Source organism: Sebastes fasciatus, chromosome 7 (assembly GCF_043250625.1).
Source record: "Sebastes fasciatus isolate fSebFas1 chromosome 7, fSebFas1.pri, whole genome shotgun sequence".
In the NCBI taxonomy this organism is placed as follows: Eukaryota; Metazoa; Chordata; class Actinopteri; order Perciformes; family Sebastidae; genus Sebastes; species Sebastes fasciatus.
Genome location: NC_133801.1, coordinates 4,111,663 through 4,235,135, shown reverse-complemented (window position 1 = coordinate 4,235,135; position 123,473 = coordinate 4,111,663). Strand labels below are relative to the sequence as shown.

Below are 123,473 nucleotides of genomic sequence, written 5' to 3'. Positions count from 1 at the left end.
TTGTTAATGTTCTGGTTCAACAATAGCGTGGACTCAAATGCAGACACAAACACAAGTCTTTTAAAGGTGTAACAAAGATAATTTGGAGGGGTGTCCAGGAATCCTTCCAGAGGGACAGATGAATCCACTTGAGCTCCGAGCGGTGGAATGACGTCGGAGAGTGAACAGGCAGGTAAGTAAACTAAGGTAAGGATCCAGGTCGAGGAGGAGCAGAGGGTAGGAGTGAGCAGGCAGGTTGGAACCAGGAAGCAGCAACAGCTGGCAGGTGAACAGACCTGAGCAGAGAACAAAACAAGGTGAGTCCAAAAATCCCAAAACACAAGCATGAGCAAAGTCAAGAGCAATAACTAAGAGAGCCTGAATGTGTCTAGCACCACTGAGGGCGACGGAACGATCTGGCGATGATTGGCAGGAAAACCGGGGTTGATATACTGCAGGTGTGTGTGATGATAGGATAATTGCTGTCAGCTGCTCCAGCAGTGCCCGCCCAGGAGGAGGAGGAGGAGGAGGAAGGCCACACCACCCAACACACTGACAGACTAGACAAACCGGGAAAAACACACAGGAGACAAAAGGGCAGGGAAACAGAGGAAACACAAGGAAACACTAGACTGCCAAGGTGAAATCATGACACTGTCTGAATATTTGTTAATAATTGATTATTGTATTTGAATCTACTTACAGGTGTAAGACATGTCAATGGCCTGAATGGCCCAGTTACCTGCTGACATACATAGTTATCTGTAGCATCTTACAGCACTGCAGCATGCTCATTTCAGATGTCAGATGTTAAAAGATACCCTAAAGTATAATGAATTGATATTTGTTGCAGACACATACAATAAGAACAACTCACTATATCTGAGAGGGAAGGACACAGTACACATGTATCAGCAGAGCACGCAGACAGAAGATGTTCAGTACAGACGGATTCATCCTCTGGCTACCGTTAATGTATAAATATATGTATAAATGTATATTTCTCAATGGCTTCCTGTATATTTTCCTTTGCTTGGTTGTTTTACTTACGGCAGTATCTTCGAAGTCTCATCTCATCTTATAGGAAGAGACACAAAAACAGATGCAACACTTGTGTAATGATCTAAAAAAGAGCCTCTGTCATTAAGATACATTATGAGGATTAAAGTAGCTGAATGTGTTACTCATTAAAGGGTTAATAAGTAAGAGAACACACTGATAACATCACATAACGATACCATCTTCCTCGTTTGACATTTACCCCCCCCCCACTCTATCTGCCCGCCTACAGTCTAATTTCTACCATATGGCTCTACAAACACCTACATGTGACAGACGCACAACACAGGCCAGCTAACCACAAATAACTGCCTGAACCTCAACTCAGCCATGGGGGCAGGAGGTTATTAATAAAGATGAAGGCACAAACCATCCTTAACTGAACGGGTAAAGTATGAAATAGTAGTTTATGGAGTTTGCATGTTTGTGTCCCTCACCTCTGACCTAATAAGAACATGCAGCTCAGGTGAACTGGTGTAGTGGGAAGGGAGGTGTGGCTCTGCGGTCTGCATACGGTTCAGCACCTCGTCCTCCCGCTTCTTCACGTCTAACACGTACTGCAACACAGAGAGAGGGAGTACACACAAGTATTGTAAAAGTACAGTCTTCCCTAACATCAAATCTGAGAGTTTATGAATTAATGAGAGAAAATAGCTGTATGATCAGAGATTTATGATGAAAGAGGAGGATATTTAAGTGTAAATTCAGTTAAAAATGACTTAGAATCGGTAAAATGATCTATTAAATCAACAAATTAACACTTGAGAGACTAATATATAACAGATGAGAATCATTGCAGGTCTTTGACTTTAGGGGAAAGCTCCACATGCAGGTACCTGGTCTCTACCAACAGGGGGCAGCATTGGACTAAAACTCACCAGAACTCTCCCTCATCCTGCACAGTGACACAGATCCTCTCCCTCTCACTCTTACTGACCTTCTTCCACTCTTCAGAGCTGCAGACAGGCAGAAAAAAACATCTGTGTTCTTCTGATAATAATAAAATGTATGTAGTAAAAAGTAAACATGTCAACACCAAAGAACCAAATGACATCAAACCGACATGTTAAGGAGGACCTATTTATGCTTTTGTGCTTTTTCCTCGTTCCTTTAGTGTGTTATAGTTTTTTTGTGCATGTAAAAGGTCTGCAAAGTTACAAAGTCCACGCCAAAGGGAGTTACTCCCCCACAGAAATGCATGAAACGCCTTGATTCCTTCCTTTTCTTTCGTAACATGGTGATGTCATCAAGTAACACATTTGCATAATACAGTGGAAACCCGCTTATAGTGATCAAAAAGCTTGGGACAGAATCATTCCTATACAAACGCTGTTTAAATAATCCACTTATAGTGATCAAGTAGTCCGCTAAGAGTGTTCATTTTGGGTCGTTACATACATGAAAACATGGAAAAATATTTTACAACTACATTAGACTAATTGATTTTTTGTTATGTTTTTTACTTTACTTCCTTGATACTTTGCCTCGCGGACCGTCTGCTCTCCGGCTGGATATCCGAGTCTGGCGCTGTGTGCACGTTGACATCATAATGGGAGAAGAAAAGTAATTTTCTCTGAATAAAAAATGAAAGCACCCGTTGATTGTTAATGACTCTACATTACTATGAGATTTTGTGATGGGGAACGACATAGCTGGAGGTAAAGTCCATCCTGCTCCTGATGCTAATGTTGTTTTGCCTGATGTGTCTGACCCTCTGTGTACTTCTGTCCTCCCTGAGGAAGGTTTACCTGGTTTACCTCTGGTGAGGTGGTGAACGGCGCTCCAGGTGAGTGTGAGGGTGTGGCAGCTTCTGTATAACTTCTCCCGTGGTGTTCCCTCCGCTGACTGGTGAGGGTATCTGCAGGCATCCCGAAAGGTGGTCCGTCCTCATCCCAATGTTTGTGGTTCGGTCATCTGGGTGTCGATGGGTCATGTGACCTTATCCTCTTGTGTATTGTGATGGTTTGGCAGTGCCTCCTGATGGTGAGCGGTGAGTCACTGTCAAGTGTGTTCTGGTTTGCTCCTCTAACTAAACTGACGAGTTTGGTCTTATGGGAGGAGGTGTTACCTGTGATGTGTTGCGTGTGTTTTGTGTTTTGGTGCCCTCTCCTGTGTCTCCTCAGGTGCCGCCCTTCCTACCTGTGCAGCTGCTGTCAATGGAAGCACACGGCTGCACCAAATCGGCAATCAGGATAAGAGGCCGGGAGAGAGGAGCATACGGTGCCAGTGGGCCAAACAGCAGTATTGAGTTAGTGTGTGTTTTGTGGTTGACGTCGAGGTTGCCGTGTGTGTCGGAGTCGGCAGTGTTTTCTCCTGTAGTGAATTTAGTGTATTTATTGTTGTTGTGCTGATGGTAGTTTACCGTAACGCTTTCTGTTAGAAAGTAGTTTTAAAGGGACTTTGTAACTTCTTACACGTATGAATCAATCCGGGTTGGTGTCCCATGCGCACTCGCGTGTGGCTACGCTGTTCAGACAAGACTCCAACACAAACTACACAGAAGCACCAAAACCACAAAGTTATATCTAGTGAAGCCCGTCTGTTAAACAGTGTTGGCCGCAGTCGGAGGACGCGGGGGAGACCGTAGCTTTGGTTGCTGAACGCTGACCTTCGTTGACTTAACGGCCACAGGTGTCGCTGTTAACAAGCAATTCTGATTCTTACAAACAGTCCCTTTAAGTTGGTGTTTGTACACTTTTCATTATTTTTGTTAATAAATTGTATAATTGTTTTGCACACAATCCTTTCCAGCTTAAAATGTATTGTTACTCCCTCCGTCCCCTAGACCTGAAAAGGGGGGGAACGTAACAGGACAATACTGAAATATTGATCAGCCCTATAAACACATCTGTTAGGAGTGAAATAAAACATTATCTGACACAAACCGAGACGCTGGATGGTGAAAGTAAATATGAGACTGACAACAGAATCAAAAACACATGCTGTGTAGCTAAGGGGTTAAAATTGCTGCATATTAAAAAGCACATATTACTGCATCCTCTCCTCGCTACTGTACTGTGAAGAAGACTCTTCGGGTTACCAAAGCATAATAATTCAATAAACATGAGAAAGGTCAATGGATTTGGAGGACTGAGGAGGAAGCCGAGCAGCTGTCTCGCTGAAAAGGCTGAATGTACTCATGCAAATATTATTTCTGGGTGTAATTTAGAGAATCTAACAGCACTGCTTTGTACAGAAAGTGGATGTTGGAAAATGTTACAGAGGCAGTGAAGTATTCAGATCATTTACTTCAGTAAAAGTACTAGTACCACACAAGTACAAGTCCTGCATTCAAAACCTTACTTAAGTAAAAGTATGCACAGCCAAAACCTAAAAAAAGCAGTTTTGTTTGTGTTAAAAACATAACGTTTCAGTTTGAACGTGTTGGTTTGAAGTTACGCAACGTTTACAATGTAGTCGGCCCCTAATAACCCACATCTATGGTGCTTATACGAGCGATAACGCCTATTTAATGGCCTGATAACAGTCGAATCGAGTGGTATTATCAGCTTAATGTACATAAAGTTTGAAAAGTAAAAGTATTGATGATGCAGTCAAATGTTCCCCGTCAGTGTTTTACTATTCTATCTGATGCTTCTGGATTAATATTACTGCTGCATTAATGTGTATGTTGCATTTTATCTCCTTTATATCCTGTTGGCTTGTTTAATCTACAGCAATGCATCATGGTCTATAAAGATCATCATTATGTTCCTCTGATAATAACTTTAGTCAAAATAATTCACAATACCTGCTTTTTTTTTTACAAAAAAATTAGGTATAATTTCATGGAAATTGGGTTTATTAACCTTAATTTCCCCCAAAAAAGTGTAAAACTTAATAATTAGGAATGAAGTTGGCCAAAAAGGTGTAACACCAAATTGGGTGATAGTTTATACTGTATGCTTTATAAAAAGTCAAACCAGACCGGATTCATTTTGACCCGAAGTTGCATGGTCGACGGGAAGACAACAGGAGGGTTAAACTTGCAGTAGGAAGAATGTTTTTGGCATCATTAGGCAAAATAACCTTTCAGCATGTTGTAATCCAAGTGTTTTGAGAGATAACTGCACCTCCTCTGTTTTCAGGCTTTAGAAAATCTAGCCAGTTAGAGGCCCTCAAACCTCTGGTATCAAGCTTTACGTTAATTTATCTTCAGGAGGAGGAGACAGCAAGTGAGAGAGACAGTCAGTGTGTAATCGTGTAATCCACTGCGTCGTTTGCATCTGTTCTCGGCACACACAAATGTGGATGTGAAAATAAACACACTAAACTAAAGTGGAGGAAACTAAAAAATAAAATGAAAACCATCAGTTAGCTAATGCAACAAGTTGGGCTAGTTAACTACACCTAACTAGCTAACTAACTAGAAAGACAAACTGACAGACAGATAAACAGATTTATCAGTTTGCTGCTCGGACTCACACGAGCATCCTTGGAGGATAACCTTTGACCTGCAGCTTCTACTATAGTCATTCGTCATATTCCTGTTTTACTAACAACCTTCTTTTGTCAACTTTGATCACAAAATTAAGTTATTATTCAAAGAATTGTGTGTCACAAACATTCAACATCAGCACATCTGGATATACGTGGTTTTCACTGGACCGGAGGAGGATGTAAAACTGTAATCTGTAAAAGTAACTAAAGCTGACGTCAGTGAAATGTCCGTCTGTTATTTCAGAGTGTAACGACACCACACGACTCCACACCGCCTCTCATCTGTTGACAGAATGACGACACCCACACTGGAATAAATGCATAGTTTATCATATCATACCAATAAATTCTCAAGGCTACATCGTAAATAAAACAGTCTAGTAGATTCAGGGATTGTAGCCTAAATTATGAACAGGAAGTGAGGTGAACAAACTGTGTCATCAAGAAGAGGTACAAATGTGACGTTTGCATTGAATATTTATGCTCCTTCTGAGAGGCGCTGCAAGACAAAAAAAGTTGCTCTAAAAAGGTTAAATTGCTGCAACTAGTGAGAGTATACGGAGTGATCGCCTTGCATTTCATACAGCTACGAGCTACCAGAGATCACAATTTAGGCTACTTCTGCTACAGTACAGTATCGCTTTAAATTCCTCTAGATACCTGAATAAAAACAGCATCCTGCTGTGGAAACAAAGGAAAAAAGTCAGTCATTCATACAGGCATATTTTAAAAAAGAAGTCTCCATCCATTAGTGCAGAGTGGTGGATCTCAAGAGGTTTCTTGAGGTGAGATCTTGCAGGGATTTTAAGGGGGTGCAGTCGGATATTTGGGTTCGAGGGGGGGATATATTTGGGGTGTCAAGCATTCTTGAGGGGCTGCAATGGCTATAGACCTTCATAAGAGTGTTCTTAAGGGAGAGGGTTCAATAGTTCTTGCGAGGTTTCTCTGGGAAGTCAATGTTTTCAGGGGGGGAATCAGGGAAGTGTTGTTCCAGGAGATACTGACTGGATTTCTTGAGGAGGCAGAAATTATATTTTAAAATCACTGCAAAGTGCAAGAGTTAAAGGGACTGTTTGTAACTTCTACACGTATAAATGTACCGGGTCGGGATCCCATGCGCGCTCGCACATGCGCGCTCGCGTGTGGCTGGAGTCTTTGCTCCTTTGCCTGCTTGCCTTCACTCACACACCGCGCGCGTTCTCGCTGTCTCGCTCCACCTCTACATGTGCATGCGCGCACACTACACACTGCAGAAGAGATAGTTTAGCTCTGAGAATATCTATTGTAATATGTACAGTGAAAGTTTGTGCAATAATAACTGCTACAGCTCCTCCAGACCAACAGAGGTTTCCTGTGTCTTGTCAAGTGACGGGGCTCCGCAGCGAGAAACATTATCGTCTCCAACCGGGTGCCGAAGTGAGACAACGGCACCCGGTCGGAGACGATAATGTTTCTGTTCCTGCTTCAGTCCCGGAGGCTGAAGCAGGAAGAGCCAACACTACGATCAGCAGTGATTCATGGAGAGACCTTCGTCTGGTCAGCTAACATTACTGCCAAGCAGGTGAAATATAGAGTGATATTGTGGTTTTAGCTGACGTGTGTCGCCTCATTGTTTTGAGCGATGCTCGTTCATGTCTATGTAGAGCGAGCGAGCGCTGACCTTCGTTGACTTAACGGCCACAGGTGTCGCGGTTAACAAGCATTTCTGAAAGTTACAAACAGTCCCTTTAAAGGATGCATATTTTAAAATCACTGCAAAGTGCAAGAGTTAAAGGATGCATGTAAAACAAAAACAAAAGAGCATCCCTTGGAGGTTTTGAAGACTTGATGGGGGAAGCAAACATGTCCTTCAGGTCTGGTGACAACATGCTGAAACATAACCCCCCTCAGGAACAGGGTAAAGCTGGCAACAAAAACAACCATGACCACCACCTGCATCATCCTGCATCCTGCATCCTACATGCGGAACACTGATGCATCCCGGCAGCATCCCTCTCCTCTCTCCTCCTGCAGCATCCCAAACTCTCTGGATGCAGTCGTGTCTCCTCATCCGTCCTCTGCTGCAGCTGCAGCTGCAGCTGCATGTCAGTCAGGTGTGTGCATGTCAGATATTTGGGGTTTCAAGCATTCTTGAGGGGCTGCAATGGCTATAGACCTTCATAAGAGTGTTCTTAAGGGAGAGGGTTCAATAGTTCTTGCGAGGTTTCAGGGGGGGAATCAGGAAAGTGTTGTTCCAGGAGACACTGACTCGATTTCTTGAGGAGGCAGAAATGAAAAATCACTGCAAAGTGCAAGAGTTAAAGGATGCATGTAAAAAAACAAAAAAGCATCCCTTTTGGAGGTTTTGAAGACTGGATAAGGAAACAAACATGTCCTTCATGTCTGGTGACAAGAACATGCTAAAACATATAGCTAGGGACTCAGGAACAGGGTGTTTGGGGTAAAGCTGAAAACAAAAACAACCATCACCACCACCTGCATCATCCTGCATCCTGCATGCAGAAAACTGGTGCATCCTGCAGCATCCCAAACTCTCTGTCTCCAGTCATCATGTCTCTCCTCATCCGTCCTCTGCAGCAGCTGCAGCCGCATGTCAGTCAGGTGTGTGCATGTCACCTACATGATGCGTGTAGATGTGTGCGTGCCGTGCGTGCTGTACAGTCATCCCACCATCTGCACGCAGTCGGTGCGGTTCGGTGCGTCTGTGCTGCTGGTGCTGTTGGTGCTGTTGGGGTTGGTGTCCTGAGTCCAGAAGAAGACGTAGTAGATGACCAGGATGAAGGCGGCCACCGACACGCAGAGGAAATAAGCGATGGCCATCGCGACTTTCACCCAGATCTTCGTGGACATGTTGGCGTGTTTGGCCCGCAGCTCTCCGGGATAACTCGGCCTCCGCTTCAGGTTCATGTCTCCGTTCAGCTTCTCCGCCGTGGAGACCGGTCTACCGTATCTACCGGGTCTACCGGGGCGACCGGCCGCTTTCATCTCGGTGTTACCGGGGAAACCTGGTCCTGATGCGACGGGTTGTCCTCTGCGGAGTGTTGAGTGTTCATCTGAATACAGGAGGACAGGAGGACAGCAGAGACCAGATGACTCCTCTCTTCTCTCTCTCTCTCTCTCTCTCTCTCTCTCTCTCTCTCTCTCTGTCTCTCTCCTCCTCCGGTCCCGGTAAAGGATGCGGTCTCACACCGCAGCAAGGCAGCAGCAGCCTCCTCCGGTCTCCGGTACCGGTGATGTGTCCGCAGCAGGACGGTAACTCGCTCCTAGTCCTCTGAGTCCTCAGTGCGCACCGGACAAACTGAACTCAAGGAGGCAGCTGACTCTCTCTCTCTGTCTCTCTGGCATCAGCTGGATGGGACCGCTGTCAAGGTGACCCCTGTTAGACAGCCGGTTTCCGGTGGGACTTTTCAAAATAACATAACTGCAAACAACTTATTAAAGGGCAGAGTCCGAGAAATGACAGAAGAAACGGCAGAGAAAAAATAAAAAAAAAAAAAGCCTGAAAAATAGTAAAAAAATTGTCTGAGAAAAGTAAAAAAAAAATGTCAGAAGCAAAAAAAAAAAAATCTGAAAAACAGTCAAAAAAGTAAAAAAAAAAAAATTCAGAAAAAAAAAAAAAAAAGTCAGAGAAAAATAAAAAACTGCCTGAATTTTTTTTAAAAAGTCTGAAAAATTGTCAAAAATGTCCAAAAAAGTAAAAAAAAAAAAAAAAGGGCGAAAAAGTAAAACAAAAGTAAAATAAAATCTGAAAAATAGTCAAAAATGTCCGAGAAAGTAAAGAAAAAGTAAAAAATAAAGTCAGAAAAAGTAAAGCAAAAGTAGAAAAAGTCAGAAATAGTAAAAAAAAAAAAAATTCAGAAAAAGTAAAAGAAGTCAGAAAAAGTCAAACAAAAGTTAAAAAAAGAAAAAAGATTCTGAAAAACTGTGAAAAAAGTAAAAAAAAAGAGAAAGTCTGAAAAATAGTCAAAAATGTTCAAAAAAAAAATGTCCAAGAAAAAGCAAAAAATGTCCGAAAAATAGTAAAAAAAATCCTGGAAAAAAAAAAAAATGCCCGAAAAATAGTAAAAAAAAAGACATATCCAAGAAAAAGTTAAAAAAAAATCTGAAAAAGGTCAGAGAAATATAAAAAAAAATGTCTGAAAAAGTAAAAAAAAAAAAAATCTGAAAAATTGTCAAAAATGTTCAAAAAAGTAAAAAAAAAAAACTCAGAGTAAAAGTAAAAACAATGTTCAAAAACAAAGGCAACTAGGGGGATCTATTGGTAGAAATGGAATATAATGTTTTGCAGTAAACTATACACCAATTCAAATTAGCTTTAATTCATCAATAATTATAATCCATTAATATTACATATATGATAGTGAAATGAGCCATTCTGGATAATGAATACTTAATCTACTTTAAGTAGCTTATATTTTGATACCAATAATTGTGAATGCAGGGCTTTTATTTCCACACTGTGGTACTCTAAAGATGTGAGTACGTCATTTCATCCCTCTCTTATTCTGAAGGAAAATTCTTCCCATTTCCGGCGCCGCTCTACGTGCGTCTGTGTCACTTGACGCATCTTCGGACGAGGAGGGGCTGAAAGTACGCAACACCAAACGATTGGGTCATAGTTTGAGAGAAACGTCCCGCAGCAGAAGATGGGAGAGATGCAGTCTTCATCACTGCCTCAGATTCTCTCCTCCAGCCTGCAGAATCTGCACAGCAGCAGGTCACCAGAGCCCATAAAACACATCTTTCCCTACACAGATGAGTCACCGGCTGCAGACATAACATGTAGGCTGTGCATTGGGTGCTGTTAACGGGATGGAAAGAACAGCTAGGGGACCATTCCTCCTCTTGTCTTGCAGCAGCCTGCAAGGTCAAAATCACGCACAAGGCAGCGTGCAAACACAACAACAACAACAAGGCATTCTGGGTATTCAATATGTGCATCATACTGTCTGTCACGCTGCCTGGTGAGCAGGACATTTATTCATGTGTCTCTGTGGTGGATGAACAGAGGAGCAGCAAGGTCATCAGAAGGATGTCATCATTTGCATCAGGCACTTTTTAATCCAACATGGATGCACACTATAGCTTTTACGAATGCCTTAAACCGTACACTGAACACTATTTTTATGTCTCACACATTGGTGCCCCCCCCCCCCAAAAAAAATCATACATGCCCTCTAGGGTGCCCTTTCAGTGGAGAAAACATAATGAAGTTTCCTCTAGGGTGTCCTTCCAGTGGAGAAAACATGATAAAGTGCCCTCTAGGGTGCCTTTCCAGTGGAGAAAACATGATGTAGTGCCTTCTAGGGTGCCTTTCCAGTAGAGAGAATGTGATGAAGTGCCCTCTAGGGTGCCTTTCCAGTGGAGAAAACATGATAAAGTGCCCTCTAGGGTGCCTTTCTAGTAGAGAAAACATGATGTAGTGTCCTTTAGGGTGTCTTTCAGTAGAGAAAACATGATGTAGTGCCCTCTAGGGTGTCCTTTCAGTAGAGAAAACATGATGTAGTGTCCTCTAGGGTGATTTAAAATCACCCATACTCATTTGTACTGAGTGGAGCTTGAACGCATCATAATGTAATTGTTACCGGTGCTGTGTATCTCCGTGCTGCCGACGTAAAACTATCATGCGGCAGCGGCACTAAGGTGACCAGGTGTCCCACTTTACGAGGGAATGCATTGCATTATTGTCCCCAATATAAGGGGCTGAATAGAAATGTTTATTATATATATTTAAGTCATAGATATATCAATTGTAGACTACCTCTCAGCCTTATTAATGTGTCCCACATTGTCCCACACAAACATACTCTTTGTCCCACATTGGGTTTGTTGGCATCACCCTCACGGTTTCTATGAGCGGAGCAACGTTAATATCTCAGTCGATCGTGAATCATTTAATTGCGTGACGCCAAAATCACGATTAATATTCGATTAATTGTGCAGCCTTTCCTTCCAGTGGAGAAAACGTGATGAAGTTCCCTCTACGCTACGCTACATGTTAGAAAACTTGTGCGCTGGTGCCCCGCTGCATGCAGCTGGTCTCACATGTACAGAAGAAATCAGACTTCAGACGTCAAAGAAATACATTTATTGGCTAAATGAGAGAAACAAAACCTGCTAAAGCAACAGTGTGCTTTACATTTCATGTGGTACAAACATCAGGACTCTTTTCTCTCTGATGTGTGAGCTGATGAGTGACATTTATTCATTTCATCGATGGCTTTGATAACATTAAAAAGCTACAGATTCATGCTAGTTCCTGATAATCTTTATGAAAACGGCTGCACGACTCCCCTCCAGAAAGGCCGAACCCTGTTAGTTCTCAGAGCGTTTTCATGTATCAAACAGGAAGACATTGTAGAAATGGGTGTATATTGAAATATCTCCTGCCTTAGTTACAATCAGTCATCGAAGCTCCGGAAAACAAATGCAAAATAAACAATAGTTTATCATAGCTCACCGGCTACATTTTGCACAAACACCCAACTGTGGAATGTTCCTTTCCATTTAAAAACTGTACATATTGCAGTTCCTTTCAATCCAAATAAACCATTCGTATTCCTCTAATACAGAAAACAAGAAAAAAAACATTAAAGCAACCCATCCATTTATCCCCGAGTCCACAGGCATGATTCAAAGACTTTGCAGAAAACAAACTCAAAAACAAACCAAACTAAAAGCCCTTGGTCTGCTGAGGTATGAGTGAAGGCTTTCATTCCAAAATAAACTCATTACTCAAATTCATGTAACTACACGTTCATTTATCTTTCCAAATAAGAGACACTTATGCTCTCAAAATATGGCTGTTCAAAAATATATTTTTTCATACCATAAAGCCATTTTGGAATGAGACCCTTGATTTTAAAAAGAGGCAGCGTGTCGCCTAAAGAGGGGAACTCTTACCAGACGGATATGAACAGATTCCTCTGCAGAACTGATGATTCACAAAATGACAGCACAGTCTGCGTCAGGGAAAATATCAAATGTTTTCCCGATTGTGACGCACAATTACATAATTAAAACAACAAAGAGGCCGCCGTCTCCAAGTACATAATTGGTATTTTTGATATATTCGAGATGAGGAGGAGGTCACATGGTGTTTTTGACCTCAAGCAACACACCTGATCCGTGAAGTTAATCCGGATGAGAGCATCAGCCAAAGAACTGAAGTCAGTTTACTCTACAACAGCAGGCCTGCACAGCTGGCTCTGATGCAAAACATGAAATAAATTACACTTAAAACATCATGATCTACCTGCAGTGAAGCTCGTGTGAAGCTCATGTGAACAGTCAGGCTGAAGGATTCTGATTTCTGAAAGATCTTCAGATGTCTTTAGAAGTAAAAAAATTTAATAAAGTCAGTGGGTCTGATATGGAAAAGAACTTAAAAGCCACAAAATAAAACCAAAGAGCAGAATGGAGTCCGATTTCTACATAATGAACACTAATGGAGATGACTGAGATGGTAAACAGATGGGCACCACAACCACTCACAACTGAAGCTTTAAAAGGCCCTAACACACGAAGTCGACGGTCGGCCGTCGGACTGTTTGGGGCCGTCGGTGAGCGTCTGTTGGCCTAGTTTTAGCGGTGTGTCCCGCACCATCGGCAGTAGTCCGCCCGTGTTTTTTTGGCCGATTCAGCGTGTTGAATCAGCGGCGGAGCTCGTCGGTGAGAGAAATCCCTCTGATTGGCTGTTCAGCTTAAACGAATCAGTGCACGAGAAGAGCGTAAAGTCAAGATGGCGCACACAGAAGGCTCTTCTCCTTTTTCATCTTCATCTCATCTGATCATTCCAACACATGGATATTTTCACAACAACATGACCATCTGGAATGAAGCTAAGTGGTGCGTGAGAGTGGTGTGAAAATGGTCGGCTTTGTTTCATGTACGTATCGTAACAACGGCTTGTTTATCTGCCGTCCTCGGTTTCCCTGTTTCCCTTTGTGAATGATGAATACAGACTACCGCCGCCTGCTGGTGTGGAGAGTTATTTCATCTCACGCAGGCGTACGTGGTCGTTGTCGGCTGTAATCTTTGCGGTGTGTTCGAGTGCAACTTTCTGGCCAAGACAAAGGCGCCGTGAGGCGACTCAATGGGCGGCCTTCGTCGCCGCCGCTAGTTCTTTGATGTCAGGTTGGTGTGTCTGGGCCTTTAGAGCTCAGAGCAACTGCAATGAGAGCTGTGATGAGTCCAGTTTAGAAAAGACTGTAAATAATGTCTAAATACAAACTGATGGGAGTCCATATTAAAACTGTTTAGTAGGTGGAGGTTAAAATTAAGTCTGAGCTCAGACTAACAGTCTTGTTTCTGTTTCTAATCCAACACTGGAGCTTGTAAACTATTTAATTAGCAAACACTGGCAAAGCAATTAATAATAAAGGGGAATTCCACCGATTTTACACATCAAAGTCTGTTTACAGGCGTTCGGGGGGGGGAGCTGCACGAAATGACATCAGGTCAGTTAAGGCTTGGTGTTCTTGGCCTTGCAAAACCCACTCGCACACCACCTAAAACACTTCTTACAGCTCGCCGATGGGGCAGCCGCTCGGTGGGCTCAGTTCATAAACTTAAAATCTAAAGAGGGAAAATTTAGCTTGTTGCCGACTTCTGTGAAGTTGCGAGGGTGTAAAAGTGATTTTTCCTAAATGATTGTCTGTGAAAACACATCTACACTTGGACAAAATCGGACCATGCTCAGTAAATTATCCCAGCGATGAAAACCTGGAGAGGTTTGTGTGAGAGCAAAACATTTTGAAAACCAGAGACTGACGGAGATTTTACTCTTCATATCTTGATACTAAACAGAGTGAGACAGAACCTGGCGGCAGCCCAGATGTGATCAGACCCACTGATCCAAAAGAAACAGCTGAAAAGAGGCCGGTGATGCACGTCCCTCCTCTTCCTCCTCTTCCTCCTCCTCATGATGTTTTTTCTCTTTTTTTATTTAGATGAGTGGCGGTCACTCCAGCGATGAGTAGTGTGATGCTCTTCATCCATCCTCCTCAGTCTGTTTGTTCCCAGCAGCTTCAGTCTGTTGACACAAACACAGGAAGGAAGTGGTGGTGCATGTGTGTGTGTCATTGGGCTTAATGCTTTTATCCAAATCACATCACACTAAGTGTGCACAGTTTCAGAGCGAGCAGCCCCGTGGGGAGAGTCATTACTGTGATGAGCAGCATTATTAACATCACTCTGGCCGGTCAGCTCCTCTGATGAAATAATGAATCTATGCTGGCTCATGCAGCTGCAAAGAACTGTTGACGTACCGGATGTTTACCAACACTTTCCTGATGTGTAAGTCACAACCAGCATTTTCATCTAGAGATGCAACAAATAATCAACTTTAGTCGTCAACTATTAAATTAACTATTTTGATAATCATTATTCGATTCCAGCTTCTTAAATGTGAATATTTTCTGGTTTCTTTACTCCTCTAAGACAGTAAACTGAATATCTTTGAGTTGTGGACAAAACAAGACATTTGAGGACGTCAAACAACTAATCGAGAAAATAATCGACAGATTAATCGACTATGAAAATAACTGTTAGTTGCAGCCCTACTTTGATCTCAAATACAACATGTCCTAGTTTAAACAGTGTATTTACAAGTTCCATAATTAGGGCTGTCAATAGATTCATATATCTAATCACAATTAATCGCATGATTGTCCATAGTTTATTGCGATTAATTGCAAATTTGTTATCTGTTCAAAATGTACTTAAAGGAGATTTGTCTAGTATTTGCTTATTTAATCCTCATATCAACATGGGAGTGGACAAATATGCTGCTTTATGCAAATGTATGTATATATTTATTATTGGAAATCAATTAACACAAAACAATGGCAAGTGTGGAGGGGGGGGGAGGAGGATGGTTATGTCCAGAAACCCTCACAGGTTCTGCATTTAGCATAAAACAATATGCTCAAATCATAACATGGCAAACTGCAGCCCAACAGGCAACAACAGCTGTCAGTGTGCTGACTTGACTATGACTTGCCCCAAACTGCATGTGATCATCATAAAGTGGGCACGTCTGTAAAGGGGAGACTCGTGGGTACCCATAGAACCCATTTTCATTCACATATCTGGAGGTCAGAGGTCAACGGACCCCTTTGAAAATGGCCATACCAGTTTTTCCTCGCCAAAATTTAGCGCAAGTTTGGAGCGTTATTTAGCCTCCTTTGCATATCTTCACTCTAGCTTTAAAACTGAGCCGCTACAACCTAGAAATCACAAGTTGCATTAATGCGTTAAAGAAATGAGTGAAATGACATATTTTTGCTGATTTTTTTTCATGCATTTATTTTGTATTATATTGGTTAGATTTTCTGTATATTTTTATATGTATATTATTTAGTCTATTATCTGTATTTATTTTGTACTAAATTATGTTAGTTTAGGTTCTTTTTTTTTCTCCTTTTTGTTGTCGTTTGTTTTTCTCCTTCTGTTGAGGGGACGTTCGTTGTATAAGTTTGTGGCTTCTTCACCTCTCCTGTCACATTTATTTTTTTATTCTTCCGGATTTTATCAAGTCTTAAAATAAAATAAATATAATAAAATATGTGATACAGTAAGAAGAGTTATGTGCCTTTACTGGCTCAAGAACATGTGGCCTTCCCAGATGAAAGTAAAGGGGTTCTGATATAAAATTAAAACAATACAACATCCCCGGTTTGTGTCTGACATGCCGTCCCTCATCTCTTTCTCTCTGACAGATTTCATTAAAATCATTCATCAAGCAAAAATGTAAAATACGTTTGTTGTTTCCAGTTTTCTAAAATGTGAGGTTTTGCATGTTTTATGTCACGACCAATCCTGAAGTCTTCGGTAAATGTCTGTCGTGTCTTCCCACAGAAGGAGTGTGTTGTACAGTTTTATTGTTTAACACCTGGCTGATGTTTTGTTTCTTACTATAATTGATAAGAAGTGACTTTTTAATGTAGTTTCATAGTTTTTTCTTAGTTCAAATTAGTTAAAAAGTGTGTGTAAGCTAACAAAGACGCCATGTTGGCTCTACCTGCTGCATTTTATGTGTGATTAAAGGTTTAAAGGGGGACTAATAATTTAATTTAAAGTTAAATATGCTTATCTGTAGCACTCTATCGAAGCTTGTCATTTGGGTAATGTTAAAAATGGTAATATTTTGTTTTTGTTTGTTTTCTCCGTAGCTCTTACGGTGTGTTCGCAGCATATTGTTTTTTGGAGTAAATAAAGTGTTTGTGAAGCATCAGTTGGAGAGTTAGACCATCATTCGGCCAGGGATGCTACCGGGGTGTTTGCTGGTACTTAAGTGTCGGACACTCCACTGAGGAGCCTCACGAACATCACAAGATTTAATTCAATCAGACTTCAAACGGTCTCCGTTCTGTCTGCCCGATCATCGGTCCAGCAGGCTGCAGCTCATTTCCTCTGGAAAGGCTTTTAAAAACTTAATTGTGCCTCTAATTTCCCTGGTTTCCTGATCTCCACCCCGACACTAACACGCACACAATAACACAATTACATCAACCGACGTGCGTGCGTGTGTGTGTGCACGACACAAACACACACAATGCCCACATGAGCTCATCTGCTGCTTATCATAAATGAGTCATCAGAAGACGTGTAAATGCAATCAGTGGCTTTTACACCAAAGAACCGAAAATCCTCACAATTTAAATATTTCATCTGACATTTTCATGTTTTACTGAACATCAGAAATTAAGAATTAAATTAGAATTTCAACATGTTTCAGCCACAGGTCTTAGTTAGGGAGTGTAAGTAAACAACAAACATGTACTGGACACATTTAATTGTGGAGGTAAAAGGCCACGGACGGTCAACTAGGGCTGCAACTAACAAGAATTTACATTATTTAATTAATCGTTTGGTCTATAAAATTTCAGAAAATAGTGAAAATGGCCCATCACCATTTCCCACAGCAAGATGACGTCTTTAAATGTCTTATTTTGTCCACCTAACAGTCCAGAACCCAAATATAAAGAAAAATATATTCAGTTTACTGTGATATACGACAAAAACAAATCCTCACACTGGAGGAGCTGAACGAAAGAAAATGACTGAAACAATTAATTGTTTATAAAACATTAGCTGAGGATTAATCAACTAATCGTTTCAGCTCTACTTGCAACAGCAGCTTTGATAAAGAGTCCAAACAACCACAAACTAGAGTTGGGTCGATTTCCTGTTTTGCAGAAGGCTTAAACCAATTTGATTTCCTGCAAAACAGCTGAACCGGCATTTGTCACCTTCTAGCAAATTAAAAAGTAGCCGATATCAGCAGCCTGTACCGACGGCGTCACGGCACTAAATACAGCTTGTATTGCTTTAATAATAAGCAATATTAGAATGTGATTAACGTAATATTGTGTTATTAGGACTAACGGAGCCTCATTACTGTGTAATTTATATTTATTATTTATCCATAATTGGGAATATTATATTCCATTTCTGCTAATAAATCCCTCGAAATGCTACACACCGTTACTTTAAACTCTTCTAATGTCCTTTTAATAATCTAAATTATACCGGTGGTCACTCCCTCACTAATTAAAGTTAATTAAAGTCAAATTAGTCTTCTGGTTCTTCAGCATCCTGAACTGTATGTTCACATCTCAAACTCTTTAATAAAGACGTATGACTGAAATATGTCAACTTCATTTTTATTCTCCGTTTTACAGACAGACGTACGAAAGAGTCATTCAGTCCTCTCGTGGTTCTCTGATGGTTTTAATACGACTACTTCCAGTTGGAACAAGTTGATCTAAAAACCATTTGTTTCCCAAAAACTTTAGCCATTATCCAAAGTGATAACACCAAAACCACAAGCTGACCACAACCACGAGCTAAGTGGACGTAAGGACAGCGTCTAATGGACTTCCTCACCCAGCCTGTAGTTTATTCACTTAGCTCACGTTTAAACTGCTGTGTGCAGAAACAGAAGACAGATTCTAACCAGGGCGAGTGGTTCCTATTCCCATCGGTGGCTGACAACGTACGCACTAATGAATCATGGTACCACGCGGTGCTTTGGATCCACGTGTCTGAATCTAATCTATCAACCTCAATATCATAAAGGTTTCTTTATGGGTTTGCATTGAATAAACAACAACTTCACAAAAACAATGTTTTGTCTTGATTTTGTAAGTATTTGTCAAACTTATATATATATTCATTTAAATATAATTCATTTAAACATTAAAAGTAATGTATAAACAGTTAAAATAGTTAGCTAAAATTAGCTATAGGTTATGTATAAACACTTGAAATAGTTTGCTAAAAGTAATGGATTGAAATAGTTAACGGACCTTCTAACAGATGTTATTCACAGAGCCCGAACCTCAGCCAGGGGAAGAGGTGGCTAACTTTCCTACCGCAAATTAAGTCAGTCTTAATATTTATGGAACAGACGGGCTTAATTAGACTAGTCTAACCTGACAATCTAAGACCAGTCTAAGGCCAATACACTAAGTTTATACAACTGGCCCCAGGATGAAGTCGTATATTTCATTTGTGATAGGCAATGCAGCAAAGCAGCTCCGACTGAGGACATTCAAATGTGGTTTGTTTGGTGTGGCAGTTTAGCTGGATGCCACCTAAAGATGCCATGAATATGCAGAAAACCTGCTCACATTTCACTCTGACACCTCCGTCTCTCTCTCCTCAGTAGTAATATATTTGTCATTTGATTAACAAACTCTCATTAACACTGAAGGAGCGAGAATGAGAGGTTTGGTCATGCAGGCAGCAAACCATGCAGCGCTGGAAGCATCGCCATCACAGACACAAAAAGGATGAAAAAACAAAACGGTTTTACATGACGATGAAGAAGAGAACAGGAGGAGGAAGGATAGGGGCAATACACATCACACAGTAAATACAACAAAGACCATCACAGGAGATGGAGTTAGTACTTTCAGTCCATCACAGGAGGAGCAGGAAGAGACAGTCAGGAGGAGTTTCAAACAGGAAGTGAGGTCTTGATTGGTTGGAGGAGGCTTGTGTCAGATCCAAAAAAAACAGGCAAAACGCTGCGTGTATAAATACATCTTTGGATTTGCCACCAAACAGCCCCCCACCATTATTTATTTAATGGAAGGAACAAAAAGAAAGCAAGGCTGAGTGAGCAGGAGAACCACAACAAGGGAAACGAAACACAAACACAAACACAAAAATAACAAGACAGAGCAAAGCGTGAGAGGGCGTTAGAAGTGTGCAGCAGGTTTCTTACAGTAAGCCACAGTCTCAAAGTCACTGATATGGACCGCACCTGAGGACGTCTGCTCCGAGGACGTCGACTCCGAGGACGTTGGCTCCGAGGGCGTCGGCTCCAAGGACTCAGCGGCCTCTGCTGTCGGAGCAGCGTCGGTCCCAGCTGGCGTCATGTCGTCATCGACCTCCAGGACGGCTGGAGAGGGAGGGTTGTCCTGTTCGTCTGCTGTCAGAGAGAAAAGGCGTGACTACATTACAGCGCCTGAGCTTCATTACTAAAGCTAAACAATGAGCTGCTGATACATTGTTATTGTAATAATACAGATTATAGTCGCTTTAACATCTACGTGTCAGCATTTAGTAACAGCCTCACAGAGCTGCTAGCATGACTGCAGACTCTTTGTCTGGTTTAGTTTGTTTTTGGAGGTTTTTATTACCTTGTGATGGAGCAGCAGGTGGATCCTGGTCCATCGTCACGGCAGCCTCGCTGGCCTCAGAGAGGTCGGGGTCAGATGGCGGTGCAGCGGGGGAGTCTGTAGGGACGGACTCTGGTTCTGACACGATCACAGTCTGCCGGGCTTCACTCTTTTCTGAAGGAGAGGAAACGTCTATGGCTGAAGGAGAGGAAACGTCTATGGCTGAAGGAGAGGAAACGTCTATGGCTGAACATGGAAGACAGAGAAGGGAGAGGGTGAGGAGGCAGGGATTGAGAGAGTAATGCCGGGTGCACACTACACTAGAATCAAGACGATTTTAGGCCTGATTCCCCTCCTCCTGACAATCGTCCGCAAAGCCCCGATATTTTGATAGTTCTAAAGATTATCTTTCCAGATGTTCCTGTGGTGTGAGGTGTGTTAAGAGTGGTTTTTACATCCCCGATCGACTTGGAAGTCCATCCTGGCCGCACCGATTTCAAATCGTAAATATTAAACATGTTCAACATTTACAGTCGGATCTCCTGTTGTGTGTGAGGAACCCCGAGGACAGACGATGACGCTGTCAAGTGGGAAAGAACGATAGCCAATAGAGAACCAAGCTGACTGAAGAAGGAAGGACAACCACCGCTGTCATGGCGGCCGCAGCTAATTCAGGAGCTAATGCAAAACGTGAAGCAGAAAGTAGTAGTGAGATGGAGCTCAGAAATGGAGGACCAACTTGTTGATTTGTGGCAACAACACAAGTGTTTATTCAACGTGTCTCCATGACTTCATCCTTCCCTCGTGAATTTTCAGTACAAAGTAGTAGAAAAACTAACAGTTAATTCTTCCTGCTCGTCGTCCGCCATGTTTATTTACACTAAAGTCACGTTTGATCACGAGAGACTTTGTGAGATTTCTGTTATTTTGAGTCGGGACTCTTGTTGTTGATGAATGACTCTTTTAGTGTGTAGTGTGCTGTTTTGGTCAAATCGTTGCTCTCCGTTAGACTATAGGTTCTATAGGAACAAAACTGTTAAATCTATCATAACATGTCGTTATGTGTTCGTTCTCTCACATTTTCAACATCTGTTAAGATCTAAGAAATCTTTTAATGCAGGCCAGCCTTAAGAGGAAGGGAAAAGCGAAAGTATAGATGAATCAAGATAAGACAGACGGAAAGGCGAGAAAGAGACAACTGGACCAAAGTATCCTACCTTTATCCTCCTCTTTCTGTGGCTCAGCAGGTTCACTGGAGCTGGCAGCTCTGCTCTCCGTCTCCTCCTCCTCCTCCTCCTCCTCCTCCTCCTCCTCCTCCTCCTCCTCCGTCTCCTCCTCCTCCTCCTTCTCCTCTTCCTCTTCCTCTTTCTTCTGAGGCAGGCTGGCCTCAACGCTGGGGGGTTTCAGTGGGCTCTCAGCTCCCATGCTGGTCCGTGGCGACAACATCTCCATCTCCTCCGCCCAGTTTGTCACAGGCTGGTGGTTGTCCGGAGGGAGGAAGGGGCTGAGGGGCTTGCCTCCCTCCGGTGACTCCTGAACTGCTGCCGGCGGGGGGATGTGGACCTTCGGCCTGGGAGGCCGCTGCTCTTTGGGGCTTCCTGCTGACGATGGTCGAGAGCGATGTGCAGGAGATGTAGGGGAGCTGTCTTTGCTGCTGGCTGGTTTCTCTTTCCCGGTGTCTTTCTTCTCCTCGCCCCTGGAGTCGTGTTCCGAGTCGCTACCTTCGACGTCTTCTCCATCACTGGCGTCCTCCCATTCTTCGTCGTCTTCTTCTCCGTCTTCGTTCTTCGCCTCAACCTGAGGAAAGATAGAAGGAGGGGATTACTGGGAAAGTAATTGAAAAGCAATCGAAAACCTGCAACAACTGAGTTTTTGGCCACTTGGGGGGCAGCAAAAATGAGCGCAAAAACATATTTTTACCAAAATTTTCAAATTGTTCAGATTTGAATGCATAAGGAAAACCACTGGGAAGCTACAGAATGACGTAAACCTAAAAAATAAATAATAATCTAGAAGAAGCCTCTCTACCTTCTGTGCTGTAGGAGGTTTGGATTTTGGAGATTTTTCTTCTTCCTTCTTCTTTTTTGGCTCCTTCTCTCTCTTTGTCTTGTCCTCCTTCTCCCTCTCCTTGTCCTCCTCTTCTTCTTTCTCTCCTTCCCAGCGGTTGTCATGCATGCTGTCAAAAGGCATCCAGATGTGTTAATGCACGTCAATGTTAGAAGCAGAAAACTCACAAATAACACTTAACAAAGAAAAAGGATCTGAATCTCCCCACAATCACAGAGTAAACAAATCAAGTCAGAACATCTTCCTAAATCAACAAGAGCAAAAGAAAATTAACTTTTCTGTAATACAGAACAATATATGTTATTGTTTTGTGTTAATTGATTTCCAATAATAAATATATACATACATTTGCATAAAGCAGCATATTTGCCCATGTTGATAAGAGTTCTAAATACTCGTCAAATCTCCCTTTAAGGTACATTTTGAACAGATAAAAAGATGTGATTAACTACGGACAATCATGCGATTAATCACGATTAAATATTGTAATCGATTGACAGCCCTAAAATGTAGTGAAGTAAAATGTACAATATTTGCCTCTGAGATGTAGTGGAGTACTGTAGAAGTATAAAGTAGGATAAAATGAAAAGTAAAGTACCTCAAAATTGTACTTAAGTACAGTACTTGAGTAAATGTAGTTACATCCCACCACTGACAGATTCACAATAACAGGCCAACAAATGGAAATTATCCTCAATAAATCAATGTTGAATATAATAATTAGAAGAAACACCTTCAATGAACTGACAACCTTCGGTAGAGGAGAGACCATGTGGATTTACCTGTAGCTCGGTTTCTGTCCTCGGCCCCTTCCTCTGCCCCGCTCGCCCCGCTCGCCTCGTTGGCCTGGGGTCCTGCCCTGGGACAGGAAGTCACCAAATGTCGAAGCTTTAGGAGGCCGCTTATTCTCATCTGGAAGAAAAATGTGATGGCGAGTGTAAATCAAGTTGTTTTGTATTACTTGATCTCAAAAAAAAAAAAAAATAGGTAGGGTGAATCAGAGAGAAGGACTGAAAGATGAGAAAAGATATGGATGTGTGTTTATCGCTGTCAGAGCTGAGGTGAAATACTTTACAGCAACTGATACGTGTCAGTAGTTTTTTTTTTAAATTCATGATCCAGATGGGGCATGCAAGTGTGTCAAAAGAATTTAACGAACACATTTAATTGTGCATGATTGTCCATAGTTAGTCGCGGTTATTCACAAATTAATGGCATTTTTTATCTGCTCAAAAAAATACTTATGTATTTAATACTCTTATCAACATGGGAGTGGACAAATATGCTGCTTTATGCAAATGTATGTATATATTTATTATTGGAAATCAATTAACAACACAGAACAATGACAGATATTGTCCAGAAACCCTCACAGGTACTGCATTTAGCATAAAACAATATGCTCAAATCAAACTGCAGCCCAACAGGCAACAACAGCTGTCAGTGTGTCAGTGTGCTGACTTGACTATGACTTGCCCCAAACTGCACGTGATTATCATAAAGGTTTTCTAGTTTCTTATGATAGTATTATATAGTGAAGTATAGTATGACAATATTGACATCGACTGCATTAATGCGTTAAAGAAATTAGTGCCGTTGAAATGAATTTGCGTTAACCTGTTATCTTTGACAGCCCTAATCTATGATACTAACCATGTTATGTATTTATCTGAATTAAGAGTGGCTTCCTATAATAACTGTATTTAAGATAAGATGGAACTTAATTCATCCCGAGGGAAATTGTTGTGCAGCAGTTGTAGCACAAAGTAGGAAATAGTGAAAAAAAAAAAGAAACAATAAAGCCTATCAGTAAGGTGCAAAAAAAAAAAAAAAATGTACACAATGTCATAAATGTAAAGTGGTTAACGGTGAGTAACAGGATTAAAGACGTTTGAACGAGTATTTAGTTGAAACAACAACAGTCCGTTTCTGCTGCTGCAGTCTGAGAGCCGATGTCTTATGCAACGTGTCACTTGTGTCAAACTGCTGCAGAGTCCAGCTGAACTCTGGGACGAGGTCAAATGTCTGTTTGTTAGCTAGCGGGTGATGGATGGCTCCGAGTGGGAGGGAGGGAGACGACATCTTACAGACTTTAGCTGCACCGATTAATCGATTAGTTGTCAACTATTAAATTAATCATCAACTATTCTGATAATGGATTTATCGGTTTGAGTCATTTTTTAAGAAAAAAAAATTCAAACTTCTCTGATACCAGCTTCTTAAATGTGAATATTTTCTGGTTTTCTTTAAGTTGTGGACAAAACATGACATTTGAGGACGTCATCTTGGGCTTTGGGGAACACTGATCAACATTTTATAGACCAAATAACAAATTGACAATGAAATTAATTGTTCATTGCAGCCGCTGTTGTTGCCTGTTGGGCTGCAGTTTGCCATGTTATGATTTGAGCATATTGTTTTATGCTAAATGCAGTACCTGTGAGGGTTTCTGGACAATATCTGTCATTGTTTTGTGTTGTTAATTGATTTCCAATAACAAATATATACATACATAAAGCAGCCTATTTGTCCACTCCCATGTTGATAAGAGTATTAAATTCTTGACAAATCTCCCTTTAAGGTACATTTGAAGATAAAAAAATTGCGATTAATCACAATTAATCATGGACAATAATGCGATTCAATATTTTAATCGATTGACAGCCCTAATATAAATATAATGATCAGGAATAACAAAACAGACCACAAACAAATGCTAAAAAGGACGTAAAAACCTTTTAGAAACCTCAGGGATTTAGTGGTACATGTTCCACTTAAGAAGCGGGGAAAGCCACATTAGTAGATTGTATAATGTGTACGTGGGACGTTTTATTTCAGTCGCAATCAAGTGTTTTATAACAGGAAAGATCACTCCATCTCTCCCCTGATTTTATCATGGAGGAAAACGAGAGGATGAAATGAGAAAGATGAGGAAGAGATGAGAGAGGAAGTAAAAGTGAAATAAATAGAACAGAAAGGTCAGGAGAAGGAAGAGAGATGAAAACATAGAGGTGTGAAGGAATGAAAACAGTCGCAGTTGAGGAAAGATGTGAGAGGAGGAGGAGAGGAAGAGAGAAGGTCAGAGAGGAGATGCAGAGAGGGAGGATAAGAGCTCAAAGGGGGAGAGAGAGAGGAGGGGAGGAGGTGATAAAAAAGGTCATGAAGAGAAAGATACAAGTACAAAAGAAATGAAGGGATCAATGAGAGGATGAAGAGATTGAACAGAGCAGCCCGGGGCTGTGGAGAGGACACTCAAGTCATTCCAGAAATTAGAAATGGTGCAGAACAAAAGAAACACACACATGCACACGCACACGTACAGCCAAAGCGCGTGCAGGCTTTAATGTGGGACAGGTGTAATGTCTTAATCTGTAAAACACTCTCCAGTCAGACACAAAGAAATGAAAGAAACCAGGACTGAACAGCTGTTAGAAATACATTCTCAGCTTTTGTTTGAACTTTCAGGCCACAGAAACGGCAAACATCACCCAGGAGGGCGACACGAGCACTAAGAACCATTTAAAAACACTGCAACACGGTGCATGGTGTGACAGAAATACAAAACTACAATCAAATAATATTAACAACAGTGAACTACGTTGATGAAAATGATAACTGCAGCTGTTTGTGAGTTTGGTTTTAAGTGCAGCTGTTGTGCTTCAAACACACAAACAAATGGAACAAAATAAAACACACACTGTGATCTCAGTCCCATGCTGTGGTCTAACCTGAGGCCCTGCCCCGAGGCTCTGTACGAGAGTTACGACCCCGGGCTGCAGAGAGGACACACACACAAACACATTACAGCACGTCCACCACACACACACACACACACACATTCACACACACCTTGTCCACGAGATAAATCACACACATAACCATGTAAACATCACTCATTTGGCTACTAAGCCCAAAATATTATCACCAGTGAGGTAAACACATGTGAGATGATGATGGTAAAGGCTGCTAAAAATGAACTGTATTCCTACATTTAAACATTTTAAAGGGCGTTTTTGGGGGGGTTTTATATCGTTCTGTAGCTTCCCAGTGGTGTTCCTTATGTATTCAGATCCGAACATTCAAATTGTGGTCAAAGTATGTTTTAGCGTCAAAATGCTATTTTCCCAAGACCTTCTAACAAAACAATTTCCCACATGACCTGACGTAGATTTCTCGTCAGTGATTTTCCTCAGCTACTACAGCAAAACTTTTTTAAATCTTTATTATCTCTTATATTTTAATCAGTCCAGATTGACTGATTGTTTGTTTCGTAAAAATATCTAGTTGTGTTTCTTTAATCTGCATTACAAGCACCAAGCCAACAGTAGAACGGAAGAGCAGCATTAAAGATGCAAAGCCACTCGAACAGAGTTTGACTCGTGTCCTGGGATTATCACAGTCCCACAGTGAATTATTTTATCATCCGGATGACTGACTGGAATTAAAACATGCACGAGCAAAATTAAGCCATAATAAAGCTCCGCTGTAAGGACACTTTAAGGAGACGACTTCAGAGTCTCTCCATGTGTCTCTGACTGGCTGTCAGGGTATAATGTCAATTTACATAGGACAAGACACGAAAATGAATCTTATGTTCATCTGTTTTCAGAACTAATTGTCATTTACAAAGTATAAACATCAAATCTTTTTTTTTTTTGCGACAGTCTCACATCCTGCATACTAATATTAGCTTATGTTTTAATTCTAATCAATAACTTTATTCATCCTCAGCAGAGCAGTTTAAAAATAAACACCTTTGAACAAAATAAAACAATAAATAGGTAAAATATGTTGAATTCAGTTCAAATATAAATCCATTTTAAAATTTAAAAAAATGGTGATCCTTTAATAATAATAATGATAAACAAAAAAATAGAATATTACAAATATTAGTAATATTAGTAATTACTATAATAATAAATAAATACTAATTTTTGCCCCAGATCAGAATAAGTCATTATTGTTTTGTTTTTTTATTTCACTGAAAGAGACTGGGGTCCTTCAGAAAACTCAGATCAGCACGACCGCAACTCAAAAGGTTGATTTGGACTCCGGGGAAATACAGCAAGTGTTTACATAACAAGCTTAATCAACTTCGTTTACATAACAGCTTTAATTAGCTGGAGGTGGGAGATGGTGTGTGTTTACGATGTGTCTACGTGACGACATGTTGGAGTGACATCATGCCAGATGAGTGGAGACGTGTTGTCACAGTCCTGCCAGCTGTTGTGTAACCACAACAACAGCACACTAGTGGTGCGAGTATGTGTGTGTGTGTGTGTGTGTGTGTACTTGCCTCTCCTGCTGCCTTGTTCGGGTGTGATGCCCTCCGAGGCCACATATGGGTCCTCCTTGAACCTGTGAAAAAAGCTGCAGGGTTAGAAACACATACACACACACACACATCAGACATCAGTGTGTCCGTCTCGTCACGCCTGTCAGCTGGAATAAAGATGATGACAAACACTTTCTATCGTCCTCACCTGTCCTCTGTCTGAAGAAGTATTCAGATCCTTTACTCAAGTAAAAGTACTAATACCACACTGTAAAAATACTCTACTTACAAGTAACAGTCCTGCACTGAAAATGCTACTTAAAAGGAACAGTGTGCAACATTTCGGTGGATCTATTAGCAGAAATGGAATATAATATTCACAACTATGTTTTCATTAGTGTATAATCAGCTGAAACTATGTCCCTGTTCAGACCTGGTGCTAACATGCATCCTCAGTGATCGGATCACAAGTGGACAGCTCTAAGTACAGGTGAACGCACTCAAAACGCATTGAGATCCGATCTTTCAGACCACTCTCAGAGGCGATCTGGGCCACATACTGTATGACCACATTATTTTAGCAGTGTGTATTGAATGTGTCCTGGGTCACATTAAGGACCGCCTACTCATCTGACGTCCTGCTGGGATCCGCGGGATCACTGCGCTCCTCATGTGAACAGACAGGCCGACACGAGTTCTTGTCAGCATGGAAACGGCCGCTGTGCTCTACTGTATTCTGTCGGTACAACTGTATTTTACTAGAATATATGTTATCTATAGGCTACATATCTCCAGACTATCAGACTAGGCACGCAAAGTGCATTATTATTATCATACTGTTGGAGATGTGTCGTGTTTTTGTTCTGGTGCTTTGCACAGAGCTGACACCCGCCTGCCCGCCTGCCCGCATCCCCGGCTCTCTGAAGCTCTGTACTCCGCTGTTGCCTTGAAAAGGCAGCGGTGCCGGCAGAACGGAGGTCCCTGGGGACCGCCGGTATGATAACCTTTTATTTTTATGTTAACAAAATGTACCCGAATTCACGAAAATGTAGGATATTCTTACTGACATTCATGTAATATTACGTCACAACGTCTGCTGTATCAGCCAGACTTTTGTTTTACTTTTTCGTAAAAACATTTTTTTAAATTTTTCGGACTTTTTTTTTTTACTTCTTCTGACTTTTTTTTTTTTTTTTTACTCTTTCGGACAATTTTTTTTTTTATTATTATTTTTCAGATTATTTTTTTTTCTCTGACTTTTTTTTAGTTTTAACTCTGACATTTATTATATTTCAGACTTTTCTTTTTTTTATTACTTTTTTGACTATTCTTCAGACATTTTTTTTTTTTTTTTTAAATTCAGACTTTTTTTTTTACTTTTCTCGGACAATTTTTGACTATTTTTCAGACATTTTTTTTTTTTTACTTTTTCATAAATTTTTTTTTACAATTTTTCTGACTTTTAAAAAAAATTTTTACTTTTTCATACTTTTTTTTTTTTTACTTCTGACTTTTTTTTCCTCACTTACATTTATTATATTTCAGACTTTTCTTTTTTTTATTACTTTTTTTACTGTTCTTCAGACTTTTTTTTTTTACTTTTCTCGGACAATTTCTGACTATTTTTCAGACATTTTTTTTTTGTACTTTTTCGTAAATTTTTTTTTTACAATTTTCGGACTTTTTTTAAAAAAAAATGTTTTTACTTCTTCAGACTTTGTTTTTTTTTACTATTTTTCAGATTATTTTTTTCAGCTTTTTTTTTTTTTGGACATTTTTTTAGTTTTAACTCTGACATTATTTTTTTTTATTACTTTTTTTACTGTACTTCAGACATTTTTTTCTTTTTTTAAATTCTGACTTTTTTTTTTACTTTTCTCGGACAATTTTTGACTATTTTTCAGAATTTTTTTTTTTTTAACTTTTTCGTAAAAACATTTTTTACAATTTTTCGGACTTTTTTTTAAATTCTTTTTTTTTTTACTTTTTCTCTGACATTTCTTCTGTCATTTCTCGGACTCTGCCCTTTAATAAGTTGTTTGCAGTTATAGTTTATGGAGACTTGTGGGTACCCATAGAACCCATTTTCATTCACATATCTTGAGGTCAGAGGTGAAGGGACCCCTTTGAATATGGCCATGCCAGTTTGGAGCATTAGTTGACCTCCTTGGCAACAAGCTTGTATGACAGTATGAAAACTAGGTTTTCTTGTTTCATATGATACCAGTATCTTCACTCTAGCTTTAAAACTGATCCCGCTACAACCTAACAATGAATTGGTTAATCGAGAAAATACCCAGCAGATTAATTGATAATGAAAACAATTGTTAGTTGCAGCCCTCGATCAGAGAAATCTGGTAGTGAGACACAAACACAGGCTTAAATCAGCAGCTACTCACATGTTGTCCGTCTTCTGTGCGTCCCACTCTCGTCTCCACTGGCCTGTGGCATTACGATGGCGTGCGAGTCTCTCCTCGTCAATCTGCTCACGCTCCTTCTTCCAGCGCACGTACTCTGCTCTCTCCCGGCCGGTCATAGACATGGTCATGTCCACAGAGCCTTTCGGACCAGGCCTCCGACTCTGCAGAGACAGGAGGGGACACAACGTGAGGGAGATCAATGCTTCTGTAAGAAGTATAAGAATGGTTTGGCTGGCATAGGACCTTTTTAAAGAACGACATTACTCACGGTCCACTCTTTCTCCAGTTCGGCTTTCGTCTTCACGTTGTCAAAGTCCAGCCCTCCCCAGTTCCGTACGTGTCTCCTGCTGCCCTCTTTGCGGTCTATGTCTGGCGCCGGGCCTGAACGTCTCGGGTCGTCCAGGAAGTTACGGATCGGCTTGTCTCCGTCCGGCTGAGGAGAGGAATTAGAAATGTAAAGCTCTCATTTGTTCTATTATTAATGATGATTATTTTGTTTGAGAAAATATGTATTATTAACTGCTGGTGTGGATTCCTTGATTAGCAATCAATTTACAATTTTTATTAACCCTTTGAACTCTGCAATAGAAATGATCCTCCTACATTGGTATTTTTGCTTATTGTGATGTCATTTCTCGGAGTATCTTCTAATGCTTCATATCCCTAAAATCTGTACAACCTAAGCTAAAAGGTTATGTAAGTTAATAAACCATAATAATTGACAAAAGTATTGAAATTGTGTCATAAACTTAAAAAAACTGATACAAAAATTGACATGTTTTTTCATTAAATGTTTTTAAATACACACCCAAACTGCATGTGATTATCATAAAGTGGGCATGTCTGTAAAGGGGAGACTCGTGGGTACCCATAGAACCCATTTACATTCACATATCTTGAGGTCAGAGGTCAACGGACCCCTTTGAAAATGGCCATGACAGTTTTTCCTCACCAGAATTTAGCGCAAGTTCAGAGCGTTATTTAGCCTCCTTCACGACAAGCTATTATGACACGGTTGGTACCGATGGATTCTTTAGGTTTTCTAGTTTCGTATGATGTCAGTATCTTAACTCTATTGTGAATTTGCGTTAACCCATTATTATCGCGTTAACTTTGACATAATAATTTAATTAAAAAGTTGAAAAGTTACCGTGAGAGGTCGTCAATGTTTTCCATAAAATAATGAAATTAGTTTGTTTATGAAGTGGGATTTCCTTTTTTAGTTATTTTTCTTTTTATTATTTATTTAGGTTGTTAGGCCAGCTGATGTATGTTGAGTGTTTGTGTTTATTAGGATGTATTCGTTTGATTTTGTATTTCACTCCATTTCAGAGTGACTTTGGTGTTTGAAGTTGATCAATAAAGAGAGATAACGGATTAACAAATCAACAAACATCTGAGAAGTCTGAGAGACAGATTAGCGGCAGGAATCTTTGGATGGTTTTAAAAGAAATGCTAACCACTCCAGATGAACGCCATCTGATGAGTGAAAACACTGTATAATAATAATCCTTAAAAACAGTGACTCTCATACCCGCTGTCCTCTCTCATACTCTGCTATTTTCTCCATTTCTTCATTCATCTTCTCAATGTTCTGTCGCCTCTTCTCCTCCCATTCCTGTCCAGAAAACAACAACAACAACATCAACAAAAACAACACAGGGCTGCATCATTAGTAACAGATCACAATTCAATAAAGTTTAGTAGCTTAGTAAAGTAGTTCATCCACACTCACCTTGGATTTCCTGTCCGTGCCACCTGGTGTCCCACCTCCTTCTCCTTCTCCTCCTCCTCCTCCTCCTCCTCCTCGTCCTTCTCCCCCTCCTCCTACTCCTCCTCGTCCTTCTCCCCCTCTTCCTCTCCTTCCTCCTCTGCGTCCCGGTCCTCCTGACTCCCCAGGTTCTCCATCTCTGGGTGTCCTGGGTTCCCATTCTCTCCTCTCCTGGCGGACGCCTCCTCCTCTCTGACTTCCCCGACCCATTCGTCCAGACCCAGATCTCCTGGGGGGGCTGTGGCCGTCGCTGGGCCCTCGGTGGCCATCGCTGGGCCCTCGGTGGCCGTCGCTGGGCCCTCGGGGACCGTCGTTTGACCCTCGGTGGCCGTCGTCTGGTCCTCCTCGGTGGCCATCGCTTGGCCATCGTTGGCCGTCGTTTGACCCTCGGTGGCCGTCGTCTGGTCCTCCTCGGTGGCCATCGCTTGGCCATCGTTGGCCGTCGTTTGATCCTCGGTGGCCGTCGTCTGGTCCTCCTCGGTGGCCATCGCTTGGCCATCGTTGGCCGTCGTTTGACCCTCGGTGGCCGTCGTCTGGTCCTCCTCGGTGGCCATCATTTGGCCATCTTTGGCCGTCGTTTGGCCCTCGGTGGCCATCGCTCTCCTCTGATGTCTTCCGGCCGCGAGGCGTTCCAGGTTTCCAGTCGTTCACGACTCTCTTGTCCTGGAAGAAGTAATTACAGTATGAACAAATCTAGCAGCCATTTTAACCCCTCTACTTTTAATTTAAACACACTCAATCTCCTCAATCTGAAGAACTGGTGCCATATAAAACGTACAAAAGCGTAATCAGGGCTATGGATTATGCAAAACTACAACACGATGAAGTCAGAGGGAGAGAGGCTGGGAGGTGATGAACAAGAGAGAGGTTTCAAGGAGCTCTTTAAGCTCAGGGATCGGGATTCTGTTTAACAGACTAATGAACCACATTTGACCTTTTGACTTTTAAATATCCATTAACACGTGCACACATGTGGAGCAGATGACACCATGTTGCCCTTCAGACCAGTCTTTGTCTTGTAACCTTTGCAGGTTTCATTAATCTCGCAGCAAACAACTATTTGCTCAGCCGTCGCCATGTTGAGAGCTGTGTGGAGACAATCCCTCAATAATAGATTCGCTCTAAATTTGAAATGAATAAAATAAAAGATTTACCCTTGAATTGTAATTCCTGATGATCTTGAAGAATTTTTAACATGAATCTAATTTACAAAATTGAATACAGCATCCAACCTAGTTGTTATATCCCTCCCCCCTTTTTATTTATTTTTTCTATTTATTTATTTTTGTATATATAATATCTAATGCTGATGTTTTCTTTTGTGTACATCTTGTTTTGTCTCTTTGTTCCTTTCTAAACTCATTACCTAAAAGTTTGTTTATAAACTTTTGTATGTATGAACTAGTACTTTTTATACTAGAAATATAAAAAAAAATAAAAAAGAAGATTTTTTTACCAAGTTACTGGTGTACCATTTATTATTTTAATAATAACTAACAATTCACTAAATTCATATCTATGTATTTGTCACATTTTGTTTTACAAAGTTAGGAAAGCCTGGTGTTGCCTTACACATAACAGAATGATCTCAGTCACTTCCACACAGTGAGACATACAGCTTATTAATTAAACACTGGTATCGGATCAGTACTCAGTACTCGGTATCGGCCGATACCCAAAGCCCGAGTATCGCCATCAGTATCCCGATTTAGAAAGTCGGATCGGTGCAACCCTAAATTTAGCACCTTTAAGGGCAGTGTATCAAATGTGAAGGTCTGTACACTTTATGTTCAAAACCTGCGACTATCAGCACATTATTCTATAATAATTATTTATCATTTAACCTTTCAGTTACAGAAATTGCACGCATATGGGTTGTTAAGTCAACATCACTCCAGTCGCTTTCCCTTTTTCCACTTTAAAGAAAGACATTAGCTCAGAACGTGATCTGTATGTGTTCATACGGAGCTGCTGGAACACTGTAATGCATTTACATATTTTGCAGTAAATGATAACAGATGTAACAAACTGAACATAAAGAGTTGGATAAACCGATTACAGAGCTTGTTTTCCAGGACGTGCGTGTACTTTGATATGTTGACTGCTCTGCCACAGAAACGGCTGTTACAACATTATGTTGCTAGAACAGGTGCAATCATCTCCGCTCCGTTTTAAGACAGAAATGTTTGTCAAATCAAATCAAGGATAAGCAAAGCGAGATGGATGGCTAACCAACACGGGAGCACACACTAAACAGATGCTTACTTTTAGTATTTTTAGCCTGTGTCATGTTTTAATTTTGTATAGCCTGATTGTTTTTCAGGCCATTTTTCCAGACTGTATTTTTTCTACATACAGTATAGAAGTGGTAGTTCTGCTAATAATACAGCTGGTTTTATTGGGCCATTACAAGCAACATGGCAAATTATGCAGCAGGACTGATTTATAGCAAGATGTGTATTTAAAATCACTGGATTAATCAAGAACAGACATTCACATCTGTTTAGTTTTCTATGACTGATTCATTCACTCAACATCCAGGACTACTACGTTAAATATCACCATGTACATATACAGTGATAGAACAGGATCACTGTACATAACACTAAATACAATACGACAATTAAAGCTGCAAGTTTTTCATCCTGACGTTTACTCTCTTAAGATTATTAAATACTTGACAAATCTCCCTTTTTTATGCAAATTTTGTATCTGTTTAAAATGTACCTTTAACAGATACAAATTGGGCAATTAATCGCAATTAACTATGGACAATCATGCAATTAAATATTTTAAATCGATTGACAGCCCAAATATTAATGAAAATATATCTATCACAAATAATGTGTAACACATGTAACACAACATCAGAGGACTGATGCAGGGCATGATGGGTAGACTGGCAGGCGTGCGGGTGGTAAACTGATAAACACAGTAATGAGAATCTGTCAGTTTGTAAACTGCGTCATCTGTCTGCAGGATCATCATCATAAACTAGATAAAGAGGTTATCTTTTCTACAGCTAACAAAACAAATCCACATGATGGAAAGACGCGTCACGGCGCTCTTCTAACTAATATTCACTGTGTCATATTACAGCTTTATGGGATGATTGTATGAAGGATGGAACCTGCCAAAATCAAAGATGAATAAATAAATAAATAAATATGCCACTAAATGTACCAAAAATATATTTAAAAAAAATTTAGGCATTAATTAATGGATAAAATATGACACCATATAATAATGTATAAATACATTTCAAAATAAATTTCAAATAAACAACAAATATATGCAAAAATATATAAATACATTTAAATGTTAATAAAAATAAATAAATTAAATAGAATAGTAGATAGGGGAATACAAAGGTAAATAAATAAAGACAGAAATATCAATTTATGACACATTTTATCGATTAATACCTACATTTATCTTTAATATTATTTTTGTTAAATTTAAATGGCATATTTATTTATTCATTTTTTATTTTGACAGGTTCCGTCCTCCATATTAATATATGAATGTGACGTCTGTGTGATTATGATTAAAAAAGATCCACATCATGTCTTACCCCTGCCACCTTAGAAAGGTCGACTGTAACGGTGAAGTTTTCCTTCTCCGTCTTCCTCCTGTCCGTCTCCGGCTCATGGGGGCGGGGTTTGCGAGGTGTTGTCACGGCGATGCCCTCCTGCTCTGCCTTCTTCTTGTCTTCCTCTATTTCCTGTTGAGATCGTGTGACAGAATGAGTTGAGATGAGACTTGACCCGTGTCCCAAATCTAAACTCCAGACTTATTCTGAGCAGGATCTGAGTTACGTAGTCTGTTCAAACTCCAGAAACAAAAGAAACACTCGATTTCTATTTAAGTTTAATCGCCCGTGTCACTCTAAAGTCAGAGTTTGACTGACAGGAATACGCTCTCATATTATAGCGTCTCCAGTTAGCAATTATATCGGAGTGGGTGTGTACTGAAAAAATCATTCCATGGTGAAAAAATAAGACCTCTAATAACTGTTTATATATTATAAAGTATTTTCTTGAAGGACATTCTGTTGCTTACATATAATTGGACTTCCATTAAATTCATGCACATATGTGCATTATGGTTTGTAGATTGTAGGTCGATCAGTTCTAAAACATCAGTGATAATATCCTCAGTTATCTTTTGGTGTCCTGCAGTAGTATCACTAACTTGATGGTACGTTTTGTGTGTGTTTGTGTGTAAAAGTGCTCCGTACCTGATACCTCTTGACCAGAGCTTCATTCTTCTTCCTCAGAGCTTCGATTCGTTTGTCCAACTCTGCATCCTTCTCCTCTTTGGTCTTGAGATCCACCGCTGTAGACTGGCACAGAGAGGAGGAGGAGGAGGAGGGTTACATATTCATATTTAATAAACATAGCTGAGTTTTAACTTTGGTGTCTTCCTGCCAGTATGAACCCCGACTTCACCCGAGCCTACAACATTCACATCCAGTCTTTAGTTTTTCTCTCTCTTACTCACCATAGCTGCCTCTGACTTGTCTTCAGATGGCTGACTGCTTGTTCCTCCTGTGGGGAGGAAGATGAAGAGGATGAAGAGGATGCTGCAGTGCAAACCATTCAAGGATAAGTCCATTAGTTAACTTGCACCTTTTAAAGCCCCCCTGCTCCACTCAAAACTGTGTTTTGCTTATTGTTACTTCACTTGGATGTTTGACGTTCACTGTGCGGAGTCTGTAGGTGGAAAGTTTATCTGAGCTCACCTTAAATCTGTAATTTAGTGGCATTACGACTAGTTTTAAAGCTAATCAAGTGTGATGTGGAAACTTGAAGCCTCCAGTGCATGTACACAGACAATTAACTTTTCAGTGTAATGGGAAACCTCTCGTATCCAGTAGTTAGGGTAGTAGTAGGAGGCTAAATAACCAAAGCTACGCTAAATCTTGGCGAGGAACAACTGGCATGGCCATTTTCAAAGGGGTCCCTTGACCTCTGACCTCAAGATATGTGAATGAAAATGTGTTCTACTGGTACCCACGAGTCTCCCCTTTACAGACAAGCTCACTTTATGCTACTTCCATGCAGCTTTGAGCAAAAACCATGCAGTTTTTTGCATGCACATATCGCAATTTATTACACTGCTTTGTTGTTGGTCAATCAGGGCGTTCTACGGTCTGTTATTTCTTTATAGCAGACCGTAGCTGATGTCTGACTCTGGAGGACCATTTTTGTGTCAAATTGTTGATTTCTTAAGTAAGTAGCTGTTTAATAAGCGGGATAATGTACAGCTAGCTGGTCATTGTTGTGAAATAAACCCCTTCAGGGCGATGCAAGACCCCTCTGCTCTGTCAGGGTTTCTTTCACAGCAATGACCGTCTCGCTGTACGTTATCCCTTAAATATTGAATCGTTACCTCTGTATCGTGATACGTATCCTATCGCCAGATTCTTGCCAATAATACACAGCCCTATATTTTACTTATTTTTTTGCACCTGTGTTGTGGATATTTGTTGGCTGAAGTTGTTTTGTTGGATGTTTTTCCTGTCTTTTAAAGCTGAAGTAGGCGAGATTGGAAAAATATTTTTAAAAAAAGTTATTTTTATAAAACAGTCGCTATATCGTGAAAGTAGTACATGAACAGGTAACCTGAAAAAAAGACTATTACGACTTTTTTTTCTCATAAAGTTATGACTTTATTCTCGTAATATCGTGATTTTATTCTCGTAATATAATTACTTTATTCCCGTAATATTACAACTTTTTTCTCATAATATTATGACTTTATTCTCATAATATTACAACTTTTTTTCTCATAAATATTACAACTTTTTTTCTCATAAATATTACAACTTTTTTTCTCATAATATTGTAACTTTATTCTGTAAATCTCAGATGTTTTTTCCCTCAATGTGGCCCTGACACTCTGTAGTACATTTGCTCTTTGGCCCTCACTGCATTAGACTTATATACTATTTACTTAGACTATAAACTGTGTTACCTTCATCACATTTTTTGCCTAAAATGTCCCTATTGCTAGTAAAGGTTGCTGACCCCTGTTCTAGATAATCACAGGTGAGGTGAGGCTGCAGCCAGGTGAGTGTCTGTCTGTGATGAACACAAGGAATGAATAAATCCTTCATCTAAAGCTTGTGTTAAGCTTATTAGTGCTGCAGCAGAGAGAATATAAGTTACCTGAGTTACACCAGGTAACCCTGACACACGACACACAGACATTAACCCTCACTGTGCTCCTATAATCAGGTACATTGATCTAGTTTACCTGCTGGAGAAGTAACGTAACGTGAGCTCACTGAGCCATGATACAAAGCACCACGATGTTAAACTCCTCACAACCACCGAAACCACCCACACACGACAACAACAGCGTTATAAACAGTCAGAGGGCGTTTTAAGCGACACTTTGTGATCATTACCTGTCTCAGGTGGGAGTTGTAACGGCTGTAAGGAGCTGTGTTTGGGCTCGTTGCTCTTTGCCAATTCCTGCGCCTCAATGTGCCCTCATTAATTCAGCTTCCTGTTAGCTGCTGGCTAACTTCCTGCCAAATAAAGACTCCCGTGTCGTTGGTTTTAAAGAGACAGTAACCTGATTAAACTTGGAGTTGTTATTATTTTACTAATGCAACGAAAAGTTGTGATTTAACGACTATTGATTATGACTATTGTATGTTTTTGGTCAACAACGACGTAGATAATCGAAGCTACTTTACATTAAACCAGGGGTCCGCAACCTTTACTATCTAAAGAGCCATTTTAGGCAAAACATGTGAGCATTGTGATGAAGGTAACACAGTTTATAGTCTAAGTATATAGTATATCAGTCTAATGCAGTGAGGGCCAAAGAGACAATGTACTACAGAGTATTAAGGCCACACTGAGGAAAAAAATATCAGATTTACAGAATAAAGTCATAATATTATGAGAATAAAAGTTTAATATTATGAGAATAAAGTCATAATATTATGAGAATAAAGTCATAATATTATGAAAATAAAGTTGTAATATAATGAGAATAAAGTCATAATATTATGAGAATAAAGTCATAATATTATGAGAATAAAGTCGTAATATAACGAGAATTAAATCAATATTATGAGAATAAAGTCATAACTTTACGAGAATAAAGTCGTAATATTATGAAAATAAAGTTGTAATATAATGAGAATAAAGTCATAATATTATGAGAATAAAGTCATAATATTATGAGAATAAAGTCGTAATATTACGAGAATAAAGTCATAATATTACGAGAATTAAATCATAATATTACGAGAATAAAGTCGTAATATAACGAGAATAAAGTCGTAATATTACGAGAATTAAGTTAGAAGTTTACGAGAATAAAGTCATAACTTTATGAGAATAAAAGAAAATAACACATTTATATTATGACTTTATTCTCATAATACTCAGACTTTTTTTCTCGTAAACCTATGACTTTATTCTCGTAGTATTATGACTTTTTATTCTCGAAATGTCCTATTTTTTCCCCCCTCAATGTGGCCCTAATACTCTGTCTTACTGTCGTACCGTAGACCTACAACAATGATAAATAAAAATGAAAATGTAAACAAAAAAAAATATTAATTTCCACTAATTTTCTTAAAAATCCACAGGGAGCCACTGGAGAGGAGCTAAAGAGCCACATGTGGCTCCGGAGCCGCAGGTTGCTGACCCTAACCCTAAGCAGGGCTTTACAGTAAATGTAGTTCCTGAATTGTCCACACGATGGCGTCAGCAGCCAGCGGATTAACTTGACCTGATTATCAGGTCAAATATCCTGCCGCCCAAACTCTTAAAGGTAAACACACAACTAGAGCCATGCCTATACATGTACTTACTGCAATTACTGTACAACTGTCTACCGCAAATATGTTTTATCTTTATTTTATATTTTATATGTGTCTCTCAAGCCTATATTTTAACTTTTGCACTATAAATATGTCATTAAATATAGCAATTGTAATGTAATGTAGCCATTAAGTGATAAAATGTGTATGTATTCTTTTTTATTTTTACATTTATTTATAACATTGTAATGTTATGTCGCCATTAAGTGATAAAATGTGACATAGATGTATTTTTCTGTATTAATTTTCTTCTTTATTTATTTACCTCTGTATTAATTCCCTTATCTATTTACAATTCTGTTTAATTTTCTCTTTTATTTATTTATGTATTCATTTTTAATTTATTTTTTAATTTATTTTTGCATTTATTCTTTTTTTTTATTCTTTTTTTAATTTTTTTATATTTATTTTTAAATGTATGTATGTATTTATGTATTTATGCATGTATTTATTTATTTATGCACAATTTTCCTTTTGCATTTCACCCCTTTTTTATTTGTGTATTCTTTTCTTTATACCGAGTCCGTTCTCTCCATCATAGGACTCGGTGCCGTCCTCCACAGGCAATACTTTCCATCATTTTGAATTGAGGACTTGTACTCTATACTATAACATCCTCCCAATATGCACAAACATGAAGATCTTAACTGGATTATAATACACAAAGTACTTGGATCAACCACCTTTACTATGACTAAGCATATTTCAACACCTCTCTCACCTTTCAATAGGATGACGCACCTGTTTTGAACAGTTGAGTCTGGACAGAATAACACACAGGTGCAGAGATAAGACACAACTGACATACAGATAATAGTGATCAACTGGCCTTCCTTTTTCTGCCTCTCCAGGGGATCATTGAGATGTTCATATGTTACAGTATTTCTGCCTCTACAGCTTTAAAATACCACCTCGTTTTCCCTTTCATTCAGCCTATCAACCTGTCCTGTGACCCACTTTCAGTCAAAACAAAACAAACAGCTACGGCGTTGTGAGGCAGATCACTGAGTGATGACCACGCAGGATTCGTTAATCACTTGATAAGATCGTGCAACCTGAGCTGTGCCATCATATCACCTGCAGACATACAGAAGAGGCCTGCTGCCAAGGTAAAGGTCACAACAGACCGCAGCATCGGTTACACTGATAAGACTGCTCTAATGTCACAGAGAGAACCGGGGTTCCCTCTAATCATCATGTAATGAAATTCAACACAGCTTAACATAATGTGAGCAATAATTATAACATGCAAACAACAAGCAACAATGTCACGTGACGTGAAAAAGTGTGATGCAATACAAACATGTAACGTTAAATGACCCGACATACAATGTGACTTCACATGACATAATGCAACATATGAGAATGTGATGCCACTCACTGTAACCCAATGTGTCGTAACATAAAATAACATGACATTATGTGACATCACATGACAAACTTTATAGGGTTTTTTTTTTTTTTATTTACCAGAAGACATTTCGACATGTCACAGTAGGAAAACCAAAGGTGTAAATTATTAAATGAATCATGGCTGAATTCCATTTAGCTGCTTCAGTGGTATTAAAGCCTGGTCCTACGATAAGTATGGAGGACGGAACCTGTCAAAATAATAAATAAATAAATAAATAAACAAATAAATAACCCGATCCCGGATAAGCGGTTGAAGATGGATGGATGGACAAATAAATAAATATTGCAAGAATTATATTAAAAATAGATGTAGCCATTAATTAATTGATTAAATGTGACATAAATTGATATTTCTGTTTTAATTTGCTTCTTTATTTATTGATCTTTGCATTAATGCCCTTATTTATTTAAAATTCTGTTTAGTTTTCTCTTTTATTTATTTATTTTCATGAATTTTTAAATGTATGCATTTTTTAATTTTTTTCATTTATTTTTATTTATGTATTTATTTCTGAATTTATTTTTTATGTATTTTTGCATTTATTTTATATTCATTTTTAAATGTATTTATTTATTTTTGCACGATTTTCTTTTCAGATAAAATCATGCTCTATTACGCACAGGAAAACATGTCCAGAAATGTAAATTCACTTTAAAAAGTGTCATCATATTTGAGCATCTGTATATTGATATACGTATATGTTCTGCACGTCCCGGCTGACAATATGTTTACTGTGAGGAAAAACCCGTATCCACGTTCACCACAGATGCATCATGTGTCTTTAAGTTGATGTCACATCATTTAACCTAAACACACAATAACAAAATAACATTATGTTATGTTGTGTTAGGGTCATAATGTTCCATATTATCATGTGTTGTCATGTTATCATGTCTTTACACATCACCTCATGTTATGTTAAGTGACCTCACATGACATTTCATCGCATGACCTTAAATGACATATTGGATTACATAATACAGCATAAGGCTATGTCATGTAATGATGAATCTCTCCATGTTACATAAATGTAATGAGCTCATCCCTCCATAATTTTTTCACACTTATTATATTAATAATGTAAACACACATTTGAGGGCACATGTCAAAGTCTCAGTTAACAAACAATCTGATCAGCTTGTTAAAAAACAAATTACTAAAGCACCCGTGTTGTTGGGCTCCTCATTTATTAATTGTGAATCCACGTACGCTGCATTAATCATGGTGTAATTATCTGGTCTGAAGTGGCGGCCCGGTGCAGAGTGGTGGATCCCCTTTCACGTGCAGCCTGGATGCAGAATGGGGACTCAGCGATGAGCTCATTGTTGTGAAAGCCAAACAGCAGCCTCCCCGGGGGTTAACGTGAGAACCCTGGAGGCTCCGATCACGGAGAGAGGAAAGTGACGATGGGTTCTCTTGTTGACATAAACAACCAGCACTCGGGGGTTTACACAGCAGAGACTGCATGGAGCTCACAGCTGAAGTCACGAACTCTCCTCTTTGGGAAATACCTGCAGTCTGCCTCTGTCCTACTTTACTCTTCCTCCAGTTTTTACATCTAGAGTGAAGATACTGGCATCATATGAAACAAGAAAACCTAAAGAATCCATCAGTATCAACCATGTCATACTAGCTTGTCAAGAAGGAGGTTAAATAATGCTCCAAACTTGTGCAAAATTTTAGCGAGGAAAAACTGTCATGCCCATTTTCAAAGGGGTTCCTTGACTTCTGACCTCAAGATATGTGAATGAAAATGGGTTCTATGGGTACCCACGAGTCTCCCCTTTACAGACATGCCCACTTTATGATAATCACATGCAGTTTTTTGCATGCAGTACAAATATGTTGTTTTTGCCTATTCTATAATGGTGTATCTGAATATTTCTGCATACTGGGGTCCCTAAGCAGTCTTGAATTACATAAATTGGGTATCACTGACTCTTGTGGATCCAATGAGCCCAACTGTATTCATGTGTGATGATGTTAGTCCCCATAGGAGACATTTCATCGTAGTGAGACCATTTTTTAAAAACTTGACCTCACTGTATAAAATGACCTGTGGTGACCTCTAGGATAATCACAGCCTCATGAAACTTTACAGCCACAAACTAGAGACCTAGAGCATTCAGAGGATGGATGGCTTTCCTAGCTAGATTGACAATAAGGGGGTTTCTGATGAGTTTACACAACAGAAGTGCTCGCCATCCAATCGCCAAAAAATGCAATTCTTGCAGAAATCTCTAAAATGTCAAAAGTTTTTGACACTAAATCACACCACGGATGTTTCTATGGTGTTCCAGAAGGTCTTAGTGTGTGAATGTGGTATTTTGGAGGGATTATTGATCATTTTTAACCATTCTTGAGTGGTAAAAAATGGTTCAATTTAGCACCAAATCTGTGTAACAAATGGTCCATCATATACTTCTATCATAATGTTCTAAACCCTTGTACACTTTCACAATTTATTTCAATTGTTTCATTAATGTTTATTTCTGATTTATGACTAGAACAACTTGACACACAGTGCTGAGCTGCATCTCAAATTAATCTTCAGGTTCTCAGCTTTCAGATGACGTACACCACTTCTACGTGACATCTACTGTTGACCTGCTGTCTCCCCCTAAAGACCCCTTGTACCCCCTAAAAAAAAAAAAGGGGTTAGGAGAATACAGAACATACAGAAACATTTCTATCCCTACTTATGTGTATTGTGAACACGTGCAGATATTTATACTTTACATTTATTACTTCTCTTTTCTCCTTGTTGATGAAGTGATCTTTTAGTGTTTATTGTACTGCCTTATAATTGTTTAGCGTGGGCTCCTAACTATGTATCTGTTGTAACTGCAAAAGGACTACAGGCCCATTTCTTTGTACTTTTAGATGATCATCTTTAAACTGGCTTATTTTTTGATATACAAAAACACCAGCAACACATATTTGAGATATATTTGTGAATATTTCTCTATTGAAATGACCAAAACCTTCGTGGTGTTGCAGGAGAAATGAAGCCGTGTGTGAACAGACACGATGTGCTGCAGATGCACATTCCTCCACACTGTGTTGACTCGACTTATCACAACAGGGATTTGTTGGGCTGTCAAGAGACTGAGCGGTGCACACACACACACACACACACGCACACACACGCACACACACAACCACACACACACAACCACACACACACTCTCCAGGTCCATCTGTCCGGCTCTGTTTGAAGGATGAGGTAATGGTGTAACTCTGAGATGGTGGAGGTGGAGTCGGTCACAGAGAAACGTTATAGCTGTAGTATTGAGTTTATTATTATTTTGGTTGCTAACACAAAGCATCTCTATCGTCCCATCAGCACTCTGCTAACATTACAACGTGCATCTGATATCCAGTGAGCTCTGGGCTCAGATAGCTTCACCTTTACCTGTTAACAGGCAGCTCTAAGCATCCTCACATCACCTTGTCTCTCCTGCCTCCTGCGGTGGCTCTTTAGCGGATGATTATCACAACAACAGCAGGAGCTAATTTGTGAACTGCAGGTGAGAAAGGAGAGGGAGGGGGATGATGATGATAAACAAAAGAATACTGCAAAGAAAGGAGCGATTCAGGGGGAATTGAGGACATGTGATGAAACCAAACTGTGTGTGTTTGAAGATTTGAAGATAAAAGGAAGGAGAATGACTAAAGGAGACAGTAACAGAAAGAAAAAGGACAAGATGGCTGGAAGAACACAAAGAAGGAAGATGAAGATAAAGGATAGAAAGGAAGTTCAATCACTGGTTGTGGTTCTTCACACCATCATATTTAATTGGGAGGTATTTGCAACCCGTTCTCTCTCCCAACTCGTCAAATACCGCTGCTTGGTCAGTAAAGGATTAAAAAGAGACATTAAATGACTAAAAGTAGATGCAAAACAACTAAAAAGAGACACAAAATAACAAAAAAAAGACATTGAATGATTAAAAAGAGATTCAAAACAACTAAAAAGAGATGCAAAATAACTAAAAAATACATTAAATTAATAAAAAGAGACATTAAAATACTACAAATAGATGCAAAATTACTAAAAATAGATGCAAAACAAATAAAAAGAGACATTAAAAACAAGAGACATTAAATGAATAAAAAGAGATATTAATTGAATAAAAAGAGACATTAAATGACTAAAAATAGATTCAAAACAACTAAAAAGAGATGCTAAATAACTAAAAAAAACATTAACTTAATAAAAAAGAGACATTAAATGACTAAAAAGAGATGCAGAACAACTAAAAATAGACATTAAATTACTAAAGAAAGACATTAAATTAATGAAAAAAGAGACATTAAACTAAAAAGGCGTTAAACGCCTAAAGAGAAATTAGATTACTATAAAGAGACACTAAATTAATAAAAAGAGACAATGAATGACTAAAAAGCTGCTTTGATTTCAGCTTCGAGGTATCGTGCATACTGCTCACCGTCACCCTCACCAGAACACCTGAATATAACAGAACCATCGTTGGTGTTATTAGTGACACCTGCTTCTCCTACAATGACAAGTTGAAGTGTGAAAAAGGCCCATTGGGGCGACAGTAGCTCCGTCTGCAGGGACTTAAAAGAATTAGGTGTCTGCCCCCGCACCGTTCAAATGTTTCTTATCCGGCGGCCACCGAGGAGGAGGAGGAGGAGCAGAAGGAGGAGCAGGAGGAGGAGGAGGAGGAGGAGGAGGAGGAGGAGCAGGAGCAGGAGCAGGAGCAGGAGCAGGAGCAGGAGCAGGAGGAGGAGGAGGAGGCTGACATGTGGAGGAGTTGATGGGTGAAACCGATGATGTCATTGTAGCAACCCAAACACAGGCTCAGCTTTCAGTCGTGGGGACACATGCTGAGGCCTTCTGTTGTGGTTACCGCGGGACAAATATCAGACACACACACCTGACGGGGATTTCTCTCACCTGTCCGTCCTTTAAGGTTCTCATCATGTTGTCCACCTGCTACCACATTACTTAATCAGAGAGAGAGAGAAGGTTGAAGCGCTGTCACATGATTAAAACTATAAAGCCAGTGAGGCAGGATCCAGTCAAGAGATTTCCACTGTTAGTGGGTGGAAACATCTTATTTTATCCCCAAAAATGTAAACTTTTAAGGAACTAAGAAAAACAAAGTTTGAAGCGAACAACCCACACGTTTTCAGTTTCATTAATTAGTTTTGATTTCTAATTATTTTCACAGTCTGACACTTCAACAGTTTCACAACAAACTGAGACTTTCTTGACCTGCAAAATTATGTTTTAAATTGACAAACATCATATGTCTCTCGCCGTTGACCACCGTTCATGTTTTTTCCGAAATAAGGTCCCATCGTGGTTCACCGGAAGGGGCGGGACTCTGCATCGCTATGTAGATATGAAGGACTCATTCTAAGCTAATGAAAACACAACAGTTCTTAGTTTCAGGTGATTAGACACTAATAAAAACATAATTTTTAATATTATATGCCATTTCTGCTAATAGATCCCCTGAAATGTCACACACTGTTCCTTTAATCTCAAAGACATAAAGCTATGCAGTTTCTGTGTGAGTGTATGAACACAGCGATTGGTGACTGCGATGCAACGCCAGCTACGATCTGGCCTATAGGGCCGTACATTGGTCGGTGTCGGCTCTGGACTGAAGGGCAGCGGGAGGGAGGAGCAACCTGGTTACTGCAGAAGTGAGACACAAGGCGGCAGATCTCATTTACATGCTTATCACAGCTGCAGAAGTGTAGATGACCTGAGCATGGTGTGTGTGTGTGTGTGTGTGTGTGTGTGTGTGTGTGTGTGTGTGTGAGATGCAGGTGAACACAGAGTCAGGGTCAGAGAGCTATGTGTGTAGACTATACACCTTATCTGGTGTCGTCATGTCTCTCTAGTTGCATAGCTTCACTCAGGTTACACACACACAGACACACACATACAGAGACAGGCAGACAGACAGAAAACAATGACGATGAGGCCGTTTGCAACCAAAAACCTTGCAGGTGACATCATCATTCGTTGGCATCGGCGGGTGTTTGGGTGCTGCTGAGGTGTGACTGACCTTTTAGCCTGCACTTGTTCCCCCGTTGCACATAAATAAAGACCATCAGAGCCAAAACTCCTCGACTCAACATGCATTTCATTCATTTCTGGACCTAAGAACCTTTTGACATCTTATTCATCGTATTCACAATAAAAGAAAATCAAGCAACAATATAACAAAAGCAGCCTAACAGGATTTTTGATGGTAACAGTCTTGACTTGCATTAGCATTCATTATCTGGTTGCTACAAGCTGACTGTTGACCACGTGTCATGCAAAGTGTGTCTGTGGTCTCTAAACTGGCAGAGGAGGCTCGCCCAGACATGTACCTGAGAGGGGACACACCCCCCTCCTCCCAAATAAGGGGGTGTGCACCAATCTGGCCGGGGTCTTAAGACAAGCTGCCATTTCCAGCCGATTAAACAGCCTCCGACCTGCAGCTCCACTGAGCCGCCCCTGTCTCATGCCCTGCAGCTGAGCTTTGAGCCCAGAAGACAATGATCTGAGTGTCGGGGGTCAAGACAGCAGGGAGTCTGAAGTCATTTGGGATGCTAATGTTATGCAGGGTTTTCACACTATAGGGTGTAAGAGCTTGAACAATTCGGCTGCTGTTGTGATCGTAACTTTACTGCAGGTTTCTCTCGTGAAAAATTATGAGTGTTGCAGCCTGAACATCAAGATGTTACGAGATTAAAACATAAGAAAAAAGAAATCCCTTAAGTGTTCCCTTAATTCTTTTGAAAAGACTTGGAAACCTCTCCTAAACCATATTGACCTCTGACCTCCTGGCCAGGTTGTGACGATTGAGCCTCCCTAATTATTTTGTTGGATTGTTGTTTTTATTCTTTATTTACTTTATTATTTTTTATGTTTTTGTGTAAATGTGTATATTGTATGTGTTCTATTATTTCACGTGCATAGTGTTTGACTAATTTTGGTGTCACCGCTGCTTTAAGTCTTGTTGTTATGACGGAGTATTAGGGCCACATCGAGGAAAAAAAAAAATCTGAGATTTCGAGAATAAAGTCATAATATTGAGAATAGAGTCATAATATTACGAGAATGAAGCCATAATATTACGAGAATAAAGTCATAAATTTACGAGAAAAAAAGTCGTAGTATAGAATAATACATTATTCTAATTAAAAAAAGAAATATTTAAAAAAAGAAAAAAGAAATGCACTGAAGTACAGAGAGATTTTGTAGATTTTGTGTCTTTTAAAATGTGCCTGTGAAGTCTTCATTAAGTGTGCAAATAAACATATGTGTCAGTGGCTGACTGCGTATTTGGATTTAGCGATTTGTCATAAATGGATTCCAGTGTTAACAAAACATTCACTAATCCCGGATTATAATTTCTAATGTTTGGGTTTAGGAAATCTATCCCGAATGCCATCAAAAGGATTTCTATTGAAGCTTCAAATGCAGAAATTCAGTTTGCATTTCAAAGAAACTCTGGCTGTAAAGCCATCAGCGTTATACCTCGGAGGGAAACTAATAAACACACAGACCTGTTTGGTCTTTTGTCTGAAGGTGGAAACAGAATCAATCTACTGTTGGACGTGACAACATTCAGGTAAAACAAAGAAACTGAAACATAAGATTGACTAAGTAACAAAATCACACATAATAACAATGAAAAATGTGACAAAAACATTTCAGTTTAAAGGGCAGATGGAGCCTCATGTCCTCGTCAACATCTGCTGAAGAAAAAATCCTTTTCACTGAAGCAACTTTTTCATATTAAGCACTAAATGTTGTCTCGGCTTCATTGATGTCAAAACAGAAAAACATGAGAAGCCTTCTCATTAAAATTGTTGCTTTTCTTTTTTGTTTTGTTTATAACCAATAAATAATGCAAGACAATCTGCTGGAGAACGACCACAAAGCACCACAACATCTGTGCAGCTACGACAAATAACGTGTTCACTAGACTGGATTGATTCACTTCTTAAAATGCAAAATATTTGTGTTCATCATTATGATGCAGTCTGTGTCTGACCTGTTTTACTGTACTAACCTTAATTAGGCCTACATTTACTCTCAAGTACTGTACTTATACTTACACTTATACTTCACTCAACTACATTTATTTGATAACGTTACTTTGCAGATTCAGATTATTACGTAATACATAATATAAAGCAATTAATACATTTTTGTGCCGTGTGTTATTATAGGTTAAGCTTCCCAGCAGTATATTAAAGGTGCAGTGTGTAGGATTTGGCGGCATCTAGTGGTGTGGTTTCAGATTGCAACCAACTGAGTACCCCTCCGCTCACTCCTCCCTTTCCAAGACTGCAGTAACGTGAGCCGGCGAGTGCAAAACCGTGGTAACGCAGTTCGCCTCGCTCAGAGGCCATCCTTACCATAATAACACTACTTTAGGAGCAACGGAAGTCAGACGGCAACTGGTTTTGCACAAGCGTGACGGACACCGTAAAAACTTGGCCGACAGACGCTCACCAACAGCTCCAAACTTTCCGTCGGTCGGCTTAGTGTGTGTCGGGGCCTTTAGGGTTCAACCCCAAGAACCCTAAACCTGCCCCGTAAACTGCAACACACAATGGTTTTAAGGTGTGTAATTTTAATAAATAACTGTATTTATTATAATATAAATAAATAACTGTTCCCTGATATTGTTGGTTTAAAAGTGTTTAGTCAGTTTCACTACAATTTACACTTTTATGAACAAATACGTGCAGCCGGGCCGATGAAAAAGTGTAAGAGAGTTACTTTCTTATTTTATTGATTTGTTCTTTTGTTACCTAAATGCAGAAAATGAGGAAGTCCACCCACCAGCATTTAAAAAAAAATATTATTATTATTATATATATTTTTTACAGGGCGACCAGAGCCTCCCAAAAGGTGGCGCCCTGGGCGACTGCCTATATGGCCTATGCCTTAAAGCCGGCCCTGCTACCAAGTCACAACAGGCCAATCCGTAGATCTTGTGGACTCTAATCACAGTTTAGTCAAGAGTAAATACAGAGTCTCTGTTTGCACAAGACTCTGACCCACGACTGTAGTTACACGTCACTGCTTCCATTATCTTGAGAGCATTTAATTGCACTGAAATATTACTTCCATCCCGGAGACGGCAGGTTGTGCAGCAACTTCATAGTTTTTTTTTAGTCATTTTATGAAAATGATAATAATCCTCAAGACAAAATAAATAATCCTCTAGACTGAAATTGCACACAAGAGGACATTCTGCAAACTCATCCAAGAGGCTTCTACAGTGGACTTAAAGGGGAATCACGGTCATTTTAAACCCACACAGGACTCTCATGATGACACGTGAGAGTCAATGACAACAACAGAGACTTATCTGTCTCTGTATGAATCACATGCAAAACTAAATCACAACCGTCAGAAGTGCTTATATAGGTAGCAAGGGTTTTGACACTGCAATGACTGTGTTATAATTATGGCTGTCAATCGGTTAAAATATTTAATCGCAATTAATCGTATGAATGTCCAAAGTTAATCGTGATTAATCGCACATTTTTTATCTGTTCAAAATGTATCTTAAAGGGAGATTTGTCAAGTATTTAATACTCTTATCAACATGGGAGTGGACAAATATGCTGCTTTATGCAAATGTATGTATATATTTATTACTGGAAATCAATTTAACAACACAAAACAATAGATATTGTCCCGAAACCCTCACAATTCACTAGCTTTAGTTATAATAAACAGTAAAACTTCACACTAAAGGCTGCTGACTCAGCTCCACTCCACACAGGAGCTCATTGTGTTAGTTTACAGCTGCTGCAGATGTGTCAAACTGTGAAGGAAATTAGGGGGAAGCCAGCTGGGCGGTGAGGAGCGTGTGTGTGTGTGTGTGTGTGTGTGTGTGTGTGTAGGTGGGGGGATGTTTTGTTGTGTGGAGTTGTCACATGATGAGGAAATGTCTTGTGTCCTGAGATGAGAGATAAAAAGTTACAGAGGGAGGAGGGAAACTGCAGGATGTGAGGGTCATTAACTGTTAAACTTTATCTTGTATCTCATAAGAAATACAATAGTTTTTTATCTATAATGCTGCAGGAAGTGAAGTCTGATGTTGTTACAAATAAAAACACCAGAGGAGGAAACAGAAAAAGAAAGAGAGAGAGAGAGAGATAGGAGAGGAGGTGGAGAAAGTGAGACAGCAGCAGCATCCTGTCAGGGATCATGTCAGCACTTGTTGAGGAGGGGAAGGCGGAAGTGACGTCTCCCAAACAACACTGCGATTCGGCCATCAAAATAAAAGCACGTTAACTGGAGTTGAAAAGACTAAGTGCATTATTGGGGACTACAGAAAGAAATGGATAATTAAACTGTTATTAAAAAATAATTTAAAAAAAACACAGTGTACTTATTGGTAATATTATAAATGATGGACAGATCACCTAATATGCACATAAACTAAGACCAAATGTGTAGTTTTACAAGGTAAACACACACCGGCAATATAGGCACTATCTGTTTATAGCATGTTTATAGCTTATTTTGTATATTGTATATTGGTAAAAATTAAATTTTTGTATTCTTATTTTATTCTAACGTTTTCATCTATTCCTTTGTTATTATACTGTTTACTTGCACCAACAAAACCAAAGCAAATTCCTATTGTATACCTCTTACACCTGGCAATAAACACGATTCTGATTCTGATTCTGATACAAGTACATGTGGTCTTATGTAAATTCTCTGGCATACATGATGCACTAATATACATTGTTTTCCTTTAATTTGCCCATATTTCACACTGATCCACACACAGTGTTATTATTGTTTGTCTGCCTCAATAAATTAATTCATCAATTTTTCATTCACTCATGTCTATGTGCCGGGGCATTCACATAACTGGTCATGCGTGTTTATGCCTATATGATCCTTTCTCACTATGCTAATTTAACCACAAGGAATCGGATTCAGGTTTATTGGTTTACTACCTCATTTTATTTATTTTAAAACAAAAATTGCTCCAATCTCGCCTACTTCAGCTTTAAACAACCATAAACATATATTTCCCCACTGGGTTCAATAAATGTTCACTTCAGGCTTTTATTCTGAAAATGCTCCTCCGGATGTCAGCTCTTGTTGATAAATAGAGAAGCGGCAGCAGTGAACCGCTCAGACTGAAACACACTGGAGAGAGATAGAGGAGCACTGGCAACCAGCTGCTCCGGTACTCAGTTCATCTCGTCGGTGTTTATTTTGTTTTGATGGGTTAATTTAACAGAAAAAGAAGCTGAATATAAACCGAAACAATCATAAACCTGGAAACTTGACATGGAATGACACATTTGTCACCGGAGTGGACTTTAACATCGTCTTGTCGCCGGTTGTTTTTGGCTCATTTTTACCCGTCTGATGAGCACCTGTTCCGGCCGGTTTCTGACCTGCAGACAGCCTCACCACGGAGATCCAGAGAGACACAGTAAGTACTTTAATATAGATTAATTTATCTTATTTTATTGCTGCAGAATTTGACAGCTCAAAGTTCATTCATCTGTCCAGCTGTCAGGCTAAAACAACTTGTTAACACCTTAAATGATGGCACATTTTAGTATATATATATTTTTTTTAATTTTGATTACTAGATGTATTATTATTTAATTTTTATTAAATAGTTTTGTTTTTAGTATTTATTATTTTGGGTTTTTTACACATTTTTTTCACAAGTCCAAGCTGTGGCAAATTTTTAGTATATATTTTTTTAATTTTTGATTACTAGATGTATTATTATGTATTTCTTATTAAATATTTTATTATTTTGGATTATTACAGTTTTTCACCAGTCCAATCTGTGGCCAATGTTTAGTAAAGTTTTTAGCTTTTTTTTGTACTTATTGTTTTTTGGGTTGTATCTAGCGTTACATCTGCAGAATTTGACGGCTTTGAGTTGCATCATCTGTCCAGCTGTCAGGCGACTTTCCTACTTTAAGATGCTTTAGTTTACATTATTATTGCAGGTTTACAGCGAAAAGACGTGTCGATATATAAATATTACCTGTTTGGCGGCAATAAGTGCCCTTAAGGAGCGGAGGAATTGTCAAAAAACACCTTTTAACACCTTAAATTATTCTTTTTACGGATTAAACTTCGGGCTTCAGCGGTTATTTTATGTCTCCACGTGTTTTATTCGGACCGTTAGTTTGAAATTCTGACTGTTAAAAACGTTGATATTTAACAGCCGTTAAAAAACTGTCAGAGAGACCCGCGCGTGGCTCGCTCGGCTTCTGAACGCGCGTGTCCGCTTCTCCTCGTGCTCGGGCTGTTTACAAACAAGTCTCGTGCTCCCAGGAAGAGGAGCAGCAGCCCCGCCCCCTAGCGGCCGGAAGAAGAACATATATAGACAGGTTGGCTGGTTGGCTGGTTAAAGTGTTGGAGAAAGAACAAACAATGGTGTGAAAATTAGCATTTATTTATTTAAGTTTATATTTTACTGTGGAGAATTTGTTGTCAGGTAAACCTATAATTTGTTTTCTGGTGTTTTCAATTTGTGATTAATAGATGTATTATTATTTAGTTTTTATTAAATACTTTAGTTTTTTATTATTTATTATTTGGGATTTTTACATACCAGTCCAATCCGTAGCAAATTGTTAGTATATATTTTTTATTTATTTGTTTTTTTAATTTCTGATTACTAGATTTATTATTTTTTAGTTTTTATTAAATATCTTTGTTTTTAGTATTTATTATTTTTGATTTTTACAGTTTTTACCATTTCAATCTGTGGCAAATTTCTAGTATATATTTTTTTTTTTTTTTTTAATGTTTGATTACTAGATGTATTATTATGTATTTTTTATAAAATATTTTTGTTTTTTATTATTTATTATTTTGGATTTTTACAGTTTTTACCAGTCCAATCTGTGGCCAATTTTTAGTAAAGTTTTTTTTTTTAAGCTTTTTTTTGTACTTATTATTTTTTGGGTTGTATCTACATGGTTTAAGGTTAAACGCATGATTGTAATGGAATGTATTTACATATGTGCATGTCTGTAGGGCTGCAACTAACGATTATTTTAATTGGCGATTATTTTCTCGATTAATCGATCAGTTGTTTGGTCTATAAAATGTCAGAAAAAGGTAAAATGTTTTTGCCAAAGCCCCAAGATGACGTCCTTTAATGTCTTGTTTTGTTCACAACTCAAAGATATTCAGTTTACTGTCACAGAGGAGTAAAGAAACCAGAAAATATTCACATTTAAGTCAAAAATCTGAGAATTTTGACTTTTTCTTTTCTTAGAAAATTATTCAAACCGTTTAATCGATTATCAAAATGGTTGCCGATTGATTTATTAATTGACAACTCTAATGTGCACGCCTGTGTGTGTTTTAGACTTCTACTGAGATGGCCCGTGCAGAGACCATCGAGAGCGTAGGGGAAACTGGAGTAAGTGGAGGAAACGACCCTCTTTCTCGCCACAACACCTGCAGCATGGAGTTTCCTCGCCCCTTCTACAACTGGCCCGGCCTGCTCACCACTACCACCATCACCACCGGCTCTGGGACCGGAACCGGTGCCATACACCTCCGCCACCACAACCACCACCACCATCTGCAACCTTTGCAGGCTCTCTATCAGTCGTGCCCGCTGCCTTACCCCCACCCAGAGGGCCAGGACGAGCCCCAGACTCACCAGCAGCTACCCGCGTTATCGCCATCACCAACTTCTCCTCGGTCGCCGCTCTGCAATCGGAGGGAAGAGAGGGGCGGAGGAGCAGTTGCACCCAGTGCCTTCTCAGGACACCAATCAGGTAAGATAATAGGATTCACTTATAATTAAAGAAAAAGTCACAAGTTTACACAATTGGGATGATAAAAACAATGCTTAGAGAAGGATGAAAAATCTTATATGTATAGTAGCAGGACGTGACTTGTAGCAGAGTGTCATCAAAACCATGTGGGTTAGCTCTCCCTTTGTTTTGACAGACAGGGAAAGGGGGCAAATGTTATAACACCAAGCACATCAGTAATCATTTAGCTGCCAGAGAGCGAGCTACAACAGAGCCAGCAGTGATTTATGGCGAACGCTCAACGCTGCAAGAACAAGCAGTGGAAAAGATGTGACTCAGCCACACAGCACAGTTTGCCTTTCAGACCTCCACCCTTAAATAAACACGAGAGTTATCAGTTAGCAGGAGAGTATCGGTTATGTGTGTGCTGCAGCGCCCGCGGCTGTGTCTCTGACAGGAGACTGTTTGGGCAGTGTTGATGGGGGACAGGTGTTGAGGAGACGTGTTACGACTGTCACAGGGATAAACATGAGGCCTTATAACCAGCAGACCACTGTGCTGCTGCATTGTGAAGCTACACAGACAATAGAGTGCTGCTGCAGGGATGACGTATTTTTGTAGGCCAACCAGGAAGTTAGCATCAAAAAGCCGATGGGATTTTTCCATTGGGATACTTTCACGTTTTGTTCAGCAAGAAAGATAATCTCCACAAATGAAACACCACTTTTAAGATTTTTGAAGTGTGAATGCAATCGCCAGAAGTAAAAAGTTTGTTTAGGTTATAAACAAACTACATCACGGTCGCATGAGCGCAAGTAATACACAACGAGGCTGTGAAGGAGGACGAGTCGGTGTGATGATGTTTAGTTGTCTCATTTAGCCACTTGTTAGCAACCACCTTTTTTAAGACATATGAAAGCTTCAAAATTAACGTGTGAGATATTTACTGACGTATTTTATATCGTAGAACAAAACGTTAAAATCTCTTCAGCTCGTGTTAACCACAGACCGTATTTCAGGCATCTGACTAAAACCCCATTAAAAAAACCCATTGACTTCCGGATGAGAGAACCAGAAGTGCTAAAATGCTAACTCATTTCCAGGTTTTAGGACTCATTCCTGTAGCACTCTATAAAAACTGCTCAAACCTGTTTTATTCACCAGACAATGAACAATGTCTGTCTGTCTGTCTGTCTAGTCTATAGAATATGATTTGTAGGCCAGGACATGCGATTTGAAAATAACAGTAGGCCATATTGTGATTTTGGTAAAAATATTATAATGACACTTATTGGAATTGGTACATAAAATACTTCCTTTTGACTCAAATAAGGGATTAATGGACAGAAACATTTTACATTCATGGACGTTGCACCGGTTTCTTGGCTGTACATTGTCAAAGAGAGGTATTAAAGTAGCTAGTACTCGTTATTGTTTTAGTATTTGGGGAATAAAAGCTGAATTGTGAGTTGTTAATTTATGCCTGCAGCTCCAGCAGTTTATTTCTTCTCATTAAAGTGCCACAATCACTGTCAGTGAGTGATTCCCTTCGACTGCAGAGGTTAATTATTTCTTTGTTTTTTTGAGTTCGGTGAAGAGTGAGACACTTTTTATTATCATGGGATGAGTCATGTAGACTCAATCTGAACTTCAGTATCCTGGAGGGTTATTTGGAGGCGGTAGAAAGGGAAATTCAGGTGGCAGCAGGAAAGGCAGGTTTTCATTTGGCTCTGAGCCGCTGTGTTGTGACAGATTTGCAACAATGTAAACAGATGATTTACCCCCCCACCTCTCCTCCTCTCCTCCTCTCTCAGCTGCAGGTCAGCTGTCTATCTTGGGCATGTTCAGACATGTCCTCTGACTGCAGTCAGTCACAGAAACAGTCTGCTTCATTTCCTCCATTCAGCCAGGCTGTTATACTTAAATTAGGCCGTTCAGTCAGGCTACAGATTTCTCAGGAATCTTACCTTTAGTCAGCTAGTTTTAGTTTGTTTAGTTTGTCAGACTTACAGTTTGTTAATCAGGCTCCTCAGTCCGCCTGCTAATCACACAGTCAGTCACTCTGTTATCTAGAGTCAGTAAGTAAGTTAATTATTCAGTTAGCTACTCAGCAACATAGTTAATCAGATAGTCAGATAATCCACGAGTCTCCTAATTAATCAGTCAGATACTGTAATTAATCAGTTAGTTAATTTATTTGTCATTTACTTTACTTTTAATGTATTATTTAATGTGCTTGCTGTGTGTTTCCTTCTATGTATTATTTTTTAATTGTGTATTGGGACCATGCTGCATGGTGATTCTGCACTTTAAATAAAAATGATTGATTGATTCAGGCACATAATAATAATAATAATAATAATAATAATAATAATAACAAACTTTATTTTTATAGCGCCTTTTAATAAAATAAAATGCAGCTCAAAGTGCTTTACAGGAGAAAAATCAATAACGGGTATTAAAACAGAAGTGAAAAGAAAATAATAAAGTCATAAGTAGATAAAAAAAAAAATAGGATAATACTAGTAATAAAAACAAGTTTATAATGGTAAAAAACAACTAGGGCTGTCAATTGATTAAAATATTTAATTGTGCTTAATCGCATGACTGTCCATAGTTAATCATGATTAATCGCAAATTAATCACACTTTTTTTATCTGTTCAAAATGTACCTTAAAGGGAGATTTGTCAAGTATTTATTACTCTTATCAACATGGGAGTGGGCAAATATGCTGCTTTATACATATGTATTTTTAATGTATTTGCATAAAGCAAGAATATTAGCTCACTCCCATGTTAATAAGAGTATTAAATACTTGATAAACCTCCCTTTAAGGTACATTTTGAACAGATAAAACATGTGCGAATAATTTGCGGTTAACTATTTGAATCTATTGACAGCCCTAGTTAATAATCAATGTCACTTCATTGAGATAATCTGTAAACTTGTCGGGTTGTCAAGTTAGTTGGTTGTATTGTCAGTTTGTAGGTCAATTATTAGTTTAGTCAATCAGTCGGTTAATTAGTCATTTTGTTAGTTAAGTAACAACATAAGTAACGTTAGTTATCCAGCTCAGCTTTAAGCTTTTATCTGGTTTAGTCTGTTTTGATTTTTAATGCCACCCCTCCACCCGGCAACCAGGTCCCCCTCTAGTCTCTGCTGCCTCCCATATTTAACTGGTCACACTGGTCTCTGTCACCTTGTCCGTCTGTCAGCCTATCAAACAGACAGGTTTACCCTCAGCCCCGCCCGCTTTCCTCCCTCCACCCTATCACAGCTCAGCCCCCGACTCTGCCGGCCAATCGCATAGAGACGTCTCAGAGAGTGCTGCCTTCGAGTTACCTTGGCAACAAGCCAGGGTTTTCCAGTTTGTTATTTTTTTTTCTACCGCTCTCTCTTTTCTCTCTCTCTCTGTCTCCATCTCCATCTCTGTCTCCGTCTAGTCACCTGCATCTTTAAAGGATCAGTTGTAATCCTCCTAGCAAAGCAGATGCTGTGGTTGCCAGGGGTGTCCGTTTCTGTGGCAACTAGAGTTATGGTTGCCGCGGGCGCTCAGCTCGGTGACAGAGACTAGGGGTCGTTTCACAGGAATGCTGTGAAACAAGTATCATAGAAAAGGTTAGAACGGGTTATTTAATCATCTTCAAAAACATTTAATTTGAATGCAATATAATAAAACACTTTTTAAATGTTAGATGGATAATCAAACGAACAAGAGAAATAACAAGAAATTAAATTTGGGAAGTGCTTTTAAATGTGTTTTGTGTTACATGTATAAAGAAATGATAAAATGGAGAAGGAGATAATAGAAAAAGTGTTGGTTTAGTTCAATAGTTCACAATAATTTATGATGCTGACAATCTTCTACATTATAAAATAGGGTTTAACTGATAAAAGAAACAAAGTAAGCAAGTAAGTAAACATAAACAAAATATGAGACAAAGAAAATGCTTAAAAACACATCAGCTTTCATAGAATTATAATATCTCTAATAGGTTTAGGCCTGTTTGTCACGCTAAAGCGACCAGACAGAAGGTACAGGTATCTTTAATGGTAAATAGTCTGTAAACACAACAAACACAAACACACATACAGTTCCTCTCCATACCAGACTTATTAAGCAGATTAAGAGATTACTCTCCCAAGTTAAAGAAGAGGAAAATAAGTCATCCCATCAAGCTCCTTAAGAAATATGTGTGTGGCCAGAGAACTAAACAACCAACGCTGGGAACCACAGTAAATATTTTTGGTATGTTTTTAATGTCAGAGGTCAAGAAAATTCACTCATTCACTCCCTGTTATTTCTGCATCAAATATGATAAACTTTAAAGTCACTTTTTCCACTTTTTTTAGTTTTTACCATCTTGGGTTTTGGCCATTGCCACCTTGGTCTTTGGTCATTGTCATCTTGGTTTTTGGCCGTTGCCGTCTTGGTTTTTGGTCGTCGTCTTCTTGTTTTTTTGCAACCAGAAGTTACACGAGAGGGTGGAGCTAAGTACCGAACACTGAATAAGACATTTTTAGGCGACCAAAATGTTGTAAAGGGTTAAAGTTGTAAGAAGAAAACAAGGACAACTCCCAGACCGGATAACGCTGTGGTAGCGACCTGTCAATCACAAGGTAGCCACTCCCTAAAGCATCCCCTGCTTTATGGTCTATTCGACTCTAAATGGGACCATAATTTACTGAATGAACATCATGCTGTATTGAAAAAGACTTGAAACTAGCGATTGAGACCATAAACTCATTTTTACAATGTTTACTGAGGTAATAAATCAAGTAAGAAGTTGGCTCATTTTCTCATAGACTTCTATGCAACCAGACTTCCTTTATAGCAACCAGAGGAGTCGCCCCCTGCTGGCTTTTAGAAAGAATGCGGGTTTAAGGCACTTCAGCTTTGGCTTTTGGCTTCACTTCTCAGGTTGCCCACTATGGCCCACACACAATATTTTAACCTTATTTATCTCTGTATATTACTCCAAGTTCCATGTAAACATTGATGATCAGTAACGGCCTGAAAGCGACTGATGGTTTCTGGGAAGACTGTGTTATTTAGGTCTCTGTTTCTTGGCAGCTTGGCCTGTACAGCCTGCCCATATGTGACTATGTGTGCACAGATCCCCCCCGACTTGAACTGTCTACATTAAGGAGGCTAATAATGTACGCTGCTTGTTGAGAATCAATTAAGCATAACCAGAGGCTCTGCATACCCAATAAAGTGCTTCTGTCTCTTCATACATGAACATTTCTTCTCAAGAGAGACACAGAGAGTCAGAGCATGAGGAAAAACAATGGTAAAAATAAAATGAGGGAGAAATGTGCTTTTCTTTGATAATGTGCTATTTTCTGAATCCATTTTGCCTTTTTCTGCTGCAGAGTCGTACAGAGAGGAGGAGCGCCAGCAGGGACCTCTGCCGGACCTGCTGCCCCAGAACGAGCAGCCGTCCTGGGCTTCCCCACATCACAGAGCCCCGAGAGCAGAGGCAGTGCAGGAGCTGGAGGTCAGGAGGGTGGCCCACCAGCTGAGGGCCATCGGAGATGAATTTAACACCACAGTCCTCCACAGAGCGGTAAGAGGAGGGTCGGGCCTTCGATGTGTAGTTTATGGGTTGTTTAGTTAGATGATGAGTTAATATGAACACTGAAAGAGAGATGGGTGAACCTAAACAAAAAATGATTAGATGATGAGAAAAGGCAGATCAGTCTGGTCCAGAGCATATTTATTTTCAAAGTAAGGCTACTTTGTTTATACGGAAGTTTATTTTGAAAAGACACTATGCATGTAACAAGCGTATATTGACACGCCGTCCCCGATCCGTCCAAAAGTAACGCAAGAGGAGTACCCCGTGCGTCAGTCTCCGCGGTATTTGACGAGTTGGGAGTGAGAGCGTGTCGGACTCCGGGAGCTGCGTCCACTCTCATCCTGGCGACCTGCAAGCACACTTGTGTGTTCTGTTGTCACCATAACAACTAACAACAATCACCATTTCCTTTTGTAACTACTCAAATGACCCCCGGAAAACAGTTCAATGTCAGTTCTACTCCTATTCTATAGGACTATGGTCTGGTGAATGTGTACAGTGTTGTCTGTGTCTGTGAATGCAGCAGTCACATTGATTCTCTCTCTCACACACACACACACACACACACACACACACACACACACACAGAGCTGTCTTATCTGTTCTTGCATGGATGAGCATGTGAGTTTACATGTAATTACACGTGTGTGCGCGTGTGTGCGCGTGTGTGTGTGTGTCAGTCGTGAGGACATATCAATACTTGTGGGAGAGAGATGAATCGATGTCATTCATGAGCGAGTCTCTCTCATTTTACTTTCTTTTTTTAGTGTTGATCTTTATTCTAGGGCTGTCAAAGTTAACATGATAGTAATGCGTTAACTCCACTTGTGGTTTTTAGGTTGTAGCAGGCTTAGTTTTACAGCTAGAGTGAAAATACTGGTATCATATGAAACTAGATAATCCAAGTAATCCATTGGTACCAACCATGAGGTTAAATAACGCTCCAAACTTGCGCTAAATTTTGGCGAGGAAAAACTGGCATGGCCATTTTCAACAGGGTCCCTTGACCTCTGACCTCCAGATATGTGAATGTAAATGGGTTCTATGGGTACCCATGAGTCTCCCCTTTACAGACATGTCCACTTTATGATAATCACTCAGTTTGGGGCAAGTCAGCAGTACCTGTGAGGGTTTCTGGACAATATTTGTCTTTGTTTTGTGTTGTTAGTTGATTTCCAATAATAAATATATACATACATTTGCATGAATCAGCATATGTGTCCACTCCCATGTTGATAAGAATATTAAATACTTGACAAATCTCCCCTTTAAGGTACATTTTGAACAGATAAAAAATGTGCAATTAATCAGGATATACTATGGACAATCATGCGATTAATCGTGCTTAAATATTTTAATCGATTGACGGACATAGTTTATACAAATTACAGTCAAACTAAAGAGTCTTTCTTCCTCCCTCCTCTCCTTTCTCTTTCCTTCTTCTCTCCAGAAAAACTGGCGTTCTTTTTTCCTCCCATTTCACCTTCTTTCCCTCCCTCTTTTATTTTACAGTTTCCTTCCTCGTCATTCTTGCTCCACTCTTTATCATTCTCTGTAGTGGTTTAATATATTAGTACGATAGTTTTTCAGAAACAATAGTGTGAAAACTGTTTCCATAAACACCTAAAAACAACAAGACAGACTTTACACATTAAAACAATCCTCACAGATTATATGACAGTATATTTCCTCTTATTGTCATGTCTTTATCTCACCCCTCCCTCCCTCTGTACTGTAGATCGCGTGAGGAGTTGGCAGCAACTCTCCACCTCCTCCCCCACCACACAATCACCTCCCCACTGTTCTCTCTCTCTCCCTCGCCCTCCCGCCTCATGCACATAAACAAAGATGACGTCACCTTGTCTTGACTCAGACGTGGACTGCGCACACACACACACACACACACACACACACACACTTTATGAGGGTGTAACAGCCCCGTTTGCAGACATCGTGTGCAGCAGGTTTCTGGCATCGCTGCCCTCATTGAACTGTCTGCTGCGTGCATGAGAAAGACAGAACAGATACTGTATTCTCAAGGGGAAATTATGTGTGTTGTTTACAACGCAGCCGGGCCAAAAGCACAGTCAGACACTTTTTCTAAACGAGCAAACAAAAGGAAGGAAGGAAGGAAGGAAGGAGGGAGGAAGTGAGAGAAGGAGGGATGGAGATTGTAAGAGGAGGGAGGGTTAACCACAAGCACGTGAGGTTCAGGCAGTTCAGAGGAGCATCTTTAACACAGACACGCACTTGTTTGTCCTCTTGTTCAGTGTTTCTCACATGTAGCTTCTCTTTCTCTACTTCCTTCTCCTGTTCACTCCTCTCCCCAAACATGACATCATCTTTCCTCTGTCTTTATGAGAAATTGAATAGTCAGCTTCAAGGATTTTTCTCCTTTCCACCCTGGTTATTATTTTCTTTTCAAATGATATTTTTTTAAACGTTTGGCAAAATTTCAGGGGTGAGAAAAAAATCAATTCACTTATCTATCGCGATTCTTTTTTTTTTTACGATTTTGAAATAGATTTTTTTTATATAATTTAATATATAATTACTTAATTTGAGTCAATGTGGAGGTAGAAGGAAGTTACTGCTTTTATTGTTGTAGTCTGAGTAACGTGACGTCATATCCGTTCTGTATCCTTCAACCAAAACAAACCAGCCGGCCGCCACGAAAAGTATAAAATTTCTCCGTATGGATACGACCTGCACCCTCACATTTTGGTTTTGGTCTGCACCAGAGTCTGATTACCATGTTCACAACTGCCCAAACGAACCGCACCAGAGTTTGATTAAAACAGACTAAATGTTGGCTTGTGAAAGCGCCTTAAAACACTCACAGGTTCTAACATCTTTGTAGATATCTAAGTAGCCGTCTTTCTCAGCTGCTGCTTCACATGCCAACAGGGACAAAAGGGAACAGCATTGACTTGCATGAAGTTGCAATTATGTGTCCATTGTGTTGTATGAGCTATTTGTAGGTCACGTCAATAAATGCGCATTTTTTAGCATCTTGGCTGGCTTGAAAAGGTCAGATATTTACTAAATGTTTTATTTGGACTAACATGTCTTTGTGTGTGTGTCTCTCTCGCAGCACGCTGCCCCCCACTGGCGGGACTGGAGAGACGCCTGCCGAGGACTCTTCAACTTCATCTCCCAGACTCTCAGCACTCTTTACAGGCTCACGTAGAGCGAGACGTCCTCATCCGCAAACCTCCGGTTACCATGGCGACTTTATACATTCAGGACTTGGCCATCGGACTGTGCTACTAGTGAACAGAACAAGCTGCACTCGTCATCCATTTGAACCCGGAGGATTAACGCGGTCTGAAATCAAAAACGTTTTCTCTGAACAAAGAATTTGAGGAGGACGAGATGAGCAGCTGGAGGTGTCGGCGCCACCTGTTGGCCGGATCAGGGTGCTACCTGTGGAAACTGGACCCTGCCTGTCTGTCCCTCCGTCAGTCAGTCTGCTGGTTCGGATTGCAGCTGACGGACCGACGGTCTCTTTCCTACCTGTATATTTTGTAAAATCCACTTTATTTCGCTGTCTTTGTCTCGAGGCTCATCTCAGTCAGTGTGTGTGTGTGTGTGTGTGTGTGTGTGTGTGTACATGGCAGACGTGGGTAAAAAAAAAGGTTATATGTACTGAGATATCAGTGCAAAATGGAAAATACAGATACATCAAAATTTGGAGCTTTTTAATTTTGATTTAATATCAGTCACTATTTTTCTGGAGAATGTGTCTTTTTTTTTTTCAAAATTGGAGAGATATCATCCGCCTGTTCGCCTGAAAAGGCGTATGAATGACACGATAATGCACAAGGCATTTAGCGCGCTTTTAGCATGCCATTTGTGCCGTGTAGGCTGTACTGACTGCAATGCAAAGTGACGTAAAATAAAAAGGGAGAAAGACCACAGTTCAACTTTGAGGGATTTACGGTGCTGTAAATCCATTTATCTTTATTTTATTTTGTGTTTAGTTTAGTCAGTGAGGCTTCCAGCAACCTCATCGCCATCGTCATCGCAGCATGGAGGTTTTGGTTGCTTAGTACAGCCCCTTAGTGTCATTTGTTTTCCGTACTTCTGTTTCCGTACATATTTTACTTAGTTTCCGTACTTATTTTAAGCTCAAACGTGACGTTTTTCCTAAACCTGAATAAGTGGTTTTGTTGCCTAAACATAACTGCGGCTGTAGTTTTGTTGCGTGGCGTACAAATGGCATGCGAAAAGCCTTAAAAGCGTCCTCATGAATGTCCTTGTAATGTCGTGGTATTCATACACCTTCCCGTGAGATCGGGTTGCTCCAATTCTTCCTTTTGATTATGTAAAAACATGATTTGTCCCTCGTCTGACGTGTGCATATTACTGTTGTTTCTTTTATTCTTATAAACTGTGAAACTGGACGCTGTGTTTGCATCGCAGGGAAACGATAAAAAAAAGAAAAGTCGGGTGTTATTCGACAGCGTGAACCTCTCTCCCAATCTGCTTCATTTCATGATACGACGTGCCTTCCTGCTCAGCGCTCTGTTGAGGCCTAATCTCCAAAACCGGGAAATCAGTCACCCATTCAAAGAAACTCTTCAAGTGCTTTGTTTGTCATTTGAATTACACTCAACCGCTCCAACGTCAGCATGGTTTTAGGTCATTTAAGGACAGAAACAGCTTCATCTCTGGATATTCCTCCGTTCACGCTGCCAGTGTTGGGAGCTGGCTGGGTCTCGCCCGCCTGTGTCGACAGTGTTTATAGTTTGTAAATATTCTTTTGGACGATGAATCTGAACTAATAGAGACTTAAAAAGTACTTATCAAATCGAGAGAGTTCGACGTGTTTGGGAGATCATTTTGTATTTCTGAGCGGCCATCGGCAACAGATGTTTGAATTTAAATCCAGTGGATTTGAGACGGTATTCCAAGAGTTAAAGAAATTAATTTGGATCTTTTGATTGTTGAAGAAGTATTTGATGACGTTTTGTAAAAATGACCCCTTCGCTTGTGCGATTACTTTCACTGTAGTTTGGGAGGAAATGTTTATTGCTCATATTAAGAGCATAATTTATTTTGTAACGTAGCTTATCTGTAGCTTGTTTTTTTTTTGGTTTTCTACATAATGTATTATTTATTTGTTTTCTTACATTCCTGATCAAAACTATGAATTAAGCTGTACTTGAGTTGTAACTGTTAAAACAGAGATTGAATAAGATGGGAGCTAAAGCTGTTGATATACACACTGAAAGTGGATACATCACTTTGAAAAGTAAGAAAATCAGCTTTAGAAATCGGTACTTTTTATCCACTGCTTGCGATAAGAAAGGCTTAATTGTTTAAAATGTTTTAAAGCAATGGTCTTGTTATTATTTACAAAGGTTTTGGCCATAAAGAACACATGGGAAACAATATGTAAGTGTTAAGGCTGTCAATTGATTAAAATAGTTAATTGTGATTAATCGCAAATTAATCACATATTTTTGAATCTGTTCAAAATGTACCTTAAAGGGAGACATGGGAGTGGGCAAATATGCTGCTTTATGCAAATATATGCATATATGTATTATTGGAAATCAATTAACAACACAAAAGAACCCATTTTCATTCACATATCTGGAGGTCAGAGGTCAAGGGACACCTTTGAAATTGGCCATGACAGTTTTTCCTCGTCAAAATTTAGCGTAAATTTGGAGCGTTATTTAACCTCCTTCACGATAAGTATGTATGACATGGTTGGTACCAATGGATGCCTTCGGATTTTTAGTTTCATATTTCAAAACTGAGCCCGCTACAACCTAAAAATCACAAGTTGCATTAAAGAAATTAGTGGCATTAAAACTAATATAACTTCGACCGCCCTAGTAAGTGTATTACAGGACACCACAAACCTCTCCAGACACACAAAGTGATGTATTTACTTTCTATTTGTATATCAGATGAGATGGAAAAGTACCAAAGTACTCCCTTTATACTCTTTAAAGCACAAATAAGTCAAAATCAGACTGTTAGCAATAACTGACTGAACTGAAAACCACTCTCATTGAAACTCAACCGGGTATTTCTGTAAATTTAATTTGCGCTACTTGTGCTACACATGCTAAAAATATACATTAACGTACTGTAACGTACTTTGGATTAAAGCGCCCACTTAGTGGAGGAGCTCAACTTTTATTTCAGGAAACATTTGACTGAAACGTGGACCCTTATTAACACTTCAAATGCCTCAAACATTCAACAGGGAAGTGATTGGCCGTGGTGGCAACACTGTTTTTAACATTTCTGATGTATAAAGTCCTGATGATGCCTGTTCAGCTCACATGACGCTAAGCAGAGAACAAGCTACGCCAGCTGCAGTAGACGCTCCTTTACTGCTTGTATATTCGTGTTTGCTAGCGGTGCTGCCGGCCATGTTTGCTGTCATCACATAGTACCGTTCTTGGGTCCTGGTTCCAACGACGACGCTCAGTGTCGGTCACATGCAGTGTGTATTTTGCTGTTTTTCAACTTTTTTCTATTGTAAACTTTCTACATGAATTTTGTACTTTTTTCTTTTTTATACAATAAAGATAAGGAGAACTATAATCACTTGTTTGGTGTTTTATGTCTGGATGCAGTCCGTGTGTTGTATGAATGTAAAACTAAATAAATTACATTATATATTATAAGAACTAATATTTCATTTTTTTTAATAAAATATGAAAACATCTGTCTTACAATATAACCCTGTTTCATGTAACAACCCTCAAATTAATTATGTTTAATTGTACCCCCTAGACAACGTAGTCGGGGATATATAGTGCTACACATGTCCTTCCGTCCGTCAGTCTGTCCTTTCACGTGTCACACTTTCGTTTACGGAGCAGAACTCAGAAACTATTTAACTTAGGAATAGGGATGTAGGGAATAGGTCCGATACTGTGCTCATATACTCGTACTCGTACTCGCAAAACGGCTCCGATACCACTTTACGTCAGCGTGACATTAACCTCTCGTCACCATCTTTCGGGTCCTATCGCACACGCTCACGCTCCACCTCCCCGACGGTGGGGGCGAGACGGGCCGGTGGTGCGCCCGACCCCACGGGGCTGGGATCCCACTTTCATTAAGCCACGGGGTTTTGCTTGCACCCTCTGACTCGCGAGTGCGTTAGACTCCTTGGTCCGTGTTTCAAGATGGGTCGGGGGGGTTGCCGACATCACCACAGACCACTGGCCCCTTTTACATGGCCTCCTTGTCATGTAAAGGAGATAATATAGGCTATCTCAGGGTTAAATAAATGTTAAATAAATCAAATTAATAAAAAAAAGAATCCCAACCCCGATTGGTTGAGAACCACAGGAGTTTACACTGTTGAAATGTAATTTTGGGGGGATGCTGCTCTTAAGCGAGAACAGCAGCAGTTTATTGGCTCAGCAGATGTTTACAGATGTTGGCGGCTGTCTGGGGGCGGGGCAGCAGCCCTCTGGCGTGACAGGGGATGGACAGACGCTGCTGTGGTCGCCATCACATCTGGAGAGCAGCACGGATTAACAGACATGAGGTCAAGACCCTCGCTGCTGCTACTGCTGCTCACACACACACATACAAACACACACACACCACGACTGTTTACACTGATGGTCAACATGAAAATCTGGTGCGAGACAAGCATGAAAATACTCCACGAACATTTTTTGATTCTTTTAAAGAGGCCTCGAATAACGTAATACAGCAGGAATGTATCAATGGTTCTCTATCACATTTACTTTATCAATTATATATTGTCTGGTTGGTTTGTTTTTTTATTAGGGCTGTCAATCGATTCAAATATTTATCACAAATTAATCACACTTTTTTTATCTGTTCAAAATGAACCTTAAAGGGAGATTTGTCAAGTATTTAATACTCTTATCAACATGGGAGTGGACAAATATGCTGCTTTCTGCAAATGTATGAATATATTTATTATTGGAAATCAGCTAACAACACAAAACAATGACAGATATTGTCCAGAAACCCTCACAGGTACTGCATTTAGCATAAAACAATATGCTCCAATCATAACATGGCAAACTGCAGCCCAACAGGCAACAACAGCTGTCAGTGTGTCAGTGTGCTGACTTGACTATGACTTGCCCCAAACTGCATGTGATTATAATAAAGTGGGCATGTGTGTAAAGGGGAGACTCGTGAGTACCCATAGAACCCATTTACATTCACACATCTGGAGGTCAGAGGTCAAGGGACCCCTTTGAAAATGGCCATGTCAGTTTTTCCCTCGCCAAACTTTATCGTAAGTTTGGAGCGTTATTTATCCTCCTTAACTTCCTTCATATGATACCAGTATCTTCACTCTAGCTTTAAAACTGAGCCCGAAAACCTAAGACATAAAATAGTGCAATTCAAATATAGGGCTTGAATATAAACATAAGTAAATATTAAAAAGTCATGTAAATGTAAATTTGTAATTTTGTTGAAGAAAGTATGTATAGAGAAGTAATAAATATGTATATATATATATATATATATACACACAAAGAGGTGTAACAGTTTGTAAAACATAAAGGTAAATAAAGGATGCCATGTTGTGCTGTTTTTGTATTTTCTTTTACTATTTTCTGACACTCTAAAGACAAAATGATCAGTCAATGAATCAAGAAAATAACTGGCCGATTAATTAATATTAAAAACAACTGTTAGTTGCAGGTACACTAATCTTTACAAGATAAACAAAGACAAGAATTCATGGGTTTATAAGGAAAACACACACACACACACACACCCACACTCACTCATCTGTTACCGAGTCAACAGGCAGCATTGGGACTAGTTATCCTCACTTAAACTCCTCTGCAGAACGAGCCAATCAGGCGGCCCTCGGAGCAAAATCAGGGATTTGATTGGTCGCAACAGCAGACACTTGGTCTTTGCTGCTAAATGGAGAGAGTGACCACACAGCAGGAGGGATTTAACTGTGTGTGTGTGGGAGAGAGAGAGAGAGAGAGAGAGAGAGAGAGAGAGAGAGATTTTAAGGACATGGAAGAAAGAGATGGAGAGGAAAACGAGAGACAGTGTAGAGCAGAGTCAGCATGTGGAGTGCATGCAGAGTGCATTGAATGTGTGTGTCGGCAGATAAGAGTTTAGGTTTAATTAAAGAGGCAGAATGAGCTTAAAGGGACGTTCCGTAATTAATCTTCTTTCCTAATCCCGGGGAAAAGAGCAGTGCTGCCTCACAGCTCCTCTCCTTTTCTCCCTAAATCGGCTGTAAACACCACTCAGAAGTATGCGTAGTTATTCATTCTTTTCTTATTCTCTCTGTTCTCATTCACTCTCTGTGTTGAACTCACAATGAACCCAGTGTGTGAACGGACACAATCGCATCTTAATTTCAATCACTTGTCACGCATTTCTGCAGCCGCCGAAAGCATCACAAGGAAGTCAGGGAATAAAAGTAGAAATCAATGTAGTTACAGCAGGAATGTTATCAAGAGACGGGGATTCAACCCGGTTGCATAAATACCACGACATTACCCGGACATTTAGCGCGTCATAAGTACGCATTTTAGCCTTTTTTTGCATGTCATTTGTACGCCACGCAAACATCCACAGGTTCAGGCAAGAAAACCACTTAGTTTAAGGCAGGGGTCGGAAACCTTTACTATCAACAGAGACATTTCAGTCAAAAAAAAAAAAGGTTTCTGTAATATTACGAGAATAAAGTCAAAACTTTACGAAAAAAAAGTCGTAATACTACGAGAATAAAGTCATAACTTTACGAGAAAAAATTCGTAATATTACGAGAATAAAGTCATAACTTTATGAGAAAAAAAGTCTTAATATTACGGGAATAAAGTCATAACTTTACGAGAAAAAAAGTCTTAATATTACGGGAATAAAGTCATAACTTTATGAGAAAAAAAGTCGTAATACTACGAGAATAAAGTCATAACTTTACGAGAAAAAAAGTCGTAATACTACGAGAATAAAGTCATAACTTTACGAGAATAAAGTCGTTATATTACGAGAATAAAGTCATAACTTTCCGAGAAAAAATTCGTAATATTACGAGAATGAAGTCATAACTTTACGAGAAAAAAAGTCGTAATACTACGAGAATAAAGTCATAACTTTACGAGAATAAAGTCGTTATATTACGAGAATAAAGTCATAACTTTCCGAGAAAAAATTCGTAATATTACGAGAATGAAGTCATAACTTTACGAGAATAAAATCGTAATATTACGAGAATAAAGTCATAACTTTACGAGAAAAAAAGTCTTAATATTACGAGAATAAAGTCATAACTTTACGAGAAAAAAAGTCGTAATACTACGAGAATAAAGTCATAACTTTACGAGAATAAAGTCGTTATATTACGAGAATAAAGTCATAACTTTCCGAGAAAAAATTTGTAATATTACGAGAATGAAGTCATAACTTTACGAGAATAAAATCGTAATATTACGAGAATAAAGTCATAACTTTACGAGAAAAAATTCGTAATATTACGGGAATAAAGTCATAACTTTACGAGGAAGAAAATTTTAATATTACTACTTTATAATATTATGACTTTATTCTCGTAGTATTACGACCTTCTTTTCTCATAAACTTTTGACTTTTTTCTCGTTATATTATGACTTTAAATCTCGAAATCTCAGATTTCTTTTTTTTCCTCAATGTGGCCCTAATACTCTGTCGTACCGTCGTACCATAGACCTACAACAATGATTAAAAAAATGAAAATGTAAACAAAAAACAGTTATTCATTTCCATGCCACTGGAGAGGGGCTAAAGAGCCGCATGTGGCGCCGGAGCCGCAGGTTGCAGGCCCCTGGTTTAAGGGGAAAATGTCATAGTTGGGCTTAAAACAAGTATGTAAATTAAGTAAAACACGTACAGAAACAACTACAGAAAACACGTCACAAACGTCAATAAAAAAATAATCGCTACATGACAAACATCACTAACGTAACTTACAAATCAAAAGCCACCCATAAGTGGTCTTTCTTGCTTTTTACGTAAGCAATAATGTACAGCGAGACGGTCACTGCTGTGCAATAAACCCCGACAGCGGAGGGGTCTCTCATCGCCCTAAAGGCGTTTATTTCTCAACAATGACCTGCTAGCTGTACATTATCCCGCCTTTTACACGGCTACTTACTTAAGAAATCAAAAAAATTAACAAAAAAAGGTCCGCCAGAGTCCGAAATCAGAACTGCGTCCATAGCAACAGTCTGATATAAAAAAAACAACAAACACAAAGATTTCATCCAGGAGACGCTGTTTGTGTCCGGTGTTCACAACGTTAAAGGAGCAGTGTGTAACATTTAGAGAAATGGAATATAATATCAATAAGTATGTTTTCATTAGTGTTTAATCACCTGAAAATAAGAATCATTGTGTATTTGTTACCTTAGAATGAGCCGTTTATATTCAGATTTAAAATCAACCTACTTATGTATGAAAAGAAAGTTTTTTTACATAATCTGATACTGAAACTATTTTTAAACAGCAGAATGACTCAGCAACCGCGCAGTGTTGACAACACACAGCAGTCAACACTTAAGAGGTTAAACTGCATCAAAATAAGCATAATTTTTTCCATCTACAGTTAGAACACATCTCTGCCGCTCAGGTTTCACAGGTCTGGCAGGTTAAACAGGTTCAACCGCCCCGCCACGCCCAGGGGCTGAGGTCAGACACGGGACCACACGGCTGGTTTTCCCCCGGTGATGCTCTGTTGTTGTTGAAGCTGCTGCTGTGGCTGCTGTGGCTGCTGTGGCCTTGTTTGGGAGGAAGAGGACAGGAAGCGCTCCGAGTTTGTCCCGAGGCTCATCTGAACGCTGCTCCGTCACTGAGACAGTTTGGTGAGTCACACGCCGGGCGCTAAGAGGTTATTACCAAATACAGTCATACACTGACAGGCATCATGTGACTATCTACTGTCTTTCCCCTTCAAAACTCAGACGCTGACTGACTGTACATTAACCCACCACACTGATTCATTGTACTATAACTGAGATTCTCAAAACGTTTGATTTCATTTAGGGCTGTCAATCAATTTAAAGATATTTAATCGCACATTTTTTTATCTGCTCAAAATGTACCTTAAAGGGAGATTTATCAAGTATTTACTCCTCTTATCAACATGGGAGTGGACAAATATAACCCTCACAGGTACTGCATTTAGCATAAAACAATATGCTCCAATCATAACATGGAAAACTGCAGCCCAACAGGCAACAACAGCTGTCAGTGTGTCAGTGTGCTGACTTCACTATGACTTTCCCCAAACTGCATGTGATTATCATAAAGTGGGCATGTCTGTAAAGGGGAGACTCGTGGGTACCCAGAGAACCCATTCACATATCTGGAGGTCAGAGGTCAAGGGACCCCTTTGAAAATGGCCATGACAGTTTTTCCTCGCCAAAATTTAGTGTAAGTTTGGAGCGTTATTTAACCTCCTTCACAACAAGCTAGTATGACATGGTTGGTACCAATGGATTCCTTTTTTCTAGTTTCATATGAAACCAGTATCTTCACTCTAGCTTTAAAACTGAGCCCACGACAACCTGAAAATCAAAAGTTGCGTTAATGCGTTAAAGAAATTAGTGTTGTTAAATCAAATTTGCGTTAACGCGTTATTAACGCGGTAACTTCAACAGCCCTAATCTGCTTAAGTGCACAACATTAGTTTGTACTAATTGGCATGTGTCAGTGAAAAGAAACGTATTTACTGAATTAAAGTATGATTTGATTGCGATGATTTAACTTTCAGGTTTGATTTTCAGAGACAATAGCAACATGAATGCAGCATAATAAGAATTACGGCTAAAGTTTGTGACTACACGTGGCAGATATTCATCACTAAATTCTGGTATACAGGGATAAAACAACATGATTGTTATTGTTTAATAAATCCAGAGACCTGAGGCAGAATCATTTCACTAAACAATGTTTTATTAGCAAATGTAAAAAACAAATCTCACTGTGTTCTTGCGATCAAATGCCAAAAAACAAACAGACTGATTTTATGACTAGTGGAGCAAGAACTGATATAAATAATCTGACGGTACAAACGAAGGAAAAGACAGAAGTTTAATGGACTTGAATTTGTGTGTAAAACTGTTTAGTTTGGTCCAAAGAAGTCGACCATGCCGTTGCCTTTACGACCATCGAAGAAGAAGAAGTTGCGGTGTGGGCGGTCTCTTTGGGAGAGAGCCTGAAGGGAAAACACAAAGGAAACTTATTTAATTAACCAATAAGGTCATATTGTGACACATATACACAACCGTTCTGCTTCCACAACAGCTTGATTGTGTCTGAGATGACATCACACACGCTCGCTTGCCCTCGCAGCTTGTTCAGCGGCTGCTGGTTACAGTCCGACAGCCGGTCGGGAAGAGTTAATCGGTCCTCGGTCCCCCCACGTACACTGCACCACGCACGGCGGTCTGAATCTAAAATGAGTCGTGCGGCTCAAAATGGGCTAAAATCGTACAGTGTATGCCGAGCTTTAGATACACACACACAAAGGAAAATATGGTCTAGGTTGAAAAATACCTGAGTTACCCTTTAAGTTGAGCTCAGTTTTGTGAGTGAGTGAAATCAGTCAGATTCACCCGGCGAGACGTCAGTCGGCCCGTTGCAGTGGGTTTCATCACCATCATCATCATCATAGAGACGGCATGTTGGCCTTGTGCCACAATAGCGCAGCCAGTCCCCCCCCTCTAACACACACACACTTACCCTGACCTGAACTCACGTTACCTTAGCCTCAGGTCATCGTGCACACAGCTCAGAAAATAAGTGGTTTCTCATCAGCTCAGTGAAATCTTATTCAGGTCATGCACTGAAGAAACCCATTCTCTCTATCTCTCTCTATACATATACTGTATATATACGCGTGTGCATTAAATAATGATGCTGTTTTTATCTGTGAGATGAATCTTAACGACGTCAGTGACCATACGGAATCTGTGAGTCCCGTCAGAGGAGACTAATGAACGTACACATCAAAATCAATAATTACACTTCAAACCTTTTTGCTGAAATTCGCCAAACTCAAACGGGCACATTTCACGGTTAAACGTGATAAAAGAGGTTTTATGTGTTCCTCATATGTGATTGTGTCAATTTAAGAATTCATGGTGAAACCCCGTAGGAAGGGATGATTGATTTGTGAACTTTAAGCATTGATGCATCTTCGTATTGATTAGCCTGATCTGGGTCTCTCTGTGTCAAACATACAGGATGCAAACACATTATTATCATCAGTGGTTTTGGTGTTGTCTTTTTATCTATGCTGTTAAGTTTTTTTAATTAAAAAAAAATATATTTTATTTTTATTTCACATTTATTTATATTTAGTCTTTTTTTCGGACATTTTTCAGATATTTTTTTTCGGACTTTTCTTTAGATAATTTTTTTCGATTTTTTTTCGGACATTTTTTCAGACATTTTCCGATCTTTTTTTCTGACTTTATTTGTCCGGCATCTTTCAGATCTTTTTTTTCAGACTTTTTTTGTCCGATATTTTTCAGATCTTTTTTTCAGACATTTTTCAGATCTTTTTTTCGGACATTTTATTAGATCTTTCTTTTCGGACATTTTTTCAGACTTTTTTTTCCAGATCTTTTTTTTCAGACTTTTTTTTCGGACATTTTTTCAGATCTTTTTTAGATTTTTTTTTTCGGATATTTTTTCAGACTTTTTTTTCCGGACATTTTTCAGATTTTTTTTTTGTCCGACTTTTTTTGTCCGACATTTTTCAGACTTTTTTTTTCTTTGTGCGAAGTGTATGAAAGGAATATTGGCCAAAATAATTCCTTCTACTCCCAAATATCACCAAAAATCACACCTCGGTCGGGCTCCAATCTATAATCTGAGGGAATCCTATGTGCAAATTGTGTTAATGTCTCTGCTCAGTCATATGTTTTCCATTAATGGTCCCATTATGTTCTTATATGCTGACATATCAATGAGTTTCTTATGTTGTTCAGCTCGAGGACTTTTCAAATTATTTCCCCCTTTGAGAGGCTTCAGCCAGAGCGTCACACTGAGTTTCTCCGCAGTCACAGAGAAAATCACTCCTACACAGAAGAAGAGTCGCCGCCGTCTTTCTGAAGCTGACCCAGAAACCAGCTGAGTGGCCACCTGTCAGCTGACTGACTCCCTCTCACACCAGAACGGCCATCATTTACTACAGCTGAGTGAATTTACTAAGATGCATCACATTACTGGAGTTATGAGGCTCCTATATGATTGTGTATATATATTCATGTTTACAGGCTTACCTTGACAACTTCCTGTCCCAGAACTCCTCCCACGACGGCGCACACTGGAGACATCTCAGAGAAGCAGTAGCTGGGGACAAACATGTACCACTGTGACTAAATACAAAGTGTGATGTAATATCTCCTGATTCGATACTATCACGATACTTTGGTGCCAATACGATATGTATTGTGATGTGTAAGTATTGCGATTCAATATTACGATTTATTGCACTTTTTGCAAACTTTTTTAACACTAGAACATGGGAAAAAGTTGAATCATACACTTTGGAAAATATGTAAATTAATCCAGTAAAAATGTTTGATATTCAGCATGTATGTAGTCAGAGATGTCCTGAAGTCAAATATATCAGTCATTGTCAGGAGTTTTTTTTTTTTTTTTTTCCAGCAACACGATAATCAAGGAATAAACATTAAACAATAAACATTTCCCTCACAAATTTATGGTATTTTCTTTTTACTTTATAAAGGGACATGTAAGGTTTTATACTTCTGGTGAATATAATCCATCAATCTTATTTCCATATATTTATTTTGTATATACAGTTCCCTTTGTTGACACCTTATTTTGAAAACCAGACGTAGTCACACGTGTCTATTTCCTCTAACTTCTCCAAGGTGGTCTCTAGCTCTCCCGTCAGCTCCGTTCTCTTTATCCATCCATGGTCAGCTCCATCGGGGCCGTTTGAATGCATTTAACATAAATGTCAGTATCTGGGTGCTCTACAGTCGTAGCGTCGGCCCATTTGACCACGGAGATGAGAGCGACGGCTGGCTCGACCGCACGTTACCGCAATACGATAACGTTTCCTGTCCGCGACAGAGTTAGCATGCAGCTTTAGCCGTGATGTCTAGCTCTGCTTTTCCTGCAATGTGTGAAACCCAAAGTGTTTCCATCCTTTACTGGATGTGTAGTGTTTACCACGCTGGATTTAACATGTGAGGGTGCAGGTCGGATCCATGTTGACCCTCCAACGTTTTCTACTTTCTCATTTCGGGTCGCTGTGGTTTGTTTTGGTTGACGGATACGGAACGGATATGACGTCACGTTACTCAGACTACAATAAGAAAAGCGGTAACTTCCTTCTACCTCCACATAGACTCAAATGAAGCAAATATATCGATTCTGGCATTAAAAAAATTGATTTCAAAATCTTAAAAAAACAATCAAATTGAATCAAATTTCTTTTCCCATTGCTAGTAAGTCACATTACAGACAAAGACGCTTTGTACCTGATGAAGTCATCATTCAGGAGGTCACTGCTCACGGCCAAGGCCTCCAGGACGTCATCACGGATCTGTCTCAGGAGCTGACTGTCCTCTGGAAAGGATTGTGGGTCGGGGTCACGGCCTTTGTCGGTACGAAACTTCAACAGCACTGTGGAGACGGAGGGAAGGGGGGAGCAGGAGGAACATGAACAGAAATAAACGACAGTTGAGAGGCTGGAAACAAGTTTAAAACATTTCTCTAAAGCAATATTTTCCATATAATCTATTGCCATTTATAATTTCATCACGCTTTTCAAGAGACTTCACGGGTGAATTATCATCTCATGGAAAGACAACATCTTATCTCTGAAACAGGATAAGATCTGGATGTGGTTGCACCATCAACCATTTCATCCGATTACGTCTCCCCACATCAAAATAAGAGCGTGCACACAGAGACGCAAACATACACCTACACAAGGAAATATTAGGGTGAGAAAAAAAAAACTCTTTCCTGTGTCTAAGAGTCGGCTGCAGGACTGATTGAGACATGAAAATCAGACACGTGCACTTTATTTGGTCATGAGCAATATTTCAAATAACCGACGTCTCCAACTGTGCCACACATCAACACTTCGCCCCCGCATTTCCTGTTCGTCCATTAACTTAAACCACAAGAGGAAGTCAAGTCCTCCCACGGCCATTTCCACCAGAGTGGCACATCACACACGGACACACTCTCACAGACACACACAGACACACACAAACACACACACACACACACACACACACACACACACACATGAGCAGTGACGATGAATCACTTTCACACCTCGGCTCTGCCCTTTCATCAGTGAAACTTTTGTTTGTAAAAAGTTAAGACTGGCACAGCTACGCAGGAAATCAAACTGAATTACATAACTCAATATAATAATGTGCACATGGATGGAACAATGATAGTATCTCCTACACATGTAGTAGTGAGACGTAATTAGTCTTCAGATTAAAGTCAAGGGGGAATATTCAAGATAGCTATGTCGAAACCTGCCTATGAAGGTCAAATACAACAGACAATATGTTTTTCATTATTAAGACAACGTCTGTACAGTGAGTGAGAGAGTTTCTGTTCCTTTGGCAGAGCTGGTACAAGAATATCTAACATGCTTATTCCATTCCTTTATCTGCTCAGAATGTACCTTAAAGGGAGATTTGTCAAGTATTTAATACTCTTATCAACATGGGAGGTGGACAAATACGCTGCTTTATGCAAATGTATGTATATATTTATTATTGAAAATCAATTAGCAACACAAAACAATGACAGATATTGTCCAGAAACCCTCACAGGTACTGCATTTAGCATAAAACAATATGCTCAAATCATAACATGTCAAACTGCAGCCCAACAGGCAACAACAGCTGTCAGTGTGTCAGTGTGCTGACTTGACTATGACTTGCCCCAAACTGCATGTGATTATCATAAAGTGGGCATGTCTGTAAAGGGGAGACTCGTGGGTACCCATAGAACCCATTTACATTCACATATCTGGAGGTCAGAGGTCAAGGGAGCCCTTTGAATATGGCCATGACATACAATACAATACATAGACAATATGTTTTTCATTATTAAGACAACATCTGTACAGTGAGTGAGAGAGTTTATGTTCCTTTGGCAGAGCTGGTACAATAATATCTAACTGTTTGGCAAAGGAAAACCTGCTTATTCTATTCCTTATTCTTATTCTTATCTCATTCCAGGAGATTATGTAATCAATCATGTGTGTGCAACTCTGTCTGTCTGTCCACGGCTAATCTTGCATACTGCTGGGCCCATCAGTCTAATATTTTTCGTGCTCATTTATGACGTGGTTGCAGTGATTCACACTTTTTTGAAAACATTTTTTATTGACGGTTTCATACCGTCGTTGACAGCTGACTCCTCACAACACTTAACCGGCCGCAAGTTGTCGACAACTGCTTCAGTTTGGACTCTTGTTTCCTTACAAATTAATAATTATTCCTCTGTATGTATGTATGTATGTATAATTATCGCTTAGCAAATGAAAAACTGAACCGAGCGCTTACTACAACGGAGCGAGTCTTCTCGCGTCGGTAGGAGGAGAGCTAGCTAGCTGTTAGCAGCCGGTGGGCAGCAGAGTCCTGCGGTGTGTTTGGCCAACAGAGCTAACAACTAATGGGGCTAATGGTGCCTTCAAATGAAACTTGTGAGCTTGTGTTTACAACATGGGAAGTCGTGTACACAATATGCTTGGCGTTCAAGGGGTTAAGTCGTGAGAACAACGCTGCTAAGCAACGGCAATATTAACGAGCTAACAGCTAACGAGGCTAATACAGCTAACGGAGCTAAAGGAACTAAACACACAGCAGGACTGACAGTTTCTGTTAGTGTCTGATGCGCTTGCGGTCTAGATGAGGGACAATTGTGGTTTGTATTTATTCGATCAAACATTAAAGCAGAGGCCGCTGCAGACACAGCTGGTGGAGATCTGAACTCTACTGAGTGCATCTTTCTAGTTATATACTGTTTATATACTGCTTTGTCATCTTTTCTCGTGCTCTCAATGTGTCTAGACAGGCTGCTTATATAATAAAAAAAGGGAATTATGTAGTTCAGAGATACTGTACTAATGATAATAAGCAAAAACACACACACACTCGCGGTTCAGATCACCCGACTGTTCCTAGTCAGACAGGAAGCAGTTGTAACAGAGGAAGAGCCACTTCCTCATCGGTCGCCCAAAACAACAACCGCTAGCTCCAATTATAGAAACAGCGAAGGAATAATAATGCAGCCCCCTGTCTCACATTTACTAAATAAAACAACAACAACAGGGCGTGTTTCCACTCAGGGCGAGGCTGCAGTGGGTTTCAGAGAGTGGGGGCGTTAATAGTCTGAAGGTCACGACGACGGGCACACACCTAAAATAACCAGCCGAGATCAGTTCACAATCAGAGGTGGAAGAAGTATTCAGATCATTTGTAAAAGTACTAATACCATCAAAAACTTCACTCCTAGTAAAAGTCCTGCATTCAAAACCTTACTTAAGTAAGTAAAAGTAAAAGTGTTATCAGCAAAATGTACTTAAAGTACTAAAAGTAAAAGTACTCATTATGCAGTAAAATGTTTTATTCTATCTGATGTTTCTGGATTAATATTACTGATGCATTAATTTGTATGTTGCATATAGTGCATGTAGTAGTTGTGGGGTTTTTTCCAAAGAAATTCCTAATTAGTGAGGAATATTATAAATTAAGGCTGTAAAATCAATTAAAATATTTAATCGCAATTAAATTTTACATTTTTCATCTGTTCAAAATGAACCTTAAAGGGAGATTTGTCAAGTATTTAATACTCTTATCAACATGAGAGTGGACAAATATGCTGCTTTATGCAAATGTATGTATATATTTATTATTGGAAATCAATTAACACAAAACAATGACAGATATTGTCCAGAAACCCTCACAGGTACTGCATTTAGCATAAAACTATATGCTCAAATCCTCGCCAAAATGTAGCGTAAGTTTGGAGCGTTATTTAACCTCCTTTGCAACAAGCTAGTATGACATGGTTGGTACCGATGGATTCTTTAGGTTTTTTAGTTTCATATGATACCAGTATCTTCACTCTAGCTTTAAAACTGAGCTGCTACAACTTAAAAACTGCAAGTTGCATTAATACATTAAAGAAATTAGTGGCGTTAAAACAAATTTGGGTTAACGCGTTCTTATTATTAACTTCAAATTATAAATTCAATATGCTTTTTAAATATGATAAAAACTTGCATTTAGTATTAGTGACCTTGGCTCCTGTCATCCTGTCAAAGTGTAACTGAATTCTCATTATTTACTACATTTATGTGCAGGAAAGTTTTCATAAATACCCATTTTCTGTTTATTTCCTGCTCTTCTATGCTTGACGTCATGTAGGTGTCAGAATGTTCTCTATTCTACGCTCAGTGCACATGACTGGCCATGGACGGCCTGTGATGGAAACTAGCATGTAGTGTGTGGGGATGGTGGAGGGCCAGGTGACAGGAGAGACAATAACAACTCTTAGAGGATGTTATCAGACGCTGTAAATAACCTGAAAACAGGAAGGTAAATTTAAGATTTATTTAAATGGTTAAAACACTCCATTGGGTTTGACTGTATGTGAGAACTCATGTGCAACTCAGCGTATCAATGTTCTTTTTTCCATCTATATTTGTTGGATATTTTCTTTTTAAAGCACACAAGCATGACCTTCAACAGTTCTCTCTATAAGGTCATTTAACAAAGGTCATGGACATTATTTTCCGTACACGTGCAGCGACAGCTCATCAGCTGGATTAGAACCAGTGACTTTGCATGCTCATGGGACACGTTTCAGTCTCGCTGCGGGGGTCCCACACATTTTCAGTTTCTGATTTCTATTCGTTTTTAGACCTTTCAGGATTCGATTTGTTATATTTGATCAATTCTCTGTATGGAAATTCTGTTTATGTGCTGCCGCCTACACAGAAATGTCTGAAGACCTCTCGTATACTCTACAGCTCATTTAACTGATAGTTGTGTCAACTAGACAATATCCCTTTCCCCCCCAAAATAATATCATAATGAATCTAGGGCTGGCAATGGATTAGAATATTTAATTGCAATTAATTGCATGATTGTCCGTAGTTAATTGTGATTAATCGCAAATGAATCGCACATTCGACATAAATCACTGTAAAAAAGCTAACTTGCACATTTAGAACCTGTTACCACTCAAACTTTAGTAATTGTTCTTTATGAAATGACGCCTTTAAGTACCGTGAAGCATGAAGTAGTCCACTGGTGTTCGCTTCATCCCGGCTTTGGCCTTCTCAGTGGTCCAGTCGACCTCCAGAGCCTCCTTCAGGGTGCAGAAACTGGCCGTCTGATTGGTTGGAGATTAAAACATAATGTCAATAAGAGGTGAATCAGAGGTGTATTAATTCTTTGCTCATCTTTCAGATGAATATAATGAATGTCTGGTTGTTAAGGAAAACTATTTATTTGGATTTGTGTGGATTCTATGTATACTTATATGCATGCAGGCTGATTATAAACTAGAAACAACAGAGAGCAATACAAAAGAAAGATTGCATCTCATTTTGGAAGGAGACAACCAGACTTCACAAATGATCAAAGGTGTTTTTCCATTTTGTGTTATTTTCTCAATACGTTCCACTCGTCCTATCTTAACAGTTTTTAGTCCAGCCTCCATTTAAAGGTCATTTTATTCCCCACCCATACAGTTGTGCCTTTCAGCCAAATAGAGGGAAACCCCTATTATATGTGACAGTTCGTTATATCAGGTTTGCTGGTAGATAAAGTAATTTAAACTGATATATTGTCTGTTTAATATGTTTAAAGATGCACTCATTTACCTTTTTCACAATGGTGGTCTCGTTGGGGTCGACTTTGGCTTTCTTCGCCTCCGGACCGTCGTTGGAATTTCCCTTCGGTTTCACCAGTTTCGGTTTCTCCCTAAAAAGAGAGTGAAGAGAAAGATATCCCACGTTATATAGAGAGGAGACAGTCAGACAGTTTTATTACCCTGTAATGTTAATCCCATCCAATGGTGCTAAAGTCGTGGTACCCTGTCAAAAATATCATGATATTAATAGTAAAATTATTACTGTCATTAGTATTATTACTGTTTTTTTAATCTATTAATTATTATAAATATTATTGTTTTTTCATTATTTATTTATTTTTAATAAATGTATTTTATTTTATTTTTTTATTTTTGGAAGGGTGTTCTTCCTCTGTTTTTTGACATTATGTTTGTTTATATATTTATATGCAATACTATGTTTTGTTATCTTGGAAAATGAAGCTTCACAATAAAAACAGTTTATGATATTTTTGTTGATATCTCTACTACTAATATCTACTGCAGTGCTCTTGAGCAAGGCATTGTAACCCGCAGCATCTCCAACGTGTGGAGAACATAACACAAACACTTACTCAACGTAGTTGTGCTCCTTTCCGAGGTTACAGAACATGTAACCATAGTAACCGTAGACGTCGCCACAGAAGACCTTGATGTTGTGCTGAGAACAGAGCTGGTCGACACGCACCATCAGGTCTCTGGAGCAGCCTGTCAGACACACCTGAGGGAGAAAAAACACACACAGAGGACGGCTGGTCAGAGAGGCTGCCTAGTGGTCAAATGGTTGCATGATAGATTACCAGTGTTACCAGTATTACCAGTATTACCAGTATTACCAGTATTACCAGTATTACCAGTAATGCCAAAGTGCTTCTGAGCAACAGCAGCTGACCTCTTATACTGAAGGAACACCAACAATTATCCATCGTTTTATAAATACTCTCACTTATACAGTAAAAAAACTGCAAACGTGTAAGATGAGGTGAAAAACTTTAATTTATACATATTATAAGTTCATATTAATTTAACCAATTTTATTTTATTAAACACAAGCGTTTCCCCTCATTTCTAATTAATGCTTAGTTGACCTTCTTCTTCATATATAATGCAGTCTTTGTGCTACTTCAAGGATTACAACCTGGAGGTTTTGAGGTTGACCACAGTTATAGAAAGCAGTTTCTTCCTCAGCGCTTACTGAGCACGTCGTTCAGAGCGGTTTTATGACATTGTGTCGGACTCTTCTGCCCAATTTCAGTGGTAAATTCAGCCTTTTCTCCGTCCTTCCAGACGTTCACAGACTAGGGCTGTCGATTGATTAAAATAGTTAATTAATCGCAAATTAATCACACATTTTTTATCTGTTCAAAATGTACCTTAAAGGGAGATTTGTCAAGTATTTAATACTCTTATCAACATGGGAGTGGACAAATATGCTGCTTTATGCAAATGCATATATATAGTTATTATTGGAAATCAATTAACAACACAAAACAATGACACATATTGTCCAGAAACCCTCACAGGTACTGCATTTAGCATAAAACATATGCTCATATCATAACATGGGAAACTCAAGAATCCTTCTGTGTGCATTTATTAATATTGAGACTGATCTGACTCAATAGAGAAAAAAGTTGTTGTCCCATCATGATTTTATTCATGTGGTATTTCTCTGTTCCTTCTTGCAAGAAACTAAAATGAACCGCAGCAGAAAAGTATAAAATTGTACAGTAAACATGCAGAGAGAGCGGCTGAGAGTCTCAGTAGTGAGTCAGCTGTACTCTGAAAGTACCCAGATGGACAGTGTGTGTTTTTCTATTGTATGTCAGTAATTAGGCCTCTCATATGAAAACTGTGACCACACTCCAACCGCTCCACTTTAATCACCCTCCATCATCCCGCTGAGCCACACAGAAACATCCTGGAAGCAGATAAAAGTGATGAATGATCTACAGCAGAGAGAGAGAGACAGAGAGAGAGACCCCCCTCTGTTTTCCATTTTTTATTCTATCTCAAGCTTTTTCAATTGTCCTGCCTTCTCCCTCCAACCCTCTCATCCTCCCTCCCTCCCTCCCTCCCTCTGTCCTACTAACATCCATCTCATCCTCTCCTCACTTTGTCTTCCTCCTCCTCCCTCCTCCTCCTCCTGACCCTCACTGAGCACCCCCAGAGGGAGGAAGACTGCCGACAATTCAGACACAACAGGAGGGAAAAAAAGATCTCTGTTATTCCTCTGATGGTGTTCAAATACTCAGCTGCCTTCAGTAGTGATGACACTGAGCCTGTGCGTATACTAAAGCTGCCTGTAGAAATGAATGCAAATAATACAATCATCCATTTATTGCTCGCTCTAAACCCATCTACCGGCTTAACAACACACATACAATCATAATGTTTGTTATAGTATATTGTGCCAATTATGTCATCATGTTTAACCATGGGTACACCCAGTGGGAATCAAAACCTGGATTCACACACTAGCTGGGGCGGTGGCTGTAGCTCAGAGCAGGTTGTCCTATAACCACATGGTTCGGGGTTCGATCCCCGGTTTCTACTGTCTGCCATGTCGAAGGGCTTTTCTCAAACCGGCCCCTTAACCCTCCCACTCTGTTTGTTGTCACACTCACAGCTGAATGAAGCAGCCGTCTTTAAGCTGTAGGGTATAAATACAGCAGCAAGCTTTGGGACAAACTTTCCACTCTCTGACGGAAACTGTCGTAACGTTTCGTAACCACGGTTTCGTATGAAGCGGAGTGGATGTGCAAAGGTTCACAGTATTAAGAATAAAAAGAATATGCAATATACAGAGAAACTAAATATAAAACTTCCTGTGGTGGAATTTATTTTTTTGTAAATATCTTCTTGTTTTTAACTCTGATGTTAAATGAGCTGGTATTTGTAACAGTCCCTGTCTACATAAAACACTTTACAATCAAATGAACACATCTACAGTTTTCTAGACCAGACAAGGGTAGATTTGATCATAAATTCAATGTATCTTTTAAATTGTTAACGTCTGTATGCAATGTAATAAAATAAAATAATATGCTCAAATCACAACACACTGACAGCTGTTGTTGCCTGTTGGGCTGCAGTTTGCCATGTTATGATTTGAGCATATTGTTTTATACTAAATGCAGTACCTGTGAGGGTTTCTGGACAACATCTGTCATTGTTTTGTGTTGATAATTAATTTCCATTAATAAATATATACATACATTTGCATAAAGCAAGCATATTTGCCCAGTTCCATGTTGATAAGAGTATTAAATACTTGACAAATCTCCCTTTGAACACGTGTGATTAATCGCGATTAACTATGGACAATCATGCGATTAATCCCTTTAATGGATTGACAACCCTACAATGTAATTTTGTAGGAGACGGGGTTGAAACAGTTTACACTTGACAGAGTTGTGTCATGTAGCATCTATAATAAGGTATCCAGCATAGGACTGGTATTCTTAGGAGGACAGGCGACTCCCAGTGGACAAATAGCATAGCACTTCATTTTATTGAAAAATTGTAATTTATGACTTCTCTGCAATTTTCACACTTTACAAACTCATCCAGTGGGTCGGATTAGAGCCTTTGGTGGGCCGGTTCTGGCCCTCTGGCTGTATGTTTGACACCCCTGCAAATTATATTATTTATCTGTTGACACTTTAACATGTTTGAATAGAGCCGTCTTTCAGTTACCCCGTCTGTGTTTGATGACTTGAATAAACTTTCTTTTCCACTCACCGCATCGAACTGCAGAAAGAAGTCGTCTGGTTTGTCTTCGATTTTGTCCTGGTCTGCGTGGACCTTCACCATCGGGTTGAGGTTCTGGCCTCGCTCCAGAGACGCCTGGGCTCGGTTCTGACCCTTAGCCGTCACGGGAACCAGGAACTGAGCTCGACACGACTCCTCCGACACCTGGTGGACACACAGACAAGGAACGCACTGCAGAGTGAGGATTGAGCTGGATGTGATTCAGCTTGAAGATAATTAACACTGTGTATTTAGTGGACGTGTTTGTGTTTCCATTCTTTAAAAATAGATATGTTTTTCAAATAAGTATAAATTATTTAGTCACACAGGACCACAGAGAGCAAAGACTTGCACGCTGGGGATTAAATATTCACTTCAAAACATGATGTGAAGCCAGAATTAAGCTGTCATAACAAAGTTACCACAATAAAAATTAATGCAAAACAGCTGGTTTGTTTCCTTACTGAAAGTGAAAATCATTACTTTGCCCCAGGCTCCATCTAGTGGACACACACAGGACTGCACATAAGGCCATTACTATTCCATTATTTCTAAGGGCTGTGAATCCTACAGATGTTTAGCTAACAGCTGAAAACAAAGATTTCTAGATTTAAACTGAAACCCAAGTCAACTCTGTAGACCACCGGCTCCCAACCTGAGGCTCCCGACCCCCACTATGGGTCGCCAAAGCTTCACGGGGGGTCGCAAGGCCTTCTTGATTTCCCTTGATAAGTCGTCCCGAGACTAAAATTACTTTTAGGAACTTCTTGGTGGAAACTCAGTTTAAGACAATGTTTTTTTTTAAATATACAGCTGGCCTAAATCTCAGCATTTCATTAATTCCTGTGAAGAAAACTAAATGAAATTGTTGTATTTTTATAGTTTAGATTATAATTTAAATTATAAACTTAAAAATTAGAAAAGTATGCAGTTAAAGGTCCAGTGTGTAGGATCGGGAGGTATCCAGCGGTGAGATGAGGAGATCGCAACCAACTGAAGCCTCTCCCGTGTGCCAAGCGTGTTGGAGAGGCCGACAAGGCCGACGGTGGCCGACAAGAAAACACAAATGTGCCTCTCTAGAGCCACCTGGAGCAGAGCCAGTGCGTACAGTATGTGTATACGTGGGAAGTGAGTGGTGAAGCGAGAGAGAGAGAGAGAGCGGCAGTGACAGGAACGAGTAACGTTATCGACTCCGGCCCAGGCAGGAAAAGTTAACAGAGTTTGGTTTGTCCGTTCTGGGCTACTGTAGAAACATGCCGGTGCAACATGGCGGACTCCGTGGAGAGGACCCGCTCCCTATGTAGATATGAACGGCTCATTCTAAGGTAACAAAAACACAATGATTCTTATTATCAGATGATTATACACTAAAGAAAACATACGTATTAATATTATATTCCATTTCTGCTAATAGATCCTCCTAAATGTTACACACTGGTCCATTAGAACAAAACAATGGAAGAAAAAAGATGAAAACACCAAATTTGTCAAAAAATGAAGCCTATTAAGTAGGTATGATTGAAAAATACATAATAGACAGAGTTTTGTATTAAAAGTTACTAAAAATAAGAGGAAAACTCATCTCTGTCTGATGCAATTTTCACAGGAAATAATCTGCTCAAAATTCATCCAAATCGCTCGTTTTACACAAAGTTACTGCGTTCACTATTTGGGTTGATTGTACAGTTTATCAGTTGTTCTGTACTGTTATTGTTGTGCATTAATATGGAATATCATAAAATATGTGACTTAGTCAGGGCAGGGATCTCAATGATAGAAAAGGGGTCCATTAAAGCATCTGTAGGCAAGATTAGAGCAAATATGATTAAAAAAAGTTATTTCTATAAAACGGTCGCTATATCGTGACAGTAGTACATGAAACAGGTAACCTGAAAAAAATCATGTTCCTCTGTGTCCTCCGGTGCTCCTAACGGCATCTGCAAGATTTCACAGACCGGAGGAAAACAAGCAGTAAGAGCTGCTGTCTATGAGAGCCGGCTGTCAATCACTCGCGAACTCCGACCAAACGGTCAAACTAGGCAGCGCTGATCAAATATGAATCAATATTCTGTTACGTTAATGCCTATTTCTCTCCTCAGATGTTTTCAGAATCATCTTGTAGTGCACGGTTTAGCTGTAAAATAAGAAGGTTTGTTCCGCCGCCGCCATTGTGAAATCTGATGAAGGAACGCCAAAGTTCTGGTCACATGACCAGAGCACAGCCAATAGGAACGCTCTCTCAATGAAATGACCTGTGATTGGTCAAAGTCTCCCGTCACGGGAGATGTTCCAGATTTCCTATAGCCTGAAAACAGAGCCATGAGGAGGAGCAGAAGTCTAGTTTTCTCTCAGAACACTTGAATTACAATATGCTGAAAGGTTATTATGGAATCTTTGCCCAATTTAGCCAAAAATGTACCGCTGCTGCCTCTTCAAGGAAAAAGGTTGGGAACCAGTGCTGCAGGTGACAGTGAGCTCTGATGAGGAGGACGGGGAAAAGAGCTTGTTTTCATGTGTGTACTGTGTGTACTGTGTGTACTGTGTGTACTGTGTGTACTGTGTGTAGCATGTGTACCTTTTCATGGTCCAGCAGAGTGAGTCCTTTAACTCCAGCCAGGATCAAGTTCTTGGCCACTTCGGCCCCCAGACCACCTAAACCTGCCAGGAGCACACGGGACCCTCGTAACCTGTAGAAACAACAACAACAGGGCTTAGGTTAACTGAAGGTGGTTTTAGGTTTTAGTAGGTTTTAGGTTAACTGAAGGTTTTAGGTTTTAGGTTAACTGAAGGTTTTAGGTTAACTGAAGCTGAAGGTAGGTTTTAGGTTAACTGAAGGTTTTAGGTTAACTGAAGGTTTTAGGTTAACTGAAGGTTTTAGGTTAACTGAAGCTGGTTTTAGGTTTTAGTAGGTTTTAGGTTAACTATAACTGAAGCTGGTTTTAGGTGGTTTTAGGTTTTAGGTTAACTGAAGGTGGTTTTATGTTATCTGAAGCTAGGTTTTAGTAGGTATTAGTGGTTTTAGGTTAACTGAAGGTGGTTTTATGTTATCTGAAGCTAGGTTTTAGTAGGTATTAGTAGGTTTTAGGTTAACTGTAACTGACTATAACTGTAACTGAAGGTGGTTTTATGTTAACTGAAGGTGGTTTTAGTAGGTATTAGTAGGTTTTAGGTTAACTGAAGCTGGTTTTAGTAGGTATTAGTAGGTTTTAGGTTAACTGAAGCTGGTTTTAGGTTAACTATAACTGACTATAACTGTAACTGAAGGTGGTTTTATGTTATCTCAAGTTAGGTTTTAGTAGGTATTAGTAGGTTTAAGGTTAACTGAAGGTGGTTTTAGGTATTAGTAGGTTTTAGGTTAACTGTAACTGACTATAACTGTAACTGAAGGTGGTTTTATGTTAACTGAAGGTGGTTTTAGTAGGTATTAGTAGGTTTTAGGTTAACTGTAACTGACTATAACTGTAACTGAAGCTGGTTTTGTGTTATCTGAAGCTAGGTTTTAGTAGGTATTAGTAGGTTTTAGGTTAACTATAACTGGTTTTAGGTATTAGTAGGTTTTAGGTTAACTGTAACTGGTTTTAGGTATTAGTAGGTTTTAGGTTAACTGTAACTGACTATAACTGTAACTGAAGGTGGTTTTAGGTTAACTATAACTGGTTTTAGGTATTAGTAGGTTTTCGGTTAACTATAACTGAAGGTGGTTTTCTGTTATCTGAAGCTAGGTTTTAGTAGGTATTAGTAGGTTTTAGGTTAACTATAACTGACTATAACTGACTATAACTGTAACTAAAGAGCTGGTTTCGTGTGTTCGGACCTCTTCTGGGCATCGAGTCCCCACAGTCGGATCTGTCGGTCGTACTGCGCCGCCTCCTCCTCGCTGATGACCGGGTCCTCCTTCTCGATCATATCGATCATCTCAGATCTCTTCAGACGGTGATCAGGGGGTAAATTAAACTGTTTTCTTTATGTAGCTAGAGGATCCTGGAGGTGTTTCAAATGTTCCGCGACGCTCCCGCTGAATGAACGGGCGCTGAGTGATGACGTCACCAGTACGCAACAATAGAGCTGCATTTCTATATAATTATACATTTTAAGTTAAATGATTGTCATACTCTCGCGTGGTCTTTTTTATTATTAACTTCTTATTTATTTATTTATATTGTGTTTTTTTTTATTTTATGTTTGTTTTGTTTCATTTCTGTTGTCCTTTTATGTTTGTCACAGCTCTTTGTTTATGTTTTCTGCTATGCTTCTTTTGTATGTAAATGTTTTTAATGTTTCCTGCTGTTACTATGGATACTGTCATTTTGAAATAAAAAATAATTAAAAAAGAAGAAGAAAAACATGTGAATTGTGGAAAGATGTCAATAATTTTATACTTGTTAACATTTTCTCAGATTTTGCACTGTACTATAGAAATATTATATTTGGTTGCTACAGTGACAAAGACAGTAATGCATTTTTTCTTATTAATTTAATTTTAATTCTTGCGAAGTTCCACATTCACAAGTGTAAATTTACCCCAAAAAAGCCTAATTTCTTTGTATTTATGAAAGAAATGGAATTATATCTGTCAACAATTTCTTCCTCACAAAACAAAAAAGCAAAAAAAAAAAATTAATGTATGCAATATCTTTAATGTTTTTAAGTGAAATTATTGTCATACTCTCACATGGTCTTTTTTTATTATTATTTTATGTTGGTTTTGTTTAATTTCTGTTGTCGTTTTATGTTTGTCACAGCTCTTTGTTTATGTTTTCTGCTATGCTTCATCTGTATGTAAATGTTTTTAATGTTTCCTGCTGTTACTATGGATACTGTCATTTTGAAATAATAAAAATAAATTCTATATAATAATATAATATTATTTATGATCTGTTTATTGAAGTACTTTAAATTTAATTTATATCAGACATTTATATATCATTGTGTTAGTTTTAGAGTTTAAATTAGTTTTTTTTTAAAGCTCATTTCAGTCTTAAATATCGCAAAGGACTCAAATAATTTATGCTGGCTTGTAATTTATGCATCGGCCACTAATGTAACTTTAACCCCACAGCTTTTGTTCTGTATTTGTTTTTACCTTTATCACATAGTTCAACAAGCTGGCAGGGCTGATGCATTTGGTAAATTCCCCCTGGGTGTAGTCTTTCACAAACAATTTCACAGCTTATTTTCAAGAAGGACTCTGTTTGTTATTTGTTATGTGTCATCAGATGCTTAATTTAGCAGTTAGATGAGCATTGAGGCAGCTATTTTACATGAGTGCTTTCATTATATCTGGTTCTACAGGATGCCTGTACAGAGTCCTGCCTCCAGGACACGTCTGTATGTACTATTACACCCTCCCCCTGTAAATGATTTTTATTGGGATCATTTAACCTTTCCTCAAAAGGTCTCCTTCCCTGCATGCTAACTACAACATCCCCAAAGTCCCCAAAGTAAATTATTTTTAGACATTTTAGTGATAATATTTAGTGTGGATGCTTTTCAATGATGCACGGGCTGGAAAATGGGCAGGTGGTCTGCAGGTCTGGAGCTGGGAACCCTGCAGGGTCTCTAGGCTATATAGGTTAGAATAAATAGAATTAATGAAACAGTATTTAAGGGTTTTCTGAACAGAATATAATTTTACATGACAAACGTTGCCAGAAGAATTAAATATTCAGACAAAGGCTGTGATATGTGTGTAAATAATAAAATAATTATTATAGCAAGTTTTGTTTTTAAGCTTTTTGGGCGTTATCTTACCTGTGATGTTTGCTGGTCTTTAATTGAAAAAACTGATCTTCTTGTGTTGCTGCGGTGCACACAGGCCTACTAGGCTCAATAACCTAGCTTTGTCTTGACTTATTGTTGACGTATTGTCTTATAATGATGACATATTCTGTTTACTGATTAGGACGGCACTCCATTAAATATTTTTGTCACTGCCCACTGTATTGAGGGCCTCAAAAAGGTCCACAGCCCCGGGGCCTCAAGTCATATTAAGGCGCCCATGATGCTTGTGCCCAATTTTTGTGCCCAGTGTGTCGACTTTTCCTTTTTGTTGAGTATTTGTACAGTGTGGTATTAGTACTTTTACTTAAGTAACATTTTCAGTGCAGGACTTTTATGAGGTATTTACTGTTTGACAGAGTTTAGAGTTATTATGGACCAGGGAAAGAAACTGTTTGTGAAGCTGAAAAAAAAGATATATGAAGGTAAAGTGGCAATATAAAGGTAAATGCCTAGTAAACTGTAATTATTTAAATAACAGGTAAGTTTTACTATCTGTTGCCATACAATAAGAGGTGCTACACACTCTTAACATGTTTCTGATTGATTACATCTGTAAAAGAATGTGTGTTTAAAATGCATTTGGTATGCCGTGATTATTTATTGTGTGAAATGTAATTATTCAATAATATATAATTTAGCTTTGGCAATAATGTAACCTGATTCATAGACTAAGCTACTGGATTTACCCTTCACTATACTCATTTTTAACAGTCTCTTCTGCACTATATTAATTTTTTTAGTAGTCGTGTATCTCAGCTGTTACCCTGCACTATATAGAGTTCTAACAATTTTCTTCATCTCCTTGGATTTTTATATCTGGTATATTTTTTTGTACTTTGTACTTTGCACTACTAACTTTTCTACTGCCTTTTTACTAACATGTTTTGCACTATGGAACTGTGATGCTGGAAACTTGGATTTCCCTCGGGATCAATAAAGTTACTATCTATCTATCTATGAACATTCATGCCAATAAAGTTTATTTGAATTTGAAGTAAAGATATATGAAGGTAAAGTGACTATATAAAAGTAAACGCCTAGTAAACTGTAATTATTTAAATATTCTGCAATCACTATTTGCCCTGCAAGTTTGCACTTGCGAGTCAAGCTCGGGGGCTAAATTTACCCTTCGTATTCCTCCATTCGGTAATTTCCGTGAGAAAGCGTACAAGAACGTTATTCGTCGTGACGTCATCTTCGGAGAAACACCGCCCCCTTTCTCTTAGGAGAAGACAGTCGGCCATTTTAAGTGTATCAGTCGTCATTTCACATCGCTACAGTAGGACGGAGAACGTCAGGACTCTCTCTATTTCATCATATTTCTCTTACAACTGTGGTGGAGAATTGCCTACTATGAACTGAAACTCTTCCTAAAAATCAAATCAACAGTAGTATCCTAGTGAAGTGACGCATAAGCCAGTAGATTCCAGTGTGTCGAAGTTGTAATTTTTGTTGCACCTCAATGTAGCTTAGAGGAAAATGGCTGTGGAAAGCATGACTGTCCATCCAAACTCCCCAACTACCAACCACGAACACAACAGTCTCCTGACTGACGAAAGGTCGAGTAATTCTACAATCATATTGTAAATGAAATTATTTTATTTTGTCCTGTGCTTTTACACAAAAAGCCCGGTGGTTTCTTTTTACTTTTTTTTCTTTCTGTTCAGAGGGATTAAACTCGCCTTTTTTCTGGATATAAACGAGTAACAACAGAGGTAAAGAACCGCCATGTTGACACGACAAGACCAACCGCCAACTGGGGAGGCCAAAATAGACGTTATTAATAACCGTTAAATAGCAAGCCCGGGAATAACCGTTACTCCCTGTTTGAAATTAACGTTAGCACAACCAACGGTCAACCAACGGCCACTCGACTCAAGCCAACTTTGTCTGTTGAAAAACGGCTGATTAATAATACTTTTCACCGCCATTCTTGGTCAATTCAACGGTTATAAAGCATCGGTTAATAACTCACCCATTGTTTAAGAACAGTTAATTTACTTTAATTCAATTTAATTGTATGTGTGGTGACAATAACTGCCAAAAAAATCAAAGTATTTTTTGCTAACGATGGGGCCTACTAGTTTCAGGGCTATATTAGCAACTTTAGCTTGTCAGGCTTAGCTAATGTTGCTAACGACGGGCCCTCTAGTTTCAGGCTAACTTAGCAACATTAGCTTGTCAGGCTAAGCTAATGCTGCTAATGCTAACGACGGGGCCTAGTAGTTTCAGGCTAAATTAGCAACATTAGCTTGTCGTGCTAAGCTAAGGTTGCTATTTTGTTATTTAATGTTAATTTCACATTAGCGTTTCAAATCGTTGAATCAAACATAACGTTAACGATTACCGTGAGATCATCTTTATGTATATTAATCGATCAGTATGGGCTATTAAAGTATTTTATAATCAAATCAGTTGCCGCATGCGAGGCAAACCTGCCGCTCAGTTAGCTCTACGCACTTTAAAATAGTCCCGGTCGTCGTCTTTCTGCCTAAATAACACTAGTTATACAGCTTATTTAAGCTCCTGATCACCCTTTTAGATGATTGGAATTTATTCCCCTCAAATGTTAGTTAACTTTAAAATATTTTTTTTTAAAGTGCAGACTAATCACAATTGTGCCTTTTTAAAACGCGTTTGTGTGCTGCCTGCTGTCATATGGATATATTTGTCTTAACATATCCCTTTTTATTCACAGCCGTGCCCACACTGACTCGTCCCCCAAAACATCCACAAAAAAGTACCCCCCCAAAAAAAGTGTAAAACGTCTGCAAAGCATCCCAGAAGTGTTTCAAAAACACAAAGTTCCCTTTTTTCCACAGCACAAAATGTGCTGTATGTTACTAATAAGTTGGCCCCATTCCCAAAGACCCACAGACAGACCCCACTAGTGTCCCCTAAAAAGGTTAAAGGTTAGGGGGAAAAAATAACCTTTTTCTATGGTTTTGAGTGCAAAGTGTGAAGAAACCCTGTCACAGTAAGTATTCCCCATTTTAATCATGGCCCTTTTGCTTCTAGAATTAACTTATTGACTCATCCACTGAGCTAATTAATGTACCATAATGCATGGTAAATCCTTGTGATTCAATCATCTGTTGAACTTTCAGATCTTCTAGTCTGCTAGTAGGGCATGTTATGGATATAAATGGAAACTTGTTATGGATGACATACTTGTACATACTTAGCAGTACTTTGATACTTGTGTGGGGTCTAATCAATTAAGTAAATAACAGTTTTTCCTCTCACAGGTGTGTTAAAGCCCATAGTTTGTGTTGGTAGACATACACTGACCTGACCTATTCATTTCCTGGCTGACACATAGAGAAATCTGGTTGGGAGTTTGTTTGCATTGGAAGTTTTTTCCTCAAACTGGCACATTGTTGGCAGCAGGTGATGTGTGTATAGTATCTCCACAAGCCAGAGAGGCCACCAGCTTCTGCCTGGGGTGAATCCAGCCACTCCCTATTCATAAAAACCTGCTTCCAATAATACAGCGAAATCCCTGTGCTATGACCGAGAGGCCTCAACGACACATGCCGCTAGTTGGCTGTTGAGATGATACTCCTCTGAGTTTGTGGTGTTTGAATTGGACTCAGGACAAAGAACCTGTTTGAGTTTAGCAAAGTATTTGAGGCACGGAGATAAAAAGATGACAATCTGATACTGAGCTTTTGTATTGAACCAATGTTGTCTGAAAACACAATGTAGGGAGCTACTTTGTGTACAATGACAGAGGAAATATGGTAAAAGTACATGAGAATACTTTAGTATAGCAACCCAGCCAACATGGTTATGTGGGCCCCACATGGGTTATGCTCAGAGTACCTGGGTACCAAGTAGGTATGGGCCCAAAATGGGCATCTTATCTGGGGCCCACTTGGATCAACTAAGTTGGTCCCACATGGGCTCCCCATGTGGGTCCTAGTTGGGTCATTAATGGGAAATTAGTGCATGGGCTCAGAATGGGCAACACAAATGGGGCCCACTTGGGTCAACTTAGTTGGTCCCAAATGGGCTCCCCATGTGGGTCCTAGTTTGGTCACTAATGGGAAATTAGTTCAGGGGCTCAGAATGGGCAACACAAATGCGGCCCACTTGGGTCAACTAAGTTGGTCCCAAATGGGCTCCCCATGTGGACTACCTGTGTGGGTCCTAGTTGGGTCACTACTGGGAAATTAGTGCATGGGGCCAACATAGAAACTGTGGACAAACCCACTTACAACCCATATTTCAGCCCATGGAGTCCCCATGTAGTACCCACATAGAACTTAAAGCTGGGACCAAGATGGATCTTGGGTATGTTGCCCAGTTGGGGGCCCACATAACACCCATTGTAATCCTGCATGGAATCCATATGGGCAATTGACATTGGGTCATTATGGAACCCGCGGACAATCCCATATAGGGCCCATTTTTCAGCCCATTTACTACCCACATGGGCCCCACATACAAATGTTGGCTGGGAAGTTTGGGATTTCATTCAGGCTTTTGTTCTAGAGTGAAATCAAATGAGCCTAAATATGAAGACAGATTTTGTTGTTTGATCTAGATTGTCTTCTATAACACACAGCAGATAACGTGAGTTTGTGTGTGGACTACGGCTGTCAATCGATTCAAATATTGAAATGTGATAAAGAGAGATTTGTCAAGTATTTATCCTCTTATCAACATGGGAGTGGGCAAATATGCTGCTTTATGCAAATGTATGTATATATTTATTATTGGAAATCAATCAACAATGACAGATATTGTCCAGAAACCCTTACAGGTACTACATTTAGCATAAAACAATATGCTCAAATCATAACATGGCAAAGCCCAACAGGCAACAACAGCTGTCAGTGTGTCAGTGTGCTGACTTGACTATGACTTGATCCCAAACTGCATGTGATTATCATAAAGTGGGCATGTCTGTAAAGGGGAGACTTGTGGGTACCCAGAGAACCCATTTACATTCACATATCTTGTGGTCAGAGGTCAAGGGACCCCTTTGAAAATGGCCATGCCAGTTTTTCCTCGCCAAAATTTAGCGCAAGTTTGGAGCGTTATTTAGCCTCCTTTGCAACAAGCTAGTATGACATGGTTGGTTCAGACTCATAAAAAAATACTTTCTCAAATGAACAGCCTCTGATAGGACTTCCCTACAATGTTCAAATGATGATTTTATAGTCTGTAAAGCTCAAATTTGTCTTCGTTTTGTTCCAAGGATGAAATATTGCTCTGCAGATGAACATTGTGTTCATGACAGAGAGATGAAGTTCAGATTATTAAGGCTGATTATTCCCCAGAGGAAGCTGGCATGCTGAGGATGTGGTGCGGTGTACACATAGCTGACATTTTGCCTCAAAGCAGGTCGACTAAACCCGCCACCTACCTGCTTTGTGTCAGTTCATTCTGTTCTCTTTGTAGGATGTTGTAAGGCAGCAGTGATGTCAGTGAATCCTGTTCACATCACTCTGGCCTCAGGCCTCCCTGCCAGCCTGCTGCAGGCAGCACTAGTCAGCCTACTTTTGGTGTGGGCCTCTGCGGGAGAGCCAGGACCTAATTGATATAGTAATAAATACTTTTCATTGTTATTAATCCCTGTCAGAGCCTGATCCATAAGTCATCACATCCACACCAGAGAAAATGGCAGACAAAACAATGACTAACCATGACAAGAATATTTATGGTCAGTCGTTGGTTGTGATCTAGTGCTTAGATAAAACTGGCACCTCTTCTCAGAAAATGGTGGCTAGTAGGGAAGGAAAACGGTACATGCTAATATTAATGCTCATCATTTTATCAGTTTTAATGTCAAAACCATTTGGATTAATGGCAGTAGTTTAAAGGAGCAGTGTGTAACAATTAGGGGGATCTATTGACAGATATGTAATATGATTTTAATGAATAAGTATGTTTTCTTTAGTGTATAATCACCAGATAATAGGAATCATTGTGTTTTCGTGACTTTAGAATGAGTCCTTCATATCTACATAGGGAGGAGGTCCTCTTCACAGAGTCCGCCGTGTTTCTACAGTAGCCCAGAACGGACAAACTCTGTTAACTTTTCCTGCTTTGGCCCAAGTCGATAACGTTACTCGTTCCTGTCGCTGCCGCTCTATCTCTCTTGCTTCACCACTCACTTCCCTCGTATACACACACTGTACGCACTGGCTCTGCTCCAGATGGCTCTAGAGAAGGACATTCGTGTTTTCGTGCCGTCCACTGTAGCTCTCCAACGCGCTTGGCTCACGGGAGAGGCTTCAGTTGGTTGGAATCTCCTCACCTCACCGCTAGATACCGCCAGGTCCTACGCACTGGACCTTTAAGTTTAACATTTTTCATTGCTGTTAAAGGTACAGTGTGTAGGATTTGGCAGCATCTAGGGGTGTGGTTGCAGATTGCACCCAACTGAGTACCCCTCCGCTCATTCTTCCCTTTCCAAGACTGTGGTAACGTAAACCGCAGAGTGCAAAACCGTGATAACGCTGTTTGCCTCGCTCAGAGGCTGTCCTCACCATAATAACACAACTTTAGGAGCAACGGAAGTCAGACCACGGTTTAGCACTGCAGTTCAAGTTACCGCAGTTTCACAAGCGTGTCGGAGAACTACGGTGGCCTTCAGGTAACATAAAAACGTGAAAGGCTCTCTTTAGAGCTCTCTATGTAGATATGAAAGGCTCATTCTAAGCTAACGAAAATGCATTATTTTCAGGTGATTATACCCAAATGAAACGATAGTTAAAAAACTAAAAAACTATATATTCCATTTCTGCTTATAGATCCCCTGAAATGTACTGTACTGTACGAACTGTTCCTTTAAAACAACGTCCTCCCTTCCACATGTACACCCCCCAGTCTGCAGGAACAGGCCTGCATGTGATCCATGTCAATAAGGATCTCATGATCCTCCGCTGGCAGTTGGCCACAGTAACAGCACATTGGTAATTTCTTGTCCGTCAATACTGCAGTAGAATTGGGATCCCTTCAGCCTGGGACATTTTGGGGGTTTGACCTTTTGTGTGGGATACGATTCAAAAACCCCTGCCAGAAGCATCACATGTTCACACTATTTAAAACTGAAATTACACATGACACTTGTGTAGGTAGACCTGATGTGATGCTTGTGCAGCACGAACATTAAATTCCATATCTTTCATATGATGTGGTTAAATCCAGTTAGAAAGGTGTTGAACGGATTTTGTAAAAAAAGTTTGCATTGAGGTGTTTTCTATGCATTTAATGCATGTGAAGCAGTGGCATGTGTAATGTGTATTCTAACTTATTGTTATCCAGTGGCAGCTTGACAATAAGGTGTGTAGGCCATACTGGAGGCAGTAATTATAACCATACTGCAGTGGATTTTCTGTTATTGTTCCTGATGCTGATTTGGATGTTTTTGTACTGTAGTATAAGACAATATACACTCAGTGTGAGCAGCATTCGCCTGGCTTATATCTTGAGTGTTCAGTTTTAGGTGAGTCCTTTTAAGTATTTACTTATGTACACTTTTTGGAGTGGATTTATGTGTGAAGTAGTGGCTTCATCAGAAGTTTAAACAGGCACACATCTGTGAGAAATAGAGGTGCTGTGTAAATACACCTGTCAGAGTCACAGGCACTAATAAAAACACCATCTTGCATTTTATGCCCCCTCCTGATATTAATCACCAATCAGGTGTATCTGAAGAAATCTTTACGACGGAAAGCAATAGGTGCTACAAGGATAATATTCAGAGATTTACAAGTGGGCCAAAGGCCACAAATTTAATAGTTAAAACCTTTTTTATTTTTTCTATTTAACCTGAGTGATGTGTTTCAGCCCAAATTATGCCTGAGGGTCAAGATATTTCTTGATTCTTCTTAAGAAAATTACGTTGGTTTGACTCACAAAAATGGAAATAATGCAACTTGCGCTGCGTAAATTATGAATCCTTGAACTATGGACTAAATGTCGACCTTACCAAGGCTCTGTACTCGTTTTTCATCCGCGAACGCTGAAAACAAAACATTAAATGTTCATTTAATTTTTTTCCCCCATTGCTTTTTCTTTAATAATTTTATTATACGTTTATAATTTTTTATTTTATGTCCCAAAACTTAAGATGTGGCTGCAGACTGAGCCACAGCACATGAGAAGATGACATATGTAACTTCCCCCCTCTTGTTATCTGTACATATACAGGCCAGAAGATGGAGAGCTGGAGGAGGGCGAGCTGGAAGATGATGGGGGAGAAGTGGAAGAGGAAGAGGTTGGTGGAGGTACGTCCGTGGCAGCAGCAGCAGCAGCAGCAGGAGGAGGAGGAGGTGGAGGAGGAGGAGGAGGAGGAGGAGGAGGAGGAGGAGGAGGAGGCGGAGATGCCGGCGAAGAAGCAGGCGGAGGAGGTGAAGCAGTAGGGGAAGGGGCCGCGGAGAGGCCTCAGCGTAGTAAGGAGCGCAGCAGCAATTCGGATGAAGAGAGATCCCACCGTCGCAAGAGGAAGAGGAAGAAAGAGAGGGAGCGAGAACGGGAGAAGAGGAGGTCCAAGAAGAAACGCAAATCCAAACACAAAGTACGTTTCTTCCTAGTTATTTGCACCCTTCTGTCTTGATCTACAAACTATGAACCTGTGTCTGTCTATTGCTAGCACTTTTTATCTGAATATATCTATATTTCGCTCTCTCTCAGCGTCATGCATCCTCCGATGACGAACACTCGGACTTCAGTGATGACTCTGACTACAGTCCCAGTGAGAAGAGGAAGTACAGAGAGTACAGCCCTCAGTACCCCCCTCCTGTAAGTCTAAAGAACTAACTCACACTTAACGTTACAATCCTCATATATTTATCTCAATCAAATGTCTTTTAAAGGGCGGGTCCATTATTTATTTTCTATTTTTTCTCAGGTTTTCAAATTCGATCATTCAAATTTTAGTCGAAGTATGTATGTTTTAGTGTCAAAATGCTATTTTCCCAAGCCCTTCTAAAGACGTTTTCCTACGTGACCTGACGTAGGTTTCTGCATGATGACGCTGCTACATTGACAGTATATTTACATCCTTAAAGTCAGTGTATTAACGGTACATACAGTAACTTAGATGGCGGTTGACAGTTTGGAGAAGCAGACAGGAGTACCGGCACGAAGCTACACCACGTTAGTTCACATCTGAAAGTCACACAATAACACAAACAGACTAACTGATGGATGCAGCGGTAGAACAGAAAACTCCTGTGTTCTGTGAGGTAAAATTACTGTTTTTGTGAATGGAGTCTGGTGGCTTTGAAGACAGCGATATAACCGCTTGAGTTAACGTCAGAAAGGGCTGTCTGATGGCGATGGCTAAATATAGCGTACACTAAACTGATATTGATTCAGAATTAAAATGTGTTTTTCTGCTGCTCCAGTCCACAGCCGCGGTTATATCGCTGTCTTCAAAGCCACCAGACTCCATTCACAAAAGCTGAACACAGGAGTATACATACAACCCCACTTAAAAAAATCTGAACTAACCTTTTCAGTTATTTCTGAACTTATCACAGCTAACTTTGACTCAGCTAGTGCTAGCGTTGACATTATTCATAACCTTATTGATTAGCTTAATTTGAATACCTACGTCACTGATTTTTGCAACGGCTGAGTGGCCGTTTCTATTTGAAAACAAACCCAAAACAGAACGAAGATGAACCCGCCCTTTTGTAAGGTTTCAGTATTCCTCATTACGTCAATATTGAATAAAGTTTTGTGTGAAGTAAAATCGTCTAACACGTTCTCCCGTCTCTAGCCTCATGGGGGCTACGGCGGCCCAAAGAAGGGCAGCTACATGAAGATGGACAAGCAGGGCTACGGAGGCTACGATGACTTTGAAGAGGAAAACTTTGAGGGAGAGGAAGAGGAGGAAATAGTGGAGGAAGACTATGACGACTTCACCAAGGAGCTCAACCAGTACCGTAAGGCCAAGGAGGGAGGAGGCGGCCGCGGACGAGGTGGGTCCACGGCAGTCGGGTTAAAGCTGTTGAAGTTCTGCTGCATGCTAAATATTTACCCAGCTGAGATGTAATCCAGTTCTCAGGGAGTCAGTGAGGCCAGATGTTGTGGAAAGTTCCTTTTCCTAAACTACATTTATGAAAATGTGTATTTATTTAGGCATATTATTATACATACACACTGACCTTTAGGAAAGTAAACAGACTTTTAAGATAATGTGCCACTGTGTGACAAAAGTTTGGTAGCAGATTCATCACCTTGTTTCTGTTTTACTCGCTACTCAGTTTCATTTGCACATTTATGGACACACAAAGGAGCTTATGTATTTGCTAAAAGTTTCTTATCAATTCAAATTCCATAGATAAGTTGCCTCTGTCGCTTACTCTTGTTTCATTTCTCTGTGTGTCTGTGCAGGGGGCAAAGGTCGCATGAAGAACCTAAGAGGACGTGGAGGAATGAGGGGAGGGAGGAGGGGAAGAGGAGGAAGCAGAGGAAGAGGAGGTCGAGGCGGAGGAGGAGGCGGCGGCGGAGGAGGAGGAGGAGGATTAGGAGGATTAGGAGGATTAGGAGGAGGAGGAGGATTAGGAGGAGGAGGAGGAGGAGGAGGAGGAGGAGGAGGAGGAGGAGGAGGAGAGATGGGAGGAGACAACGACGATGGAGACGGCTATGGAGAAGAGATGGAGGTGGGGTTTGGAATTGAGGATGAAGCCTATTGTCTATTTGCTTTGGTCAAAGTCCAGCAAACAAGTTGCTTTATTTTGTGTATTTGCACAGTTGTTTAAATATATTTCACATAGAAACATTCTCGGGAACAAAAAACACATGGAGCAGTCATGTCCTTCATTTTCATGTGAGAAAGTAGTTTATTCTGTCTAAGACAAACATGGAACATCTGCAGTGATTGTAAATGATCCCCTTTTGCTGTCCAGCACTGAGAAATCAAGCCTGTTTGGGGGTCTTAGGAAGAGTGATAATAATGAATAATACTAAACTAATTTTAAGTCCTTTGCTTTTTTTTGTTTTCTTATTTCCCAAAACAAACCAAATTTAGAGTACAAATTAAATAATTCAGTTGTAATCTGTAATTCAGGAAAAAAACTGCATTACTTTCCATTCCAAGTTGATTCTGAAGTTATATTCTCTGAAGCCTCAAAGGGATAGTTCTCTTGTTTTGAAATTGGGTGGTATGAGGTACGTGTCAGTGTATAACCTACAGTAGATGAGGGTCGGCACGCCGCCAGTTTGGAGAAACAGACAGGAGTACCAGCACGGGAGCAAAGCAATGTACTGCTGTGGACGGGGGCAGCATCTACTGTAGTAATACACTGACTATGGATCAGTACCTCATACAACCCCACTTTAAAACACCCAAACTATCCCTTTAAGTAAGTGATACTTATTAAGTGACGTGTGAAATCTGTTCTTACAGTATGGAGATGATGACTATGACAACATGGGGGATGATGACTACGATGAGTACTCTAAAGAACTCAATCAGTACAAGAAGGGCAAAGACAGAGGCAGAGGTGAGTTTGGATTTTAGGTAGTTGTCCATGTTTGTTTTTCATCTGTATCTTTCTTGACAAAAAGTTTGACTGACTGTCGCCGAAATATTCACTCTCTCTCACTTTGATTTCATTTTCTGCTCCAAGGGGGTAAAGGTGGCCGCGGGCGAGGGAGGGGTAAAGGAGGACGGGGTATGCTCAGAGGAGGAAGGGGTCGAAACCGCGGGAGAGGAAGAGGCGACATGGGCAACGATGACGACAACAACGGGGACATGGACAACGGGGTAAGGCTGTTGTAATTCTGTTATCAGATCAGCCCCCAAGAAAAAATATTTTATAGTTCTTAAACTTGAGGAATAAAATTACATTAATCTTCTCTTTCTTACTGACACTCTGTTCTCTCCCTCTGTGTCGGCTTGTTTGTATGTATTTTAGGACGGAGGTGGAGGAGGCGATGGACCAGGACTCGGGAGGAGGAATCATAATGATAAGCACCAGGATAAGAAAGGAAAGGCCATCTGCAAGTACTACATCGAGGGACGATGCACCTGGGTAAGACCGCACAAATATTCTCTTTACTTGAAATTCACAGAAAATTCAGAAAATGTGTAGTTTTGTCACAATTCCAGGAAAAAAAGTTCCTCAAATGCCATACAAATTCCCCAAAAAGGCTGGATTACTATTCACACATAATATGTAATTCAGGAAAATAAGCTGCATTACTTTTTATTCCAAGCTGATTCTGAAGTTATATTCGCTGAAGCCTTAAAGGGAAAGTTTGTGACTCCATTGACAAAAACTGTTATTCTACCTCGCAGAACACAGGAGTTGCTGGTTTACCGCTGCTTTGATCCATTAGTTTGTTGGTGTTATTGTGTGACTTTCCTGTTTTAAAGGGTTAGTTTGGATTCACCAAAGTCACACAATAACACAAACAAACTAACCAATCGAGGCAGCGGTAGACCAGCATCTTCCGTGTTCTGTGAGGTAAAATTACTGTTTTTGTTAATTGAGTCTGGTGGATTTGATTCCTCCAATGTGATACAAATTCCCTAAAAAAGGCTGGATTTTGAAGTTGTTTGCAACCCAGTTTAGTGAGCAAATTAAAGCAGCTACAAATGGTCTAACATATGGTTAAACTCAAATGATTCCAGTGAACTGAACTAATTTAGTTTAGGCTGAATAAAAACCCTGAAAATAACAGGCATCAAGACACAATGACGAAACATTTATTTTATCCTCTCTGGTCTTTAAGTTGTCTACAGGCGGCTCTCTCAAACATGTGAGTCAGGTTTCATTCTGGCCTTTTTTCAACCTCCAGGGGGACCACTGCAACTTCAGCCACGACATTGAGCTGCCCAAGAAGAAGGAGCTGTGCAAGTTCTACATCACCGGATTTTGTGCCCGAGCCGACCACTGTCCTTACATGCATGATATCCTTTACTATTACAAGGGAATTGTGGGTTTATTGAAGCTGACAATTTTTTACCTGTGTGAAGTTGCATCTAACTGAGAATAGGTTTGCATTAATCTCAGAATTCAAATGAGAACATTTCAGTGTTTTTGTGAGTGTTCCTCCTTGACTCCCATGCTACGTGAATTCCCCTGTAAGCTGTTCCACACCACGGGGAACTGTGTCAACGGCGACGAATGCATGTTCTCACATGACGCCCTCAATGATGACACGCAGGACCTGCTCAACAAGGTAGGATCCTCCAACACTGTTCCCCTTTCTCGCAGCTAATTTCTTTAAAAGGTCTGAAAATCTTTTTTTTTTATTAGTATTATATGTACGTCCAGGTTCTTTAAAGATCGAAAATACAGTGAAACGTTTTCATTTATACAATTTGCTTGTTTGATTTTGTAAATACCTTGAGAACATATTTCAGATGAACTTATCGGTGGATATGTGTGTTTTTTTCTAGATGCTGGCAGAGGACGCAGAGGCCGGAGCTGAGGATGAGAAGGAGGTGGAGGAGCTGAAGAAGCAGGGGATCAACCCTCTACCCAAACCCCCTCCTGGAGTCGGCCTCCTCCCCACTCCTCCTCGGCCTGTTCCTGTAGACACCAACACCGGGGGTGGGGATTTCAGCGGGCCATCGCCGGCTGAATTTGGGGGTCTTTCTGGACCTAACCTAGTGCCCCTCGGCAACAAAGTTCCCTCAGGACAGGGGCCTGTTCCCGGGCCTAACCCGTGTGCTGGACCACCTCTCCATCCTCCTGACGGAAGTCCCTTCCATGGCGGGCCCCCAAATCTCAGTTGCCCTCCTCCCCACATGGGCCCCCCACCTCCTTGTGGTGGAGGTGGAGGCGGCGGGGGGAAGAAGATCCCCTCATTGTTTGAGATTAAAGTTCAGCCGACGGGACAGCTGGCTCATAAACTGGCCGTCAGGTAAGAAATCAAAGACAAACATTAAAGGGATAGTTCAGGTGTTTTGAAGTGGGGTTGTATGAGGGACTGATCCATAGTGGGTGTGTTACCTACCGTAGATGACGGTTGGCACGCCCCCAGTTTGGAGAAACAGACAGGAAAACGTATTTTAGTCACCTAAAAAAATTTAAGTGTATGCTATATTTAGAATATTTCCACTGCTTTACCTCGCTGTTAGACAGATGTTTTAGTGTCAAGTTACTTTTAAACTTTCCCTGATTTGTCCCTGCAAAGTCTTTTAACTCCTCCTTTCCCTCCTCTATCAGGGGCCAGACTCCCAGTGGCAACCAGGGTCAGACTGCAGCACCTGGACCCCAAGGGCCCCCTGGTGGTCCTCCCCCCTGCTTCCCTACTCCTCCAGGCATGATGCCCCCCGACATGCAGAACATGGGCCCCAACCTCGGGATGAACCAGGGGCCCCCCAACATGGGCCCTGGCGGACCGCCCATGATGGGAGGATTTGGTGACGGCCCTCCACATGGAGGTCCTCATCCTCCAGGTCCTCCTCCGAACTTCTTTAATAACTTCTTCAATCAGCAGGACAGTATGAAGATGGAGGGAGTGGTGCAAGAAGGTGAGAGTCAATTACAAGAATCAAACTGAGTGATTAAAGACTGAAAGAACAAGTACCAAGTTAGCTTTGGAGCAATCAGTTGATTGATACACAGGACAAAAAAAACCACTAACATCTGTGGGAAAGATTACATATGCTATATGACGTGCGTTGAAGTGAATATATAATAAATAATATCCACAGGGATTTGGACAATTATTATAATTTATTAACGTAGAAAACATACAATTAATACGCTCTCCTCAAAGCCACCAGACTCCAGTCAGACAACAGTGATTTTACCCCGCTGATCATCGAAACACACTTCATTCAGACAAAATAAACTCATCAAAACTGTCTTTGTTAGGCTTTCCACTGTTTTAACAATCACCAACTCTGGTTTGGTCAAAATAAAACCTTAATTCACAGTTAGATGCAAAAAGAAACAGCCGTTATATGCGCTCCTCAAAGCTACCAGACTCCATTGACAAAAACATAAATTTGATCTTGCTGATCATTATAAAACATACTTGATTCAAATTTGACAAACAAAATAAAACCGTCTTTTTTTAGTCCACTGTTCCAAAAACCACCATCTCTGGTTTGAGAGTTTGAAGAGAGACTGAATAATAACAGATATAAAAAAAGAAGTAACCACCGTAACGTTTTCTAACCGTTTTCTGTCGCATTCATGACGTCAAACGTGACACACCAGAAAAAAAACAGAAAGGGATACTCGTCTACTGGCAATGGGAAAAGGAGTCTATCCCCTATTTTTAGCAGGTTTTTCCAGTGTTTAAGAAACTTGCATATATGCACTAATTTTTGGTGGAAAAAGGGTTTTACTGTTTCTGTACTGACACTCGCTGTTCCTGCTCAGGTGACAACTACCAGGGTTTTGGTGGTATGGACGAGAGAGGAGGACCAGGGAAACATGGAAACAAATCAGGTGGCCAAGAAGGCTCTGCTAACGGAGCGTCAGCCAAACAGGGAGGGATGTCTGTGCCTGACTTCCTGCCTCCGGCGCAGCGCGTCCTGTTCATGAGGATCCAACAGAAGCAGCAGGAAGAAGAAAGAGCTCGCCGGATGGCCGAGGGAGGATCAGAGAGGAGTAGAGACACTGAAGGTAGAGGGAAATCATCTGCACCTGTTTGTGTATAAATTAGTTATTCCTTTGTAATAGTGAGTCGTAATTCTCCTTTACATAATCCCTTTTTCATATATTCAGTATATTGCCTCTTAAAACACTGTATATTTAAGTCCTTTACACACAGGGGGCGTTATTTTTTCGTTTCCAGGTTAATCACATCTGTTTCTGGTGTAAAGTTTTTGTTTTTCCTAACAAACTTTGATTTTTCCAGAGATTAACATCCAAACATGTGCGTCCTTCCTTCTCAGGTGACTCAGGGAACTGGTACTCCAGTGAGGATGAGGATGGTGGTGGTAGCGTGACCTCCATCTTGAAGACGCTCCGTCAGCAGACCCAAGCTCCTCAAAAGCCTGACGGCCCCCTGGGCGACCCTCGTCTCCAGAAGGCCTCCCCTGCCCATCCTCCGGCTCGGCCCGCCGACCCCCGCTTGGCTCGGGACCCACGCCTGACGCGTGCTGGCGACTCGGCTCAACTCTCCGACCCCACCCACTCCATGCCCGCTCTAACAGGACCGCCTGCAGACCCCAGGTTAGCCCGGCTAGCTGCTGCTGGCTCAGCGGGATCCAGCTCCCACTCGCCTCCTGCTCTTAAACCAGAGCCTCCTCTGGTCTACAAGCCCCCACCGCTTACAACCCCGGCAGTGGAGGAGGAGGAGACGGAGCGGGCTCTACGGGACAAACCGGTGCCGATTCCTCTGGACCCGCTCATGGGTATGGCTCTGAGAGACCCGCGCTCGCAGCTGCAGCAGTTCAGCCACATCAAGAAGGATATTGTTCTCCACATGCCGGCCTTCGCCAAAACCATCACCTGGTCGCCTGAGGATCTCCTTCCTCTCCCCCTCCCCAAGCAGGACCTCCTTCCCCTCCCACCAGGCATCCCTCCCGTCTCCTCCATTATCCCACGTGTGGCCCGCGCTCAGCAGTCGCTCCAAACGTCGCTCCCTCACTCACAGCCTCCTCCCGTTCAGCCTCCTCCCTCCTCCTTGGACCCCCCTGGTCCCTCTTCCTCCTCCCTCCCAGACTTTGAACTGCTGTCTCGTATCCTGAAGACTGTCAACTCCAGCCCGTCCCAGACTCCCTCCCCTCCTCTCCTACCCTCCCCTGTTCCCCCTCTGTCGCTGCTGGGTCCTCCTCCCCCAATGCCTCCCCCACCTGCAGAAAAGCCTCTTGACCCCCGTGTGTCCCGTAAAGGCCCCTTAGACCCCCGTCTCCAGCCCCAGAAGTCAGCACTGAAGCAACCATCAGACCCTGTGCCCCCTCCTGTCCCCTCCACATCTCCAGCAACAACATCTAGCTCCTCTCCCCCCACCATCGCCCCCTACGACCCAAGGTTGCTCTCCTCAGGGGGGGCAGGCCGCGGTGTGGGAGCCGGGGCACCAGGGGGCGCCAGTGTGCTGAGCACCATTAGTCTCTATGACCCTCGGACTAACAAACCAGGCAGCCCTGGTATCAGCAGTGGCTCTAACAACTCCCCCAACTCAGCCAGCACAGAGTCCAAACCCAGTGACCCCCCGGCGGTTAAACCCAAGTCCAAGGAGCCTCTTTTTGTTCGGAAGTCTGCGTTGGATCAACCAGAGCCGGAAAAAAGTGCAGAGCAAGGAACGGATCGATACAACAGCTATAACAGGCCCCGGCCCAAACCTGCACCCTCGCCCAACTCCGCGGCGCAGGGAGGGCCCGCTGCAGCCGCCGCTGGAGGTCTGGGTGCTCCCGGAGCTGCTGGGGATCAGGGGCCTGCCGGCGTCCACAACCTACCAGTGGCCACTTTGTTTGGCTCGGTGAAGCAGGCGGCCAAGCCCGGCGGTACGGGCAGCCCCTTTGGAGGCAACAGTCCGGTGCAGCCGGACCAGGCGACCACGGAGCAGGACAATGCCTCGCTGAAGGACGTTTTCAAAGGCTTTGACCCCACAGCCTCGCCCTTCTGCCAGTGACCCCCCGACCACTGAACCCTAAAGCCCGTCACGTGGTCGCCCGTTGGCTTGTTTTAACATTTTTTGGACACTGAACAGATCGGTGAAACGGAGAAAGGAGACGCACCTAGGCGACTGCCTGTAGGACTGGTTAAGAAAACGAACTTTTGTGAACAAACACGACATGTTTCATCCACACACACACACACACACACACACACACACACACACACACACACACACACACACACACACACACACTTTAGCGCAGTGTTGCAGATTCAGATTCTATAAAAGACTGTCGGGTTATGGGGTCGGGTTTAAAGTTAAATCTCTATTTTAAACAAACTTATTGATGTATAAATAAATGTATTCTCTTCTTCTCGATGCTTAATGAAAACAGTTATTCAGAGAGCAGCAAAAACACATTTATATGGAAGGAACATTTTAGCTTCGCATCTTTTTTTCATTAATCCTCTTCATTTCAGTTCCTACATTTTCTCCTTACCTCTAAACTCGTTGATGTGCTTGTCTATATTTTTGGGCAGTCAAAGTTGACGGTGCTCTTCTCGGCAACAGATGAAAAGACGGGATACATCTCAACAAAATATTGCTTATTTGTGGTGTTTTTGTGATTAATTGAACGGCACTGAGGCAACTCCTTTAACACTGTTGCCCATTAGAAACAACACTGCCTTTGCATCTCTTTAACCCCTGAAAACTGTTTCATTATGACTCACCGTGTCACATTTGCTGCAGAAACAATTGCAAATATGTAAACTTAGAATCTATATTCTGCTTTTTTTTTTTGTATTTATTTTCTCTGCACTGTCGGTTTGTGTTCTCGAGGGCTGTATTAATGTTTTTAATGTCTCCTTCAGCTGTTCATATACTGTTGCATTACCCAAAACAGGTAACTTTGCTGGTGCAGGAAGTGACTGCCTCTCTAACCACTACGCCACTGTTATTTTTCCCTTCAGCAGTCCTGTTGCTTTAACATTTGTTTTATCTTCCTGTGAAAACGGAGAGCTCATAAATGACGGCTTCTGTAGCTTTAAGGTAGAAGAGCTGGAAAAGATGGTTGTCCGACACTTAATCTTCATACTTTTTTCTCACCTTACTAAGAATGGGACACTTTGATTCACTGATTCACCATCTAGCCTTTAGCTTTTAGTTGTTTGTTTTTATTTTGTCAAGAATGAAAAGATTTCTGAGAGTGGTCGTGAATAATTTGCAGCCTCACACAGCATCAATTTCTTTTGGCTTTCGTGGCTGCTGACAGTGTGACAATCATAAACTAGACTTGGACCTAAAATTTAATGAATGCATGGATTGTGCATTGATCTCTTGCAGGTGCTCCCTCTACTGTCAGTCTGCGGAAAGAAAACCATTCAAATGTCAGATCTTAACACGACCTGTGTTGATAAAACAGACTGAACACGGTTTTCTCTCTCAGGCTTGCAGCTGAAGAAGTGCACGCTTCATGGTGGAAATGTTAATGTTGGGATGGATTAACAGTTCAGATGTTTAAAGCGTCCCTTCATAGTTTCTGCCCTTTACCATAAACAGTTGTGCAGCATCTGAATCAGGGTGAGGAAGAGCAGTTGTTCCCATTTTGCCTGATTTTCATTGTCAGGCCTGTCTGAAAATCTTTAAACGTGGGGGTCACCGTCGAGGAGAAGTTTCTGACTTCCAGAAGGTGTCTGGATCGACCGTCTTGTGTATAAATGTTGATCATTTTAATTTATTTTTTTATACTCGGGTAAATATACTTCCTCACTTGACATTTTTTGAACTGAATCATTTTATATATCCGGAATATGTGATTGCCGCTCACCTCAGTGGGACGTCGGCAGCCTGTAACCGTGTGAAGAGAGGAGAAAGACGTATTTTTTTATTTGGTTTTGTGTGTAAAGATTCAAACTAACAAAAGATTCACTATTGCTCCCTCCTGTCAGGACAAGAGAGAAAGCCTGTTAGGAGGCCGAGTGTCAGCGATAGCAAGTTATTGTTCTTTGTTGTTTTGTAAGTTTGTTTTCAGTTGTTTTGTTTTTTTCTGGCTATGTAAATTCGACCAGTATCCTGTCTTTGGAGGAGTGGAGTTTTCTAACTGTACACTGTAGGTGAGGTTGTTAAAGTATTTAAATAAAGTTGATTCATGATCAACCAGTTAAAACTCTTATTTTCTGTATTTTTATTACCCAAGTTCATTCATTTAATTTCACCACTTTATATTTATGAAGCCATTTTGTTACTTAAATCTAAATGAATAAACCGTCTGTCAGCAGAAAGATGTCAAAGCCGCCACGTCATTCATCACAGCAGGCTGAAAACAACCTTTTGTTTGATTTTGTTCCCTTGTCCTTTAAAATATCCACTTGGAATGGGTTTGTGTTGTGTTAATTTTTCCTGTGTTTTCTGAGTCCACCACTATAATGTTTATTTTAAGCTTCTTAGAGAACCAGACGGGTGGGGTTTAGTAAATCAGGACTGTTCAGGCGGGTTGACCTTTTCTTTTCTGTTCTGTTGTGGTTCTGTCGTCCTGCCAGTGGCGTCCTCGGAAAAGTTTCATTTAATTGAAAATCTTGGGGTGGCACACCGAAACCAAAAGCCACAACAGAATATCAGGAAATCTATTATGCTTTTGTATATAAGGCTAGTTAAAACGACGTCAATATGAGTGTTGAAGGAATCGCATGCTGTTATACTTCGGTTTCTTATTTTACAGTTAATGTTACTAATTATCTGAAGTGCATAGACTAATAACGGTTAACATTTTGAGTTCCATAACAATCCTGTTTTAATGTGTTATGTAACAGTATAAACGCGTGTTAGGCAGTTCATTGTCCGTCACATAGGCTAGTTGACCTTTTCCTTACAAAGACAAATATACAGCTTTAATTTGAAGGAGTACATTGATCGTGATTGTGACAAAACATTTACTGGGAACAAGTCTACACAAGTTTAAAACCATCACACAGATGCTTCCCATATTATTCATCAGAGGTGTGAACTAGAGTCACATGTTTGATGACTTTATACTCGACACCAGTGACTCGTGACTTCACTTGGACGTGAGCCTTTTGACTAAATACTTAATACCCCCGAGCCCAAAGATTTAAAAGCATGTTATTTAAAAAATGTGCCACAAAAAAAAATAATTCCTGAATCAACTAACGTTAACGATATTTATTCCCAACAAGTCAACACTTAAAACTGAAGTAGGCGAGATTGGAGCAAATGTGATTAGAAAAAAGTTATATTATAAAACGGTCGCTATATCGTGACAGTAGTACATGAAACAGGTAACCTGAAAAAAATCATGTTCGTCTGTGTCCTCCGGTGCTCCTAACGGCATCTGCAAGATTTCATAGACCGGAGGAAAACAAGCAGTAAGAGCTGATCTGAAGTCTGCTGTCCAGCTGCCGTCTATGAGAGCCGGCTGTCAATCACTCGTGAACTCCGACCAAACGGTCAAACTAGGCAGCGCTGATCAAATATGAATCAATATTATGTTACGTTAATGCCTATTTCTCTCCTCAGATGTTTTCAGAATCATCTTGTAGTGCACGGTTTGGAAAATTAGAAAGTTTCGCCGCCATTGCGAAATCTGGTGAAGGAACAGCAAGTTCTGGTCACATGACCGGAGCACAGCCAATAGGAACGCTCTCTCAATGAAATGACCTGTGATTGGTTAAAGTCTCCCGTCACGGGCTAGATGTTCTAAAGCCTGAAAACAGAGCCATGAGGAGGAGAAGTCTAGTTATCTCTCAGAACACTTGAATTACAATATGCTGAAAGGTTATTATGGAACTTTTGCCCAATGATGCCAAAAATATATACTGCCTACTGAAGCTTTAATTCCCCAGATCTTTTATTTATGATTAAGTTCAGTCTTACTTGTTTTAACAAACTTGTTTTAAGAAATAAATCTTAAAAAGCATTAAAGATTTTTGTAAATTTAATATATTATTACTCTGTCGTTAAAATGGGATTACTCTTAGGGAATTTTGACTTGTTTAGGTCTCGAAACTCAAAGGTCAGGACTTGGGACTTGAGTGCAAATGACTTGGTCCCACCTCTGTTATATTTATTCGACTCGCGTTGGGTTGGAGTCCTCGGCGGCACCACTACATTCTTCCTGTCTGGTTTTCCAGGTAAATCAGACCCAGATTCCTTTCTAACTTTAGGCCTCCAGTGCTTGAAGCTGCGCGGCTCTCGGGTTTGGATCAACACCCTAGCAGCACGCAGCCTGTTTCCTGGTGAGCTACGATCTTCTAGTGAATCACTTCCTGCTCCCCTCCCATCCTGCAACACTGGCTCCAGGAAGACAAACTATTCATCCAGGACCTCAAAGGCTTCCTATCACACACACAAACACGCACACACATACTCTGAACTGCCAGTTTATTAGGTACACCCATCTAGCTGCATGTTGCAACCAAGCGGCAACCTCCGGGTCTGAGAAGTGAAGCCAATGCTGAAGTTCCTTAAACCTGCATTCTTTCTAGCAGCCAGCAGGGGGCGACTCCTCTGGTTGCTAAAAGAAGTCTGGTTGTATAGAAGTCTGTGAGAAAATGAGTCTACTTCTCACTTGATTTATTACCTCAGTAAACATTGTAAACATGAGTTTATGGTCTCAATCGCTAGTTTCAAGTCTTCTTCAATACAGCATGATGTTCATTTAGTAAATTATGGTCCCATTTAGAGTCAAATAGACCATAAAGCAGGGGATGCTTTAGGGCGTGGCTACCTTGTGATTGACAGGTCACTACCACGGCGTTGTCCGGTCTGGGAGTCGTCCGTGTTTTCGTCTTAGAAGTTTAACCCTTTCACAGTGTGTTTTCAGTTCATCAAAGTTAATTATTACCTTTTTGGTCGCCTAAAAATGTCTTATTCAGCGTTCGGTTGTACTTAGCTCTACCCTCTCGTGTCACTTCTGGTTGCAAAAAAACAAGATGGTGACGATGCCGAACTCGAGGCTTCAAAACAGCAGTCCACAACTCAATTGGTGACGTCACGGTGACTACGTCCACTTCTTATATACAGTCTATGGCTGCGACAAACTGACCTTTCCAAATCAAAACTCTGAAGACTCTGAATGGGGTTTAAATTTGAAGAATGTGCAGACTAATGAGGAATTGAGGTTTTCTGTGACTTGTGACATGATGCATCGTTATGTGTATTATTAAATATCCATCAGCCATACTGGAGATGCTCAAACCACCATGCGTCGACCATCATACCTCGTACAGTTAAGATCATTTTACCTGTTTCAAACTGAACACTGATTCACTGATGCTGGAAATGCTGTTCTGATTTAACAGACACCAGTCATGTGATGAACATTATGACTTGTTGACTTTCTTTGAAGGTGAGGATGTAAACTAGAAACTCCATGTAACCTGCGATTCAGATCAGCTGATGACTGATACGAGCTGAGGTCAAAGCAGAGTGGGCGGGTCTTACCACATCCTCTACCTGCTGTATGATTCATACCTCTATATTTTGATTCCTGTACTGTGGAAAACCGTCAGAGCTTCTGTGTCACATGAGCAAATAGTTTCGCTTTGACTTGAACTTTAACACGATTTGACTGTAACTTTGGGCAAATTCGTCTTCATGCTGTAATGTGTTGGTTTATTTGGAGCTGTTTTAGCCCAAATAGTCTTTTTTAAAAAGTGAACTTTTGAATCTAAAAAGGATCAAATCTGTTGAGCCTCTTGTTGCATATATAGTTGTGATTGTCGCTGAAGCGATTAAAGTAGTTGGACAGATATTTGAAGGACATTATTATGCTTTTAATTAGTGTTGTAGTACTCGTAGATCGCACCTGAAGGAACTTTTTGAAGGTTTTGTCTCAGACAAAGACGACTCAAGATTTCCTTTGACTCCTGCGGGGATATCACGGAGCATGACGGGTGTATTTGTTAACGTCATTACTCTGATTGCTCATAGAAAACAAAGGACAATTCCCACACATCATCAAGACATTTCTCATGGTTCACCTATACATAGACACAACTAGAGTATATTTAGCAATAATGGAAAGGAGTGCCTTTGGATTGCATGTTCCACATTTTATCCATATGTGTCATGCAGAGTGGGACTCTGGTTTTGGTCATGACTCGGTTTCAGTCTCGACTCTGTCTCAACCCCTCAAAGTCTTGTTCTTGTCTCGGCCTCGATACACTCTTGTCTTGGTCATGACTTGGTCTCCGTTTAGGTGGTCTTGACGACAGATTGCGACATCCTCAGAGAATAGGATAAGAGTGTCTCAGTTGTTGATGATAATTGTACTATATATGACTATAAATCTGTGCTTGCACGGCCAACGTGGATCAGTGATTTAGTAAATACTACTGGGCCCATGTTTTCTATTTCCCTGCACTATTTTCCCTCCTGGAGTCCCCTGAAACACTGACAAGTTGTGTGTTCACTGCATCTTTAATCAGTAATAATCTGCTTATCTCCCCGTTCAGGGAGGCTACCTGTGGTGAGTGTATATTTAGAAGACGTGATCCTCTTAGAGGATGACTTCAGGGATTTGGAGATTGACGGCCTGTCAAGCTGCAGTGCTGTTTCCGCGCTTGCGGGGGCGTCGTGTGTGTGACGGCCGTGGCTGACCCTCCAGTCTCCACTCACAAGTTGTGTTATGTCTGTCTCTGCTCGTCTGACTCATTATCCTGGGAGTCACCGCTTCATAAATGACACCGGGGTTAAGGAAATAATGGAGATTTATTCCACCCCGAGGGCTGACAATTACTGTTAAAGGCCTTCGTTGCTCGAAAACGATTAAACAGCTTTTAACAACGGCTCAGCTTATGTCATCATCTGCGTCAAACAGGAAATAAAAGCAAAGCACACATTGTTTTTCTGTGATCGCTCCCCGGCGCCCACACTCTCCAGTCTGTCTGTCTCTGTGAGTCGCTTGTTGTAAGCTGCTCCAGATAACAATCTGTTAAATGACAAAACATGTACATTCATGTCTTATTATGACTTCATTTTCGCATTGACTGACTTCCTGTGAAATGGCATCATCCACCTGTCAAAAAAATCCACGCACACGTTGGCTAAAATACATCTGACGTTGCTTTTATGTTGTACAAAACTACACAGTATTTTAGTTTATCATCCTGTTTACCGGACTAGTAGGAACTGTGTGTGCTGGAGCTGAACACCACATTCATCACTGTGTTATGACTTGATAGCTGTTATATCAGTAGCATGTCACTAGAGATGACCTTGAATGTCGGCCGTTGTGCTGTGTCAACTAACTATCTGACACCAGACCAATGAGGTTTTCATGATGAATCGCTCTGACAGACTTAGATTATAATTGTTTGAAGGGACCCAATGTGTTGCTTTCAGGAAGTAAAAATCATAATATTTTGATTATTATGTGTTAATTTACTAAAATAATCTACTGATCACACACTATATGACCCCAATTAAAAATTGTATCCCGCAGGACATCATTTTGTGGTTCGAGCCGACAGAAACAAGTTATATTAATAATATACACAATAATGCGCAAGGAAAAAGCGTGCAATAAGAACAACTTTCTTGCTATTCGCATGTAGTCTGTACTGACTGCAATATAAATGCATCCACGTAAATATGTTACTCTCAGAGCTGGTGGTGTAGAATAAAAAGAGAGAAAGACTGCTAATGGTGACGAGAGGGGAGGTGAATGGGTCCAACAAAAACAGGACTTTCAACCAGGAGACCGGTGTTTTGTTTTGTAAGTTATATTAGTTAGTGATGTGTTTTTTAGTGACGCTTGTGACGTGGTTTCCGTACTTATGTTACGTTGTTACCGTACATATTTTACTACCAACCATGATGTTTTTCCTAAACCTAACTGTGGATGTTACCGTGGTTTTGTTGCGTGGCGTACAAATGACACGTGAAAACCCTAAAATGCGTCCTCATGACATGTGGAATTTCGTCTGCAATAATCAAGCGTCGGTGTGATAGTAAAACGATGACAGTCTGTCTGCACAAACACCTCAAGGTCGGCTGTTATCTTCAGGGAAAGATAAGATTCGAGCATCAACACATTCTCATCTGGAGTGAAGGACCGATTCTTAGAGTTGCATTCGCTCGCCATGGAGCACTAGGTGGGCGGGGTTTACAGTATCGGTTCATATCATGCTGTCAATCACATAACAGTACAACGACTTCTTATATTTTGCAACTCCACTGTAATGATTGTTGATCGAGTGATGCAATTTGAAAGTCTGAAGAACTATTAACCAGAGATCTTGTTAACATGATTTCTGCAAAGTAGTTTCCTGTGTGCTCAGAAGATTCTCCACCTCATCTGATCAAGTTTGTCCAAAGACTGCCAATCTGCTCTGTTGCAGCTTTACTTTCTCACAAATCTTATCTTCTTGCATTGTCTTCTGTCACTCCACTCATCTGGTACTTCAAACCATAGATGTATAGATTGCATTGCAGCCCGTTGCTGATATGCATCAGCGTTGCCGCCATATTAGGAAGGTCAGGACTGGCATGCAAACACATAGTGAACGGGGGAGCTGCTGTTTTTTCCGGATAAAAAGCATTATAACGTCTACATTTCTTAACTGATTTCAATGAGTTGTTTTTATATTCAAGGATTTATGATCTACGAGGAGTAGAAAAAGAAAGTTTTGTCTCCAGTTACTTAAAATCTGGATACTACTGTAGGCTTCGATTGCATAATAATAAGACACAAAATTAAGCTCATAATTTTATTGCCTACTGAAAATCTTTGTTCCATAAAATTTGTATTTAATTGCGTTCAACTGCAGAGTTAATTGTGATTAATTGCAAATTAATCCCACATTTTTTATCTGTTTGAAATGTACAAGTATTTAATACTAATAAATATGCTGCTTTATGCAAATATATGTATATATTTATTATTGGAAATCAATTAACAACACAAAACAATGAAAAAGGTTGTCCAGAAACCCTCACAGGTACTGCATTTAGCATAAAAAATACGAGTAAGTATATGTAAGTAAGTCAAATATGAATATGTTTTATGTCGCATTTCATTTTATTGTGTTTTTAATGCATCTTAGTGTATATAAAAGAATTCTATAAGAACATTTGAAAATACTCAGGAGTGTTTGTCATTAATGCAGTTTCACAGAACCTCCCTGAAGATCCAGAGAACAAATGATTGTTTGCTGTTGGAGACAGAAATCAGAGTTTACTGACCATGAGAGACTCGGCAGTGTTCAGTGTGGCCTTCAGCTGTAGAGTTTCTGATGAATAGATCAGCAGTCTGAGGTTGAGATGAACAAACTGACATCACGGTGTTGGTATGTATCTGCTCCACATGTGACAGGGGCCTTTGTGGCAGCCACATGCTTGTGGTGCCTGTGTGAGTGTGTGTGCACATATAAGTCTGTGCTGCCGTGCTGAACCTCACACAATTCAGTATTTGTGTCTACTTGTGTGGGTGTTCGTGTCCTCATCTCTCATTTACAGTAAAGATTCATCAGAGATCAGTTTTTTTTTTCCAATCAAACCAACATTTATGTGTAATTTCACACCGAAACGAACTCATTTGAATGGAACTATCACAGAATTAAAGAATTAAATGAAGTAAATCAGCTTTGGTGAACATGCAAATGTGGGCTACTGATCAAGACGTTTGAGGACACAGACACACAGTGAAAGCCAAAATGGAGGAATCTTAATACTCTTATCAACATGGGAGTAGACAAATATGCTACTTTATGCAAATGTATGTATATATTTATTATTGGAAATCAATTAACAACACAAAACAATGACAGATATTGATCCAGAAACCCTCACAGGTACTGCATTTAGCATAAAACTTATGCTCAAATCATAACATGGCAAACTGCAGCCCAACAGGCAACAACAGCTGTCAGTGTGTCAGTGTGCTGACTTGACTATGACTTGCCCCCAAACTGCATGTGATTATAATAAAGTGGGCATGTCTGTAAAGGGGAGACTCGTGGGTACCCATAGAACCCATTTTCATTCATATATCTGGAGGTCAGAGGTCAAGGGACCCCTTTGAAAATGGCCATGACAGTTTTTCCTCGCCAAAATTTAGCGTAATTTTGGAGCGTTATTTAGCCTCCTTTGCGACAAGCTAGTATGACATGTTGGTACCAATGGATTCATTAAGTTTTCTAGTTTCATAGGATGCCTGCGACAACGTCTGAAAGCTCGAATAGTAGCCTGGCCCAATGGCAGCCTGTTGGATTTTTAAGAGGTTAATTAAAAATCACAAGTTGCGTTAAAGAAATTAGTTGTGTTAAAGAAAAAATTGCGTTAACTTGGTATTATTGAGCCCTAAAAAAGATGTATTACATTTTCAGGAATAGAAGTCCTGGATTTATTTCTCTGGTATTTACACAGTCCACCAACCATATCTTGAGGTAAGAGGTCAGAGGTCAAGGGTCAGTTGACAAGACATGACCAATTTCTTCAAAATTGGCACAAACATCCACTTAAAACCAAAGATTAGTGTGGACAGAACCCGGTTATCTGGATTAGTGTGGACATGGACTCGTTGGGGAATGCTGAAGCACACGTGGTCAGTTATGCTCCTTTGTGTTAGTGTGTGTGTGCGATGTCCGGATGACAGTGTTTATCCCTCCACTGTGTCATGCTAAAACTCTGGGAATGCCAAGTCTGCATTTCCCATGTGGACTCGGCACACACACTCACACACACACACACACACACACTCTCTCACACACACACACACACACACTTGAAGCCCCCCCCACACCCTGCTTCCTGTCCCTGCTGAAAGAATTCCAGCCATCACCGCTCTCATCCTGGGAAGACTCCTCCTTTCCTTTCCTCTCCTTTCTTTAGATTTCCTTTCCTTCCCTGTCCTTTCCTCTTCCTTTTCCCTCCTTTCCTTTCTCTCTCTCTCTCTGAGAGGTTACTGTAGTTCAGGTCCGTGTGTTCCACTCGTGGCTTGATGGTCAGTGTCCTCGCTCTCTCATCAAAACAAATTCTTTCCATATCTCCTCCTGTTTTCCTCTTCGTGCTCCATATTGGTCGGAGTGGGACGAGCCCATTTCTCCTCCTTGATGGATCACTTCGCTAGAAAACTAAACAATGCTGTGCTTTTCCTGCCAAAGGCAAAAGGAACATTATATTCCCCGTCAGGACACAGTCAGGCTGTCTGTCTGTTCCTTTGTGAATTGCAAGTTAATGTCGTCATTGGAGCTGGTGCAACCTGCTACAATCCTGCAGTATATTTACAGAAACATCTGTGTGACACATTCTTTCTCTATTTCTGCTGCTGCTGTTGCACCACCACCACCACCACCACCACCATCACCACTGGGTTTTGATGGGTCAGTAATAATTCATCTTGCGTAACTTGTTTTCATTTTGATGTTGTTCTTTGGTAACATGAAGTCAACTTATTAAACATCTGCTGAGTAATTTGAGAGGTTTTATTAGATTGTTGGGAGGGTGTTCAAGCTGTTTTGTTAATGTTTATTTACACAGCAGCACTCAACAGAGCATGCTCAGTACAACTCTTGGGAATGAGGGGAAGGATATATTTGAGGAATAAGGCAAAAATACAAATGAGGATTTGTAATCCCAAACGTGATTCCCCCATTCCGAAATGCATCTTGAGTATGTTTACTTTTGGCACTTAAAGTACATTTCGATGCTACTATTTTTGTACTATTTCGGGTCTATCTGCGTTCTTTTCCATTTCTTTCAAATGGAAACGTCCACTCAGCCGTACCAAAAAGAAGTGACGTAGGTTACCACAGTAAGCTAATCAATAAGGTTATGAATAACGAATGCTAGCTCTAGCTGAGTCAACGTTAGCTGTGCTAGGTTTGTAAATAACTGAAAGGGTTAGTTTGGATTTTTTTAAGTGGGGTTGTATGTATACTCCTGTTTTCTGAAGGGCAAAATTGCTGTTTTTGTGAATGGAGTCTGGTGGCTTTGAAGAGAGCGATATAACAGCCTCAGTTCTCCATCAGAAAGGGCTGTCTGATGGCGAGGTAAAGCAGCTGTGGACAAGAGCAGCAGAACAATTATTTTAGCCACCTAAAAAAAAAATCAATATCAGTTTAAGCGAACGTTATATTTAGAATACTTTCACAGCTTTACCTCGCCATCAGACAGCCCTTTCCAACGGGGAGCTGAAGCCACCAGACTCCATTCACAAAACTAGTAATTTTACCTCTCAGAACACAGGAGTTGCTGGTCTACCGCTGAATCCATCGATTGGTTTATTTGTGTTATTGTGTGACTTTCGGATCTGAACTAACGTGGCGTCCACAGCTTAGCTTCCGTGCTGGTGGTCCGGTCTGTTTCTCCAAACTGGGAGCCTGCCGACCGCCATCTAAGTCACTGCAGGTAACATACACTGAATGGATAAGGATTTATGTATTTATATATACAGTATATGTAGAAAGTCGTCATGCAATTCACGTGGAAAAAAGTTTTAGAAAGGTTTGAGAAAATAGCACTAAAACATACAACCAAAATTTGAATGTTTGAATACATTTCCCTTTAATAAGTAACATTTTGAATGAAGGAGTATTTCTACACTTCTTTACTTACTCGTTGCAAACTGAGACTCAGTTCACCCAGAACCCAGTTTAGTTAAACTCTGGGGAACAATTTTGAAATACAACTTGTGGTGGTGTGTCGGTCTGTCAGGCCTGGTCGTCCTCCGGTTCCCAGAGACTCCCAACATCAACATGTTGACTTCCTGTTGTGGAGCGGACTGAACCAAGAACCGATCCACGGGACAAATTTAAGACTGGCATGTTCCCAAACACATGCTCACTCAAACAGAAACACACAAACACTCTCTTCACATTGGCACCGGATGTTGGACTCACCTCTTGTGGGTGTTGTTTAAGAATGGAGATGCACACTTCTGATTCTCAATGTCACACACACACACACAAGTACACACACAAATACACGCACGAGTACACACACATAAACACCGTCCACTTCTCAGTCCTGATGTTTTACTGAGATAAACACTGGTGAGAGTTTAAGTCTTCCATCTGCCAAGTTTCCCATTGTTGCCTAAAAACTTGTTGCTTTTGCAAATACACACACACACACACACACACACACACACACACACACACACACACACACACACACACACACACACACACACACACGCACACACAAATATACCTTATCCTTATTGGAAGCTTTCCAGCATCAACGAGGCATGAGTTGGATGTTTGTTTGTCTTGCAGTTCAGCCGTTAAGGTTCCCAGGTCTATTCTGTCTGTCAATCACTCGCACATAAACACATGTGTTTGTACTGTAAACTGGAGCCCCCTAACATTAACATGAAACTAAGTGACCTTAACCCTCGAACCAAGTCTTAAAGGAAATGTTTGACATTTTTGGGGAATACACACATTTACTTATTCACTTTCTTTGGCTAATTTAGCTTAGCACAAAGACTGGAAAGAGGGGGACACAGTTAGCCTGGCTCTGTCCAAACTCCAAAGGTTACTAAATCAACCTACCAGCACCTTTTAAGCTAACTAACATGTATCTTGTTTGTTTAATTTGTACAAAAAAAAGTGTAGAAATGACAATTCACCATTTTACGTTATGTGCCATCAATTTACAATTTGTTTCGAACAAATACAAATACATGTTAATGAATGAGCTTTAAAGGTGCTCTAGGTGGATTTTGTTTCCTTTGGACAGAGCCAGGCTAGCAGTTTCCCCCTGTTTCCAGTCTTTATGCTAAGCTAAGTTAGCCGCGTTTTAGCGTTTGCTTCATATTTACCAAACAAACATGGGAGTGGTATTAATCTTCCAGGCTATTCTCATCATACACCGTTCAGAGCTACAGTATACCTACGAAAAGTAATGCACTGTAATTCATATATATATCACACAAAATCAATTTGTATGTAATCAACGTAATCCTGAACTAGGAAGTATAAAGAACAATAAAACCAAAAAAACACCAGAATTTCACCCAGGAGACCGGTGTTCGCACCCCGAGTGAAACCAGAAGTCAGTGTTGATTTATTTGTCACGTAACTTAAGTTACTTCCGGAGTTAATTCACCCTAAACCACAATCTTTTCCTAAACCTGACCAAGTACGTTTATTTTGAAAAGACTGTCTGCATGTAACGAACGGAAATTGACACGTGTTGCTGGACATTCGTCACCAACACATTCTCATTCATAACCCGCCAAAAACCGCCGCTTCGTCAGCGCCCCTCGGCGTCGGAGGCCGACGCACGGAGTAACCCTCTTTGCGTTACTTTTGG

The 123,473-nt window shown here is 40.2% G+C and overlaps 4 protein-coding genes across 12 annotated transcripts; 2 read left to right on the top strand and 2 right to left on the bottom strand.

Moving 5' to 3' along the window:
- Positions 1-11,551: 11,551 nt before the first annotated feature.
- Positions 11,552-38,166, bottom strand: ccdc9 (coiled-coil domain containing 9). 9 transcript variants are annotated; one of them, XM_074641086.1, is made up of 16 exons: positions 38,060-38,166; positions 36,148-36,194; positions 35,885-35,989; positions 35,219-35,368; positions 31,609-32,307; positions 31,408-31,491; positions 30,142-30,306; positions 29,853-30,034; positions 27,475-27,536; positions 25,907-25,951; positions 22,961-23,090; positions 22,140-22,287; positions 21,329-21,908; positions 20,133-20,357; positions 19,739-19,921; positions 11,552-14,512 (listed from the first exon to the last, which is right to left on the bottom strand). In XM_074641086.1, exons 2-16 carry the CDS (start codon positions 36,148-36,150, stop codon positions 14,508-14,510), a joined length of 2,766 nt encoding a protein of 921 aa, XP_074497187.1. In that variant the 5' UTR covers positions 36,151-36,194; positions 38,060-38,166; the 3' UTR covers positions 11,552-14,507. The 9 variants fall into 9 exon arrangements, with proteins under 9 accessions (XP_074497187.1, XP_074497189.1, XP_074497188.1 ...); XM_074641088.1 differs by having other exon boundaries at positions 19,754-19,921; XM_074641087.1 differs by having other exon boundaries at positions 19,739-19,918.
- A 13,898-nt stretch (positions 38,167-52,064) lies between these two features.
- bbc3 (BCL2 binding component 3) lies at positions 52,065-66,830 on the top strand. Its single transcript, XM_074641085.1, has 4 exons — positions 52,065-52,369; positions 54,281-54,698; positions 60,055-60,248; positions 63,355-66,830. The coding sequence occupies exons 2-4, from the start codon at positions 54,293-54,295 to the stop codon at positions 63,448-63,450; spliced, it is 696 nt and encodes a 231-aa protein (XP_074497186.1). The 5' UTR covers positions 52,065-52,369; positions 54,281-54,292; the 3' UTR covers positions 63,451-66,830.
- Positions 66,831-73,169: 6,339 nt separating this feature from the next.
- Positions 73,170-89,953, bottom strand: sae1 (SUMO1 activating enzyme subunit 1). The gene is made up of 9 exons (XM_074641084.1): positions 89,725-89,953; positions 88,486-88,597; positions 85,902-86,075; positions 82,733-82,878; positions 82,150-82,249; positions 81,551-81,656; positions 76,760-76,904; positions 75,527-75,596; positions 73,170-73,452 (listed from the first exon to the last, which is right to left on the bottom strand). Exons 1-9 carry the CDS (start codon positions 89,823-89,825, stop codon positions 73,360-73,362), a joined length of 1,047 nt encoding a protein of 348 aa, XP_074497185.1. The 5' UTR covers positions 89,826-89,953; the 3' UTR covers positions 73,170-73,359.
- A 2,986-nt stretch (positions 89,954-92,939) lies between these two features.
- Positions 92,940-111,366, top strand: zc3h4 (zinc finger CCCH-type containing 4). Its single transcript, XM_074641083.1, has 14 exons — positions 92,940-93,250; positions 99,858-100,224; positions 100,341-100,448; positions 101,434-101,635; positions 102,051-102,319; positions 103,066-103,162; positions 103,289-103,425; positions 103,577-103,693; positions 104,463-104,574; positions 104,737-104,846; positions 105,067-105,533; positions 105,839-106,146; positions 107,006-107,251; positions 107,524-111,366. Exons 1-14 carry the CDS (start codon positions 93,171-93,173, stop codon positions 109,203-109,205), a joined length of 4,302 nt encoding a protein of 1,433 aa, XP_074497184.1. The 5' UTR covers positions 92,940-93,170; the 3' UTR covers positions 109,206-111,366.
- Positions 111,367-123,473: the final 12,107 nt, after the last annotated feature.

What these genes read in the sequence shown, in the direction of transcription:
- ccdc9 (XM_074641086.1), bottom strand. An exon ending in GCCTCGGGGCAGGGCCTCAG is followed by an intron (nt 23,091 to 25,906) that starts GTTAGACCACAG and finishes TTTTTCTTCCAG; the next exon opens with ATGAGAATAAGCGGCCTCCT. An exon ending in ACAGAAAGAGGAGGATAAAG is followed by an intron (nt 20,358 to 21,328) that starts GTAGGATACTTT and finishes TTCCATGTTCAG; the next exon opens with CCATAGACGTTTCCTCTCCT.
- bbc3 (XM_074641085.1), top strand. Translation starts at nt 54,293, where the DNA reads ATGGCCCGTGCAGAGACCATCGAGAGCGTAGGGGAAACTGGAGTAAGT. An exon ending in CTTCTCAGGACACCAATCAG is followed by an intron (nt 54,699 to 60,054) that starts GTAAGATAATAG and finishes TTTCTGCTGCAG; the next exon opens with AGTCGTACAGAGAGGAGGAG. An exon ending in CCACAGTCCTCCACAGAGCG is followed by an intron (nt 60,249 to 63,354) that starts GTAAGAGGAGGG and finishes TCTCTCTCGCAG; the next exon opens with CACGCTGCCCCCCACTGGCG.
- sae1 (XM_074641084.1), bottom strand. Translation starts at nt 89,825, where the DNA reads ATGATCGATATGATCGAGAAGGAGGACCCGGTCATCAGCGAGGAGGAG. An exon ending in GGACTCGATGCCCAGAAGAG is followed by an intron (nt 88,598 to 89,724) that starts GTCCGAACACAC and finishes TTGTTTCTACAG; the next exon opens with GTTACGAGGGTCCCGTGTGC. An exon ending in AAGGAGCACAACTACGTTGA is followed by an intron (nt 82,250 to 82,732) that starts GTAAGTGTTTGT and finishes CTCTCTTTTTAG; the next exon opens with GGAGAAACCGAAACTGGTGA.
- zc3h4 (XM_074641083.1), top strand. Translation starts at nt 93,171, where the DNA reads ATGGCTGTGGAAAGCATGACTGTCCATCCAAACTCCCCAACTACCAAC. An exon ending in AGTCTCCTGACTGACGAAAG is followed by an intron (nt 93,251 to 99,857) that starts GTCGAGTAATTC and finishes GTACATATACAG; the next exon opens with GCCAGAAGATGGAGAGCTGG. An exon ending in GGAGGGAGTGGTGCAAGAAG is followed by an intron (nt 106,147 to 107,005) that starts GTGAGAGTCAAT and finishes GTTCCTGCTCAG; the next exon opens with GTGACAACTACCAGGGTTTT.